The sequence below is a fragment of the Raphanus sativus genome, chromosome 2 (genome assembly GCF_000801105.2).
Source record: "Raphanus sativus cultivar WK10039 chromosome 2, ASM80110v3, whole genome shotgun sequence".
In the NCBI taxonomy this organism is placed as follows: Eukaryota; Viridiplantae; Streptophyta; class Magnoliopsida; order Brassicales; family Brassicaceae; genus Raphanus; species Raphanus sativus.
Genome location: NC_079512.1, coordinates 3,402,426 through 3,544,911, shown reverse-complemented (window position 1 = coordinate 3,544,911; position 142,486 = coordinate 3,402,426). Strand labels below are relative to the sequence as shown.

General features: G+C 34.7%; 14 protein-coding genes, 3 long non-coding RNA genes, 2 other non-coding genes and 2 pseudogenes across 28 annotated transcripts; 10 read left to right on the top strand and 11 right to left on the bottom strand.

Annotated features, from left to right (window-relative positions):
- Positions 1-10,635: 10,635 nt before the first annotated feature.
- On the top strand, positions 10,636-13,260 carry LOC108841690 (pollen receptor-like kinase 3). The gene is made up of 2 exons (XM_018614448.2): positions 10,636-11,945; positions 12,101-13,260. The coding sequence occupies exons 1-2, from the start codon at positions 11,067-11,069 to the stop codon at positions 13,073-13,075; spliced, it is 1,854 nt and encodes a 617-aa protein (XP_018469950.2). The 5' UTR covers positions 10,636-11,066; the 3' UTR covers positions 13,076-13,260.
- A 1,141-nt stretch (positions 13,261-14,401) lies between these two features.
- On the bottom strand, positions 14,402-15,365 carry LOC108831537 (protein LAZY 4-like; annotated as a pseudogene).
- Positions 15,366-31,297: 15,932 nt separating this feature from the next.
- LOC108821185 (uncharacterized) lies at positions 31,298-32,478 on the top strand. The gene is made up of 2 exons (XM_018594234.2): positions 31,298-31,632; positions 31,723-32,478. Exon 2 carries the CDS (start codon positions 31,744-31,746, stop codon positions 32,239-32,241), a length of 498 nt encoding a protein of 165 aa, XP_018449736.2. The 5' UTR covers positions 31,298-31,632; positions 31,723-31,743; the 3' UTR covers positions 32,242-32,478.
- A 4,990-nt stretch (positions 32,479-37,468) lies between these two features.
- LOC108831512 (uncharacterized) lies at positions 37,469-42,719 on the bottom strand. Its single transcript, XM_057001966.1, has 3 exons — positions 41,416-42,719; positions 40,539-41,123; positions 37,469-40,436 (listed from the first exon to the last, which is right to left on the bottom strand). The coding sequence occupies exons 1-3, from the start codon at positions 42,717-42,719 to the stop codon at positions 37,469-37,471; spliced, it is 4,857 nt and encodes a 1,618-aa protein (XP_056857946.1).
- Positions 42,720-47,310: 4,591 nt separating this feature from the next.
- On the top strand, positions 47,311-52,002 carry LOC108818937 (lipoxygenase 4, chloroplastic). Its single transcript, XM_056995087.1, is given in 7 exon segments — positions 47,311-47,848; positions 47,950-48,227; positions 48,410-48,733; positions 48,735-48,978; positions 49,477-49,673; positions 49,769-50,319; positions 51,156-52,002. Coding segments are annotated over 7 exon segments (2,763 nt in total). The 5' UTR covers positions 47,311-47,436; the 3' UTR covers positions 51,913-52,002.
- A 12,532-nt stretch (positions 52,003-64,534) lies between these two features.
- On the bottom strand, positions 64,535-66,587 carry LOC108837860 (putative receptor-like protein kinase At1g72540). The gene is made up of 5 exons (XM_018610868.2): positions 66,020-66,587; positions 65,785-65,920; positions 65,551-65,687; positions 65,297-65,420; positions 64,535-65,208 (listed from the first exon to the last, which is right to left on the bottom strand). Exons 1-5 carry the CDS (start codon positions 66,413-66,415, stop codon positions 64,673-64,675), a joined length of 1,329 nt encoding a protein of 442 aa, XP_018466370.2. The 5' UTR covers positions 66,416-66,587; the 3' UTR covers positions 64,535-64,672.
- A 17,638-nt stretch (positions 66,588-84,225) lies between these two features.
- LOC130498742 (AP2-like ethylene-responsive transcription factor AIL1) lies at positions 84,226-88,887 on the top strand. Its single transcript, XM_056992306.1, has 9 exons — positions 84,226-84,510; positions 84,821-85,418; positions 85,600-85,682; positions 85,814-85,822; positions 85,916-86,004; positions 86,212-86,285; positions 88,125-88,175; positions 88,272-88,348; positions 88,427-88,887. The coding sequence occupies exons 1-9, from the start codon at positions 84,276-84,278 to the stop codon at positions 88,603-88,605; spliced, it is 1,395 nt and encodes a 464-aa protein (XP_056848286.1). The 5' UTR covers positions 84,226-84,275; the 3' UTR covers positions 88,606-88,887.
- A 2,138-nt stretch (positions 88,888-91,025) lies between these two features.
- LOC108841060 (germin-like protein 1) lies at positions 91,026-91,847 on the bottom strand. Its single transcript, XM_018613841.2, has one exon. It carries the CDS (start codon positions 91,787-91,789, stop codon positions 91,163-91,165), a length of 627 nt encoding a protein of 208 aa, XP_018469343.2. The 5' UTR covers positions 91,790-91,847; the 3' UTR covers positions 91,026-91,162.
- A 3,674-nt stretch (positions 91,848-95,521) lies between these two features.
- Positions 95,522-96,795, top strand: LOC108839863 (protein ELF4-LIKE 2). Of its 2 annotated transcripts, none has more exons than XM_018612641.2 (2): positions 95,522-95,788; positions 96,222-96,795. In XM_018612641.2, exon 2 carries the CDS (start codon positions 96,250-96,252, stop codon positions 96,607-96,609), a length of 360 nt encoding a protein of 119 aa, XP_018468143.2. In that variant the 5' UTR covers positions 95,522-95,788; positions 96,222-96,249; the 3' UTR covers positions 96,610-96,795. The 2 variants fall into 2 exon arrangements, with proteins under 2 accessions (XP_018468143.2, XP_018468144.2); XM_018612642.2 differs by lacking the exon at positions 95,522-95,788 and adding an exon at positions 95,798-96,126.
- Positions 96,796-96,927: 132 nt separating this feature from the next.
- Positions 96,928-98,598, bottom strand: LOC108841236 (uncharacterized). 2 transcript variants are annotated; one of them, XR_001948082.2, is made up of 4 exons: positions 98,175-98,598; positions 97,895-97,933; positions 97,690-97,809; positions 96,928-97,609 (listed from the first exon to the last, which is right to left on the bottom strand). It is a non-coding gene; the product is annotated as an uncharacterized LOC108841236 (long non-coding RNA). The 2 variants fall into 2 exon arrangements; XR_008938883.1 differs by lacking the exon at positions 98,175-98,598 and having other exon boundaries at positions 97,895-98,152.
- Positions 98,599-105,165: 6,567 nt separating this feature from the next.
- LOC108842607 (probable phospholipid-transporting ATPase 5) lies at positions 105,166-110,705 on the top strand. 3 transcript variants are annotated; one of them, XM_018615581.2, is made up of 9 exons: positions 105,166-105,439; positions 106,011-107,926; positions 107,997-108,107; positions 108,191-108,467; positions 108,550-108,638; positions 108,722-108,809; positions 108,891-109,325; positions 109,410-109,601; positions 109,680-110,705. In XM_018615581.2, the coding sequence occupies exons 2-9, from the start codon at positions 106,098-106,100 to the stop codon at positions 110,364-110,366; spliced, it is 3,708 nt and encodes a 1,235-aa protein (XP_018471083.2). In that variant the 5' UTR covers positions 105,166-105,439; positions 106,011-106,097; the 3' UTR covers positions 110,367-110,705. The 3 variants fall into 3 exon arrangements, with proteins under 3 accessions (XP_018471083.2, XP_056851053.1, XP_056851051.1); XM_056995073.1 differs by lacking the exon at positions 105,166-105,439 and adding an exon at positions 105,471-105,698; XM_056995071.1 differs by lacking the exon at positions 105,166-105,439 and adding an exon at positions 105,786-105,809.
- Positions 110,706-111,743: 1,038 nt separating this feature from the next.
- On the bottom strand, positions 111,744-111,846 carry LOC130508922 (U6 spliceosomal RNA). The gene has a single exon (XR_008943106.1). It is a non-coding gene; the product is annotated as a U6 spliceosomal RNA (small nuclear RNA).
- Positions 111,847-112,218: 372 nt separating this feature from the next.
- LOC108843388 (casein kinase 1-like protein 2) lies at positions 112,219-116,514 on the top strand. Its single transcript, XM_018616579.2, has 14 exons — positions 112,219-112,519; positions 112,593-112,633; positions 113,532-113,601; positions 113,707-113,855; positions 113,947-114,042; positions 114,118-114,185; positions 114,663-114,724; positions 114,805-114,868; positions 114,942-115,026; positions 115,107-115,233; positions 115,341-115,420; positions 115,498-115,561; positions 115,683-115,822; positions 115,905-116,514. Exons 1-14 carry the CDS (start codon positions 112,444-112,446, stop codon positions 116,190-116,192), a joined length of 1,410 nt encoding a protein of 469 aa, XP_018472081.1. The 5' UTR covers positions 112,219-112,443; the 3' UTR covers positions 116,193-116,514.
- Positions 116,515-116,975: 461 nt separating this feature from the next.
- LOC108841366 (uncharacterized) lies at positions 116,976-117,646 on the bottom strand. The gene has a single exon (XM_018614129.2). The coding sequence runs from the start codon at positions 117,620-117,622 to the stop codon at positions 117,089-117,091; it is 534 nt and encodes a 177-aa protein (XP_018469631.2). The 5' UTR covers positions 117,623-117,646; the 3' UTR covers positions 116,976-117,088.
- Positions 117,647-118,007: 361 nt separating this feature from the next.
- LOC108843667 (eukaryotic initiation factor 4A-3) lies at positions 118,008-120,516 on the bottom strand. The gene is made up of 4 exons (XM_018616916.2): positions 120,371-120,516; positions 120,002-120,071; positions 119,804-119,913; positions 118,008-119,312 (listed from the first exon to the last, which is right to left on the bottom strand). The coding sequence occupies exons 1-4, from the start codon at positions 120,513-120,515 to the stop codon at positions 118,246-118,248; spliced, it is 1,392 nt and encodes a 463-aa protein (XP_018472418.2). The 5' UTR covers position 120,516; the 3' UTR covers positions 118,008-118,245.
- A 5,114-nt stretch (positions 120,517-125,630) lies between these two features.
- On the top strand, positions 125,631-127,394 carry LOC108840922 (uncharacterized). Of its 4 annotated transcripts, none has more exons than XR_008937290.1 (5): positions 125,631-126,019; positions 126,117-126,381; positions 126,483-126,573; positions 126,682-126,750; positions 127,048-127,394. It is a non-coding gene; the product is annotated as an uncharacterized LOC108840922 (long non-coding RNA). The 4 variants fall into 4 exon arrangements; XR_008937292.1 differs by having other exon boundaries at positions 125,633-126,019; positions 126,706-126,750; XR_008937286.1 differs by lacking the exon at positions 126,682-126,750 and having other exon boundaries at positions 125,636-125,826; positions 125,907-126,019.
- Positions 127,395-128,992: 1,598 nt separating this feature from the next.
- LOC108841020 (uncharacterized) lies at positions 128,993-131,136 on the bottom strand. Of its 3 annotated transcripts, none has more exons than XR_001948040.2 (5): positions 130,776-131,136; positions 130,288-130,451; positions 130,118-130,188; positions 129,636-129,729; positions 128,993-129,448 (listed from the first exon to the last, which is right to left on the bottom strand). It is a non-coding gene; the product is annotated as an uncharacterized LOC108841020 (long non-coding RNA). The 3 variants fall into 3 exon arrangements; XR_008938879.1 differs by having other exon boundaries at positions 128,997-129,448; positions 129,636-129,734; positions 130,288-130,373; positions 130,776-131,109; XR_001948039.2 differs by having other exon boundaries at positions 128,999-129,448; positions 130,288-130,373; positions 130,776-131,104.
- Positions 131,137-131,304: 168 nt separating this feature from the next.
- On the top strand, positions 131,305-132,241 carry LOC108823909 (mitochondrial import inner membrane translocase subunit TIM23-2). The gene has a single exon (XM_018597224.2). It carries the CDS (start codon positions 131,463-131,465, stop codon positions 132,036-132,038), a length of 576 nt encoding a protein of 191 aa, XP_018452726.2. The 5' UTR covers positions 131,305-131,462; the 3' UTR covers positions 132,039-132,241.
- A 770-nt stretch (positions 132,242-133,011) lies between these two features.
- Positions 133,012-135,596, bottom strand: LOC108831494 (U-box domain-containing protein 35-like; annotated as a pseudogene).
- A 913-nt stretch (positions 135,597-136,509) lies between these two features.
- TRNAS-AGA (transfer RNA serine (anticodon AGA)) lies at positions 136,510-136,591 on the top strand. The gene has a single exon. It is a non-coding gene; the product is annotated as a tRNA-Ser (tRNA).
- Positions 136,592-138,586: 1,995 nt separating this feature from the next.
- Positions 138,587-140,893, bottom strand: LOC108820002 (threonine synthase 2, chloroplastic). The gene is made up of 2 exons (XM_018593002.2): positions 140,233-140,893; positions 138,587-139,665 (listed from the first exon to the last, which is right to left on the bottom strand). The coding sequence occupies exons 1-2, from the start codon at positions 140,824-140,826 to the stop codon at positions 138,721-138,723; spliced, it is 1,539 nt and encodes a 512-aa protein (XP_018448504.2). The 5' UTR covers positions 140,827-140,893; the 3' UTR covers positions 138,587-138,720.
- Positions 140,894-142,486: the final 1,593 nt, after the last annotated feature.

The following is a 142,486-nucleotide window of genomic DNA, read 5'->3' as shown; positions in this document are numbered from 1 at the left end:
TTTTATCCCCAAAAAAGCACTCATTGTCAAAAATCACAAAAATAAGTTTCATTAAGTGTGTCATTTACCATTTTGTCTTTTTCCTTCTCTAGTTAATTAAATAAAAAAAATTAGAAAATCTCGATCTAAACATGTCGTCTTCTTCGACTCTCTGAACGCCTCTCTCATCCCCGATGATGTACTCTCGACGTCTCTCTCATCCCCGATATCATCATCTCCGGCGTGAAGTTGTGCCGTCGTCCCTTTCCTCCGTCATCATCTCCGGTAGTTAATTGAAGTTGTGCCGTCGTCTCCAACAATACGGCCGTCCCTCGATTTTGTAAGTCAAATCTCGATTTTGAAACTAAAAAGTTCAAAGCTTTTAGTGTGAATTGTATCGAAAGTTCAAATCTTTAGCGTGAAATTATAGCTTTATCATTGATTGTCTTTCACTGTGCAGATATACTGATGGAGAGTCGGAACGGCTTAATCTCGTTAATGAACGCTGGGAGCTATTTGAGGATCCCTCTTCTGCTAGTGAGGTACTGTATTACTTTGTTTGTTTCATGTGAATGTGCAGTCATAATGCTTAATTATTTCCCCCAAAGTCTATCAGCAGGATATGGAGATTAATCTGCCAGAGTCCGTTCCTTTATTTGACATGTGAGTAAACACGGATCATGTGTCAGCTTCTCATTATTGTGATCTGTGTGTAAAGTTATGGTTTTCTGTTGTTATGATTGTGCAGAATGCAGAAAGTCAAGAAAATCAAAAACGTGGAATCATCAAAGAAGGATTCTGGCAAAAAGGCAAAGGAAGGGAAGAATCTCAAATTGTTGAAAGAGTTGAGTGCTACTAACATTGGAGGTCATGCTGTCAAGCTTATTGGCTGGGGAACATCTGATGATTGCGAAGATTATTGGGTATGGTTCCAAATTTTAACACTTCTCATCTTGTGTGAGTAGTCATGACATTCTTGTTCTTTTTAAATTGTTACCAGTTGCTTGCAAATCAATGGAACCGAAGCTGGGGTGATGTAAGTACACCTTCTTCTCTCCAATCAAACTGTTGCCTGTGATCTTTCACAGAATCTGGCATTTAAAGTGTAATTATATTCAGGATGGCTACTTCAAGATCAAGAGAGGAACAAACGAATGTGGCATCAAACACGGTGTTGTAGCCAGTTTACCTTCGGGCAAGAACGTAGTCAAAGCTAAAATCAAGATGTGTCTCTCAACTCTCTGTAACATATGTAACAAGCCACTGTATTATTGTTTCCAATGAAAGAATCAAAATACTTTATAAACCCAACCAAAATATATATCTCCTACTATTATATACCTTATAGCTCTTGGTCATGTTCAGTTTTTACATATTATATGTCTATTATTTTTTGTATCCTATAATGTTTTCATGCTGCACTATGTCTGACTAATGGTGGATACTTGAGGAGTTTTCTCAGTTTAATAGATTGCTCTGCGATAAGCCGAGCAGAAATATTAGGACATTGTTTTGGAATATTAAAGGCCAATTCAAGATAGTCATCCTGAACAAGGATTGTCTTACATTCCTTACATGCTTTTGATTCTCTTTGAAAACAGACTTATGCAATGCAAGAAAACACAGTCATTTTCTTTCTTCTGGAAATCCATCCTGAATGTGTCAAAAGATATCCTATATAACATATGTGTTTTATAATGATACCACATTTAACTTTTTCTTGGTAGAATTATTGAAAATGCTTCAACCTATCATATTTTAATATTCGCTTTTTGATATGTTTTCTCTATTTTGTAGACAATGAACTCTATTTGGTGATTTCTATAGCCAATGAATTTTGTTTATAGATTTTGATTATGTTTTTTTTTTGGTTTTGGAAGATTAAAGTCCAATTCAGGATAGTCATCCTGAACAAGGATAGTCTTACATTCTTTACATGCTTTTGATTCTCTTCGAAAACAGACTTATGCAAGAAAACACAGTCATTTTATTTCTTTCTGGAAACCCATCCTGAATGTGCCAAAAGATATCCTATATAACATATATGTTTTATAATGATACCACTTCTAACTCTTTTTTGGTAGAATGTTAATTTGAAATGTTAATTAATGAATTAATGTTAGGATAATAAGTAAAATATTTAGAAATGCTTTCGAGAAATTTGAAAGTTTTCCAGAAAATTCGATGATAACAAATTTCATTTCTTTTTTTTTTTGCTTTGTGTCTTCTTGTTTAGCTTACGCATATTGAAATCTTTGGTAAGCTCGTGAATTTACTTATGACATTATTAGTCTCTTGCTTATGCTTGTGCTAGTGCTTGTGCTTGTGAAACTGTGCAGTGTTTTTAAAATTTCAGGAAGGATTTATGTAACTTAAGGAAGGATTTATGTAGTTTCAGGAAAGCTTTCCAGAAAATTAAGTGTTAACAAATTTAGAAAACTTTTTGCTTTGTGTCTTCTTGTTTGGCTTACATATGTTGATATCTTTCGTAGGCTCATGAATTTTCTAATGAAATTGCAATACAAATCACACTCTAATGAAATTTCAATACAAATCACATAAAAATATTTGAACTTTTAGTACCAAAACTGATTTAGGAAGTGCTTCCTGAAAATTTAATATCTAGGAAGGGTTTCCTGAAATTTTAATATTTAAAAAGAAAAATGTTAGGATAACAAGTAACAAATCACACAAAATATTTAATTAAAAATAAAATATTAGGATAAAAAGTAAAATATCTAGGAAGGGCTTCCTGAAAATTTAATATTTAATTAAAAGAAAAATGTTATGATAGCAAGTAAAATATTTAGGAAGAGTTTCCTAAAAATGTAATATTTCATTAAAAATAAAATGTTAGGATAGCCATGAACAAGAATTGTATAACATTCCTTATATGCTTTTGATTCTCTTCGAAAACACAATTATGCAAGAAAACACACTCATTTTATTCTTTTTGGAAACTCATCCTTAAAGTGCCAAAAGGTATCCTATATAACATATGTGTTTTATAATGATACCACATTTAACACTTTCTTGATAAAATTATTGAAAATGCTTCAAGCTATATTTTAATGTTCTCTGTTTGATATGTGTTATCTAATTTGTAGATAATGAACTCTATTTGGTGATTTCTATAGTAAATAAATTTTCTTATAGATTTTGATTATATATATATATATATATGTTTGGCAGATTAAGTTCTAATTCAGGATAGCCATCCAGAACAAGAATTGTCTAACATTCCTTACACGCTTTTTGATTCTCTTCGAAAACAGATTTATGTAATAAAACACACTCATTTTATTTTCAGGAAACCCATCCTGAAAGTGCCAAAGCTATCCAAGATAACATGTGTCTTTTTATAATCATACCACATTTAACACTTTCTTTATAGAATTACTGAAAAGGCTTCAAGCTATCATATTTTCATGTTCTCTCTTCTCTTTTATACGAGTTCTCTATTTGAAGATTTCTATAGCCAATGAATTTATAATTATGTTGTTTTGTTTTGATTGTTCTGAAGATTAAGTTTCAATTCAGGATAGCCATCCAGAACAAGAATTGTCTAACATTCTTTACACGCTTTTTGGTTCTCTTCGAAAACAGATTTATGTAATAAAACACACACATTTTATTTTCTGGAAACCCATCCTGAAAGTGCCAAAAGCTATCCTAGATTATATGTGTCTTTTATAATCATACCATATTTAACATTTTTTATAGAATTACTGAAAAGACTTCAAGCTATCATATTTCCATGTTCTCTCTTCTCTTTTATATGTGTTCTCTATTTGGAGATTTCTATAGCCGATGAATTTCTAATTATGTTGTTTTGTTTTGGTTGTTCTGAAGATTAAGTTTCAATTCAGGATAGCTATCTAGAACAAAAATTGTCTAACATTTCTTACACGTTTTTTTATTCTCTTCGAAAACAGATTTATGTAATAAAACACACTTATTTTATTTTCTGGAAACCCATCCTGAAAACACACATGTTATCTAGGATAACTTTTGACATTTTCAGGATGGGTTTCGAGAAAATGTCAAAAGTTATCCTAGATAACATGTGTGTTTTATAACCTTACCACAAGTTATCCTATATAACAAGTTATCCTTGAACAAAACGCTCTAACTGAGAGTTGACCTCAGCAAGACCAACACCATTTTCTCACGATGCTTTCTGTAAGGCAAAAACCAGTTAACTTCCCTGTCTTTTCAACAAAAGAATCATTTGAATAACTCTCACTTATCTAAACACTGTTCTGCTAACCAGTGAGCATCCAACATATTCTCACTGCCAAGTAGTCCTTAGCAACAGCTTCATCAAATCTCAGACCCACTTCCAAAGCATGTCTTCCTCGCTTTCACTCTCAGATGACTCAGTCTCTTCAGTGCTATTTTCCTTCATCTGATAAATCTTCAGTGGATAGTCTCATCCCTCCTATAGAAATGAATCATGAGTTCTTCTTTGATGGTTTTGACTTCATCTTCTTCTTTCACTAGTTTCTTATCTCCCAATGCCTTTGAAACAGAAAGACTACCAATTTGATGCCTCATCATCATCATCAAAAAAATTTAAATATTTCTTATCACTAAAAGATAAAAGGAGCTTCCTCCCTAATCCTCAGTCACTCGTTCATCTCTACGAGGCTAGTCGCCGGCCGGGTTCAATCCTCTCCCGGACTCAGTGTAGCCTCGTCGTGGATTGTGGCTTCTCCTTCACTCACGCTGTCCCCGTCCTCCACAACTTCACGCTCAACTACGCCATCAAGAGGATCTCGGAAGAAAAGCTTTCACTAATTACCTGAAGGAGTTGGTTTCTTATCGATCCATCAATGTCATGGATCAAACCTTCTTGATGGATGATGCTAAAGAGAAGCTCTGCTTCGTCTCTCTTCACCTCCACTATCTCAACCTTGCTCGGTTCCTTCCTCTCTCTCTCTCTCTCTTTTTGCTCTGTTCTTCATCAATCATCAAATCATTTATGTATATAGAGATTGTAAACAGGGAGCGGCGTAAAGGGAACCTGATAAAGTCTACATATGTTCTTCCTGATGGTGTCACACATACCAAAGGTTATGTCAAGGATCCTCAATCCGCTAAGACCTTCCTTACTTTAGGCTTATCAGATGAAGGAGCTAACACTCTCGTCGATACTAAGGTTGACGTTGAGAGGAAGAAGGCTGACATGAACAAAAACATATATAAAAAAAAAGATTCCCATTCTCTTCTCTATGTGTGTGTTTGTAGAGGTTTTCTTTTATTTTGTTCTCAAGCTTCCATGGTTGGTTGAATGCAGGAGATTGACTTGACAAATGAGCGTTTTCTTGTATTGAGACGTTATTCCAGCCTGCAGATCTATGTTTGTTGTTGTATCAACACATGGAGTTTCTTTTCTCTAGATTACACTGAAAAATGCTAAGAGAACGCCCAGAGATTGAAGCTGACGTCGAAGAGATCGACCTCTTCACCGACTCTCATCTCTTCGATCCATCCTAATCTCGACACTTCTTCATCATCATCACCTCTTGTCACCATTATCAAGGTCTTCTCATGGGAAAACGAAAGTGCAATTCGAAATATCGCGTCGACTCTCCTTCTCCGATCCTCGTGACAACACTCCGCCGCTTCAATCTCCTCAACAAATCTCTGGATCTTCGAATCAACCTCCGATCGTTCTTCGCATCACTCTGATTTTTTCTTTTTATTTTCTGTTTGTTTAATTAGTTTTAAAACAAGGGTATTAGAGTCTTTTGAAAAAGTTAATGAATGCTATTTTTGTGACTTTTAGCTTCTAGTGCTATTTTTGTGACAAAAACTTCAAAAGTGCTATTTTGGACAATTGCCCTTTATTTTATTATATTTCTAAAAATAGTAATTTCTAATTATAAAGTAAAAAATAGAGAATTGTTATTTCTTCCCCTATTTATAAAGGAAAAATAACAATATTCACTATTAAAAGAGAAGTACATTTTTTATCTACCATTAAAAAGTCTTACTAGGTTAATTTCATTAATTACATAATAAGAAAAATAATCAATAAGAATATTAACAATAATAAATTTTATTTTTATTATAACAAATCTATTGAGAAAATATATAATAAAATCCTACTAAATTTTTAGATATTGTTTACTAAATAATGCTTTAATTAATTTCGTAACTAAGTAATATAATATTAGTATAAATTTTATTGTAAACCAAAAAAATAAAAGATATTTCTATTTTTATAAATTTATAATTATATTCTATATTATATTAAAATAGAAGTATTATATAATTTAAATATGATAAAATTATATTAAATTGGTAAATTAACCTATTTATTTTTTTAAAAATATTTTTATTTAAATAAATTATTATCTACCATTAAAACGAGTTCAAATTTGTTAACCATGCTATATTTTTATACAAATAAAGTTATTAACATATATTAACATTTTTCTTTACAGCTATATATTTTCAAAAATCATATATCGAAGAATGTTTTTTATTTGATTATTTCAAATTATGAAAATTCGAAAATGTAATAACAATTAGTAAAAAAGTAACATGTATAAAAAAATTTCTATATTAATAATGTAATAAGAAACTTAACCAATAAGATTAAAGAGTAATGCAATACATAACAATAAGATATAAATCTTATATTTAAAATTTTATGATAATATCAAAATTAAACATTTATAAAATAAAAATATACCTACAAAAATATGCGGGCTAAATTCTAGTTTCATTTATAAAAGAAGAAGAAATATAAATGAGTTAGAAAACTTTTGCATCTAAATGCTATCATAGATAATAACGGAAGTAGATTGGAAACAATCTTAGAATCTATATTGTAATATGTCATCATATAATTGGTTTGTCATTTACAAATAAAATAAAATTTAATCGGAAAATATTACAAAGTTAAGATATTATTATTATTTATAAGTTCTGATTTTTAGAACTTCACCGTTACTATTGCTCTTACATTCAGGATCAACTCAAAACAATCTTCCCAACGGATTTCGAATTAAGAACAGAAAATAACCAATTTCTTGTCTAAACCACTAATTGTTGCTAAAAAGTGAACGTTTTCTCACCATATCACAACTGTCCATTAGTTACAATTTCACTAGTATATCGAAATTGTAAAGAGATATCTGACCAAGAAAAAGATATATCTGACATGTTTCTAAACCTTTTTGTTTAATGTATGTGTTTTTGAGAAATTTCTAATACTCAAGAGCTTTGCTTGGTCCTAAATCCTAATATGATATTTTTTTGTTGCTCAAATAATTAAGGTTTTCCTACGACAAAGTATAATTCTAGTCGTTTTGTTTAATGAAGGTGTGCGTTGAATTTTCGTTAAAAGAAGTTCCAACACCAACCAGAGACTAAATAATTTAACATTTATAAATGAGACGTAAAATATCGTATAACAAATGTCGTAGACGATAGTGCCAAGAGGAATAAATCATATTCAACACAACTTGCAAGATCTTATCAATGAGAATATAATACTTTGAACTTTGAAGAGTATACCATATAATGCACATCTACAGTTGAACAACATCTAGGGTCTATATATAATAATATGTACATATACATCATATCTGTTTTTAGCGATGCAGTGCAATATAGAAGCAGTGCTTCTTCTGTTACACAAGACGCTAGCAATATTCTACATGACTATCCCTATCTATTTACACGCTTGTAGCTAAGGTAATCCAAAATTAAATAAAACGACTGCAATTTGTATAGTATAAAAGTTTATGTGATGTCTTGTGAGAGCTTTATATTAACATTTACGTAATGGGACATGAGTAATATAACACTAAGTGATAATCTGCGCCTTACGCGGAATAGAATACTTGAAAATTCACATGTTTGAAATATAAAATCGATAATGTGTTTGAATTTATGTTCTGTATGTATGAGGACATGTTTCAAAATTGATAAAACATATACATGATTCCTAACAGCAGTGGACAAGTCATTTGGTTTATGTTCGGGTCTATTCAGGTTTTGAATTTTCGGGTCAAAATTTTTAGTTTCATTGGATTCAGTTCGGATCTTTGTGGGTTCGGATTCGGATAACCCGTTTAAATTATTTTTAAATTTTTAAAATTCATATATACTATAAATTTCTCAAAATCTAAAAATAAAATAATATATTACATATAAATTTGAATAATGTATACTAAAATATCTAACTTTAATATATAAATTGATTTATATTGAATATTTAGATATAGAATCAATAGATAGTTCAAGTATTTTAAGTGGTTTTAGTATTGTTTGGCTTTTTTAGCTATATACTTTTGCCACTGCCAGTCTGTCATTGAGCTACAAAAATTTAGTTATCAGGTAAACACATTTGACACAAACGTGATATAGTTACATGATACAATTGAGGATATCACTATTATTCAGTCTGATATTGTTCATCGTTGGTATCTAACCAAGATATTTGTGTGTTGAGAACTATATGTATTGGAAGAAACTTTGCTACTTGTGGTCTGACGGGAATAAATAAAATTGTACTCAATAAAGTTTTCGTTCATAACTATGGTATATCCGGTCCATTGTTAAACCAATTTGATATATATGATTTTGTCCAAAGACAATTACAATATCGTATAATGGGCTGTGGTTAAAGCGCCTAATAGAATAAAGGCCGGATTGTAATTGATGTTGTAACATGTATAAAAATCTGTCGTTACAATGTATTTAAGGTTGGTCGGTCAATAGCATAAAATATAGTTTTCTAGTAACTACCGAATTTTTTTCAAAAGGACTCTGAGAGAGGCTAAAAAGCTGACGCATCAGCATGGTACTATAAGTTACAATTTAAATAATGCTCCTCAGTCAATATATAAAAATGTCTGATAAGCAATGTTTGAAATGTTACTGTCTACTTTATTAAAACAAAAGTACAAATATAAATTAACCCTAAGAGTTGCACAATATTTACAACCTAATGTCACTGAAAATTTAATTAAGTAAACAGTTAAAAAAACTTGTTTTTTCCAGTTATTAAATATTTTCCAAAAATGATCAATTCTAGCTAAAAAACGCATCACTTACCTCCACTTTGAATATTATCTCTGTTCCACTATGGAAGATACTTTACATGTCCTTGGTACTTTCTTCTGCTTTATATGATCTAAATAAACATAAAACTATGGTAAACATTATGAATAATTCAATACGTTTTTAATAATTTTTCAAAACATGGGTCTATTTCAATATGATTTTACCGTATAATGCCATACATCAAACACAAACGAGTAGATATTTTGACTTTCCACTTTTTGTGTCAATATTGCTAAGATCAAACACAATTGCACCTACAATTTCGTATCAGTAACAAATTTTAAATTGGATCACAAATTTAACCATAAAAACCAAGCAAATCTCACCCTTTCCTATTTCTATGGTCAAATCAAAACATACCATAAAAAATCACAAAAATCTCATTCTTAATAATATCAATCACTTTTAAGTCTAGAGCAACCATAAAATCAGCGATTTCCTATTTGTAATTCGATATATTTAGTTTTTCTAATAAATCTGAATATATTAACAACACAAAATTCAAAATAATACCAACCAAATATTTGTATTTCCTATATTATAGGCTTTTAAACATAAAACGCAATGAACAGAATATTCTTTGAATTTAAGATATTTGTTCTACTCTAGGGTTTTAGGTCTCCACTATATATTCAACTCAACATGTACTCATACTCTTCATGTTATTTTCCTTGCCATCTCAAAAGATTCATGTTTACTAACAAAGTTTTCCATTTGATCAGCAATCTCAAATCATATAAGGATAAGTGACGTGTTCAAGTGAAACTAATTACTAATGGATAACCCACCTTACGCTGATGAAAGCCTAGAAATGGTTTTATGTGATATATATATTAACAAAGAAAAAGTTTAAAATGCAAAAAAAATATTTATACGAAAAAATATTTATACGGTGATGGATCAAACTATAGAAATGAATAACAACAACGCAAAATTATTTTTCTTTTACAAATTTATTTTAGTTGAATTATAGTTCCAAATATATTTATTTATTTTATATATTTATAAATTTATTTTATTTGTTTTTAAACGATGGTAGGATTTTGGAATTGGAAAAAATTATGATCTACCCCTATATTATTTTAGTTATGAAATTAAAAAAATGATATCAGAATATTTTAGTAAAAGTTTTAATTTTCTTTTTTAATATAACTGCAAAGATTAATTTTCAATCTACATTTAAGTTTAAATATTATAAATACATAATTTAATATAAATAAAAAGCTAAAAACATAAAAAATATCCGCCCGGTCGCATTAATGTGTCACGGTCAAGGTCTAGTTTGACGTTAAATTCGTTCGCATTAATGTGTGACGGCGAACTAGAAGCTTTGCGTTTCTATCATTACCCAACGGAAGTAGGTCCGTTACAAACTTACAACTACTGATAAAGCAAACCGAATCTGACGCCGACAGATAATTTGCATGTGAATACCAAAAAATTGGAACTTCTTCACATGCTTCATAGGGAATGATAGAAACGAAATGCATGTAATTTGAAACACAATCTGGTCCCCAAGTATTCACTGAACAGGTTAATTATTTAAATAATTAAATTTCCTTTTTAAAATACAATCTGGTCATAAATATTTTGCATTTTCAAATGCACGTATAACAAAACTATAATTTACACGAATGCAAGTTTTCTAAAACCAAAATATGCATATAGATTCTTAGATCAAGTTTGGGCTTGGAACATAACATCAAATGGTAGCCATACGGGCCACTAAAAATGCAGAGGCATTTACTATTTCGTAATTGCTTTTGCTTTTCTCTATCTTGACTCTTTCAACGAAAATTCGCGCCATAAGCTCTTAAGCCCCTCTCATTCAATGGTTTACAAATGACGAAAGAAAAAGAAAAGACAAAGCGAGAAACAAGACAGGAACAGAGAAAATTAGTAAATCACATCAGCAAAAAAAAAACAGAGAAGCTATTTTGGTTATTACTGAAAATTTTAAACTAAGTTTTTAGAATTCCGGCGGCCTAGCTCCTGTTAAGTAAATGGCCGTGGCCTGGCTAATTTGGCCGCTCATGCTATCTCTCACAGCACTTTCTGCTAACTCGTTAACCGAAGCAGAATCGTTGTTGAAATTCAAAGAGTCATTAACCAACACCAAGTCTCTCGATTCTTGGACACTAGATTCAGAGCCTTGTGGAGGAACACAAAGATGGTTCGGATTGCTTTGCAACAAAAACTCCGTGTCTGGCCTCCAGATCGAACAGATGGGTCTCACGGGTAACATCGACGTTGCACCCTTGTTAGACCTACCTGGTCTACGAACCATAAGCATAATGAACAACTCCTTCTCCGGTAAAATACCAGAGTTTAACCGATTAACATCTCTAAAATCAATTTACTTGTCAAACAATCGGTTCTCCGGTGATATCCCTTCTGATTATTTCGCAAGAATGCGTTCCCTGAAGAAAGTGTGGCTGTCGAACAACGAGTTCTCTGGCCACATCCCTCTCTCACTGGCCACTACATCACCACTAATGGAGCTACACCTCGAAAACAATCAATTCAGTGGGATTATACCGAATTTCACCCAACCGGGTTTAGCGGATGTCAATCTCTCAAACAACCGACTAGCTGGAGAAATTCCACCCGGTTTGTCAAGATTCAACGCTAGCAATTTCGCGGGAAACTCTGACCTTTGTGGTGCAAAGCTAGCAACTACCTGCACCCAGCCGGGGATTTCGACTGCTCAGATCTCAGCAGACGGAGACACGAAAGACGATTATAAGAGCAAATACTATATTGCATTCGGTATACTAGGGTTATTTTTCATCCTTATCATATTCTTCTTACTCTTCCTAAAGAAGAGGAAGGGGACCCTCAGTACCTCTGAACAAGACAACACCGAGGATCAACAGATTCAGGTTAGTGGCAATGCTAGAAGTGCATTTCTTTAGTAAGGCGTTAGCATGTTTTTTTTAATAGCGTGTTGGATCTATGTTTAGGCAGCTTAATCGCGAATTCATATACATTGCAATAATGTATATCACCTAACATAATTCTTTATGTGGTTTGATAGGTAACCATCGAAGGACCAAGAACTGGCGGCTCGAGGCAGGGCATGCCCAGCAGTTTCCGCGAGCTGAGGACGGATTTGGTGATGGTGAACAAAGAAAAGGGTGTATTCGATCTAGAAGAGTTACTAAAATCATCAGCGCACGCCCTCGGAGCTCCAGACGGCCACCCTACCACCAGCGGCGGAAGCGTGGGATCCGCCTACAAGGCGGTGATCGCGAGCGGAGTCAAGGTGGTGGTGAAGCGAGTGACGGTGATGAACGAAGTGAGTATAGGCGTATTCGCCCAAGAGATCAAGAACCTAGGAAGCTTGCGTCACAAGAACATACTAACCCCTCTCGCTTACCACTCACGGCGAGACGAGAAGCTTCTAGTGTTTGAATTCATCCCTAACCTAAGCCTGCTTCACCGATTACGCCGCCGCGGTGGCGGCGTAATAGGTGGAGAGGATGATTCTAACCTAGACTGGCCTTCGCGGCTCAAAATCATCCAAGGGATCGCGAGTGGGATGTGTTACCTCCACAGAGAGTTACCGTTCCTAACGTTACCTCACGGAAACCTAAAATCGAGCAACGTGTTCCTCGCCGACGACGGCGAGCCGCTGATCTCCGAGTTCGGGCTCCAGAGACTGATCAACCCCGACGCGCAGTCCCAGTCCCTCGCCGCGTACGACTCCCGCGACGCAACCGTCTCCCCGAAGTCCGACGTGTTCAGTTTCGGCGTCGTGGTGTTGGAGATCTTGACGGGGAAGAGTCCGCCGCCGGATCTAGCGGGTGGCGCGAATCTGGCGGATTGGATGGATCTGATTGATCCGACGGTTGTAACCGCCGCTCGTGGTGATAAGGTGGTGTGGGATGAGATCGAGAATGTTCTACGGATCAGTGTGAGGTGTATCGGAGAAGATCCGGATCGGCGGCCGAGTATGATTGAAGTCGTTGACGAACTGACGATGGATGACTTCGTTTCTATTGAAACTTAGTTTTTCCACAGTTGATTCTGGGATTCGATGAATTCCAGCCGTTAGATTCAGGTAGGTTCACCATTTTTTATTTGTTTTAATTCTCTTTATCTTTATATTTAAATTTGTGTATATGATTAAGAAAATTAGCTGGAGGTTACTTGTGACAAAGTTTGTTTTGTCGTTTTGGGCATATATGTGATGGATGATGCTCAATTTAGAATTTTTTTTTTGTAAGCTAATAGTATGAAAAAGGTGAATATTAACTTGTATTGTTTGGACTTTGGACCATAAGGTCAATGTATTTAAACAAAAGTTTTTGCTAATTACAATCCTAATACAAAAAGAAAAGCAAATAGGAGATTTAGAAAACAGAGATTAGGTTCTAAGTTAGTCTAAGCTAAAAGAAAAAAAAAATATTAATATACTCTATCTGTTTTATAATAAATATCAATTTAGATTTTTTTTATTTTTTCAAAAAAATATAATTCTATAATTGTAATATAACTTTGTAAGTTAAATCTAACTTTTATCTTTTTATAACCAATAAATATTTATTTAAATTATTTTTATTTAATTAATCATACATTAGTTACATATATATTAGTCAATTATATAGATTTTTTAATTTTATTGGAAAATGTCAAACGACACTTATTTAAAAATAGAGAGAATACTATTGTTCTATCAAAATAAAATTTGAGACAGAAAATGTATGGTTCAAAATATATTTAGATAAAATTAATTGTGAAATATTCTAGTTTTAACAATCTACATAAGAAAAATTATGTAGATAATAATTGCTTTTGATGATATTGACAAATATTTGTTCTAAAGAACAGTAATGCAGAATTGGCAAGGTGATGATAAAATTATGGCATCTAGGAACTTTCTTCCGCTACGGAAAAAGATGAAACTAAATGGATAAAATGATAATTCTTGGCACGAAGATCATCATGGTCGTACCAAGACATGCAATTCAGAGCAAAGTGAGGACGTGTTGTTCTCCTCCTGAACTTAGAACAAGGTAAAAGAAAAAATAGAGTCAATATATAAAAGATATTTCTGAACACCAACATGCAAAAAAAGAAACTCATGGGATACGTATAGGTACCCAAAAACTTTCATCAGAGAGAAAAAGAAAATTGATTGATCACTTCTTTCTAATTTTTCTTTGTCTTGGATATCAGTGAAGATTCTCTATCAGCAAAGACATAAAATCTGATATCAGATTCAGCACAAGAAGAAGCAAAAGTAATGAGACTAAGATCGATTAATTCATTTTCGGATTAACTATTATCTCTAGTTTCTTGTAATAGCTTGAGAGCAAGGGAAAGGTTGATCAGATCTCAAGAACAATGACTGAAACCAAAAAAAAAAGAAAATCTAATTAGTTCATGGACGATTTATTTTGTTTAAATTATAAAAAAAAAAAATTAAAAGATAGAAAACTCACAATCAGAATCTGTCTTGACCCATTTACTCCCATCGCTACTAATTCTTCCTTTTTCTTCTTCCTCATCATTTAGTGAAAGTTGTTGCTTGTCTTGCACGTATTCCTTCATTGATGTTTGCTTTGAAGAAGCTTGAGTATTAATCTTCTTGAGTAGCATCACCCTCAATAACTGTATATATCATGTAAAAGTAATTACATAGATGAAGAAAACACTTAAAAATTGGTATCCAAAATCGTGTTAGCAGCTTACCTTCTCCATTCTCGATTCTTGGAACGTGTGTCTCAAGCTAGGGTTAGGAAGAGGATTGCACCCCTCTGTACAGAAAAACATCTTCTTGAGGAGATAAGAAACAGAGGTTTTGCTCAAATCTCTCTTACACTTCTTCTTATTTTTACTCTCTGTAGAAATAGCTTTTTGCATCTGCCGAAAATAACACAAATAGTACGCTCAATGTCTTCTTGGTTCTCATCAGAATCTCCACCACCTGAAAACACGTTGCTTATTCGTCGATCGACTTCAAGAGTGGAAGGGCAGTTCAAGAATCTATCCAAAGGAAGATTCGCAAGTTCTCTGTTCACATCAGACTTGCTCTTCTTGTTCTTTCTTGTCAAGAGCTTCGTCAGCTCCTTTTGCAGTTTCCCAACTTCCTCTGGAATAAAATCTTCAAGATCACCAGAGAAAGAAAGATCTTGCGGTTGACCTTCCACGTGCACGTTAGAGGGTTTCTCTTCTTGAATCACTTCTTGAACAACCTTTATTGGCGTGTGCTCTTTGGTCACACTACCAAACGTTCCAATCGCAAGTAAACCGTGAGGCCAATCGCTAAGCTCTTCTCGTGGTTGATCGGTGATATACAAACATAAGACGAACAAAAATCATCAGATAGACAATTATTTACGAGAGGTTGCTTTGCACATGTTCCAAGTAGACAACTACTTTGGTAAGTTAAAAGGTTTGTTTCAACGAATAAGTAGACAACTAGATTTTGACCCGCACGCCCGTGCGGGTGTATTTTTTATAAAATGTGTGTTTTATTTGTTTTTCATGTCAATATTAGAATTTGGCAAAAACTCGAATCCAAAAATCAAACCGATCCCAATCCAAAAAGAAGGACCAACCTGAACCAAAAATGATTAAATATCCAAATTATTCAAAATTTTGGTATTTTAGATAACTAAAACAGAATCCAATCCGAACAGAAGTATTTTAAATACGCGAATGTATTTGAAAAAAAAATTATATACTTATATATATTATTTTTTAGATTTAATGTATATAAAAAACATCCATAATATATATGGTACTTTTAAGTTGGTTTAAATAATTTAATATATATATAAGTAGTCAAATGTAAATACTTAAAATAGTTAAAGTATACTCAAAACACCAAAAATACTTAAAATAATTATTGATTCTCTATCCAAATATTTAAATCAAACCAATTTATATATTGAGTTTAGGTATTCTGATATATGTTATTAAAATTTACATGTAATATATTATTTTGAAAAATTTAAAGTATATAATGAACTTTAAAAATAATTTAAATGGGTTATCCGAACCCGAACGAACCAGCAAAGATCTGAATAGAATCCGAATCAAATTTAGAAATATCCGAATATGACTGAAATCTTTGACCTCAGGAAACTCGAAACCCAAACAGACCCGAACCAAATACGAATGGGTATCCGAAAGTCCACCTCTAATTCACAATCTATTTTTTTCCTTTAAAAACAGAACAAACATATAATTAATAGTATTTTATACAAACTATCACATAAATAATCACATATATTATATTTTTAAAATTTAATGTGAAATATAAAAATCATAATTTAAGCCGGTATATGAAATTTGACTATGTATTGTATTTTTCTTAAATATATTGAAAACATTTTTAATAATGGTTATTATAAAATATTTTAGTAAAAATAATTTTTTTTAAATATGTATATTTTGAATCAGTTTTTGATATAAATAAACGTTAAATTATTATTTTGATTTGAAATATATATATATAATTTTTAAATTTTGTTTATGATTATTTTAGACAAATGATATTTTTTAGATAATTAGATTAGCTCATTTTCGTATATTTCAAAGTTGATCCAAATAGATTGTTTCTCATAATATAATAGATTTCTTTTTTTTAATAACATAAATCCATTATTTTCTTAAAAAATATGTTATCTATGTTTCCAAATAACATTATTTCTTTTTAAGACTGCTATTTAAGTTTTCAAATAAACATATTTCTTTTTTAAACGGTTGTCCATGTTTCCAAACAAACCTCTTTTTAAAATTACTATACATGTTTTCAAACACACTTAATTTGTACTTCAATTTTAATAATATAGATAATAAAAATTCGAATATACACACAACATATAAGGAATATATATGATTTTTGCAAGTTTAAATGAAATAATATGCTGATTGTGTTAATTAATAAATATCTGTTCTGATTATATTGACATCGTAGAAATAGGAAAAAATCTTTGGTTGTTATTTTGTTTCCAATTCTTTGGAATATTGTGTTAAGATTTCCTGCAGTTAATGTTGTTTGAGTAGAATTAGGAATCATATTTAGGAATCACGATATTGTAGTAAGAAAAGAAAATAATTAAATCCATAAGTCAGAATTTAAATAAAAGTGTAAATCAGTAAACCACAAAACCGATAAACCATATCATGATTAAATCGAAAATTGTCAAAATAAGAAATTAGGTATATCATAAAATCGGTAAACCACAAAACCAATAAACAATACCATGATTAGATCGAAAAATTGTTGATCATAACAATTTAGGTATATCATAAAATCGGCAAACAAACTTTTTTTTGGTAGGAAGAAACAACAGACAGCTTTATTATGATCAATCATTTGGTTAAAGGTGTACATGATATTTGGTTTATGATCAATCATTTGGTTATAAATTTATAAGATTATTGGCTTACGTTTCTTTATGTTTACATGCAAATTATTTTTGAATAATATAAGACATGTGATCACATAAGTATTTAGTTTCTGTACCGGACAGATTGGTTTAGTAAATAGAATAATGATTTATTTGGTTTAGTTTCAGTATTGGTATTTAATTATATAAGGGAAGTTCAGTCAAAAAAAAAAATTATATAAGGGAAGTGATGGTTCATAATAAATAATTCGAATCTGTACCGAACGGATTGGTGCAACAAACGTGAGAAATGATTTTTTGGTTTGCAAAATTAATGGGAAAACAAAATATAAAACTATAGAATTTTGAAGAGTGGCATAGGTTGGTAATTATTATGGAAAAATTAGGGTGAAATACTAAATGTACTTCAGTTTTAATAGTTTAGATAGTTTCTTGTTTAAGTATTTTTTTACTTACGTGAAGAAGCTAAAGGATAGAAGTTATAGATATGGAAAGGACTATTATGTAAATGATATAACTTTAGTTAGTGATGATACTTGCACTACAACAAATATAGGTATTGATAGCAGATTAAGATAGCACAATTTTCCTAACTGCTATGGAAAAGTATTTGTAAATCTAGCTAGGAAAGTTATAGCATTTTTCTAATGCTATGCCGAGAAAACAGTTAACATAAAAAAAAAATCACTAATCACCCAAGTTTTTAGGATTAGCGCCAACACTTAGTGAAAAAATGGATTTAGGCGGTATGTTTTAAGAACATAACCTTTTCATAGCATTAAAAAAATAATAATAGAAAGGGATCAAATTTACTTCGTTCTCTCCGTCTTCCCTTTCTTCTCCACCTCCATCGAGCTCCACCATCTCCGACTGGTTTCACCGTCTTCCCTTCCTCTCCACCATCTCCGACTCCATCAGTCACCAACCCTTCCTCTCCACATCATCTCTCCACCATCTCCGCCGCGTTTTCTCCATCTTCCCTTCCTCTTCACATCCTCTCTCCTCTATCTACGACTCCATCGCTCACCAAACCTTCCTCTCCACAACCTCTCTCCACCATCTCCGCCTCGATCTCTCATCGCTCACCAACCCTCCCTCTGCACAACATCTCTTCACCATCTCCGACTTGATTTCTCATCGCTCACCATCCGTAATCTCGTCGCTCAAGAGGACATAGTCGACAATTGGATTCAGCCATCATCATCTCCAATTTCAAATCCGAGATTCTAATCTAAGAGTGAGGTCTTTACTTGGATTGATCGAAGTTGTGAAAGTATATAGGTCTTAGATTTGATTGATTGAAGTTGTGAAAGTAGATAGGTGTTAGATTGGATTGATTCAAGTTGTGATTAGTTAGGTTCTCGGTTCATATTTGTTTCCATTAATCGATCAGTTCTTTTTTTTGTTTTGCAGGTGCGGGTTCGTGACTTCACAAGCTTGCGTCTTCTATATTCTGTCGAGGTTAGACACATCGATCACTTATTCACATTTTCTAATCGTTTGTATACTTTTGTAGACATTTGTCTTGTCGTTTGCGGTTTACACGTTGAAGCAAAATTTATATTCTCATTGTTGCTTGAACCATGTACACTTGTTTGAACTGTGGCAAGGGTCTTACTAATGTTGGACAAGTCGTGGGTTCATTTAAGTAGGTATGTACATTTGTTTAAGTGTTCAGCTTATAGATTTCACAAATTCTCGTTATAACTTTTTTTTTCATGAACTTAAGAGTTGATTCTGCATACGAGAGAGCTGCCCGAGCTTTTGTCAATGGTGTTACTGATAAGTTAGGAGTTAATGGGAAGATTGTATGTCCATGCGCCCGATGTCGTAATCTGTATCGCCATACAAGTGAGGAGGTTGTCTCTCATTTGGTTATAAATGGAATGGATGATGCTTACAAGGTACGGTCGGATTGGTTTCACCATGGAGATGGTAGCTCTGTTGATTTAGGGGATGTTAAAGATAGATGCTGGAATGCTGAGATTCTTAGTTTATATGAAGCTGCAAACTGTCTAGATGAGGATTTAGCTAACCGGGGGTCACAGTTACGTGAGTCAGTTGAGGGTGAGGACAGGAAAGAAGATGAGTTTTTAGCAAAACTTGCAGAGGCTGAAACCCCCTTGTATCCGACGTGTTCGAGTCATAGCAAGCTATCAGCTGTAGTTTCATTGTTTAGGATTAAGTCTCAGAATGGGTGGTCAGACAAGAGCTTTGATGACTTGCTGCAAACATTGCCAAATATGTTACCTGAAGACAATGTGCTGCACACATCAACTTATGATGTCAAGAAGTTCTTGAAAACTTTTGATATGGGATATCAAAAGATTCATGCTTGTGTTAACGACTGCTGCTTATTTAGAAAGAAGCTGAAGACGGCTGAGAGTTGCCCAACATGTAAAGCGTCTAGATGGAAGACCAACATGCATACTGGTGAAATCAAGAAGGGTGTTCCACAGAAACAATTGCGTGGCCTCAAGATTCTCTTCTTGTTCTTGAGGAGGAGATCGATCCAGATGACATATCAGATAAAGTAAGGTTTTCAGTCCTCATCTCAGTTTGGTGTCTAATTAAGTTTCTGTTTTCTAAAATCTAGTAATGTATTTCCAATGTGGAATTTATTGGTTTGACAGAGTCCTGAGACAGTAGAGAACAACAAGTGCAAACTTCTACATTGGTTAACACAGGATGAAGAAGCAGTTGCTGAAGGTCGTTGGGAGAGTCGTGATCCCAAAGCCTTGGTGGATGGCCTTCCTCTTGGACCAAATGCTGTGAAAGTATATGTAGATGTGGTGACGTTACCTCAGACTTTTCTTTGGAGGCCAACAGAAAAACACTCAAACCTTGGTCATTGTTTGAAGTCGTATGTAGCCTGGCCTGTCAGCAGAGTTTTATTCGACAATTTAAACACTGAGTCACCAGCTACAGCATCTCCTCTTAGGCACTCAGAACTACACACTCCACCGCTCCTGCTAAGATTTCAAAACCAGTGGCACAAACTCCTTCAAGCTCTCGGAAGGTAAGTAGTAGTCTCATTTATGTTGATATATCTAATAAAGTTGGTAATGCTTTCCTATGTCTTATACTAGTGGACATCATTCTCATACACAGATTGTGAAAGAAGGTCAGAAGTGCAAACTCCTCGACATTACCGGTCAGAAAGTTGTTGTTGCAGAAGGACGCTGGTCCTCGAACAACCCAGAACAGTTAGTGCATTCTGTTCCTTTGGGAAAAAATGCGGTTCGTGTGTGGGTTGATGTAGTCAAGGTGGATGATGCCATGGTTTGGAGGCCTACATCTGCAATCGAGTGTATGGAGGATGCTATTGGTACCACTATAGCATGGCCTGAAGACAAAGTTGTCATCGTGTGAGGATGAATAAGAACGTATGATCTTGTACTTTCACTGCTTTAAAACTTATGAACTTATGGTAGTTAGTGCAATGACACTTGTGTTCTTACTTTTGAACTTAATTATGACATGGTATTTCTATTATAGAGAATTTAAATTCCAGACTTTGTTTATTTATTTTTGAGCATTTTGTGTATTTATAGTGAACCATTTGTTGTATATGTAGATGCTATTTTATTGGGCGAAATAACATATAAAATAAGTCATGAGACACTCACTTGATATCACAAAAAAGCTATAAATCATATATACGTAACTCAATACCACTGCTGCAACACATCATCAAGTAGCACCAATGTAAAGCTACTACAACGTAATTGATGGCTACAAAATATAGCTATTTTTTCAAAATATATAGCAACATAAGAAAGTTATTACAAAATTTACAACAACACGAAATTATCGCTATTAATAGTTTTAATACAGCACAAAAATACAGATGTTATATAATTTCCTATAGCACAAATAGTGTGAAATAAATAACCGTAACACAGCAAGAGCTAAACGCTATTATAGGCTTGTCTACGATAGCGTCCTCCTAAAACGCTATCGTATATAGGGACTCTATTATAGCGGTCGTTTTCATAGCATTTATAAAACCGCTATGGATACCATATAATAGCGCTATCTGTATGCTATAAAAAGCCATATTTGTTGTAGTGTTGTGTAATATATATTGTAATCTCTACATTTTAATAAGATCAAATTCCATAATCTACATGGTATCAGAGCCCGATCTAAACAATCCAATCCGATCCACATCGGTCTGGCCCAAAGTTTGCCCATCGATCTTTGCCCGAGAATTTCGAGATTGATGCAAAGAGCCATCATCTCGAGGGGGCGTATTAGACACATAGTTGTCCCACATCGGTAGTTGGAAGGGATCCTTAGTAATATATAAGGTGGATGGGTCACTCCTCTTATTACCAATTAGTTTTAAGTGTGAAGCCCATCTAGTTTAACATGTGCTTGGTCTATGAGTATTCGTCTGTTTACCATGAAGTTTGTTCTGCATCCACCCAAAGAACTGAAAAAAGCAAAAAAAAAATGAACATATATGAGTACTTTTTTGTAAAAGCATATGAGTACTTGTGTTCATTTTCAGACACGATCTGATAAATCAATAACATGAGTAATGAAACGAACCTTCATGTCTTAATAATCCAGAAGAAGGGAAGAGGTGAAAAGAAATGAAATAACTCGAGTTCTTGCGGAATCAAGAAGCTTAAAAACAAGTAGAAATTCAAAAATAAGATGTTTTAATGTGTATAGTATATTATTTTTGACGAATATGATGGTTCAAGTTCCTAAAAATGACGGTTTAGTTCTTCGTCCAGATTCACTTCTTCAAAAGAAAAGAATAAGGAAGAAGAAAAGCTTTTTTTTTTAAGTTAGCTCTGGTCCTCTGGATTTGTTTGGTTAACTTCTGTTCAGTTCTCACACTCTTCTTTATACAGCTCACGACGTACGGCTCATATCTCCATGCAGACGATCGTGGTCTAACGAGACATTCTTCCGTACGTATTTAATTTGTTATTAATATTGTAAATTTTTTTTTGATTAATTTGGGGGTATTCTAGTCCCATGGAGAGGCTCATACTAATCTCTAAGGAGAAGTGCAGCCCACGGATAAACTCTTTCTCCGGGTATTCAAATAGGCCATAAAACATAAGCACATATCTGTGTAAAGTGACCAAGATAATTGTGACTTAGTTTCGCACAGCAGGTGAATCGAATCTGAAACGTGTTAGCGTTCCAATCCCATCTCCTTACCACTCGACCACAATCACTCGATCTTAATATTGGAAAATGCTTTTAAGTAATATTGTAAAATGCTTTAAGTAACTCGTAAAATATTGATTTTGTATTGGGAAGAACGTCACGGCTTTGATCATAACAATTCATATAACGGCACTTCGTATGATCATAAAGTCTCAGTTCTCTTTTACCATTTTCGGCTATCTATAAAAGGTACAAAAATTAGATTGAATCCCTAGAAAATATTTGTTTTGTCACTGAGTGGTCACTGTGTTGACACGAAAATATATAGGCTCTAAACATATTGTTATTTGTGTGATTTATCATTTGTGATATACTTCCTCCGTTTCAAAAAGATAAATATTCTAAAATTTTCCTTTATATTAAGAAAACATAGTAAAAATATATTGGCTTTTGTGAATAACAATTTTCTATAACTTTTAACCAATAAAAATTCTATAAACACAATTAATCTTTTGAAGATAGACTTTCATCTATGAAATGGTAACATTTTTCTTGGATATCTATAATTTGGGTATTCTTTTCTACTTTGCTAGAATCTTGTTATGAAAAAAATTTAGTGGGATAAAACCATGATAAAGAAAAAGAATACAACTACATAATAAAATTTCTTCCACTGAAAGTAATATCTTCAGAATATATAATCCAGCCAAATATATATCTTTTAGGAAAGTGAGCTTAACATAATAAACTCTTTTTATTTCTATTATAATATATGGAATCTTTATAGACTTCTAGTTCATAATTCCCTTTTGACATAGACAACAAATTCTTGGTGTATCTAGACTTCAAGCCAAATATATTTACATACACTCGTCTAATCATTTATCATGTGCATACTAGTTATTCATGTTTTTATTATAAATATTAATTTTATGATTTTATCTCTTGTCATATGAAATCACATCTTTCAATCTTGAAAAAACTAGTAACTTAATCAAATAACATATTAATTATGATACTTCAAGATCAATCATATATGATCATTTAAAAAAAATTGAGGATCTTCAAGATCTAAATGTCCTGTTGGAATACATAACACTCTAGTATTTTCAAAAAAGAATAATCATACAATTTGTTGTAACTCGTCAAGAGTTTCAAATCCATGATTCTGTTGATTCATATTTTCTTGATAAATACAAATGGATACATTAGTTAATCTTATAGTATTTCATATATCCTACAAAATATTTTGTTTTAGTTTGATCGAATAGCTAGAGTTCTCAGGAATACAATTTTGATATCATCAATCCTTCATGGATTCTATATTTCAGAGATTATTATTTTCCAATGAATCGTATAATTCAAGTTCTTCATTTTATGGTTAGACTGATAAGGAACTTTAAATAGTGGCATATATTCCATGAGAATTAGATTATGCCTCTTCACAGTCAATTCCATGTTCATCTTTTCTTTTTCTTCTTTTTAGAGAAATTAGAGTATATTATTTCATAGATAATGAACTTTTTATATAGAGATATAATGGAGGATCTAACTCAGCGACGAACCCATAAGAACATGGGCTTTTTTGCTTAATAACAAAAAAAAAATTAGATTTTAGGAGAGAGAGTAGAGAGAGATAGGAAGAGAAAGTAAGAGATATGTGGTGTTTTTTAGTTAGTTAGTGAATTTTGTTTTTTTGTGTGTATATTTCACCCAATTTCCCTAAGAACATTTATGAGGTGTCAAAAACATATAAAGGTGTCATAGTGGGAAATTGAACCACATTGGGGGTTCATTGACATCCATTTAAACCAAAATTGTCAACGTTGATTAGTAAACATAACTGACGAAATCTTATTTAATACTTTTGTGAGGTCAGATGATCCCACTCCTCTACGTGGTCCGCTCCTGGTCTAACTTATACACCGAGTTCAAGTAAACTCTACTATTTGAAATTTACAGTCCACTAATATTAGATTTTTTTTCTTGGACAATCCAATCTTGGTAGATCTATAAACTAAAAGCATCTGCAACAATGATTCTTAACAAAGAATTTTTAGCATTAAATTATTATAATAATTGATGGACTTTTTAAAATTTAAGAATTTGTGCCAAATTAATTTTTCGCAGTCCTAGTTAAGGACTATTTTTCCGACAAACTCTTTACTGTGCGCGGATTCCATCGCCACGTGAGAACCCGCGATTGTTTTTTTTTTAAGCTGAAAAAGAAATAAAAATAATAAAATAATTTTAAAAAACTTATCTGGGTTATCGAGCCGAGAGTATCGGCATTGCTGATGCTCTAATGTCCTTTTGTTCAGTGTCTATTGGTACTCGTTCTTCGTGGTCTTTGATACCCAGGCACCGAGTCTAAATCTGGATACAGGGCCGTGCCTTCCATAAGGCTGATGACGCAAGAGCTTCAGGCCACAAAAAAAAAATTAGAACTCTCGAGGCCACATTTTCAAAGTATTATAATCATTGAGTGGCTAGATGAAATAGTTTTTGACCTTTTAGTTAAAGGATTTTCTTTCATGTATTGTTATTTTTCTTAGACTTTTGAAAGTTTCTTTCTTTTTCACTTTGACATTGTATTTATCTTTTGTTTTTGGACAATTTCTTTTGTTTCTATTTTTGTAATTTAATGTTTCAAGTAACTACTAAAATGCGATTTTTTATTTGTTAAAAACACTAAATATTATAGAGAAAGAATCAATTACTAGTAATATTCACTTAAAATTTTGATACAGAACAAAACAAAAATACTAGTATGTATTCTTCAAAAATATTAGATATAAAATATATGTTGATAAATAACATAAGCCACTATTTATGAATAAGCTTTAGGCCACTAAATATCTCGGGACGGCACTGTTTGGATATGTACTCTGATTAAAATTGTATAATCCCCTTTCCATCTAACTCTATTTAAAAAAATCAATATAACTTTATAATTTGTGTAAAAAAAGAAACTTTCTAAGTTGTGTCATGATCCAATTAATTTATCTTATTATATGGTTATCAGACATTTTATCTGATATTTTTTAAATAAGGATACCATTTCTGAAAATGTTTGAATGTTTCACTGACTCAAAGATAGAGATGTGATTTTTTTAAGATTTAGATAACGTAATCTAGAAACACACATGAAGCAGGCTTTTCTGTCTTGGTCACTTATCCTTGAACCCTGTCAAACCAGATATAGAGATAGGTCTGTTGCTGGTGGCTTTATCTGATTTTATTACATGATTAAGTGTTTTCGTTATTTTTAGTTACAATAATCAATACTATTAAAATATGAGCAATTTTTATCGACTATGTCTTGGACTACAAAAAAAGTTATAACAGTCCAACTAAAATAAATACATTAATTATTATCACATAATGTTTTTTAATCTAACAAGTATCTATTAATTATGAGATATTATTCGATATGCAACCGATTCCTACATACATGCAAAAGAAAATTGGTTTGATTAAATATTTATATAAAAAACGTTTATGTTTTAAAAACATTTGAAAAAAAATACTTAACTTTGTTTTTTGTTTTTATTATCATTTTTTTTTGATATAATGATATATATCTATTAATTTGTATATATACAGCTATATATTAATCCAAATGCAAAAAAAAAAGAAACAATTTCTTCAAAACCCTCACTAAATATATAAAAATATAATTCATATATTTAGAGTATTAAAATTAGATATACATATACATGTATATATATATATATGTGATAAAAATAGTAATAGTTTGATACTATCAATATTTAGTACACGATGAAACATGTTATTATTGATATTTTTACGAACATAGTTTTACGGGTTATTTAAACACATGCAATATATTTATCAAATATTAACTAATTCAACAAATATATTAACACAATTATATCAGAAAACACTACATTAAAACATAAATTGATGCAAGAGAGTATGTGTCAATAGTTTAATTAGTTGTAAAATATAATTATATATATAAGAAAAATATAAATAAAATTTAATATATAATACAAATATAAATCAAAATTAATGCGATTAATGAAATTAACTTTTAAATTTAACATAAGTCATAAACAAAACATCAAAAGAATCTAATAACATGTGACTAACAAAAGTAAACTTACTAAATAAATGAAAAATTATATTTACAAACATAAATCCGTAAATTGTAATAGATGTATATAAATTGTTGATGCTCAAATATATTTCATTTTTAATATGCATCCTCTCAAATATTGATCCATTACACTTACAACAAGATGAAAATTTAGTTTGACTAAAAATAGTGTTAAAATTGGAACATCACTTTCATTTTATATCCATCATTCATCTAAACATTCATGAATATATATTAGAATACTCTAACTATAATAATTTAAATCAAACCGGATTGCATATTGGGTCATCTATTAGTTCAACCGATAGCCAGATCCTGGGTATTAGCTGTTATTATGAGTTTTATAGGAACTTTAAATATTTTTTTATTAAAAACTAAACCGGATTATATATGAGACCACAAAATTTGTCGATTTAACAGCGGGTCGGGACGGATTTTAAAATACTCAATATAATATTTCATTTATAACATCCAAATGTAGATACAATAAAAATACAAATTTATATCAAATAAATTTAGATTGTTTCGAAAAATTATCTCGCGGTTTGAAACCGCGGGTCAAAATCTAGTATATTCTATTAAATTATAATCATGACCAATTGATAAATGATTAGTCCAACTATGTATTTCATTTATTTAATAAAGTATTCTATCAAATTACATTAATATTATCACAAAAAATACAAAAAAAACTCAAATATAAAGAGTTTTAAAAAATTAAATATGGTGCAACGAAAAAAGTAGAATACTCGTTCTAGCTCTCAGAGGCCTCGGCCTAGCCTAATATCAGTACTTAAATTGGGTTGAAAGAGAAAAATGCTACAATCCAAAGTCATATGATCTGGGCTTTCTGTATCATGTCCATTTAGATGCTTACAATTATTTGGCTCTTGAGAATTCAATGTTTTTTTTATTCTAAAGAGACCAGTCAATTAGATTTCTGGTCACCGGTGAAAAAATGTCTTTTGAATTTGTCGGCTAAACGGGAAAGCTTTTGTACGATGGCTCTTCACTTACGGAAATTATTTTCTTTGATTTTTTCAGTTAGATGCATAAGTCAAGTCACGTCATTATCTTACTTCTTACTTATAATAATATCTTTCATTTTCTTCTTCTTCTGTGTGTTCCATAATGCATCCAGTTTCGGAGTTGACATGTATTAAATACACTGAACCCTAGAAATTGTAATTTTATTTTATAATTTCTATTAACACGTCCTTTCGATCATCGATCATCGATCATCGAGGAACATGTCATAAAAAATAATCATAAAGGCCAATTTTACCAAATTGAAGGTCACATCAACGAATTTGTCGCTCCATATGTAGGGGCTGTGAATCAATCATCCACGTGAAACACATTTTGAAGTTTTCCCATCGGGTCAATGTGAACACTTTTTTTGTATGACGTCATCTTTTTGAAACACTTATGATATCTTGTCTACATGCTTTGTATATAGGACTCGAACCGGCCGAAGTTAGAGTTGTGGTGCAAGATTTTACAGATCATACATACATATATTTTTTTTATTAACATAATGATATCTCATATATGTTCTGCGGCTACTCAAAATCAAAAGTAAAAGTTCATATTTCTTTGAGTGTCTAAAAACAATATGACTTAATTTCACCCGATATATAAAATCTTCAAATCCATTACCTTACTACCACTTTACCACAAGATCTTGGATTATGTATATATATTACATATTTCAAGACATGTTTATAGAATAACCAGCATGGACGCTAAGAGTTAACGTTGAGATATATATAAATGTAAAGCTCTAATGAAATGCGAAGGTGGATTTAGCCGGGGAGTAACTATTCTACAATTTTCATGTTTTATTTTTGGAATATTTAGGCTTTTAAAATGGAAGATTAATAGGCATACGTCTAGATGTAGCTGAACCTGAACCCGAATCGGCCAAACCGGAACAATTTATTTGGCTAATTTCTATCTGAAGTTGTTTGGGGAAATATTCGTCGATCTGATGCTTTATACTTTCGTCAACGTCGATCTATTGTTTATATTGGAACACATAAGATAAATAATTAAAGTAACAAGGAAATTATTTTAAAACTAATACAACTTGCTGTTACCTCTTAGGCCTTAAGGTGTATATTGGATCTATAAGGAATCGCCACCAAGGCATATCCTTTGGTTTAATTATTCCACGCTATCACTCAACTTAAAATATGGATTATATACGTGGCCATTATATATATTCTATTACTACTTTTGTTAAATAATACTAGTATACAAATTTTTCTTTTTGCAAGACATCTCTGAAAAATGAATTAATAACATGCCTTTTTAATTATCAGAAAATATGGATTCCAATTATTAATTCTTTTGAATTTAGTATTATACGGAGTATTAGTTTTGTAATGTTATTCAGTCTTGTGATCTCTAGAGTTTTTGGGGTATTTTCTTTGAGCTAATGACATGTCTTTTGAATTTCAAGGTTTTTGTATCATAAATGGTAGTAACAAAACAATAGTATTATATTTTTTATATATGGAATTATGCATCGTTTCTTAAAAGAAATCATGGTTTTTAATCTCGTCAATAACTAAGCCAATTATTGTATCTAATCAATAATTGGATACCGCTTAAGCCACCGCATTTTAGAGCAATGGCGGCAGCAAGATGATAAAATGTATCCACGATTAACACATAACTATATCTGTGTGACCGCACGGGTATCAATTTTCAGTTTTTATTTATTTATGCTAAATAGTATATTTGTAATATTTAATCGTTTTATATTGACTAAGTTAGGGGTGGATATTTGCATATCCACTCGAATTCAGTTAAAATATATTCGGGTTTGAGATTTTGAATTTAAAGATTCTAGTTCTATTCAGGTATTTATAAACTTTGGTTCCGGTTTTATTCGGATTTTTGCGGGTTTGATAACCCGTTTAAATTATTTTTAATTTTTTAAATTTATATATCTTTAAATTATTTGAGTCATGTAAGCCAAAGTACCTAAATTAAAAATTTAAAATAGGTTTAGCTTGAATATTTGGATGAAGAATAAATATATATTTTAAGTATTTTGGTGTTTTGATTATTATTTATCTACTTTAGATGTTTACTTTCGACTATTTTTTATATTTCAAATATTTTAAACAACTTAAAATAACTTATATCTTGGATATTAACTCGAAAAATAGCTAACATATTGTAGTATATAAATATGATTTAAATACATTCGAATATCTGAAATATTTCGTTCAGATAAGGCTTGGTTATGGTTCTCTAGATACCAAAATGGTAAATCCGTTTGGATAGTATCTAGTTTCGGTTCAAATTTGATAATATTCTTTTCATTCAGATTTATTAAACGAAGAGTTGATATTATAATTTCCATGAATTGTTTGTCTAACAAAAATGTATTTTTTTTAATTTGACATTGATTTAATTGAAAAGTTAATGAAGTATATTTAATTCAAATTTAATTTTAGAAAACACATTAATGTAAGTGGAAAAGATAAAGCATTAAAATAGGAAGTGTTATTTAATTGTGTATTTAATTCAAATTTTAATTTTGGAAAATGCATTAATCAAAGTGGAAAAGACAACATTAAAATAGGAAGTATTATTTAATGTTAGTGGCATAGAAGTGTAAATAACACTGAAAACTAAGGAGCATTCTATACGTGTACTTCTCTTTTAATAATATAGATTAACTATGCCATTTAATGATTTGACTAGGTCGTATCACTCTTTTCACATCATCAACTAATTTGGTGGAAGCTATTTTAGACTAATTTTTATTTATTACTCCTTTCCTTCCGTGTAAACTGATGTTTAAGGAATATTTTTTTGTAAAATAATTGATTTTTCACTATTCTAAATAGAATTTAATAGCATTTGAATTTCGTCACTGATTACAAAATACTAATTATTTTTTCTATTAATGGAATAAGTTTTATTTAATAATATTTTATGTGATTAAGATATATTGTATAAAAATTAGTATTTTCTTGATCTACATAAAAAACTTTAAAAACCACTTATATTGATACAAAGGGAGTAACTATCTATTCATGTTTCTACGTAGGAAATATAAATTTCGGATTCCAGAGAAAAACAAAACTATACAAATTAATAAATAAAAGTTTATAAAAAATTACAGAGGATATAGAATCGTTTCTAATAATACTTTTCATAATTGTGATAACACAAGTATCCACGTTAAAAGTTACAAACCAATCCATTCAAAAGAAAACTCAAAATCCGCCTCAAGATTTACATAATTGCAATATTAGCAAAATTAATGCCGTGATTGACTACATACTAGTATATGTTGTTTTCGTGCATAGTTGAACAATAAAATTGGTTGGAAACGGCGTCGAGACAACGTGGTGGTTTCTGATTAGCTAAGTTAGTCAAATGAAAACCAAACCGAAACGGCTGAAGTAAATAAGTTATTTACATTAAATATTTTATTGTGTGTGTGGAAATGTTTTGGAAGTCGGTTTCGTCGCCAGCTGGTTAAGCTCCAGATAGACGGCGAGGATTAAGTTGTCAGAATATCAAATAATCTGACGTGGCTTTTACCATTCTTCTTCCTTTAAAACACCAATCATTGCTTCTCCTTCGCCTGCACATTCTCTGTCTCTCTAAATATTTCCCTCTTCCTTCTGAAACTTCTGTGCGGTAAAGAAAGCATAACTTTTTAAATTTTGATATAAAGAAGAAAAGAAAAAAGATTTAATTGGTGTCTTTTAATTTACTGTTCTTGCAATGGTCTTGTTTTGTGAAATCTTTCTTGGTGAAGAAGGTAACCTAGAAGACGGAGAGTGGGTTAACGAAAGATCATAGTAGTAATCAATTCTCATCAAGAAAACCAAAAAAAAAAGTTTTTCTTTTCAAGTCTTTCATCTGTTTCAGAAGATCATAAGAGAGTTTGCGTTACCTTCTCATCGTTTTCTACTGGTAAATTTTACACTTTCTTGATTTTTCTTTCTTTGTTCTCAAGACCTTGAATCTGATTATAACTTTCTGTTGATCATAATCTTTGAACAGGGTTTAAAAAATCAAGAAACCATGACCACAAGTCTACTAAGTGATCCAACGATGCTGATTTCAACAACAGAGGTCATGATCGCCTCTCAACAGCCGTCTCCATCGCCTACAACACAAATCTCGGGCGACGAGCCTGAGCCCGTGACGTGTGACTGCTGCGGATTAACCGAGGAGTGTACACAATCGTACATAGAGATGATCAGAGAGCGCTACATGGGTAAATGGATCTGTGGTCTTTGTTCTGAAGCTGTGAAGTACGAGGTTATAAGAACTAAACGATTGCTAACTCCAGAGGAAGCTATGGCAAGGCACATGAACACGTGTTACAAGTTCAAATGCTCAAGCCCACCTCCTAATCCGACTGGACATTTGATCTCTGCGATGAGACAGATCTTGAGAAGAAGCTTGGATTCTCCAAGAGTGCTTAGGTCAATGCCTAGTAGTCCTTCTAAAGATGAAGATGATTGTGTTCCAAATGTTTTGTCTAGGTCTGATAGCTGTTTCGCCAGTTTGACCTAAAAAAGCTCATAATTGGAAAAATAAGTGTTTAAACCGGGTGATAACCGCGGTTTAAGGACCACCACCTGGTAAGGATCCGGTTTTCAGATTGCAAGTTTTCGTCATTAACCAAAACTGGTCTCTTGTATGTGTTTTTTGCCGGATTTGTCTACCTGTGGAAAGTTTTTGGCCAAAGCTTAAAATGTACAAGTCTTGCGTTGTTTCTTGATTCCTCCCAATTGCTAATAACTTTTGTCATTGTGTGCTTAGTAGTTAAACAAGAACAAAATAATGTAGATACTATTCGATTAAAGTTTGATGATAGAAAAGGATATTCTTACTACTTGTATCATAGTGAAAAGACATGTATGAACAAAAACCATCGAAGGTAGTAGTAGTAGGGCCATGCTTATCTTCATTATGATTCTCTATCACAAAACAGAAATTGAATAAGGTTCTTCTTTAAGCCATTAGACAATACACTGGTTTCTTTTTGTTTGGGTCTCAAATTTAACTTATTTTGATCAAAAGGGCTGCAATGCAACGTAGGTAATTTACATATACAAGACGTTTTAAGATATGTTTTCTTGTTTAATTATGAATAAATTAGATGGGTTGGTTGTCTAATATTCACTAACTCATAATCTGGTTGCATGGAAGCTTTGTCGGACGTCCGCTTGCGCTTCGGAATCGGAATCAGAATCGAAAGCTTGTAGAAGCTCTCGGAATCTCGCTTCCAATGCGTTTCCAAAAATACCTCTTTAAAAACACGTTGGAAGCTTACGATTCCATTTTAGAATTACGTTCCCGTTTTAAAAAATACAATATCATAAATAAATAAAAATATAAGAAACATTGTTTTTATATAATAGTGAAATAGAGAATATATATACACAAACATTGAAACTAATACTATATATTGTCTTTATGCATTGAGGGTTTATTAGAGATATATATTGTCTATATTCAAATATATTATGTTAATTATTTACGAAATATTAAAAAATAATTAGTTTAATAATATTTTATAAACTTAGTTTATGTATAGTTTCATGGTTTTAACATAAAATCATTTAATATTATTATAAATGAACAACTTTTTATTTTAATTTGAATCATATAATTGTTAGTCACATTTGTAATCTATATATTTTGATATATATATACATATATAAATATACGCTTCCGACACGTTTCCGTTTCCTACTTTTTAAAAAATTCTCGCTTCTACGCTTCCACACGATTCCGCTTCCGCGTATCCGTTTCTGTTTCCATGTAACATAGCTCATAATACTATCATTTGTTACAAACAATAGTATCCAAATTTGAAACTTATTCTATTATGATAAAATCCAGAATAAGAATCTTATTTGTGCATATTTGTAACGTGTAAGCACTCGCATATTGGCTAACTATATTGATTCGACATTTGGATTACTTAACGAGTATATTTTTCTTCAACTTGCTATATAGAATATAATGAATAATCAAACCGAAAAAGAGAACAAAATAATTTAGAAGATGTAAATGTAAAACGTACACAACACAAGTTTCTATATGTGTACTGAAAGTATCAAGTTAACAATAACTTTTGGCAAACAAAAAAATTCAACTCCAAGTTTAGTTTCCTATGTTTCTTGGCTAGAAGTTACTACAATATCTAATATCTACTTCTCGAGCATCTATTTTCGTTTCACTAATGTTTTCTTTGTATGTGTTATTAGCTTTGGTGCGGGTTTTGATTTACTGCAAATTGTTTTAGTCTAAACTCTAACCCATGCAAGTTGGATATCCTCTGGTTGCTTTTGGAAATTAGTATGTTTTTCACTTATCATCAATTGTCACTTTTTATAATATATTGCTCTGGTATGAGTTAATTTGATATGACTATGAAACATTATGCTTAAAGTGATAAGCGAAGTAAATAGATGAAGAGACTGAGTAAATTTTGAGAGAACAATGTCAAAAGATTGGGTAGATTTTGTGACTCGTGTAAGAATAGAGAACAAGATGTAAAAACATTAAACATGTAAAACTTGTGGAGATCATGTAACAAACCACTGTATATCTCGAGTTTGTGGAGATATGTTTAAGTGAAAACATGTAAAACTCACTTTAAGCTTTTATAAATACTAGTGTCAATAATGTTGGAATTTGAGTGTACTGACTGTTACATTTGCTGATGGCGTTGACTATTGTACATACATTCTATGATAAGAGATTGGCTTTGTATACTTTAACTTTTTATGATTAGTTCAACTAATCATTTCGTAAAATAATGGAGTCATGCGTCTGCCGTCCCCTTTTTCTGTCACTTGGGCTCTTTTTCCCCGTCTGTCATTTACTTTTAATTTCCATTTGCACAAAAGTAAATTTATTTATATATGGAAAAATATATAATCTTTCTTTTTATTATGTCAAAAAGAGAATATAATAGTATAGTGTACGGTCCTATAGTATTTTTTTTATGTCAAGGTCTTGTAGTATTTATTTGCATTATCACGCTTTATGGTGCCCGCCCAGAAAAACAACAACTGATATTGAAGCTGGCTGGCCCATAGGTATGTATTAGAGACAAACAAAGCCCAAATGCCTAAACGTTATTTTTAGAATAAATGGAAAGCTGATTCTATTCCATTAAATTCCAAATCAAAAACGTTTTAGAATAAATGGAATACTGATTTCATTCCATTAAATTCCAGAAATAATAATTTTTATCATTCCATATATTCATTTTATTTGTCACCAGTTACACATTGATTTTTACATCTTTTGATTTTAATCCGGTACAAAGTTGGTATAAAGTTCATAATTAATTTCGGAAGTAACCTTGAGATTTGTGCTGTAAGTTCTAAAGATGTCTACACAAAACGGCCACTACAAAAGTAAATTGTTTTTTTTTTCTCAACAACAAATTTCCATTAACTAATTGTAAATATATGATTAGAACTTCATGAGATTTTAAACCCAATATACAACCAACGAAATCTAATAAATTATTTCAATCAGTCAAATCCGTTAAAGTTTCGTCGTATATCAATTTTCCGATAAATTTTCGACAAAAACTATTGTTGGAACTATCTCGTCTGAAATAAATATCCACCAGAAAATACATAATGTACATCAAAAAATGGAAAAGTTGTAATCGATGTATTTTGTGGATTTAGAGCATCATTGTTGGTAGAATATCTCACATGAGTTTCTTAAAAATATAATAAATTAATAAAATATAACAAAATTATTGTTTCAAAATTTTAAAATAAAAAGATTGAATTAAGTTTCTCAATGTAGAACCATTTCTTGCTTTTCTCCTCTTTTTTTTTCTTTCTTACCTTTTTCTTTGTTTTATAAATGGCCTTACAGATCTCGCGCTTGTCAGCTGAACCTAAATACATTTTTTTTTTGAACAACAACCTAAATACATTATAATCTGAGTTTTTAGTGTATATTACTATCGAGCATTGTTTGGTGACTCTGGACTGCTACATGCATGTAGATCAGAATCACACTTATATAAGAAACTTTGACTTTTTTTACGGATTCGAAAACTTGCATAAGTTTAGCACTGTTTAAAAAAAAAAATCGGAGAGCTAAGTAATCAACTATCACAGGTTAGTCATAGTTGACACATTCAAGTGCAGCCTTTCACAAGAAAAACGCATCCAGTTAGATAGGGTGCTAACGCACTCAACTCGAGTTATTGATGTTAATTTGTCGCTGACTTTTTTTTTTTTTTTTGATGATCCTGATATTCAGAACCTCGAAAGAATCCGACTAACGCCAATGACCGTCCACTGGAGCATAGCCGAGGAGCCCGCCGAGGTATTTAAGAGAGCTGGTGATCACCCCATTTAAATCCCACCAATGGCCACATGTTAGGAGGTTTCTCCGTATTAGGTCCGAAGGTCCCTCAAAATAATTTATCGCTGACTTTAAGAAGACCTTTCAGCCTACATTTTTCGTGCTGATAAAAAGAGTTATAAGTAATGATGTTTCAAGTTGCACAAAAAAAAGTAATGATGTTTTAAATATATTTTCATATCTTTATACGTTTCCTGCATAATTTCATCAATCTTTTTCATTTTGTTGATAATCAATTTCTTTGATCTACAGTGATTTATGAATGTCTTTAGCAAAAAAAAAAAGAGAAGTTCTTTGATCTACTATGAGATATATAGAATTATAAACTCTGATTTAATTATACTATAGTAAAAGTTTGATATAGTTGTTACATTGACAAAGAACCTGAACCACTATATATATATATCCAATGTACGAAGCTCTAAATTGATAATGAACCACTAAATGTACGTCATCTCTCTTGTTTAATAAAATTGCATCTGAGATTCAAATCCTTATAACCGGAAGATAAATGCGAGTCGCAACAATATCTCCGCCGGTGGGAGATAACTTGTGGCTATAAGCTCTCGTCACTGAGGGAACTGCTAATTCTGTAATTAATTACTATATTTTTGCTAGTTACGTATGTTATGTAGCCCTACACCTACTTCGCGGATGGTGTGCAACTTTTGCTAGTTTCTTAAAAAAAATTCTTATAAAAACAAACCTCTTTCTGGGAAATCGTTTTTGAGAAATACTCACAGTAATGTAAACTAAATTTTAAAGGCTAGTACTATTCGAGTGTTGATAAACAAAAGGTTGATATCATGTGGATTTAAAGCTAGAAATCGAGTGCTTAGCATGCATGGATAATATTTTTAGCCATTTCATTCGTTTTAATATTAAATAACAAATAAATAAGAAGATAACTTTTTTTTTTCCTCCAAAGAAAGTATATATTTATAAAACAGAGTTCGTACAACCCAAACCAGGTAAACATAAATACAACCAAAGATTAAGGAACCAACTTCCTGCCCAAAAAATGATTCTAAACGTACACGCCAGATACCACAAAGATGTTAAACCTTCTCACATGCTATTAGGCTGGAGATCCAAAAAGGGGCACCACTAGCTACATAAGATTGGTACCAACGATCCATCACAGCACTATCAGCAATGAGAAAAACACATCTATTGGCATTTCTTGATTCCACTTTGCTTTTCCAACAGCTAAACTTGCACAAAAACTTTTCCATTTGTTGGGCTATAGCTGTAAAAGATGGCCAAGCTTTTGGTCTCTCAATTACTTTCATGAGCACTGCATCTTCTCCTGCAATTATAACTCTGTCAACATGATGAGTAACCATGCATTCAAGAGTCCACTTGAGTGCTTTTTCCTTTGCTTCCTCTAAAGTAGCCACACCAACAAACGATCTTCTACTGTGTAACAGGGGTTCACCATTACTATTATCCAAGCCACTCCAGCGACCTGAACGTTCTTCAACCACTTCACACCATAATTACATTTTACCCAATTAAAAGGAGGTTTAGTCCATGTTCTCTTAGCAGATTTAACCACCTCCTCTTGTCTTTGTTCTCCCTCTCTATCCAACTGTTGAGTTAGAAACCATGAAGCCGCTTCATCATAAATATTGAGTATGATCTCTTCTGGCCTCTGCTCCTTGGATTCAAAGATAAATCTGTTTCGATTCTTCCAAATGAGCCATAAAACCCATGGATAACATCTCCTGATCTCCAAAGGCACCATGATGTTTTTGCTCATTTTGATGAGGTAACTAAAGTTCACAAAAAGAGACTCCTTGTGAAATCCATTTTGAGGCGATGGAAAGTTGGACAAAGCCCATACTTGTCGAGCCACTTCACACGTGAACAGAACATGATTTGGAGTTTCTTCCTGCGTTCCACAGTGTTGGCATATCATATCAACTTTCATACCTCTCGTTACCAAATTACTCGCCACCGGTATGGCATTGGATAAAGTTCTCCACATGAATGCTTGAATTTTGGGCGCAGTAAGGGAATGCCAGATTTCATCTTTCAAGCAGTTTATGGATGGTTGCATTCCGGCTTCCTGAAATGCATGACTCAAGACAGATCTAGTAGCTAACCAATTTCCTGATTTCACCGAATAGTCTCCACTTTTGTTATGCTTCCAGATCCAAAAATCCTCACAACCAACTGCAACTTTGAGCTTGACTATTTCTTCTACATCTCCAGGAAAGAAGTGATCCTCTAAGACGTCCCTGTTCCATTCACATGTGTCTTGATTTAAAAGGTCACCAACCTTTAGTTCAAGATCAACCAGAGGATTCTTCATCCAAGGATTCCATCGCCCTCCAAAATCACACCATGGATCTATCCATACTCTAAGAGACATCCCATTACCAATTTCTTTTCTCAATCCCTTTCTGAGCAGGGTTCTTCCATGCATGAGACTTCGCCGACCATAAGAAGGTCGTGTACCCATTTCCGCTTCAAGGAAATCACGGTTCTCAAAGTATCTGCTTTGCAGCACACGAGTAATTAGAGAATTTGGATTCTGCAGGATTTTCCAAGCCTGTTTTGCCAACATTGCTTGGTTAAAGCTTTCCAAATCTTTAAATCCTAATCCACCAAGCTTTTTTGGTAAACAAAGAGTTTCCCACTTTATCCAGTGGATTTTGTGTTTATGCTCCACCGAGTCCCACCAAAAATGTGACATAGCGCTTGTCAAATTTGCTATAGTTGTTTTTGGAAGCTTAAAACAACTCATCGCATACACTGGAAATGCCAACGCCACAGCCTTGAGTAGTATCTCTTTTCCTCCTAAAGATAATGCTCTTGCAAACCAACCAGACAATCTCTTCTTGAGCTTTTCTTTGATAAAGTTAAAGAGTTCTACCTTGGATCCACTGAAGCATTCAGGCAAACCGAGATAAGTTCCTGCTCCTCCTTCATTGAAGATACCCATAGTTTGTCGAATGCTCTCTTTTACTTCTTCTTTAATCTCAGACCCAAAAGTGATAGACGATTTCTGCAGGTTGATAACTTGCCCTGTAGCTGCTCCATATCTATTCAACACCTCCTGAAGCGCTGTTGCCTGGCCACTCTCCGCCTTACACATAAATAAACTGTCATCAGCAAAAAGCAGATGACTAACTGACAGTCCCTGATCAGAAAATTTGATCCCACTTAGATGTCCTGCTCCTTCAGCTTTCCTCAAAAGATGAGTTAAACCTTCCGCACATAAGACAAACAAGGCTGGAGATAATGGATCGCCCTGACGCAACCCTCTTTGAGGAATAATCAGACCATGAGGATGATCATTGATTAAAACCGAGTAAGAGACGGATGAAACACAAACCAGAATCAATTCAACCCATTTTTGATGAAATCCCAAAGCCAAAAGCAGAGCTCTAAGATACTTCCACTCCACTCTATCATATGCTTTTGACATATCGGATTTTATGGCCATGTACTGCGATGCCACCGGTTTGAAAGTTCTCAAGCCATGAACAACTTCATGTGCCACTAGTATATTGTCGGAGATGTTCCTTTCAGATACAAAAGCAGATTGATGCGGAGAAACTATCAATGGGAGCATCGGTTTCATCCGTTTGACCATGATCTTTGCCAGAATCTTGTAAAACACGGAACATAAGCTTATAGGTCTCAACTCGGTCATCTTTGAAGGCTTGACTATTTTGGGTAGCATGCACAGATGAGTAAAGTTCCATTCCTTATCGAAGCTTCCGTGAGTGAAGAACTCTTGCACCTCTTTGATCACTTGTTCTCCTATCTCCTTCCAAAATCGTTGGAAAAATAAAGCGCTCATTCCATCAGGTCCTGGAGCACTTGATGATTTAATAGAGTAGACGGCTTCTCTGATTTCATCTTCAGACACCTCAGATAGTAGATCCCTATTCATCTGTTCAGTGACCCTCGGTAAAAACCCATCAAAAAAATCTGAAAAGTCACCCAGATGAGTCGATGAGAACAGTTCTGAAAAGTATGATGAAGCAATTTCGCCTTTTGAAGTCTCATCCCTGAATAGGATACCATTCTTATCTTCCAGAATGTCCACACCATTTCGACTTCTTGCCATCTGAACCGATGCATGGAAGGCTTTAGTATTTCTGTCTCCACATCTTAGCCATTTATCTTTACTTCGTTGCTTCCAAAAGGCTTCCTCTTCTTTATTAGCTTTCACCAACTCTAATTTGATGTTTGATATTCTGGCACGAGACGGATAGACACAAGATTCTTCAGCCTCCAAATCTTCTTGAAGTCTTAAGATTTTTCCTTTAGCATTCAAATCAAGACTTTTCTTCCATATGCAAATTTCATTTCTACATCTTTTAATCCGAGCTGATAAACTAGAGTTCAGAGAACCTCCACGATCACTCAAAGAGTCAACTATTTTCTCTTTTAGATGCGGGAGAGCTAGGAGCTTGCTATCAAATCAAAATCTTCCTTGCCTTCCAACATGTTTCTTCTCAAGTGTGACCAATATAGGTCTATGATCTGATCCCCGTTTTGCTAGAAACTCTTGATTGACACCCGGAAACAGATGAAACCATTCATTGTTGCCAAAGTATCTGTCCAACTTGCATCTAACCCAGTGATTTCCTCTACGGCCTCCCCATGTAAAAGGATCTCCTTTACTCACAGGTTCCTTCATTTTACACGTCTTTAGCATGTCATTAAAATGCTCAAAAACTGTGTCACACCGAACAGGTCCTCCAATCTTCTCATGGTTTCCACTGATAGCATTGAAATCCCCTAGCATGCACCACGGACCCCTTCTGTGAAGACCAATTCTGGATATCTTCTCCCAAAACCACTGTCTTTTACTCTCATTCGGCTCCCCATATATACAAGAGACAAAAAATTGTTTTTCCCCCAGCTGAATACCGATATCTACCGGGTTCTTATCAGCAGAGATCACTTCAACATCAACCACACTTTTCCAAAAAACAGCCAGACCACCGCTTCTTCCTACCGGATTTATGGTATATACACGGCTGTATCCTAACCACACTTGAATATCTACAAGCACATTTCTATTATGCATAGTTTCCATCAAAAAAAGAACCTCAGAGAAATATTTTTTACGTATTTCCATGAGTCTGAGAATTGTCAAGTCCTGGGAGTGACCCAGTCCTCGACAATTCCAAGCTAATAAGCTCATTGATCCTTGGACAGTCCCTCATTCGGGACCGCCTCATGAGTTATTTGCTTTGTAACTTTGGAAACTCCACCCATCTGATCAGACGCTTTCCTTTTCTCCATACTACCAATCAACACACCATCTTTCAGGGAGATTTGAATATTCTCTTCATTGGCAACACTGACCTTCTGCTTCCTCTTGTTTTCCCCGGTCGTTTCCTTATGTTAATTTTCTTTGACGAGGTCCCGGACATATTGAGATCAAAAGACTTCAACCTAGAGCCCGTAGAACCACTCGCAGAAGATGAAGATACAGACGACTGAGAGTTATTAGAGAGAGCCTCTCCTCGGGTCTGATGATCAGATCTCCATCCAATAACGGGGTTTGCTCTGATAGCTGCAGCCATTAGTTTTTCACCTTGTTGCCTTTGCCCTGTTATACGATGCTCAGTTTCTTCAGCTGAATAATCAAAAACTATCCCTTTATCTCTCTGCAAATCTCTTGTCACCATTGGCACTGGTTCCAGACTCAAAGCAGATTTTTTAAGCACCGGATCTTTCTCAGCTTCTTTAACCGAGTTCTTCACTCTTTCTTCTCTGATAAGCCTTTCTTCTCCTTGTGCCATCTGAAGATATTTTCTCATACCATCCAAAACTTCCGGTGCAATCCTCGGTCTTCCAGTATTAGGATTGATTCCAACCTGGTTCTCTTCTAGAACATTAAAGAGAGGATCACTTTCCAGTAGTACCGGATTGACTTTTTTCTTCACCACACTGCCCCCTGCTCTTCTCGTGTCTGCTTCTAGTTGTCTTCTCTGGATATTGATAGGACAGACATAATCATCATGAGTTAACCTTTGGCAGGTAATACATCGTTTCTGAATTCTTTCGTAGTTGAAGAATACTTTTGTTTTTCCACCTTTCGGGAGAACGATGACTTTTTCTTTCCTCAGTGGTCTCGACACATCAAACCGCACCTTCACTCTTTCATATATATTACTTCGAGTCTTCAAGGGATCAAAGACTACGACAATGACTTTACCCACAATATCTCCAATCGCCTCAATTGCCAGCTCGATTTGATAGTTGATAGGAATATTCCTAATCTGTACCCAAAGGGGAATATACTGAAGAGAATCAGGAGGCGGAACTTCCTCCCATCTCTCAACGACAATTGCCCAATCATTATACGTGTGTACTCCTTTTTCTAGCACCTCCACCAGATCATGTTCATTATCGAAGATAAATTGAAATCGTTCTTGGGAAAGAGCAAGACCTCTGACTCGACCTTGTTTCTGCCATTTCCTCGGCATCTCGTAGATGAACTTAGACATTTGCTGGCAAGCAGGGTTGAGCAGTCTTCCAATTAGGCTCCTTTTGTTTCTTTCACTCGAACTATATTCCGGTAGATCCGGCATGACAAACGGGACATCATCATCATCTTCTTCTAAAGACATGGCCATCAAGGCCTTATCCATCGCCGCCGACATCAAAAAGTTTTGCAATCGAAACTTGTAGATGACCAGATTTTCTGAATCAGACAACAGAACCTTATCCACACCCAAATCTTCGTATAACACCTCTTAATTGCTTCTGCCCTAAAAGTATCACCTCCACTTTTTGGACCAGAAGAAACTGAAGCCCTTCTATGGGAAACAAACTTAGATCTTTAGAACCGTTGCTTCAACACAGATATGTAAAGCCGGTAACTTCCGATCTGCACTCTTTGTTAATCACTTTTTTTTTCTTCGCCCTTTATATCCCTTTATATCGCACCGCTTTCTCACCTCGGTTCTCGAAATAAGAAGATAACTAGATGTTGCTTTTAGCAAAAAAAAAAAAAACTAGATGTTGCATCCACGAGAACGTGACACGTCGGTATGTGTGTCTCACGCACACAACTTCGTCTTTCACGTGCTTGCATGTGCTGTGTGTTACATTAATTTGAAAGTTTACCCAAAAAGGGCAAACCGATTATTTGCCGTCGAAATTCTTAGACCATGATCAGGGTCTTTTGGGATGGAGTTTGTAATGTAATATAAGATATTTTTCGTAGTTTTTAATTAAAAAAAAACTAAAACATATCTTCTAAAATAAGAGATATAAGCAACATCTTTTAGTTGAAAAATGTCAAATCATATTCTAAAAACTTCAAATGGGTCTCCCCCATTAATCATGCTCTTAGGTGAAAGAAGAGTTCAACTATACAAATGTGCCACGGCGTTATTCAATTGTAACCCTTGAATTGTCAAATTAGAGACAACGTACGTATTGGGCAAAATAAATATTAGCATACAGCTGTTTGTGTTTCAACTCATATATTTATTTATATTTGACTTCGTAGATTACAACTTCCGCACAGAAGTCATAGCGATTGTGCAGCATATATAATTTTTCATGATGACGAGACGGAGACAAAGCCTTGCTACTTGACAAATATGAAACATACCACCATGCTTCCGCCATGCACATCTGAAAAAATAATTGGTCAAACGGATTATATTTAACAAAACTAATTATTAAAATACATACAAGTGCAAAATGTTGGAAAACAATTTACAAACGTAGCTAGTTAGATCTAAGTTCGATTTCATTGCTACGTTTGATGAGACATATATGATTTATGTTTTAAGACCTCTTCCATGTGTTAATGTCCCTAGTCTAAAAAATAAATTTGAACTAAGTACCATTATTCATCTTTACCACCACTAAGTACATATTTTCAAAAATATCTTGTTTATTAAAATATTAAAGACTCTTATATCTTTGTTTTTATATGCTTTTCAAAATTTTAATCCAAAATTCTAAATCCTAAACCCCCAATTCTAAACCCTAAATCTTCAACTCTAAACCCTAAACTATATACCCTAAATTCAATATCCTAAACCCTAAACCCTGAAACCTCAACTATAAACCCTAAATCCTCAACTCTAAACCCTAAACTTTATACCATAAACCCTAAAACATCAAATCTAAACCCTAAAACATAAAATCTAAACCTTAAATCCTAAACGTTCAAATCTAAACCCGTCATTAAAAATAGTGGTAAAAGTGGTTAGTGTAAACATGAAAAGTGGTACTATGAAAATATTATTTTTGGCAATTTCTCTTCACAGATTTCTATATACTAAACAATTTTAAAATTTGGAGGCTCAATATAGAAGGCACCACTAAACGTACGTAAAAATATGTTTCTCTTTTTAGCAGGCGTTGTTAACGACTAAGAGCACCCTTGACACCACCAGAGTGTCTCAGAATATTAATACTAGTAATATTTTGTCATAGTTTTTAATAGATAACTAATATTTTGTTTTATTTCTTAAAAAATGATTCATAAATGTTGACACCCGTTAGAAAACAGTATTTTTTTTTTGTAAATGATTTATAGTCCCCAAAAAAAGCAGTATTTTAAGAGATCTTAATCTATAACCGATCCGATCATCTTTCTCTCACTTTTGTTTTTTTTCTTCTGAATATTTAACTGTTTTGATACTCTTATCTTTGTTGGAAATGCACTAATAAGTATACACTAGAAGCTTTTACGGAAGTTTCATAAACTAACAACTACATGCATACAAAGCGACTATACATTGGCCAAACTCAAGAGGCGGCGCGTGACCAAGTTGTCGTACCAGAATGGTGGCTATAACAACTTAACACTACTCTAAGACTCTTCTTCTTTGAAAACTCTACGTAGAGATTCTATCTTATTAAATGTGTGCGGAAAAATATTATATCTTCATACGAAGTGTGAGCATTGATTAGTTTATATAGACAGTTGAATTAAACTAGGCATAGATATGCGTTTGCGTTTGTGATTTGCCATCAAATTCCTTACAAGAATCAGATACCCCATGCCCTGACTAATTAACTACTCCCTCCGTTTCGAATTATATGTCGTTTTGGAGCAAAATTTTCGTTTCAAAATAAATGTCATTTTATGATTTCAATGCAACATTTATTGACTTTTTAATCTAATCTATTTTTCTATTGGTTGAAATCTAATTAGGTGTATTGGTAATGATGTTTTTATTTAGTAAATATACAAAATTAAATGTTTTATTAATCTGTGTGCCGAAGTCTAGAACGACAAATAAATTGAAACGGATGGAGTATCTAAAAGGAAACTAATCTAAAAATTAAAGAGAAGAAAAGCGAGCTCTAGATGATATATATCGCGCGATATTTTTGGACTTTTGAAACGTCATCTTGCCTGCATATGCATGCACATTAGCTTTGTGATTTATGACGATAATCACGGTTATGACTTTTAATTAGTGCTTACGTTACGTTATATATTTATATATGCATATATGCAGCTCCGAATTTTTTTTACATTTTTAACACAATCAACAGTAAATTATAATGTCGTACCTGTTACATTTAAATATAGAGTGATATATCCTCCCAGACATGGTCAACTTTCTTGGCGAGCCAAGGATGTAATCACCATTTCGAGTTACCTTTAAATTATTAATTTTCTTTTGAACTTTACCTTTAAATCATTTTGGCTGTAACTACTATGTATTTATCTGTATAAAATATCACATCCACCGATCCACGGTTTATGAAACTATAGCACAGAACGATCTTTCAATTCGATATTATAATTGAATAAAAATTGGGTTCACCCGCTGCGGTGAACTCTCAAATTCACCTCAATTGTTAGCACCAATCAAAGTGCCATGTAAGATTAATAAAAAATGAAATAAAATTAAAAAAAAAGAAAGAAATAAGAAAGATGTAGACTAATTTTTTTAACGCCATCCATGGCTTTTTCTTCATCACCTACACAAAATATTGAAAGCTTCTTTATCATCCACAAAGAATATTGAAAGTTTTGTTTGTCAAATTGGTAAACCCAAAACATTAAATCCTAAATCATTAGATAAATCTTAAAAAATAAATCCTAAATTCTTGGATAAATCCTACATTTTTGGTTAAACTCTAAACCTTTGAAATATCTCTTTATCCAGCGATTTAGGGTTTATCCAAAGGTTTAGAGTTTACCCAAAGGTTTAGAGTTTAGTATTTTGAGTTTAGGGTTTAGTGTTTTGGATTTAGATTTAAAATATAAGAACAGAGGATTGTAGACACCAATTTGACAAATAAAACTTTCAATATTTTGTGTGGATGATAAAGAAGCTTTTAATATTGTGTTGGTGATGAAGAAGAAGCCATAGATGAAGTTACAAAAAATAGTCGACGTATTTTTCACTTCTTTCTCTTTTTTTCTTTTTAATTTTGTTTCTTTTTTTTACTAATCCTATCTGACACTTTAATTGATGCTAACAATTGAGGTAAATTTGAGAATTCACCATACGTGTGAACCCAAGTCTTATCCGTTATAATTTACTTCCATTGTGGGTTTTCTTTAATTCATTAAATGCCATGGTCAACTTTCTTTGACGATCCCGGGATATTATCACCAATTTAGGAAATTTCAAGGGCAAATTTGTCATTCCATTTATAAGAATCGTCTTTTATAACTTTCTCGTTTGCTTCCTTAACCTTCCCGCGTTTGTGTCTGACTCGGAACTCAGTTTGACTCGGTTACAAGATTATTTTTTAAATAAAACGATTTTCTTGTTTCTCACCAAAAAATAGTCTTGTTAATTTTGTTAAAGCGAATTAATGTGTTGGCAGTGGCAGGACCGGTCTTTAAATGAAGATTGAAACAGTTACAAGAAGTTAAACGATTAAACGATTAATGTTGATTTTTAACCAGTCCACGAACTAAATAATTTGTATATATAGAGACGAACTAAATGTTTTGTCTAGCTATAACTTTATACCGAATCTACACTTTGGTGATGCAAATAATTATAAAGAATATATTGTCAAAAAAATTAAAGTATCAATAATAAATAAATAATAAATTTTTAAGCAAAATAAAATAAAATAAATAAATGAAAAGTTTAAGTTGAATATTATATTAAAGTGATCGAGAGAAAGAAAAATAGGTACACTATGAATATTCCAATTAAAAAAACGTGTGGACTGAGAATAAGCTTTCTCTCTCTCTAAGCTGAAGCATATAAATAGCTGTCCGCTCCACGTTATTTGTAATCAGAACGCACTAACAAGAAAGCTCTCAACTTCTTCTTGAAAGCCTTAACCTTTTTTTCTGCAATCTCTTATCACTTACAAGAAACAAAAACCCTCAGACTCATTCATTAGTTAATACTAATTAAATTCATTTGTAGAATGGCTCTAGCTAAAGAGATAATGGGTTCTCGTCTCATCTTTGAGAGATCATCATCACTAGCTTCCTCTCCGTTTCAGTCTCGTCTCTCCATCAAGAAGAAGACACAGAGAACTCAATTCTCTATCAACCCTTTTGACTTGAGACCGATGAAAGCCGCTATCTCCGGCGGTGTCTTGGCGGCAATCAGCGAGGATTTGGTTAAAACACTGCGTTTTAACACACTTGGTAGAAACCAAGAAACTGAGGAGGAGGTGGAGAAGGAGGTTCAGTTTAAGGTGAGAGCAGTTGTGACGGTGAGGAACAAGAACAAAGAAGACTTTAAAGAGACTTTGGTTAAGCATTTAGATGCTTTTACCGACAAAATTGGTAGAAACGTTGTTTTGGAGCTTATCAGCACTCAAGTTGATCCAAGTAAGCTATAAGTTATTATTTATTTTACCTTTTGATGGTTTATTTATTTTTTATTATAATTTTTTAATTACTTTTTCTCCAAATAAATTTCTATAAAATAGAAACGAATGAGCCCAAGAAGAGTAAACCGGCGGTATTGAAAGACTGGTCAAAGAAATCGAACTCAAAAGCGGAGAAAGTCCATTACACGGCGGAGTTCACGGTAGATTCCGCATTTGGATCGCCGGGAGCCATCACGGTGACTAACAAACACCAAAAAGAGTTCTTCCTTGAAAACATCACCATAGAAGGTTTTGCATGTGGCCCTGTTCACTTCCCCTGTAACTCATGGGTCCAATCCCAAAATGACCATCCATCAAAACGTATTTTCTTCACTAATTCAGGTAATTAATTAACTCTTAATCAATACAATCAACAAACCCCGTCAAATGTGATTTTTTTATTATGATACTATATCATATTGTAGTTATCATGGTGGGTCCAAAACTTGTGTTAATTTATTACCATGACTTTCAACTATATGCTTTGGATTGAAAAATTAAATATGGTTACAAAATTGTGCAGCCTTATTTACCTAGCGAGACACCGTCAGGTCTAAGAACATTAAGGGAACAAGAGTTGGAGAATCTAAGAGGAAATGGTAAAGGAGAAAGGAAATTATCAGACAGAATCTACGACTTTGATGTCTACAACGACATAGGAAACCCCGACGTATCACGGGAACTAGCCCGTCCGGTGTTAGGTGGTCGTGAGTTTCCATACCCTAGACGCTGTCGAACCGGCCGGCCTTCCACAGATACTGATCTAGTGTCCGAGAGACGAGTCGAGAAGCCTTTACCGATGTATGTGCCACGAGATGAGCAGTTCGAGGAGTCTAAGAAAGATTACTTTTGCTGCGTGTAGGCTTAAGGCGGTTTTACATAACCTTGTACCTTCACTGAAAGCTAGTATTTTGGCTGAAGACTTTGCTAGCTTCGCTGAGTTTGATAGTCTTTATAAAGAAGGCTTGCTTCTCAAGTTAGGGATTCAAGATGATATGTTCAAGAAGTTCCCTTTGCCTAAGATCGTCACTACCCTCCAAAAATCTAGTGAAGGGTTGCTCAGATACGATACTCCCAAAATAGTTTCAAGTAAGCACATTCATTTACCTTTTAATTATTTTCATTAAACCTTTTAATTATTTTCATTAATTCGTTTTACTTTATGATATTTCGAGGTTCATTAGTTCACTAGCACATGTGCCACCACATACATAGACATATTCACATGCTGCTTAATTATGAACCAGTCTGAAATATATATATATATATATATATATATATATATATAATATATATATATTTTTTGTCACGAAACCAGTCTGAAATATATGTACTTGACTATTTGGAACCAACACTAGAACTTCCTTGAATAGAGAAACATGCTTCACGTGCTTGATTTTATTTATTTTTTAGTTCACCTAAAAGGTCATTTGGCTGGTAGTTGTTACATTAGTTTGAGGCTTTGAGCATATAATTCAATTAAAAACGCGTTTCTGTTTTATATTTAATTCTATAAACTGCTTTCTTAGACCTTATAACATAGTTTAATTTATCTAATGGCTCTTTTTACCTTTTATGTTAATTTAGAGGATAAAAACGCATGGCTTCGAGATGACGAGTTCGCACGCCAAGCCATAGCTGGGATCAACCCAGTCAATATAGAACGAATCACGACTTATCCACCGGTCAGCAATCTTGACCGTGAGATTTACGGTTCACATCTAGACTCTGCTCTCACCGAAGACCACATCAAGGGTCACCTTGACGGCTTGTCCGTACAACAAGTACGAATCTACATATGATCTCATTAGTACACAAATAGTATAAAAAGAAACCCATTTTGACTAAATTGTTCATTCAACTTTCTATTGAATTTCAGGCGTTGGAGACGAACCGTTTGTTTATGTTGGACTACCACGACACATACTTACCATTTCTAGACCAAATCAACGCGTTGGATGGACGCAAGGCTTACGCGACTCGAACCATATTGTTCTTGACTAGTCTCGGTACACTCAAACCTATAGCCATCGAGCTAAGCCTTTCAAAGTCCAAGCGCGTTGTCACACCAGCAATATGTGCAACCACTTACTGGACGTGGCAGCTAGCCAAAGCCCATGTTGGGTCTAACGACGCTGGCGTCCATCAGCTTGTGAACCACTGGTTACGTACCCATGCTTGTTTGGAGCCGTTTATATTAGCTGCTCACAGACAATTAAGCGCTCTGCATCCCATATACAAATTATTGGACCCTCACATGAGGTACACTCTAGAGATCAACGCCGTGGCACGACAGACATTGGTTAGCGCGGACGGTGTGATTGAGTCGTGCTTCACAGCTGGTCAGTACGGTCTGGAGGTTAGTGCAGCTGCGTATAAGAATCGATGGCGGTTCGATATGGAAGGCCTCCCTGCTGATCTCATCCGAAGGTAATGTCTCAGTAACTTGTTATAACTTAGTACTAGATTTTGACCCGCCCTTAAAAAGGGCGGGTATATTTTTTGTTGGAAAATATTTTATGTAATAAAACTTATGATTTTTGATAAATTATATATTTTAAATTTTTATGAAATTTATCTTAAATTTACTTCTATGACTTATTTTGTTATTTTAAATATGACTAATTTTAGAAGATTCTAAATAATTCTAACCCGTAATATAATTTTATTTATTTAAACCGAAGTTAAACTTATTTTACACTGATTTTTTTTAATTTAAATAAAATATTTTATATCTTCAACACTCTTGTATTGAAAAATTTATTTGTGCGTTTCAAAACATTTTCTATAATATTATTAAATTTAATTTATGTGATTTAGTTTTTATTTTAAATGAATTTTTTTTTTTTTGGAATTGAGATAATTCAGTCCCGTATTATGATTTTTTTGATTTAATCATTTGTTATTTCAACTCGATTTTATTTTGAGGTTTATTTAATAAATGCTTTCAAATAATTAATAATGTGAAATATTTTTTGGAAAAATATGGTGCAAACACTTAGGAAACAAAATTTTCAAAAAGCTAAGAAATTGAATTATATTAAATACTCTTTAATGTAATTGGAAAATAATTACTTTTGATTGGTTGCAAATAATGCTAAAAATACATGCAATTTTTGTAATTACTTAGAAATTTCAGGGGCAGATTCACAAACATGCATCTGCTTTAATAGTATAGATTAAATTAACTCTAGGGGGGTACACATTCTAAAACTATATATTATATGATCTAACTATTCTTTATTTAATTTCTATTTTATTTTCAGGGGAATGGCTGTTCCTGATCCAACACAACCACATGGGCTTAAACTACTTGTCGAAGATTACCCATACGCCAACGACGGTCTCTTACTATGGTCAGCGATCCAAACCTGGGTCCGAACCTACGTGGAGCGTTATTACCCTAACCCGAACCTAATCAAAACCGACACAGAGCTCCAAGCCTGGTACTCCGAGTCAATCAACGTAGGTCACGCCGATCACCGCGACGCCGACTGGTGGCCGGAGCTTTCCACCGTCGATGACCTCGTCTCCATCATCACTACCATAGTCTGGCTCGCCTCCGCACAACACGCCGCTCTCAACTTTGGACAGTACCCTTACGGAGGCTACGTCCCGAACCGACCGCCTTTGATGCGACAGTTGATTCCCGACAAGTCAGAACCCGAGTTCGCGAGTTTTGTCGAGGATCCGCAGAAGTATTTTTTCTCCTCGCTGCCGAGTTTGTTGCAGACGACGAAGTTTATGGCGGTGGTTGATACTTTGTCGACGCATTCGCCGGACGAGGAGTATATCGGAGAGAGACAGCAGCCGTCGATTTGGACCGGAGATGCGGAGATTGTTGATGCGTTTTATGGATTCTCGGCGGAGATCGCACGGATAGAACAAGAGATTGAGAAGAGGAATAAAGATCCTAGCCGTAGGAACCGGTGTGGGGCCGGAGTTTTGCCGTACGAGTTGATGGCTCCGAGTTCTGAACCGGGGGTTACGTGCAGAGGCGTACCTAATAGCGTATCGATTTAGAATAATTTATTTATTTATTATAACTATAGTATAGGGAACCTATGAGTAAAGAAATAGGTTTTTGAGACAAATAAAACTAGTTATAGCTTATTTATTTATTTTTTTCTTGGAGGAGATTGATACATGTCTCCACCAAGAATTTGGGAAACTTTATTAGTTGATTATGTTAAAAATTTGTGTGCAGACGTTAATATCGTGATTAATAAAAATTACGATATTACAATAAATGAAATTTGTTACAATTTAAAAGTTTTTGTATATAGGCATGGGTGTTTGCGTGTCCAATCAGTTTTGGTTTGGAGTCAATTCTAATTTCTACTTCGTTTAGAGCACAAATTTAGTCTTATTCGGATATTATAAAGTTTAATTTAGTATTGGTTCAGGTTTATTCGGGTTCGGTTCAGATATAGTAATACATTGAAATTCGGTTGAACTTGTTCTAAATTTGGTTTCGGTTCTTATACAGATTTTAATTATCCAAATAATTATTTGTGACTCGAAAATATATATTTAAGTTCATAAACTTGAAAATTTTAAATAATTTTCACTAATAAAAGTTTTGTGGCATGATTAAGAGGTAGTTTTTAAGAAAAGAGAAACATAAACAAGTTAAAACTAATAATTAACAACTCAATAAACATATGAAATATCATTTAAAATTAAAAAAACAAACTAGTTTTGAAACTTTTAAAGCAAATTTAATCATAATCAAAATTTAAATGCAATTTTTAAAATATAAAATTCTCAATTTGACTAATTATCAAAAATATACATGAAACTAAGGGGGGTTATTGGGAGAAGAATTTGTATAGAGTTTGTGAATTTTAAGAGTTGATTGATTTTAAAAGTTACGTGGATTGTGAAAATGTATATACATTGACTTATAGAATTTGATCATGATTTTCTTAGATTTGTCTAGCTTTTCATTAACTTGGATTACCAAAAGAAGTTTCATTAAAGAGACACACTTGTTATATATAAAGAATAATAAAATATTTCGAATTATAGTTTTCAAATTCTAACATTTTTATAAAATTTTTGTTTTTTTAGTTTTCTTTTTGAAATTTGAAAATGATTTTCCAAACTATTATAAAATTTTTATTTAAAGTTTTTATATATATAAATTTAATTATATATTGAAAATGATAAACATTATAAATATAAATTATGTTTTCAAAAGTGTAATGGTATACAAAATGTAATGAATTATAGATTTAGACATAATTTGGTAAAAATTGCACATGGATTTTGAAAATCACATGGATACATATGATATTTTGAAAGTTGAGTCTCATGAATAAAAATGAATAGAATTCATGTCCCAATAACAATAGATTTAGTTAGAATTAGAGAATCTATTATAACAAAACTTTTTGAATAACAATGTATTTGAATGGATTTTGAAAATTCTTAAACCAATAACAATGGATTCTATTAAGATTTATGAAATCCAAGAACCAATAACAAAAAAATCTCAAAATTTCCAAAATTCTTGAAAATTCATCTCCCAATAACCCCCTAAATATTGGATTTTTTAGTTATAATACTTATTAGGACACTTATTGATGATTGAATTTGTATTTAGTAAGAGTATTTTTGTTTTCTTTTTTGTTTTGAAAAAAAAATTGGATTTTTCGGATCTCGGATTCGGGTTCAGTTTGGGTAAAACTCAAAATCCATAATACCGTAGAACAAAATCCATACTCATATTATGTCAGGTTCACTTACATTTAAGTTTACTTTTTATCAGATCAGATTGATTCAGATTTTTGGGTATAATTTTCTTGTTCCACCTGTACCGGTAGTCGTATATCTCCAAGGATTTGAGAAAACTTGATAAGCGGATATGTTTAAAAAATAAGTCTAGAAATTAATAACATAAATCAATAAAAATAGCAATATTATAATTATTTTAAATGAAATTTGATAAAATTACTATTTTAAAGAATCACATCATTGTGTAACTAAACTTATTAGAAGCTAAACGGAACGTGTCTTCAAGTGATATTTCATAGATTTTCTTAAATTACATATATGGAAGCTTCTGTTTCAGTCTATGATATAACTTGAACTTAACTGATGATGTAAGACAGTGCAAGTAGTAGATCTCTAGTATTTTACTTGATTGATGAACGTGTTTATTAGAATACAGTGGTTAAATGTGGTTTAGATTCATTTGTATTAAACCGGTGTGTGTACCGGTTCTATAAATACTCTGCAACGTCTCTGTAACTGAACTAACTGAAAATAAACTTTACTCTTTTGATCGTAACAAACTCTCATCTCTCTTGAGCTCAAGCTCTAATATGGTATCAGAGCGGTGAAACTTGCGTTTCCTGCGTTATTTTCTCGGAAAATCATCATCACGATCGGAATCATCTTCATCTTCTTCGATGAGTCTCTCGGTTGCGATCTATCACTTTATCTCAGTGGTGATTGCGATTCTGATCTCTTTTTCCCTCTTTCATTGACCTTGATTTGTGTTTTCTGTGACACAATCACTTTCTTCTTTTCGCGATTACTTTCGCATCTCATCTTCCTTTTGGTTTGTTGCTCAATCATGCCGATCTCATATGTGAATGCTCTTAACAATAACTCGGCGTCATCACCTCAAAATCCGACGACTCGCACTGATGCAACAGCTTCTCTTCAAGATCCGAACTCGAATCCTCTCTATGTTCATCATGCGGATCATGCTGGGATTGCTCTTGTCTCTGAGAAGCTTAATGGCATTGGTAACTTCAATACTTGGCGTCGTTCTATGCTCATGGCTCTAGGAGCTCGTAATAAGGCGGTGTTTGTTGATGGATCTTATCCTGAGCTTACTTCTACTCATCCGGATTTTGGATCTTGGTCTCGTTGCAATAATATTGTTTGCACTTGGATCGTAAATGCAGTGGAGAAATCGATTGCTAAGAGTATCATGTATCTTGATACTGCGAGACAGATGTGGCTTGATATTCATGATCAGTTCAAGCAGAGTGATGGTCCGCGCAATGCTGAGATCAAGCAACAAATCTTTGCCGAAGTTCAAGGTTCTCAGAACGTCAGTGATTACTATACGAGATTGAAGCAATTGTGGGAGGAGTTAAAGAATCATGAAAGTCCATATACTTGTTGTTGTAGTAGACCTGATTGTCCTAGTATGAAGAGGATCACTCAACGAGAAGAGCAAGATCGAGTGTTGAAGTTTCTCACAGGTCTCAATGATAACTTCACAGCAACAAGGGGTCAGATTCTCATGATGGAACCGAAACCTAATATCTCCAAAGTCTTCAACTTGATATCACAGGAAGAACGGCAAAGATCAATGAAGAGCACTAGTACTGTTGCATTTCAAGTAGCTCAGAGTCCACCTTTGGATAACACACATGTTGCTGCTTATGCCAATGGATACAATAGAAACAAGAATCGTCCTATTTGTTCCCATTGTGGCATTGCTGGTCACACGGTTCACAAGTGTTATAAGCTTCATGGATATCCTCAAGGATACAAGAATCCGAGTTCGAAGCCTATGCCTGCAACATCATCCTCTGGTTCTTCTAAACCTACAGAGCAGTGGCCTCCTCGGAAAGAAAATGTTGCTAACATGGTGGTTCAGGACAATGGAGCTATCTCTATGCACAACCAACAGGGAGTTTGCCTTGGAACTGTTACATCAGATCAAGTTTCTCAACTTCTGAACGTTTTGAGTGTGCATAACTCTGCACCTCAAGATCATTTTTCTCAGATTACTGGTAGCACGATTTGTCTCTCAGATGGAACAGCTTCAGTCACTAAACCTCAACCTCACCTTATTCCTCATACACCTTCTGATATTCCTTCAGGTATCATTCCCACTTCCCATTTTATAAACGGCCTTACTTTTATAAATCCTGCCTGGATCATTGACACAGGAGCGAGTTGCCATGTCTGTGCGGATTTGACCTTGTTTCAGTCCACCAAACCTATTATTGATACATTTGTAACACTTCCTGATGGTACTAGGATCCCGGTCACCACGTCTGGCACTATTGTTGTTACCACTCGTTTGACTCTTACTGATGTTCTCTATATTCCTGATTTTAAATTCAATTTGCTGAGCATTAGTGCATTGACTAGGAATAGTACTATCTGTGTTCTGTTTTCATCAACATCTTGTTACATCTTGCCTGATAATCCTTTGCATGTTCAGGAGCTTACTCCGGACTCCATGATTGGGAGGGGTAACCTTCAGAGCAATCTATATGTCCTGGAGTCTCCATCTTCTTTCGTTGCATCATCTACAACTAGTTCTACTCGTGAGGAAAATCCAGTTTTTCAAGTTTCTTCTGAAGTTTGGCATAAAAGGCTTGGTCATCCGTCTCATAGCAAAGTTCAAGTTCTTTCAAAGCTTCTGCGCATCACTAATAATCATGTAGATCAGTCCAGTGTCTGTCATGTTTGTCCATTAGCTAAGCAAAAGCGAATTTCTTTTCCTTCAAATCCTCATATGTCAAAATTGCCGTTTGAGTTGGTTCATATAGATATTTGGGGTCCTTTTCAAGTTCCTACTCATGATGGTTACAAATATTTTTTAACCTTGGTTGATGATTGTACAAGAGTGACTTGGATATATCTTCTTAAGAATAAAAGTTCTGTTTCTACTCTGTTTCCTGAGTTTTTACAGTTTGTGCAAACTCAATATAACATGCGTGTTAAGGCTATTAGATCAGACAATGCACCTGAATTGGCTTTCACTTCTTTACTCAAACAGCATGGCATTGAACACTACTTTTCTTGTCCTTATACACCACAGCAAAACTCTGTGGTAGAAAGGAAGCATCAACACATATTAAATGTGGCTAGAGCTTTGTTGTTTCAGTCTAAAGTTCCTATGATATATTGGGGTGAATGCATTCAGACTGCCATATATTTGATCAATAGAACACCATCCCCGCTTCTTGATAATAAGTCTCCTTTTGAGCTTCTGGTTAAACGTCAACCTTCATATGATCATCTTCGGGTTTTTGGTTGTTTGTGTTTTGCTTCAACTTTACAGAAGGATCGAACTAAGTTTTCTCCTCGGGCTACTGCTTGTGTTTTTCTTGGATATCCGCATGGTCACAAAGGTTACAAAATCATGGATTTGGAGACTAAAATCATCTCTGTGTCTCGAAATGTGGTTTTTCATGAGTCTGAATTTCCTTTTACTAAAACTTCTTCTGCTATGACTCGTGAAGCATGCATTTTTGATCAAGATGTTCTTCCTTTGTCAGTTCCAGATTCATCTTTTCCTGCATTCTTTGACTTAGGCTATGATGTTCCTGCTTCGGTTTTTGCTGATGATGTGCGTACTGAGTCTGATGTTTCTGTGTCTCATTCTGATTCTTCACACACTATACCGGAATCCCTAGTACCATCAGATATCTCTAGAACAAATGCAGGACCATCCACTACTGAGACAAGGTCGAAACGGCAGACAAAGGTACCTTCGTATCTGGATAAGTACCATTGTTACCTTTTAAACCATTTACCTGAACCTCCTCTACATCCTACCCATACAACCTCTTATCCTATATCTGCTTTTCTATCCTATGATAAATTCGACCCTGCTCATAAAAAGTTTGCCTTATCCATCTCTTCCCATAAACTTCCCAAAACCTTTGCTGAAGCTTTTCAATCTGAAGAGTTCAAATCGTCCATGAAATCTGAGATGGGTTCACTTGAAGATACTGGAACTTGGTCAGTGTGTCAGCTTCCTTCTGGTAAACATCCGGTTGGTTGTAAATGGATTCATACTTACAAGTACAACCCTGATGGCACAGTTGAGAGGAGTAAATCTCGTGTAGTTGCAAAAGGATACACACAGTTGGAAGGACTTGATTACTTAGACACTTTCTCACCGGTGGCTAAGATAGGAACTCTTCGTATGTTACTGCGTGTTGCTGCAGCGAAGAACTTGTCTATTTCTCAGCTAGATGTCAGTAACGCGTTCCTGAATGGTGATCTTGATGAAGAAATCTATATGCGACTTCCTGAGGGATATGAGCTTCTAACTGGCAAGAAAGTTCCTCCTAACTCTGTTTGTAAGCTTCATAAATCACTTTATGGGCTTAAACAGGCTTCTCGCCAGTGGAATCTGAAATTATCTACGGTGATTCTTGATGATGGCTTCACTCAAACTCACTCAGACCACTCTCTCTTCATCAAATACGTGGACAACATCTTCTTGGCAGTTCTTGTATATGTTGACGACATATTAATTGTTGGAAACAATGATGCTGCTGTTACTGCGTTCAAGAATGTGTTGAAGGCTGCGTTTAAGCTACGTGATCTTGGCCCTGCGAAGTACTTTCTTGGCTTTGAGATTGCGCGTAATCACACTGGTATTTCGTTGAATCAGCGGAAGTATGCTCTGGAGCTTCTTGAGGAGTCTGGTTACTTGGGTTGTAAGCCTCTCTCGGTTCCTATGGAACCTAATCTCAAGATGTCTGCTTCTTCTGGTACAGCGCTTCCAGATGCATCGGTGTATCGTAGGCTTGTTGGACGAATGCTCTATCTGACTCACACTCGTCCGGATATTACTTATGCTGTACATAAGCTGAGTCAATTCATGTCTGCACCTACTGATGTTCACCTCCAAGCGGCGTACAGAGTTCTACGTTACTTGAAGAATGATCCGAGTCAAGGCCTCTTTTATTCTGCATCTTCTTCGCTGCGTTTGACGGCTTATTCTGATGCAGATTGGGCAGCTTGTCCTGACTCACGCCAATCTATTACGGGTTACTGCATCTTCCTTGGTGACTCCCTGATATCTTGGCGTTCGAAGAAGCAGCCGACTGTTTCTCGAAGTAGCTCTGAGGCTGAGTATCGGGCAATGGCGGATGCTACGTGTGAACTCATTTGGCTTGATACAATTCTTAAGGAGATGCATTGTCCTGCTACAGCACCTGCAACGCTCTTCTGTGACAATCAGTCAGCTCTCTACATTGCTTCCAATCCGGTTTATCATGAGCGGACGAAGCATGTAGAAATTGATTGTCATGTTGTGAGACAGAAGTTGCAGAGTGGATTCTTGAAGACTCTTCATGTCAGGTCTGATCTTCAGCTCGCCGATGTGTTTACAAAGGCAGTTCAGCCGGCTCTGTTTCGTAGTTTGATCATCAAGATCGGACTCCACAGTTTGTGTATTCCATCTTGAGGGGAGGGTATTAGAATACAGTGGTTAAATGTGGTTTAGATTCATTTGTATTAAACCGGTGTGTGTACCGGTTCTATAAATACTCTGCAACGTCTCTGTAACTGAACTAACTGAAAATAAACTTTACTCTTTTGATCGTAACAAACTCTCATCTCTCTTGAGCTCAAGCTCTAATAGTGTTATCCGTTTCTTTTTTGCCCTTGAGTTGTCACTCTGAAGATTCATTACAGTTCTCTGTATTGGTTCAGTTTTTATTAGTGACATATATAACCTGTTATGTTCTTGAAGTCTCCTTAGAAATAGACAATTCAACTCAATGGCTGCTTCTTGTCCTTTTTGTCAATCAGGACAATGTACACAATTAGAGGACGTTAGTAACCACAGAAGAATTTATTTGTACACGTCTTTGTGTGGGGTTTGGTGAGATTAAGAAGTTTTTCTTCATAACCAAGGTATGTAAAACTGTTCTGTCTGAAATTTGGAACATGCTTCCGTATGTACTCAGATTCTAAAACGTTGACAAGGAGAATGAGCCTACACCACTTAAACTCAGTTGGTGAACTACGGTCAATTCTGGATTTGATGTTTCGAGTCATTGTGATGAAAATATCCAAGTAGTACTGTCCCTTTTGAACACGCACACAATTGAAACTTACACATCTGATGTTAACAATGTGAAAATAATACTTTTATTAAGATTGGACAAACTTACATCAATGGAGTGGAGGCTCATTATATAGAGACACTCCGAAGGATCTACACAAACCCTATTTACAGCTGTAAAGATAAAGCATCACACAACAACCTTATCCTACATCACTACACGTTAGAAGAGGATCAAAGGCGTTGTGCGTATGAACCAGCTGTGAAGCCGTACCGAGTTGCTCTGTTCTGCAATACGACAAAGGTGAAGAGGATGACCGTTGAATCAGAAGCGCTGTGGGCTTTGCTTCATCTGAGTCCATTGATGTCGTATGGGCCTTAGACTGGGCCTTATCTCCAATACCCCCCCTCAAACTTGGCGTAGGAGTTTCTTCTACTCCAAGTTTGCTTCGAAGATGTTCAAAAACTTTCCGCGGCAGAGCTTTCGTGAAGATATCTGCTACCTGCAATGCCGCCGGAATGTGCTTCGTCTCGATCAATCCTAGTGCAACTCTCTCCCTTATGTAATGCCAGTCGCGCTCAAAATGCTTAGACTTCTTGTGTAGAGCGGGGTTAGTACTCAGATACACCGCCGACAGGTTATCACATAAGAGAAGAGTGGCCTTGTCCTGAGGTATCTGCAGATCACGGAGGAGTTGAGAAATCCATGTGATCTCCTGAGCCGTTTCTGCCATGGCTCTGTATTCAGCCTCCGTTGAAGATCGAGACACTGTCTCTTGTCTTTTCGCTGACCAAGACACCAAGTTAGAGCCGAAGATAGTGCAGAATCCTGTTGTGGAGCGCCTTGTCTCAGGGCAACCAGACCAATCGCTGTCACAGTACGCCATGAGGGAGAAATCGGAGCTCTTCTTGATACGCAACCCAAACCCAACAGTACCTTTTATATACCGCAAAATTCTCTTCAGAAGCGTAAAGTCTGTAACTGTGGGGGCATGCATCCGTTGACACACAAGATTCACCGCAAACTGAATGTCAGGTCTTGTGATAGTAAGATACTGCAGCTTCCCTGCCAAACTTCTGAAGTAAGTTGGCTCCTCAAACAGTCGTGAGTCAACCTCTTCAATTCGCTGTGGCAGAGGGGTAGGCATAGGGTTGCATTCAGACATCGCCGCCATGTGTAAAATCTCCTTGATATATGCAGTCTGATGCAGGAAAATTCCGTCTGACACTGTCTGCATTTCAATTCCAAGAAAATACGTTGGAACTCCCATATCTTTCATGCTGAAACGGGAAGATAGAGCATCCACTAGAGCTTGAAGAAGAGCCTCAGTACTTCCCGTGAGTAAGATGTCATCCACATATAAGAGAAGAACCATAAAGTTGTTGTCTCTACTATATGTGAACAACGATGGATCAGACATACTGCACACAAAGCCAAAGTCAATCAAAAAGTTGCTGAATGTGTCAAACCAGGCTCTCGGGGCCTGTTTTAAACCATATAACGCCTTGGTAAGCTTGCATACGTAATCTGGCTTTTCTGCATCAACAAAGCCAGCCGGTTGCTCCATGTAAACAGGTTCTTGTAAATCACCATGGAGAAACGCACTTGACACATCTAGTTGTCTGATTTTCCAGCCTGTTGATACGACAATATTAAGCAACAAGCGAATGGTCGCTGTCCTCACCACCGGACTGAATGTCTCCAGATAATCCAGACCTTCCTCCTGATGACAACCCTTAGCAACAAGACGAGACCGTAGCTTCTTCACAGTGCCATCAGGATTATACTTGATGGTGTGCACCCATCTGTTACTTAGGATGTTCATGTCGTCTGTAGGTGGCACTAGAGTCCAAGTGTTCAACATATGAATCACCTGCATCTCATGTGAAACCGCAGCATTCCAGCCTGGATGTCTTAAAGCTTCTTCTATATTTTTTGGAGTGGTAACAGAATAGTGAGGAGCAAGCAAGGCATAGCGAGTGTTTGGTTTATGAATGCCAGCCTTCCTTCTTGTCTGCATCGGATGAATGTTGGACTCTTGAGGTGCCAAAACAGGAGGGATCTCTACTGGTGGTGGAGGTGACTGAGCTACCGGAGGTTGTTCTTCTACTGGAACCACAGGAGGAGTGGGAATCAGAAGCTGAGGCTGAGGCTTGGGGAACATCTGCATCCGCTGAGGTTCCAAGGCCGGAGACATATCCTCTTGAGTAGCCATCTGCCATGCTTTCAACAATCTTGAATCATACTTGGGGACTAGGTGCTTGTACTGAGCTTTGAAGGGAAATAATTCTTCATCAAAGATGGCATGTCTAGAGATGTAGACTTTGCCTGTTGGGGGATACAAGCACCTGTAACCTTTATACGTTGTACTATAGCCAAGGCACACACACTGCAGAGACTTCGGCTCAAATTTGTGTTCTTGCAGAGGCCGTAGACAGGGATAGCAAGCTGAGCCAAAAACGCGGAGAGCAGAGTAGTTTGGCTTCTCTTTATACAACATCTCATGTGGGCTTTTATTGTCGAGAACAGATGATGGAAGAAGATTGCTAATGTAGCTTGCGGTGACAAACGCTTCTACCCATAGATTTAATGGAAGGTGGCTGTGAAACATCATTGCCATTCCCAACTCTGTAAACTGACGATGTCTCCTCTCAGCAAGACCATTCTGCTCTGGTGTATATGGACAAGACACACGATGAATAATGCCATTGTTTTGCAAAAACTGCTTCATCTGACTGTTAATGAACTCTCCTCCCCCATCAGACTGAAACTCCTTGATGCTGCCACCAAATTGGTTCTCAACCATCTTTTTAAACACAGTAAAGACTTGAAAGAATTCAGATTTATTACGAAGTGGATAAAGCCACGAGTAACGAGTACAATCATCCACTAGAACAACATAGAACCGGAATCCTTGACTAGACATAATTGGAGAGGGACCCCATAGGTCACAATGAATCCTCTCCAAGGGTTTAACTACATGAGACTGAGACTTAAAAAACTGAAGTTTACTACTCTTCCCCATCTGGCAAGGCTGACAAACGAGGGTGGTTCTGCTCTTATTGACTTGAATTTCCTTGCAGGTTTTGAGATGCTGAAGAACTTTGAAGTTGGCGTGACCTAATCGCAGATGCCAGAGATCTTCTGAGGTTGCTTTCTGACGATCTGAGAAGAGTGCTTCAACTCCTCCATCCTTCAACACATACAATCCTTTATTTCTGGTTCCCTTTGCCACCACTTTCTCCTTGAGGAGATCAATCAGATACACACTTTTAGCATCAAAGAATACACCACAAGGATAATCCTCACATAATTTTGAGACTGAGAGTAAAGATTTTTGTATGGAAGGGCAAACCAACACTTCATTCAATGAGATCGTACCTGCCGAAGAGGAAACAGTGGCTGACCCAACATGAGTGATAGGCAGGTAAGCTCCATCGCCTACCATTACAGCATCAGAACCCTCATACGGATGAACACCTTGAAGATTGGTTGCAGAGGAGGTGATATGGGCTGTAGCTCCAGAGTCAGGGTGCCAATCACGATCATCAGAGACACGCAAAGCATTGAAGGCTGCAGCAGGAGGTTGATAGTTGTTGTCAAACCTGTTGTAACACTTCAGAGCTGTGTGTCCCACTCTTCCGCATATCTGACACAGTGGCCTCTCAGACTGGTTTGTATTCGTAGTAGGCTGATGCTGAGAGAACCCACGGCCTCGACTGGAGTAACCACCTCGACCACGATAGAAGCCACGCCCCCTTCCTCTGTGATAAGGATTCTGCACTTGACCGGTTTGTTGAGCTGCAAAAGCCATATTAGGATTCACCGTAGAGTGGTCTTCATATGACTTGAGCTTAGCATCGAACCCTTGAACTTCAGAAATGACATCATTGAATGTAGGAGCAGGGAACTTTGTGAGCGAACTCTGGATGACCGTTGTGATTGGATCAAACTCTCTTCCCAGGCCATTAAGAAACCCAAAGATCTTCATCGAGTCGTCCACCGGTTTCCCAATAGCACTGAGCGAGTCACAGATCGATTTGAAATCTCTGCAGTACACCGACAAGGACTTATCTTTCTTCGTCAAAAGTTGAAGACTCCTGCGCAAAGTGAACTCGCGTGAAACAGAGCTTTTGTTGAAGTTGTCAGCCAACGAGATCCACACTTCCCTTGACGTAGGAAGCGTATGGACAGAGCCCAACACTTCCTCCGATAGAGTACCAAACAACCAGGAGCGAATCAGCTGGTCCGTACAGAACCACGCTTCAAACTGAGGATTGGGTTCTTCAACTTCCTCTGTTCCTCGAACCACCATACGCATCGCCGGAGGGGACACCACCGCACCATTAACGAACCCCAACAGTTTCTGACTAGACAAAAGAGACTCAAACTGAGTTTTCCAGAGTAGATAGTTGCTGTCATTGAGCTTAAGCGTAACGCAGCTCAAGACATGAACTTTACTCGGAAATGGGTAGGTAGCCGGATCTGCCATACCTGTTAAGGTTTAGACAGCTCTGATACCATGTGAAAATAATACTTTTATTAAGATTGGACAAACTTACATCAATGGAGTGGAGGCTCATTATATAGAGACACTCCGAAGGATCTACACAAACCCTATTTACAGCTGTAAAGATAAAGCATCACACAACAACCTTATCCTACATCACTACACGTTAGAAGAGGATCAAAGGCGTTGTGCGTATGAACCAGCTGTGAAGCCGTACCGAGTTGCTCTGTTCTGCAATACGACAAAGGTGAAGAGGATGACCGTTGAATCAGAAGCGCTGTGGGCTTTGCTTCATCTGAGTCCATTGATGTCGTATGGGCCTTAGACTGGGCCTTATCTCCAATAAACAAAACTGAAAACTGACTGCTAAATATCTTATGTAGCTCACATTTTAAGCTACATAATTTCATGGAATCCTAATCCTATTGTATTTTCACTTACTATACCTATATAAAAAAACTAAATAATTATCTTTTGTGATTATTTACTCCCCTTGGGTGTATAAACTGGTTCCTAGGCTCTTGTACAGAGTAGTGTCTGAATATACGACCCGAGACCTCATTGCCTTGTGTTTACGTCTCTTCTTTCGACATCCTTGATGTCTTGGAACCACCTTTGCTTCCTCCTTTACGACCTTGACATCATCCATGTTATGAACTTCATTTGTACCTGCGACTTTAACAATGTACACAAATGGCCCGTTTTGGATGTCTTTCAGGTCAAGAATTGGCTCCAGTGTCTTGACCACAGTGGTCATAGTGGGTCGTGACTTAGGGTTGTGGCTCAGGCACTGATAAGCCAACTCAGCTGCTTTTCTGATGCCTTCAAAAGAGTATCTCCCTTCAAGACTTGGGTCTATGATCTGTTCTAGCTTGTTGGGATCCTTTAACATAGGTCTTGCCCATTCCACTAGCCTCCTCCCTCTCTGTGACCTGTACTTCTCCACTGCCTTTCTAGCTGTTAGCATCTCCAGAAGCACCACACCGAAACTGAACACGTCGCTCATAGTCGTCAAATGACCTGAAACGCACCAAGAAATATGTTAGCCAAGAGTGTGATGGTTATGTGTTTATAACAAGTAGCCTTTCATGTTATGTTTTTTTATAACCTGCTGAGATGTATTCTGGAGCAGCATAGCCTTCTGTTCCCATCACGCTTTTGGTAAAGTTTGAGTCTTCTGCCTCTGATCCATCTGTGGCTAAGCCGAAATCTGAAAGCTTGGAGCTGTAATCCTGTAAGTTTCAGATAAAAGGTTCTGAACATAGGGCAAGTGAAACATTGGCTTATGGACTCCAAAATAATTTACATAAATATAACCCCTAAAATGAGATGCAAAAGTGCAAACAGAAGCTGTCGAATTACCGAGCTCAAGAGGATGTTAGAAGGCTTAAAATCTCTGTAGATGACAGGTTTCTCTTCCTTGTGAAGGAAGTCAAGGCCTTTTGCAGCACCAAGCAGAATCTTAACTCTTGTTAACCAAGGCAATGCTCCACCATACTCTGCATTGTACCAATATTCATATTGTAAGTAATTTAAATCTCTCTATTATAACAATCATTTAAAAAAAAAAAATTTGGTATGATTTAACCAACTCACTCTGAAATAGATGGTCTTCCAGATTGCCTCGTTCCATGTATTCATAAACTAGAAGCCTGTGATCATCCTCACAGCAGTATCCAATCAAGTTCACAAGATGTGGATACTTCAACTGACCAAGGATTATAACTTCAGCCTGCATAATGTTCCAAGAAACGTTCTTATTGAGTTATTAATCTCATATAATACTTGAAATCTAATTAGTGAATACACAGATGGAGAAAAGAATCCTTACCAGCCACTCCCTATGGCCTTGTCCACCTTCTTGTTTCAAGGCCTTGACAGCAACAGGTTGAGATTTTAAACCAGGCTTGAGGCCATCATGAACAAACCCTTTGTAGACTTCCCCAAATCCTCCTTCACCGAGGTAGTTATGCTTAGAGAAGCCTTGTGTGATCGTTTTGAGCTCTTCATAGGTGAAGATGTGAATGTCTATGAGAAAAGAATTTGAGAAGTCGTTGAGTGAGATGTTTGAACTACTGAAATCAGACAAGGATACTCTGCTTCGAACAGAGGTTTGTCTGGATAGCTGAAGAGGTTTTTCCTTTGATGGGCTTATTGTTTTAGTCTTCTGGTTTGTGTTGTTGATGCAGCTTATTGGAAGACATATGTTTTTCCATGAAAATCTCATTGCTTTCTTGTGAAAGAACTTATCTTTTTTGTGTTTCTTTGATGTTGTCTCTCTATATTGTTAAACTGTTTTGTTTTGATGAATATATATAGGAGATTATAAAACTTCTTTGAAAAGGCCTATTGAGATATTGGAGAGAGAGAGGAAGAGCGTGGTGAGATATTGGTGAAGACTCGCAAAAGTAAAGTCTGTAGTCTTAAAAAGACATCAATAAGGAGACATCAGCACCAAGCATAACTAATACTGAATTAAATAAAATATGCAGATGAGTAAGATTTTTCTTAGACTCACTTTTTTTATATGATCAGTTTCAAACTTAAATATTTGAAACGAAAAGAATAAACTCTATTTTATGAAGTTGCATAATTTCCTAAATACCAAAAAGAAACAAATGTTTTTGGTTGGTTATATGATAATTTGATATTAATTTTTAATAACAGATAGCTTCGTGTGTATTATTATAATGTGCATATGACACTTTCATAGGCAGTTCTGGATCCATTAGAAATTTCTTTGACTGACTCAAGCCAGCTCATTCTTTTTATGCTAATTGGCTACTATCATACACTTGTTAGTTGTTAATGGAATGGTTGCATATGTATGATAAATTCAATTTCATCTAGAAGATTAATGCTGCTTAAACACATATTCATTTTCATCTAGAAGAATGTTTTTTTTTTTAAGAAGAATGTTGCTTCTGCTAACAGCATAAATTCATTTTCATCTAGAAGAATGTTGCTTCTGCTAAGTAAACTATGTTAGTTCTCTCAATAATTAGTCATTTGGATTGTTTTATGTCTCTTTCTCTCTTTGAAGTTGGATATTTAGAATGTGTAATTCAATACCTTTGGCTTTGCCCACACCATTGACTTGAAACAATGGTATGGTATATTTTCTTCGTTAGGCTGAGTTGTTAAATAACAAATGAGATTTTTTATGCCTTATTAAAAGTCGGTCAATTATGTTTTGTTATTTCCTATTATTCGATTATTAATAGAAACAAACAGAACAAGTTTGTTTAATAATTTCACCTATATCTCATAGATAAAGAAACTTATAGAAAGATGTCCAAAAAAAAAAATATTATCAAATCATACTGATCTGTCATCACTGTTTCATTCTTTTGGAGATTAAGATCATTCAATTTTTTTAGCAAAAAAAAAGATCATTCAAGTAATATTTATGATGAGAAATGATATAAATGTAGAATTCCATTAAATCTGCTCTTCGTGTCATAAGTACATAACTCAATACATATATAACATATGTTTGCACGGGCAAGAAATTCTGTTTATTTTTATTTTTAGTTTTGTTTTCTGTTCATTTGTTGAATCAAATTTTTTCTTTTATGTTACTACGTGGTTGCCGTATGAAATAATGCAACATATTCTTTTCCATTTTTCGAAAAAAAAAACATATTATTTTCCATTAAATACTTGTTTATACGAAGCCAACAGAGATTAGCTTTTCGTTAAGGTCAATTTGCTCATTATCATTAATATATTTTCAACATTTTTTAGAAAAATTGGAGAGCGACAGGGCAACAATTTTATTGCCATTTTTAAAAAAATAATATCTATGGTTTTGATAGTAATATTTCATTTTTCTTCTAGCTTATAAAATAATTCTCATTTTATTTCAAAATGTTAAATGTTTTAGAACTTTTACACATATTAAGAAAATATCTAGAATTTTGATTATAAATATTTTAAATTTTTTAGATTAACTATTTTCCATAATTCTAAACTAAGAAAAACTTAATAAATATATTTTGTGAAATTTACAACTTATCATTATTATTTAATAAAATCGTGTTGAAAATGTAAAAATGTATCTTTTGAAATAAATATTTTTTAAAACATGGATCTTTGTAAGAGTATAGATTAAGAGACTTTATCTGAATTTAAAAGATACTTATGATTAGATTATCTTTTTTTTTGTCAGCAACATTACAGATTCATATAGACTATTTAAATCAAACTGGATTATCATGGAAAAGACTATATATATCGAAAAAGGAAAAGCTATAGTGTAGTAATCGTTAATGCTATTGTTTATTGAGTAATTGATATATATTTTTGATCCAAAACTCAAACAAGGATGTGAACTGTAACAGTCTAGTGACACATTTAGCACGGTGACGTAGATATTTTTTAATTTCCACATATCTTTGTATCATATTATTCATTACATATTTTTGCTTGGAATCATATTATCATCATTACATACTCATATATTTATAAATTGCTTTTAGAGAAGTGGCAAGCGTAAAATTATTTTTATATATCATATTATATATATACATGGTAGTCAAACATATATTTTTGTTTAATGTAGATGGTATGGTATATATAATTTCAAAATAATAATTCTAAATGAATAAAAACTTAGTTGCTTTAACTAATTTGACCTGGAAATTTAAGTGGCACTAGAATTTTTTTAAACTATTGATTATATAAGGATTTCAATAAGAATAAATAATATGAATGAGATCAATGCATCTAAATTAAATCAGACCGGCAAGTCCTAATGTAAAGTTTTTTTAAAAGAGAAATTGGATGAAAAAAATCGTATTTTCTATCCAATTGAATGACCAAACGGATAAAAGTATGTTTATACAAGATTAAAGAAATGAACAAGAGAGAATGTAATCATGAATCCTGATTTACTTCTCCAAAAAATGTATTCATGATTTCAGATGTTTCAATATAAGACCCGATTTTTGAAAGCTACAAACATATAATAAAATAAATTTTCAGAAAATGAGTTTACTATCAAAAAAAAAAATTGTGGCAGCCGCGGAGTGTGGTGTCGTTGCTTTTGACCTTGGTCCATTTTTACATTGATAGTTTATTGGAGCAGAGATAGTCACGTCACGTGTATTTATCTTCTTGTTTCAAAGAAAATAAGAGAATATTACTCTCACCGACACATTCTGTGTTTCCAATTACTCAAAAAAGCATATTGGACTTTGAGAACACTTTCATCTACTGAATTGACCAATCTATCATTAAACTAAGTATGTGCGTGTTCTGTTACGTCTTGTAACAAGATAATTTCTATTTAGAAAAAAAAGAAAACCAAAAGTCCATTAATAATTTTTGATACGCAACCTTCTTTTCCCCCAAAAATATCTAAATTCCTAAATCGACAAATCTCCCCTCTCACAAACTCTCCTCTCTCACAAACGAGTCTTAACGAGCTCTAATCACTTTATCTTTTTTCTCGATCCAGAATAGAATCTGGGAAAATCGCTCACCTCTTACAAGCTTTCAATAATTGAGACCACCAGTTTCTAAAATCTCACAAGAAAAAAAAAATCCAATCTATCGGAATCATTCGGCAGTGTAGTTTACAGACAATCTCTGACATGGATGACATGGTGGTGGATGCCGTGATGGTGGATGCTATGTTGGTAGATGTGGATACAAATGTGGAAGACGTGAGGAGGAAAAAGTGGTGGTGGATGCCGTGATAGTGGATGCTATGGTAGTGAATATAGATACATAGATGGAAGATGTGAGAAAGAGGAGGTGGTGGTAGATGCCTTGATTGTGGATGTTGTGGCGGTGGATGTAAACATAGAGATGGAAACCGTGAGGAAGAGAAAGTGGTCGTAGATGTCGTGGTGGTGGATGTCGTGGTGGTGGATGTTGTGGTGGTGGATGGAGATACAGAGGTAGAAGACGTAAGGAGGAAGAAGTGGTGGTGGATACCGTGTTGGTGGATGTTGTGGTGGTGGATGGTGGATAGAAGACGTGAGGAGGAGATGGTGGTGGTGGTGGGTTTTACAGACAATCTCAACATTTAAGGTTTACTTTTTTTATTTCAAAAGCACCTACACTCTTCTCATCTCACCAACTACGACTTCCGTCACTCTTTCATCGATATTCCATTGATCTCTATCGTTAGATACACCATTATACTCTATGAGTAAAAGATTCAAATTTTTCAAAACCCCATACCTCTGTATCAAATACTTTATTTCGTAAGAATTTTTTGGAGCACAGATATTGAAAAGACTTGAGTTTTGTTAAATCTTCGTCGAACATGTTTTTGTGACGGACCCAAATTATCGAGAGATCTTATCTGACAATAACAATTATTTGCTCTGTTTTGTCTCTGATCTACCGGAGGTAATTACTTCGGAGTGGTGGAAGTGGCTCTGTTTCTCTTCTCTTCTCCACCAATTTCTTTGTCCACATATACGGCATCCACAAATGGGCTAATCATATAATTGTTGTTCATAGCGTTTATGTCCAACCACAGCTCAACTTGTCTCTGTACCCAATAAAACAACCAAAGTTACTTACTTACTTTAACATTAATTGCACCTAGTTACAAGCCGGGAAAAAACGTAACCATTATTTACTAAAGCAACGAGAGAGAAAACAATGAGAGAACAATACACTTACGCTACTCAGGGGTAGGAATGGTCAAGAAAAGGACAACTGTTGAAATAAAGTGTCTCAAATTTATAATGTGTCTCTCCATGAGAAACAAAACCATAAAGTGTCTGTTTCCGTAAGTTTCTCAGTTTCTCAGAAAATAAACCGGTGAAAGTCCCTTTCTGTTTTAAATTCACGCGGCCAGAAAAATATTATTTTAGAACTTCAACGCATTACGTTCGTGCATACACACGTAGAACTGTACAAGTGCCGGAATAATCTTGAACAACAAGTAGTCATTCATTTTTGCTTATTTTAAAAATTAAGTATTTGTAACTACTTTTCTATACTTTTTGATAAACTCTAGATGCTTTGAGTATAATGTACCGTGTAAGCTTCATAGACCTTTTCCACTGTACATTAAACTCAAAGCATCTAGAGTTTATCAAAACGGATACCTAGAAAAGTAGTTACAAATACTTCATTTTTAAAATAAGCAAAAATGACTAATTGTTCAAAAACAAATAAATGATTATTTCTGTTTAGATTTGTAGAGTTAAATATTCAGGATTCAGGATATAAATTTAAAATTAATTATTTCCCAAATTAGAGAGAAACAAAAATCATTCATGAGTTACCTTGTAAAATTCAATTAGTCCGTTAGCCCTAATTTTCTTTTGTCTCACAACAAGAGACAAGTATTAGAGGGTCCAACTAGTTTCTCCGGTATCACCCGCAAACACAGTTTTTGCGGTTGATAGTGGTTGAAAGCGTTTTAAAACAATCATACAAACCGTAAACCGTTTTGAACTTCTTAAAATCAAAAGCTAGCTCTAGCTAGCGTTTGCGGTTGCAGGTGGTTGCGTTGGATAAAAAAATATAAATTAATTTTAAAAATATTTTAAATTTTTAAATTACAAATTTATAATGGAAATACTATAAATAAAAATATATACCCACTTTATATATTAATTTAAATTCACAAATAATATTATAATTTGTTTTATAAAAACTTTAAACTAACTATTCGTTAGAATTTGAAAAAAAATTTAATATACATACATATATATAGATATACACATATATAAAGCGAAACAAAATATTCTTTTAAAAAATTTAATATAAATATTCAAAAAATATTATTAAAATTATAATTTTCAACTAATTAAAAATTAAATAAATAAACATATTATTATATTATTAATTTTATTATAGTAATATCTATTATATTTTTATAATGATATAATATGTTTATATTGGTAATTTATTATTAAATCCGCTATAACATCTTATAATCAACCAGTCACAAATATCCCACAAACGCAATAATTTTCAAACGTTGTGTCAGTCATACAAATGCTAAATAACGTTTGAAACCGCAACCACGTCCACAAACTCTTTCATTCGCAACCGCAACCGCTACGTTTAAACCAGTCGGGGTCAGTGTGTATAACACGCAACCATCCTTCACTCTGTCACTCAAAGAAAAATTGTACCGGAAATTTCCAAAAGAAAATGCTATTAAATATAAACATCAAACTCATATCACACTGGAAATTATTATGATTAAGAGACTTTAAAGAACAAAACTATTAGAATATATTGTAGATTGTTTAAAGAGTCAACAAGATTTTCATCATATCTACGAAACTAGTGTCTGTTGGTAGGCTTAGGCACAGATCGAACATTAAGATATTTTTCAGTATTTATGATTTATTTTGTATTTTACGGATATCTAATTTTCAGTTTGGTTTGTTTCATAAAAATACGGATATTCAGTTTTCTGTCCAGAATTTTCTTCTGATATTTGTAAATATTCACGGATATTTACAGATATTTTATCAACTTTGTTTAATACAAATAAATCTAGAGATATAATATCAACTTTTTTAGAAATATCTTTACATAATAAAATAAAAACTAATGAAACTATATGTTTTATAAAATTTTAAAACTAATAATTTTTCTTATAAAACAAATGTTTTTTTTTTAAATTGTAGTTTTGTACAAAGATTTTATATTCCTTTTATTAATATAATATTTTTATAGCTAACTTTAAAGAAAATTTAATAAATTATATGTTAAAATAATAATTATATAGTATTATATATTTAAAACTCTATATTTAGTCTTAGATATACATATATTTGTATAAAAGTTGGAGCGAATCAGATATTCGTCTTTAATTTTTTTTATAGTATTTGTGATTTGTTTCGTTTTTGACGGATATTGATTTTTAGTATTTTTTTACTTTGAAGATTTATGGATATCCAGAATTTTCTGATCGAATTGAAACGAATAACAAATCGAATCAAATTTAACGAATAAAATACCCAATCCTAAAAAGAAAATCAAGATATACAAAAGGAGCAGGTAGAGGAATATCAACAGAGTTGTTTCTCCCAGTGTGAAACATAATTAATATAAAATTACACTATGGCTAAAAGGGCATGGTTGCAGTATGGAGATACTAATAATTCGTATTAAATAACTAAAAAATTTCAGCCAAAACCTTATGTTTCTGTTCTTTTCTAAGCATTTTCATGGACAAGTAACAACAAAACAAGGAAGGTCATGACATTAATTATGCCAATTCTCAAAAAAAAAAAAGTTCATGACATTAGTCGAACTTTGGAAATAGAACAAAAAAAAAGAGAGGGTTTATAGACCCAACACCACAACAAAGGGAATAAAACATCAAATATGTTCTCGAGTTGCTGCTGCACTGGAAGAACTTTCAATCCCTTGGTACGAGCAATTTACTTTGGTAAGGTACAACTTTAGATTTGAAAAAGAAGAAAGTTCAACATTGGCAATATGAATCTATATTAATAAGATTTGATCTGGTGGATGGTGTACAACTAACTTTGTTGCCTCTCAAGTAGACATTGGCAATACTATTTACATCTGAAGAAACCTGCAGAGAGACTATACATTAACATATCAAAGACACTGTTCCAAAACAGAGCTTTTTTTTTTGATAACCCAGAATAACCGACGGACCGAAACCCAATCGACTAGGTTTAGGTTTTTTGGGATCTGACCACTAACGCCAGTCAGATCCGGTTGATCGGAAGAAAAATTAGATTTCTCTGTCGCCTTGCCACGTAAATGGATAAACCTGAGTTGACGCGGATTCGAACCCAGATCCTTTAAGAACACTTGTGACGATGGATTCAAAACAGAAATTTTTCGCCAAACTTTTTTTCCGAGTTCACAGTACCTGAGACACCTTTTGGCCTGAATACCTGTACATCTTTCTAATACGAGGCTTAAACCTAAATTTTCATAGAAGCGTAGATCCGAACAAAAATTGAACATCCAGTCCCTTAGATAATTAGATTACTACTAGAAGATCGAACAGTTTTAGTCACTAAACCAATTCTTTGTTGGTAATACCAATATCGAGATTAGTTTTTCAAGACATCATCATATTTTTTCCAAAAAAAGACACACATAATCTGCCTAAACGGAATCCATGTAGCCAAACTGCGGTGTAGCCACACATTTATTTCAGAGCAGAATCTGCAAATTTCCATAGAGAAGTCCAGACTAATCCCCAAGTGGAGGTGCAGTCCACGGATAGACCTTCTCTTCGGGTATACAAATGGGTTCTAAAACATAGGTCCATATCCGTATAAGGTATTGTGACTTAGTTTCGCGCAGCAGGTGGATCGAACCTGAAACGTGTTAGCGTCCCAGTCCCGTCTCCTTACCACTCGACCACAATCACTCGGTCATGATCTGCAAATTTCTTGCTTCAATGAAACAAGCTTTGAGGTACTCATTTGGTTCGGTTCGGATCTAATAAGATTTTGAATTTTCAGGATCAAAGATTTCAGTCTCATTCGATTATTTTTAAATTTCGGTTCAGATTCGGTTTGGAACTTTACTGATTTGGTTCAAGTTCGGATAATCCACTTAAATTATTTTTAAAATTCATTATATACTTAAAAATTCTCAAATTTTATAAACAAAATAATATATTGCATATAAATTTGAATAACATATGTCAAAATATCTAAACTTAACATATAAATTAGTTGGTTTGAATATTTGGATAAAAATCAATAGATATTTTAATTGTTTATTGCGTTTTGAGTATATTTTATCTATTTTAAATATTTACTTTTAAGTATCTATTTTTATGATATTTGGATAAAAAGTCAATCTCACTTCCCTACTTTTATGCTAACATGTCAAACTGTTTATTCAAAATGTTTTTATCAAACGTTTTTTTTTGAAAAAACAGAAAGTTCCTTTTTTAAAAAAAAATATCATCAAATTTAGCTAAATAAAGTAGTATATGAAACCTACACTTTATCATTCTACAGAGCATACAAAACATACGTAAAACAACATTACTTTTCTAAGCAAATAGATATATCTTCACTACTTATTGAGACAATTAAAGTATTATTAAAGTAAATTAATTTATTAATGTTTTATCAATAGTTTATATTTTAAAAAGTTTTAAAGTATAATAGATAAGTGTTGTTATTTACATAGTATAACAAAAAATCAAATAAAAATAAGAATTTTTCCTATGTAATACGGGCTCAAATACTAGTATAAATCTATATGGATACATTCGGGTATCTGATATACTTCAGTTCTTGTCGGATTCGGTTTCAGTTATCTAAATATCAAAATTTTGACACATTCAAATATTTAATCAATTTTGGTTCAGATTCAATGGTACTTTTAAAATTGCTATTGTTCAGTTTGCTTTTTCGAATTCGGATTTTTTGCCTAACCCTACACTACTCATGAATATACAACAAACTAGAAACTCTCTAAATTAATAATGTTGGGACTTTAAAATTTTATTAATTTATAAATATATTAATTTTAAAAAGTTTCATTTTAAGGTTTTTTCTATTTTTCTATTTTTTATAAAATAAGAAAATATTTGATTTTACCATATATACATTATTTAAATTTTAGAATTTTGACTTTCATATTGTTTTATTATCTTATTTGGTGTATATTTTTATGATTCTTAGAATTGTTATGTGATTTTCGATATACTTTTACTAAATATTATCAAAATATATTGAAATATTAAGAAAATAGATGTATTTTCATTGTAAATATAAAACCAACATAATGGGTTTTTTATGAAGCACACCAACATGATGTTTAGTTTGTACTTATATAAAATATATATTGATAGATTTTTAATTTATGATTTTAATTAGATTATATATTTACATAGAAGTTTTAAAAATATTATTATCTTATTATTTTATCGATTTTTATCTTATTTTATACCGGCCCAAGTTGGGATCGGCGAAATTTATTAATTTATAGAGATTATTAATTTATAGAGGTTCTGCTCAGATCACATAGACATTTTTGCTTTTTTTGTATTTGCCATATGTCTCTTCTATATTGGTTATTTTATAGAGTTCTTTTTATTAAATATTAGTTATTTTTTAGAAATCCATTGGGACTTCTAAATCTTATTATATAAAGTTTGGTTTTACAAAGTTAGTAATTAACATGATTGTAACACATGACAATTATATATATAGGATTGTGACATGTGTTAAATAAATAATACTTATTTAATAATAATTTTCCTTTTTGAGTTTTAAACAAAATATTACAAACAATTATTTTTTTTCATTGAAATAATTATTTAATAGTATTTTCCTTCCAAAAAAAAGAAAACTGTAAAAGCTACATGAAAATAATTTTCCTTTTTAAAGTAATAAGCAAATAAAACTGTAAAGGCTATATGAAAATAATTTTCCTTTTCAAGAAATTCTAATTTTCCTTTTTTAAAAATCAGGAATAAACAGAATTATGAAAGAAAATAGTAGTTTAATTTTTTTTTTAAAAACGAATTATAAAACCTGAGAATACAACAGATTATTTTATAATAAATTTAAATATTTTTTCTTATTAAAATTCTAAACAAAAGAGAGTTGTAAAATGATTTTATTATTTTTTTACAATTAGCTAATTTTTTATTGAAGCCACATTGGTTTATGTTTGACGAGGGGTTAATGTTTTTACACTATGTGGTCTAGGTTTCGAGTTTCAGAGAAGGTGAATTATTAGTTAAAAGTTTAATTGGATATTTTTAGCATTGTGCAAAGAATACCGTTATGTGTAGATTATGAAACAAATCATGATAAAGTAGCCAGGCGTAGATACGTTTATATGTAATATTCTCATAACTTGTATTAACATAATTAATCAGCGTTAACAAAAAGAGATTTTTTAAATTATTGATATATTGATTTATAAGTTAAAAACTAATAGTTACAAAAATAAATAAATATTCTTTTATTTTATTAAAAATATTATATATGTATAATTAAGTAATTAATTTGTTCCATACAGAAAATTATAATTTTGGGTTATGTGCATATTTTTCTGGAAGATTTTGTTGCTACAATTTCAGATTCAAATTGAGAAAACTGAATAATCGTATTTTTTCTAAAACTAAGATTCCCAAAATATATATTTGATATTTTATCATATATTTGAAATAAAATTACAAAAACTTCTTAATGAATGTGTCTTCTTCGTGCCTACTACAACATGTACTACTTATTATTTTTATAAAGAGTTATTCACACAATTGAAATTCAGAAACAAGGTATTTATCATACACATATCACAAGAATCAAAGCAATATCAAACTGCATAAAGTATTAATATACATATCACAAGAATCAAAGTAATATCAAACTGCATAAAGTATTAATAGTTTCATTACCTCTACATTGCATGATAAAAGTATTGATCCATAATGTTATATGTTGATTAAACAACTAAGATTATTTTCAATTCACCTATATATTCATATATATTTTTCTTCTAAAATAGAGAAATTATATTATAGAAATATATTTGTTCCAGTGTGTGATTATGCAATAGAGTTCCTTTATTTAAGAGGAAACAATAGAGATATGGTATTTTTGTTTCTATATATATAGAGATGGAAATATCATTCCATTATATTTTTACCTTAAAATATAAGAACTCTGTAGCAGAATCATACAATGGAAATATTCACATTTATAATAATATATTTAGAGAAAAAGACCAGGATAGCATCAAACTAAGTTTTTGTCACAAAATAGCATCACAAGGAGGAAAATGACCAAAAGAAGTTTTATTGAAGGGTAATTATGCATTTATAACTTTTGGGTTATTAATCTAAGACTTAGGTTTAGAGTTAAGGGGTGAGGTTTTAGGAATGTGTTCATTTTTTTTAAATAAAAAATAAATATTAAAATTATCAAAACAAAAAGTGCTATTTTGGTCATTTTATTTTTTGAATGCTATTTTTGTGACAAAAACTTAAAAATGCTATTTGAGAGAATTACCCTAGTATTTATCTATTTTATGAAAAAGATAGATAAATATATAGAACTGAAAATTAGAGATATTATAAAGATGAATAAACCATACAGACCAAAATATATAAATTATAACTAATACACACACAAAAAATTTAAAATCCTACAATGACAACACAAACATTACTAAATTCTCATGGAAGAATTAGAATATGTTTGAATAAGAAAAATAACATAGAAACTTAATACAAACATGAATTAAATTAAGAGTTTAAGAAAGTGTATAACGTCGTCATCAATTCAATTGGCTTGATTCAACTTTCAAATTCTTTGTATTTTTCTCTATTTTGTATTTTTTTACGTTGAGTTCGATTTGAATTTTTGGGTATGTTTTTTTCTCTAATCTTATGTATATAGTTGTTAATAACTTGCTTATGCATCATGACTATTGAAACAGAAGTATTAATCAAAACTTATATGAGAAAAATAATTCTTATACCTAGAATAATTTTTACACAATATATGCAAAATCATACAATTTTATTAATTTTTTTTTTACTTTTATGTCTTTCATAAAATTAAAACATTAATCAAAATTCGTAAAACGCACGGATCCATATCTGGTTTATAAATAAAAACTGTAAACATGATTAAGCATTATTTCACGTACAAATTCACAATTAGACCACACAAATGTTTGAACATTGCATTTAACCTACACCATTCTAATGGCCGTTTCTTGCTGGCGTAATGATTAGTTTTATTTTTTCATTTCCTCGTCGTAAAAGTAACGGTAAACTTAGTTTTTTAACCATTCTACACCGTATCGCAGTTAACAGTAACAAAAATTTCTGACATATATATTTTTATAACAGTTAAAACTTTACCATGGAGCCATGTGTCCCAAGAATAAAATATAAAGAGATTCAAGATTCAATCTCATTAATATAAAACCAAAGCCCACTTCTGAAGTTCAAACACCTTTGAAGCCCAGTCTACAACCTATCTCAGCTGAAGCCCAAGTCACACCGAAGCCCATCTCATCATCTTCGCTCAACGGTCAGAAAGGAGTGAATTGTGTGCAGTCAAAAGGTGGTCTTCGTACTGGATGTGCAGCCAAGGAAATCCAGCTATCAAACCGTTACGCAGCTCTTGGATTGTGTGCTGTCATCAGCTGAGCTGTTGTGTAATTTGTCTTTACTCTTTCTCTCTTAGCTCTTTATATAAGAGCTCTCTTTGTATGCGTAAAGACTAAGCAAGAAACATTAAATACAAAAGTTATCTTCTTCACTATTACTCTGTCTTGCCTTTATGGTATCAGAGCTATGGACGGTGATCCTTTTTCAGCTCCATTGACGATCACACACTGTGTGACGCTCAAGCTCAATGACTCAAACTACCTCTCTTGGAAGTTTCAGTTTGAGCAGTTCCTTCATTCTCAATCTCTTTTCAGTCATGTTACTGGTGAAACCCCGCGTCCTCCTCCCACTGTTACGACTCAAACCGGCGAGGAAGTTACAGAGACCCCAAACCCAGACTATGCCAAATGGGTTCGGACAGATCAGCATGTCATGGCCTGGCTGGTTGGTTCTCTCTCTGAAGAAGCCATCAAGAGTGTCTACGGTTTGCGTTCTTCTCAAGAAATCTGGTTCTACCTCGCACAAAAGTACAACCGTGTCTCCCCCACCCGAAAGCTCGATCTGCAGAGTCGAATCCAGAACACAAAGAAAGGCTCCCGAACACTGTCTGAGTACCTGTCTGAGATAAAATCTCTCTGCGATCAGTTAGCTTCTATTGGGGCTCTGTTGTCTGAACAAGAGAAGATCTTTGGTGTCCTTAGAGGTCTTGGAAAGGAGTATGAGTCTATTTCAACTGTCATCGAGCACTCGATGGATTCATTCCCTGGTCCAAACTTCGAGGATGTCGTTTACAAGCTCATCGGGTTCAACGAGAAACTGTCTGCGTACGAGGCTCCAACCGATACTTCGATGCATCAGGCCTTTTACGCAAACAGAGGAGGAGCTGGTTACTATTCCAGAGGACGTGGTCGTGGAGGCTACCGCGGTAGAGGAGGCTATTCTACTCAAGGAAGAGGCTTTACTCAGCAAATCAATCAAGGCTCTGGTCGCGGAGCTCCGACAGGTTCCAACAACCGTCCAACGTGCCAAATCTGCAATAAGTTTGGTCACGCTGCGTACCGTTGTTACAAACGTTTTGATCACTCCTACCAGTCTGAGGATCCTCCCAACGCCCTTGCTGCTCAACGTACCTCTGACTCTCAAGCTTCCGCTGGTCATGACTGGTATGCTGATTCTGGAGCGACTGCGCACATCACAAACAATCCTTCTCAGTTGCAGTCAGCTCAGGCCTACACAGGAAATGATTTGGTGTTGGTTGGTAATGGCGAGTTCCTTCCGATAAGTCAGATTGGTTCAGCAGTTCTGCCTAGTCTTCAAGGTAATATTCCTTTGAAAGATGTTCTTCTCTGTCCTGGCATCACTAAATCACTTCTTTCAGTATCTAAGCTTACAGCTGACTATCCTTGCTCCATTGAGTTCGATGCTAATAGTGTTGTGGTGAAGGACAAACAGACAAAGCAGATGCTAACCAGAGGAACTAGGGAAAAAAATCTGTACGTACTGGAGAACCCGAAGTTCATGGCTTTCTATTCTCACAGACAGCAAGCTGCAAGTGGTGATGTGTGGCATCTCCGGCTAGGTCATCCTCATCATGAAGTTCTCTAGCGTCTCTCCAGCAATAAAGCCGTTGTCGTTAATAAACCCAGTTCTCAGTTCTGTGAGGCGTGTCAACTGGGGAAGTCAAGTCGTTTACCGTTCAGTAGTTCTGTTTTTGTAGCTAAATCTCCCTTAGAACGTATTCATTGTGACCTCTGGGGGCCTTCTCCAGTGGTCTCAACACAAGGGTTTAGATATTACGCTGTTTTTGTTGATCACTACTCAAGATTCACGTGGTTATACCCGTTGAGAATGAAATCAGATTTTATTTCAGCTTTTCTACACTTTCAGAACTTAGTTGAACGACAACTTGACTGCAAAATAAAAATTTTTCAAAGTGATGGGGGTGGAGAGTTCAATAGCAAACAGTTTGCAACTCATCTAACTGCTTGTGGAATCAAACATCAGATGTCTTGCCCCCACACCCCACAGCAAAACGGCCTTGCAGAGAGACGTCATCGTCACATTACCGAGCTTGGATTATCCTTGATGTTTCAAAGCAGAGTTCCACACCAGCTATGGGTTGAAGCCTTCATGACTGCTGTGTACCTCAGTAATCTGCTCCCCTCGTCTGCTCTCCAAGATCACAAGAGTCCCTATGAGATGTTAGTTGGAAAAGTCCCTACCTATACCTTTCTTCGCGCTTTTGGAAGTAGTTGCTATCCGTTTCTCCGACCATATAGCAGAAACAAGTTCGATCCAAAGAGTCTCCATTGCGTGTTCATTGGTTATAGTGACAAACACAAGGGGTACCGCTGTCTTCACCCACCGACTGGACGAGTTTATATCAGCAGACATGTTCTCTTTGAAGAAAGTAACTTTCCATACATGAAAGAGTATCAGTCGTTTCTTAAACCTCTAGATACTCCTCTGCTCACTACGTGGCTCTCTGCATTTCCTCCAGTGCAGGCTCCTGCGGTTGATGATCCTCCTGCTGAAGAATTTATACCTCCAAAGCGTCATCAACCTGCAAACACTCCAGTCTCAACACCTTCAGCAGAACCAGTCTTCTCTGATGATGATTTCCCTCCACTACCCTCTCCTGTTGCTTCTCCAGTTCCTGTTGCTCAACCTCAACCCACTCATTCGATGGTGACAAGAGCAAAACAGGGTATTAGGAAACCCAACCCGCGTTATGCTCTTGTCTCTGTCACGTCTCAGTTTCCAGAGCCGAGAACTCTTGCTGCAGCGTTGAAGGATCCATTCTGGACTAATTCCATGAAGCATGAGAAAAACAACATGGAGATAACGCATACGTGGGATCTCGTTCCTCCTGATCCTTCTATAACTCCCATCAGTAGTGGTTGGATACATAAGTCAAAGCTCAATGCAGACGGTACTCTCAACAAACGCAAGTCCCGTCTAGTTGCTCGTGGAAATGAACAAGAGGAAGGCACAGACTTTGTTGAGACTTATAGCCCGGTTGTCAGAACAGCTACAATAAGGTATGTTCTCCATGTTGCTGCAGTAAAAGGCTGGAAGATAAAGCAATTGGATGTTGAAAATGCTTTCTTACACGGTGACTTAAATGAGCCTGTGTACATGAAACAACCACCGGGTCTTGAAGACAAATCAAAGCCTGACTATATCTGCAAGTTAAGAAAAGCAATTTATGGTCTTCGTCAATCTCCTAGAGCGTGGTTCGACAAGTTCAGCACGTTTCTTATTGAGTTTGGCTTCAAGTGCACGCATGGAGACCCTTCCTTGTTCGTGTATCTTCATGGTAATGATGTTCTATATCTCCTTTTGTATGTCGATGACATGTTGCTCACAGGTAACAATGACAAGCTGATTGAGCAACTGCTAGTTCATCTCAACACAACCTTCAGAATGAAGGACATGGGTCCGGTGCACTACTTTCTTGGCATTCAAGTAAAGCAGACTAGCAATGGATTGTTTCTCAGTCAGGAGAAATACACAACAGATCTTCTGGAAATTGCTGGCATGTCAGATTGTGCTCCTATGCCAACGCCACTTCCTTCTCAGCTTGATAGAGTTCCGGGACAAGACACTCTGTTTTCGGAACCAACTTACTTCCGTAGCCTTGCTGGGAAGCTGCAATATCTGACACTGACACGGCCTGACATTCAATTCTCTGTCAACTACGTCTGCCAGAAAATGCACGCTCCCACAGTGGCGGATTTCTCCAACCTCAAGCGTATTCTTCGTTACTTGAAGGGTACTTACAGATATGGTTTGAACATCAATGCGAACACTGGATTTCTTCTATATGGCTTCAGTGATAGCGACTGGGCTGGATGTCGTGAGACTCGACGTTCAACAGGTGGATTGTGTACCTTTCTCGGCTCCAACATCATTTCCTGGTCAGCTAAACGGCATCCAACGGTCTCACGATCTTCAACAGAGGCCGAATACAGAACTCTCTCTCTCACAGCAACCGAGCTCAAGTGGTTAGCTTCCTTACTCGGTGAAATGGGCATCTCCTTACCTGATACCCCGGAGTTGTTTTGTGACAATCTCTCTGCAGTTTATCTGACTGCAAATCCGGTGATGCACAACAGAAGCAAACACTTTGACACAGACTTTCATTATGTTCGAGAGAGAGTTGCACTTGGAGCTTTGGTGGTGAGTCATGTCCCAGCAGTTCTTCAACTTGCAGACATCTTCACCAAGCCGCTTCCGCAACAGCTGTTCCTCAGCCTTCGTGACAAACTTGGCGTCCGGGACTCTCCCGCCACAAGTTTGAGGGGGTGTATAAAACCAAAGCCCACTTCTGAAGTTCAAACACCTTTGAAGCCCAGTCTACAACCTATCTCAGCTGAAGCCCAAGTCACACCGAAGCCCATCTCATCATCTTCGCTCAACGGTCAGAAAGGAGTGAATTGTGTGCAGTCAAAAGGTGGTCTTCGTACTGGATGTGCAGCCAAGGAAATCCAGCTATCAAACCGTTACGCAGCTCTTGGATTGTGTGCTGTCATCAGCTGAGCTGTTGTGTAATTTGTCTTTACTCTTTCTCTCTTAACTCTCTATATAAGAGCTCTCTTTGTATGCGTAAAGATTAAGCAAGAAACATTAAATACAAAAATTATCTTCTTCACTATTACTCTGTCTTGCCTTTAATTAAAGAGTAACATTAAAAGATCTGAGGGAAGAGGCACGAAACCCTAGAAAAAGTCAGACGCAAGTGCCCGAAAAAGAATGTGCAAAGAAACCTCCCTGTTGCCTTTCTTTCATGCTACGACACAACTTCACCGCCACCTGTTTTGTCTTATATTTCTTTTCACATTAATTTTTCTTTTCTTTGTTTCTATCTTTTCCATTCAATAATATTTTCACATTATAACAAACAAAGGTCTTATTTAATCCACGTAACTCTAATATTTGTCCATTAATGATTCCTTGCATATGAGACCACAAATTGAATAAACACACGAAACCCTACATATATTGTGGAACTATGGGAGAGAGAGAAACAGTGAGTAGAGAGAGAAAGGGAGAAGAGATGAACAAATGGTTGGGATTTTCTTTGACACCTCACTTGAGAATCTCCGATAGAGTTCAAGAAGAAGACGAAGAACAACATAGACACGAAGAAAACTATGTTGTCTCTAATCAACAAAAGGCTCTCATGCCTCTAAATTCGGATGGTTCTCTCTTCTTCACTGATCATCTCACACATCCTCCTCCTCCTGGTACGTGTATATATTGTTAAGTCTCATGCATATTTTAACTTACATGCAATTAATTGATAGTGAAAGAATTGGCTCCTGATGTCTATAATGTATCATGTGTCTCTCTAACTTGTTGAGATGTAGGATACCCAACACATAAACACATATATGCGTCTCTCTAACTTATTCAGATGAAGGATTCTCAATATATAGATACATATATATATTTGTATATATGCTCACATATATGATGTATGTTTTTCTGAACTAACATATATGATGTATGTTGTTGGCAACTATTTATATATATTTTTAATTTGTTTTCTTATAGTCTGGCAATATGATATTAACCTTAATCATGATGATCATCATCATCATGACGAAGAGGTGCCAAAGCTGGAAGATTTCTTCTCCAACTCTCATCAAACCGAGCGTACTCCTATAAGCAGCCATGACCAAACCAATGTGAACTGCACCACAATGGTTAACATATTAAGCCCGCCCGGTTACCTGTTCCACGAACCAACCGTAGCTACACCACAACACTCGAACCTAAATCCCAGCCTAAGCCATGATTATGAAGGTTCGGTCTCGGTTTTCAAATCTTGGTTAATGCAAGGCACTCCAACATTTCCAGTCTCGAATACTTATGTTAGTGAAGAGGGTAGTACGAGCAATACTAGTAATTTTAGTCACGAAGATACTGATTATAACACCAGCGGCTCGACGCTCTTGTTGGCTATGAGCCATGGCGCTGCTTCTGATCTGATCAACGAGTTGAATGTAAACGTACCTGTGAAAGAAGCGGTTAAGGTAGACGAGAAGCGAAAGAGTTTGGTCGGTAAATCTCAGGTGAAGGAACCGGTGGAACCGAGGAAGTCGTTTGATAGTCTCGGGCAAAGAACTTCACAGTATCGTGGAGTTACAAAGTACGTAATCGAATTGTTGATGACTCATACTTACACGACATGTTTTAATTTTATTTTAAAGAACTTATACGATATAAAAATGTGAGTGCTACACTTAAGTACATATATTTCTGTGTTGTTTTAGTTGTAAATACATTTATTGTGTTGACATGATGATATCTATATGAATGTATATAAACAGGCATAGATGGACAGGGAGATATGAAGCTCACTTATGGGACAATAGCTGTAAGAAAGAAGGACAGACGAGAAGGGGAAGACAAGGTTAGAAAAGAAAATTTAAAATGATTTGATTCTGATTTAACTATATAGTGTTATTACTCGAGAATTTTACTAATAATATGTTTTTGGTTTTCCTATATATACTTTTGAATTCGCTTCTTGATCAATCACAGTGTATCTTGGTAAGTGAAAACTTTATTTAAACGACATATTCTGCAACACCCTATTAAGTTTTCTCTTATTTGATATAATGCTTTTGAGTAATACTATAACAGGAGGGTATGATGATGAGGAGAAAGCTGCGAGGGCTTATGATTTAGCGGCCATAAAGTATTGGGGTCCTACTACTCACTTAAATTTCCCTGTAAGTTTCTGTTGTGGAGTGGACCATATATACCTCCACTATTAGCTACTTTATTATTACATACTACAATACAACATTGCAATTTTAACATTTATTTCGATATTTAGATTCTGAATGCGTTTTTACGAACTTATTGACTCTTTTGATTGAAAGATATAGAGTTTGCTGGTGAATAGTGATGTCAGTTTTTTACATTTTTCAATTCAGTTGAGTAATTACGAAAAGGAGATGGAGGAACTCAACAACATGACAAGGCAAGAATTTGTTGCCATGTTGAGGAGGTAAATCAACTTCAGAATCACTCTCCTCTCGGTGCTATATTGTATTTAGAGAAATACTTAGGATAGTACTAAAACAATTTTTCGTTCAAAGTTCTTATGCAAAATAGTATATGAGATTTTTTTTTCAAAATAACACCTAATTAAAAGTTTTAATTTTCTTTTTGTTTTTGGATTTGATTTTGTTGATTAGGGTTTATGATTTTGTACTGATGAGATAGAATTAGTGTAGAGTTTAATATTTAGAGTAATTTAGTCATTTTTCCTTTAATTAATGTTATTAAAAAATCATAATATTTGTTGTGCTATTTAAGAGATTTAACTTTGTATTTAATTATATACTAGGTATTTTGCCCGCACTTGCAGGTTTAATAAATTTACAAAAATTTGTAAAAGATATTTTATCAATTCAAAAATTATCAGAATAAATTATTTTTATGCTTTTAAAATATTTAATAGTTAATTTTAATAAAATCTATTTTATTACGTAAAATAAACTTGAAGACATTCATATATACATAAAATTATATACAGTGATTTATATTTGTTTTAAAAATATTATGATGTAAAACACTTTTAGATAACATAATATAGAATCTTTTAGATAACGATGATTATTAAATAATGAAGTTCGTTTTAGTTTATAGATAATTATATATGAACAGATCTAACCTAATTATTTATTAAGTGTAATAAAGATTTTAAATGCTTTAACCTTTTAACGTGGGAACAAAAAAAATCATTTTATAAATAATAATATAAATATTTTTGAATTCTTTACTAACTGTTTTCATAAATTATCATAATGAGTGATTTTGATTGTGTTAAAAAATTATCTTAAAAAATTTTATGATTCATTCTATCTTATGTGGTATAATTTGATATTAAAATAGAAATGTTTTAATATTAGTAAACCAAATATAAAATAAATATATATAATATTTAATGTTACTAAAATGAATATAATATAAATTTAATTATGATATTATCTTTAGAATTTTTAATTATTTTCGAGATAGTGATAATAATAAATTATCAGCTAACCACTAAAATTATTTATTAAAATTAATAATTGAACATAAAATATGACTTATCTATTATGAAAATCATGACAAATCAGAAAAAATATTGAAACTAATAACTGAAATTATTGAAAATATTGATAAATGAGCCAAAAACCTAAAACTATGGTGAAGTTGACACATAAGTAAAATCACTTCATAAATAATATTATCTATATAAATATAAATGTAATGATGATATTATCATTAGAATTTTTAATTACTCTCAAGATAGCAATAATGATAAATTACCAGCTAAATCACATAAATTATTTATTAAAATTAATAATTGAACATAAAATATGACTTATCATAAAATTATGTAGAGCATGACAAATCAGTAAACATATTAAAATTACTAATTTAAAGTATTGAAAATATTGACAAATAAGTAAAAAATAATTAAAACTATGGAGAAGTTGACAGATAAGCTAAATAATAGTATAGATATATTGAACTACATTGGTACTTTATATTTTGCTATGTAAATAATGCTATAGGTTTTTTTTTCTATAGCTATAAATATTTTTGTTATCGGATTTTTGTTGTTAATTATCCAGTTGTAAAATTTCCGAAGCCAAAACATAACCGTTTTAAGTATTTTGCGCTCTAAAGCCAAAAACAGAAGAAAATTCGTAGCTTTAATTTTTTTTTGGTAAATTATACAAAATTAGTAAGTTTATAGAAAAAAAGTTAAGCTGTTTAAATATTCTAAATCACTTCCAGGTACTTTACAGTCATCACCTTACCCAACATTTTGTGTCGACTTTCTCACATATAGGAATAGCAGTGGATTTTCAAGGGGAGCTTCGATTTACAGAGGAGTCACAAGGTTTGGTCTGGACATACGTTTGAGAAATTATGTATATATAGGCATGTATGTGGATTATATTATGATCTTGATCATGCATGTATATATCGCATGCAGGCATCATCAACATGGAAGATGGCAAGCTAGGATCGGAAGAGTTGCTGGAAACAAAGACTTGTACCTTGGCACATTTAGTAGGAACCACTTTTACATTAGCTAGAAATTATATATACACTTTTTATATATGAACAAATATGTTTGATAAAATGAAGGCACACAAGAAGAAGCAGCGGAGGCATACGATATCGCGGCAATAAAATTCAGAGGTGTAAACGCTGTTACCAATTTCGATATATGCAGATACGACGTGAAGAGAATATGTTCAAACTCTACGATCATCAATAGTGACCAGGCCAAACGTTCACCCTCCAGCTCTGCCTCTGGCCAATAATGATTAAAGTGAAACTCCTTGCCGGGGAGGGGACGGTAATTAAGGCTTTTCCGACGTTTACTATGAGGAACTTATCATTGATGTAATATATTATCTCGTTATTGTTTAATAAACACTAGGGAAGATTGAACACGTACCAAGCTAGTTATAGCTTAAGGACACCAGGATATTCAATTTCAACTTGTTGTCGTATCGAACTGTTGGTTACATTTTCTAGTCGTGTCACCAATCTCTTTGTTTCTGAGACCTCTCATGTCATTGAATGGTTCTTACATCTTATATAGGTTCGAAACAATTACAAAGTAGACAACTAAATCATTTCTTCAAAAGATTACTTTATATTAGAATTCTAGCTAACCTGCTGGACCGAACTATACAATCTAAAAAAAAACACTCATGCTATCATGGCTGAGGAATGATTAGAATTTCTTTTCTTCCATTGAGCTCCACCCTGTTTTTATTCTTTTTTGCCAGGGTGAACCTCAATTTGTTTAAATATTTTGTAAAATCTTTACAAACCTTCTCATATTTATATGAAAATTCAAATATTTGGCAAGAAAAAACAATACAATCTAGTATATAACAAGTAGGCGTACTCCATTGATGCGCATTTACTCGTTCTCTTTCTATTCTGTGTATATATGTTGAATACGTTTGCATACATGTATCTTTAATTAAACGTACACATACACATACATTGTGAACTTTTGATCCTAATAACAATTTTGTGTGTATTTATGTTGGAGAATATGCGTTTTGATTGAAGTAGGCTATCTCGCATGCTTATTAGCATCTTTTACAGATTCTTTACCACAGACAGAAATCAAGATTCCTCAATGTCGACGCAATTTGGCCACATGTACACATTTGATGGCGAGTCTATTTATGTACACATGTCCGTGTGTTACCATACTATATATCGAACTGCTTTGAATATCTTTTTGATGACATAGGTGTAACTTTCTTAAATAGGCTCCATACCTCACAGATAAATGCTTTCACTCAGAATCCACTTTACGTGTGGCTCTTCAATCACAGCACATTCCCCTGAAATACTTGTATAAAATATTTTCAAATATCAACTTTATAAAATACTACCACAATCAGTATATTAGACAATTCCATAAGTAACATGTCAAAATACCTTCCTCTTGGAACATACTCGTGTCTTTGTACACGATTTAGTAGGTTAACATCTGTCAAAAAGAATAGTTATAGACAAAAAAAATCACCATAAGTCCATAACAAGGATACATCTCCACATAAAAAAAAATCACCTTACATTCTCTTTCTCTCAGCGGTCAAAAAATGACATGATGCATGTTCTACACTGACATAAGATTGTGACTTTCTTCTTCAAAGAGACCATGTGAGAAAGGAAAAACTGGCTGAAATAAAATTTCATTTTTTTTTTCTTTTTAACGCTGATGTATACTATTACAGATTACTAAAAATATTATGGGACAACTCTACAACAGACAAATCTAAATATTTTATGAAAATTTACGTCAAAAAGTCTTTAGTTGCATGAGCTATTCTTGTACAACACCAAACAGTGTTACGCCTGACAGTTTTACTTGACAGTAGAAGTTCAGTTTGGCACCATGGTAAAGATTAGGTATTTAGGTATCAGTAAACCACTTGACTAAGATACTCCAGCTCAATTCTTGTTTAACAGTTTTACTGAGTTCAAGACTATTTATTTTGTGTTTCGTCTTCCTCATCTCTGCTTCTATCTTAGTTGACTCACAATCACAAGATCCATTGATTTCTCCTCCTTCGTGGCCTCAAACACTAAATCCACCGCTGCAATTCTTCCTGACTCCTCCGTTAAGGGCCGAGAAGATTAGCAACGAGAGCATCACCGGAGAAGAAAATGGAGACAGAGAAGGAAGTAGAAGCTGAACACAGGGAAGACGGTGGGGTTTTTCTTGGCAGGTGTAGCCGCAGCTTTGCAAGTTGAGGTTTTTGCTTTCTTGCTTCTCAAAAGAAGACAGCTTCTCCTCAAGATCATTAGTAATTGATTTAGTGTCTATTATCACTATTCAGTGCTTTCTGGAACGTGTCTTTTAAAGGAAAGGTTGTTTTGTTAATAACGTTACTCAAAGTTTCTAAAAATCTGTTAGGAAAAAATAGAACTCTCTTTGTGATCTTGATTCCTAGTGATAGATTTAAGTTAACAAGAGACTGAACGAGTACTGTACGCATCATGTCTCCTTTTTTGTATGGTCCTTGAGGGTCAATATTCATCCATATATCAAGTAGAATAATTGCAGTGGACCGATCTAAACTTAAAGATTTGGGACCACTACTACACATGTGAGAGCCTGGTCCAAGAAGTTAGCATATCTTTGTTTTCAAAGAGCTCAATGTTTAATAGTTTTACCAAATGATATAAACGGTCTGACGTACTCAGGATCTTAGTTGAAAAACTCGCATAGAGTGTAATAATGTTGACATATTTTGAAGAATTACAAGGAACACAAAACAAATGAGACAAGAATCCATCAAAGAGAAGAGAAAAACAGGCCTTGTTGTTTTATAGTCAAGTCTTGATTTAGCCAGTTCCTCCAAGAACACCCTTAAGCTTCTTGACTACAGCAGGCTCAAGGAAAGTAGTACCCGAGACGAGTTCAGTGGGAAGATCGTTAGCAAATAGCGCGAAATCAAGAATCTGTAGACCAGGACTAGCGCTGCTGAAAGTGACAAAAGCCGCAGCAGCTGATTTCCCCGCATTGATCTGGAAATGAAGCAAGCCCTGCGGGAAGACCATGACCTGTCCCGGCTTTAGTGTCTGTACGTAGACAGAGTTGGCAGAGGAGACAAACCCAGCGGTAATGGCGCCGTCAAGGACAAACAGAACCTCAGAGGCACCCGGGTGTGTGTGCATTGGGATCACACCTTTTGGAGCTAGGTCAAGTCTAGCTGTAGAGAGTCCTAGACCGTTCAGACCAGGGAACTGAGCGACAAAACCTGGCGTGACCGCAGCGCTGATGATGTTGGTAGTGTTACCAGGAGTGCCTAAGCCGGAGAAGACGAAGTCCTTGGCTTTGACATGAATGGGACGTATGCATGGGTAACCCGCAGGGGTTTCAGCGCGTTTCAGGTTGGCCACACAGAAGTCTTGAACAGAGGCCGTGGATAGAGCAAAAAGGAGGGATAAGAGGAAGATAATACGCAACATTTTGATTGGTTGGTGTAACTAAACTCTGTGTTTTTTTGCTCTGTTCTTTCTCTGATCTGTTAAGTGTTTATATAGAGAGGTTGGTGGATAAAGTGTGTGGTGAACATTCAATGATGGAGATAAGCTTTTGTTAAACCATTATGAACGTCCAAGAACAAGGACCACACTTAGATACAAATAAAATGCTTCTTTTCTTTGCCTGCCTGTTTTGCATCACTGGATCGCTGAATGATGATGTAGACATTATATCTATTGTTGGCGAAGATTTCGGGTGGTTAAAGGAGAAGCCAGTGGACTCGGGCCAAGGTCTGGAGGTTTTAAGAAGAACGGACAAAATAGTGAGCGTTTAATGACATCAAGCTTAGGTTTAGGGCATAATATCCGCATCCGAAAAACTGACCAGAAACGACCCAAAAATCAGAGTCCCAAATCCGATTGGATATAGCCTAAATACTCGAACTGGTTCTAACTTGCTATATCAAAAAATTGATACCAAATCCATGAGAACTGAATGAGTATATATATTATAATTGTAATAATATCAATACCAAAATTAAATTATAAATCAAATATATTTGTTACTTTGGATACCTATGTATAAAATTGGATAGTTTGGATACAAAATCGTGGAATCAAATTGTATCTATGGTTATTAACGGATAAAACACAGATCCGAATCATATTTAATAAATATTTTTAGTTATTTTTCGATAAGTTTAGGTAGTTTGGATATTAAAAAAAAAAAAATCAATAAAAAGTTTCCAACTACATCGGATACAATGGATAACTGGTTACTACAAATCATAACATGATCCACCCGGAGAATCGGTCTCGAATCTGACCCGGTTTCTTTATTATACTCGAATGGAGCTTTTTCGAAATCCAAAAACGATTAAATACAATCTGTACTTTGAAAGCCTAAGTTACAAAAAAAAAAAAATACAATCTGTACTCTCAATGCCCGCCCATGCTTAATTAGGTTATTTTCTTGTAGAATTAACTTGTGGGTCAAGTAAGTAGAAATGAGCAAATCACGCCAATAAAGACACTCGTTTAATTTAGTAGATGCAGTTAAAGAGCCAAAAAGATTGTCACAAGTTGGGTTAAGTTTTAAGCAAAAAAAAAAAAGTTGGGTTAAGTTGACGTGGAAAATACGAGGGAGAAACTGAGCGTGCGTATATATGTATTGTTCCGTAGTGTACTGGACCAGAGCTACATGTGATGAACCATTAGAATACACTATTTGACAGCTAGAAGAAGGTAAATAAAGATTCTTATAAATATCCAGCAAAATGTGATGTAACCAGCAAATGTGTGGAGTAAAGAATAAACGTACAAGAATGATATCTTTCTTTTTTTTCTTTTCTTTTTGGTTAAACAAGAATGATATCTTTCTATGTTAAAGCTGGTACATTGCCAATCATGGGCTGAAATATTGACACTAACCCAAAGATATATTTGACAAATATGCTTCGCCCCATACGTGTTGGCGGGAAGGATTGTAAAGAAAATAAGAGGGTGTATTCATTTGAAAATGAGCTTGATTTATATTAAATAACAAATCAATTATTATTCAAATATAAATTGTAAAGCTCATTGTGGAGATTATTGGCTGGGTGTATTTTAATAAATTTAAACATCTAAACTAAAATCGAGTGTTATTGATTCTATGATTTTAAAATTTTATGTGTTATTGGTTTAATGATATATGAATTCTAATTCAAATAAGGTGTTCTTTAATCTTGCAAATTTACTAATGCATTTGAATTCATGATAATTTTGAATGAATTTGTATAGATTTCTTTGTTAAAAATATAAAGACTTAAATCTGAAGGTAAACCTCTCGATTTGTAAATACTATTTAAATTTCATATGTTAGATTTGAAAATCAATATATTTTATTAGATTTTGTAAACAATATATGGATTTGTAAATGAGTTAAAATATATTAACCACTGACACTTTCGAAATCTACTCTTATTGAACTTGATATTTTAAAAAATACCATGAAATTCACTGTTATTAAAAAAAATTTTTGAGGTGTAAGTTTTGTAAGTTTTCAAGTGAAAATTTATAACCTAAAATATTTTAAGAAATAAATATTAAAATGAAGAAAATATCTAAAGGAAGATGGCTTGATCATCTCTAAGAGCATCAATCCCTGAGCACCACTAATTAAATGTGGAGACTTAATTTATCCAGTGGCTTAAATAATGTGTTGATATTAATTTGATTTCTCATAAACGTGCATGTTGTAAAATTTACGGAAAATTGATATTTCATACTCAATATATTACAATAATTTCAATTCATATCCAACTTATAAAACCGTGTAAAAACATACATGAACTTTTGAAAATTTTAAATAACATACCTGATATTTATTTTTTTAGCGAAATCATACATCCGTCGCCACATCAACTATCATGTCATTAAATTTTATTGACGTGGATACCACAATCAGCTAATTTTGCTGACGACTTTGCTCTACATGTACAATTTTTTAAAACTAAATAATAGTCTTCTAAAAATATTTTTTTTTAGAAAATGATAATTTAATGGAATTTATTAATTAGTAAAATTAACAAAAATAATTTAATAATTTAATTTAATCTTACATAAGAGATACATAAATTTTTTGATCATATCAAAAACCGTCCTTATAAGAACTATATATGTGTTGTAATAATTCAAATTCAATATTAGTTTGCAGACGTGTTACTCTCGATTAATCATGACTGTGTTTACATTTAAATAATTTATGATATGTTAATCTAAATTATTTAAATGTAAATAACATACACATGATTAGTTAATCGTAAATTGTAATACTAACACGAGTACAATACTAGCATTGAATTTGAATAATTACAACACATATATAACTCTTATAAGACAATATTATTATATGATAGAAACATTTACAAATATATCTTATATAAGATTAAAATTAAATTATTAAATTAGTTTTTGTTAATTTTACTAAATAATTTTTTTTAAAAAAAATTCTAATTTATTTTTATAAGACGACTATTTAGCTTTTTAAAAAAAATTGCACACATGATAGCATCCACATCAGCAAAATTAGATACTTGGCAAGTGATGTACCGACTCATATACGATTTCACCAAAAAAGTTATCAAATATATTATTTGAAATTTTCAAAAATTCAGATATGCTTTTGCGCGGCCACATAAATCAGATATGCGATATGTTGGGTATGAAATGACTGTTTTCCTTAAAACTTACGTATATTTTTCTGTGACAGTTGCAAACTATTTTCATACAACTTTCTCATTGAATAATAAAACATAAAAATTGATAAGAATATATTCTCTCCGTTTCATTATAAATATCACATTTACATTTTTCACGGAGATTAAAAAAATTGTATAATAAACTAATATATTCCTATTTGATATATGATTAGTTAAATGAAAATTATTTAAATAAAAATCTATTGGTTATTTAAAATAGTAAAAAATAAATTTAATGTAAAAAATTACATTAAAAATGTAGAACAATATTTATTTTGAAGTAAAATTAAAAAAAATGTAACACTTATTATGAAAGATAGAGTATATTCTTCAAATGGTAAAATATCACAACGAGGCCGAAAGAAATCAACAAATGCAAAAAAACTTTAAACCAAAGATATACTAACAGATCTTACAGGTCGGGTCATAACTATACGCTCCAGATGTCTGCACTGGCACATACTGAATCTGCAGCGCAAGTACATGCCAAAACTATCTTATTTTTATAAAACAGTTGATGAAAAGAAAAAAAGATAAGAACATTTATTTATAAATTCCTCTTAAATCTCCCTGTCTCAGACTGTTTGTCTAGAGAGGCCAAGTAGATTCGCTTTTCCAGCATCCAATAATTGTCATATAGTTTTCTCGAGAAATAAGATTCTTTGGTTTTGTTTCCCAAGAAAATATAATCTTTATTTCATCTCTGCTAATTTCCAGAGCTTGTTCTTTTCTGCTTATAGAGGTAAGGAAATCAAAATATTATTTTTCTTCTCTCCTTAGATATGAATCTTTTGGTTTAAGTGTCTTGAACTTATAGACTTTACATATTGCTATGAATCTTATGGAAATGGTTTTTACTTTTGATGAGATTATCTCTCTGTCTCTAGGCTACTTATAGAACTGCAATAACTTCTTCTCTTCTATCTATATACATAAATAGATCTCTTTTCACAAAATATTGCTTGTCCTAAATTGAGGGTTCTGAGATGATTGATATATAGCTGAAAAGGAGAGTTTTTTTTTCCTTTATGCTACTGGAAAAGTTGGGGATCTTATGTGAAATCAAGAGGTTAAGACAAGGTCAACGGAAGAAGAAGAATTAAGCACTTTTGTTAAATGTGACTTGTCTTGCATGTAGATTCTAATGAGCCCTCTTTTGTTATTGTTTATCTCAGGAACAAGATCAATCAAGATTTGAGCTTAATGGAATCAAGAATGGAAGGAGATATGTATTCCGGATATGGAGAGAGATACCAGATGGATGGCAAAGTACTGCACAGTTTCCAGAAGAGATTTGTTCAGGTTCAATACATTTTGGATCAGAACCGGCTTTTGATCAACGAGATCAATCAGAACCATGCGTCCAAACAAGTAGATCACTTGGGTCGAAATGTTGGTTTGATAAGAGAGCTCAATAACAATATCAGAACTGTGGCAAGTCTATATGGTGAACTCTCTCATTCTTTCGCCAGATCGGTTGATGCTTCATCAGAAGGAGAATCCACTGGGACCTTGAAATCTAACGGGAAGGCCAACAACCAAAAGAGGTTTAGATCAGGGTAATGTTCTGTAGATTCAATGCTAATTTGAGTGTGGATTTAAGGAATGACTTGTTGTTGTTCAACAAAAAAAAGACATTAATAGTTGTGTATTGCTTCAGTACTGTCTTCAACAACTTGTGTAACTTCTGTTGAAATGAGTTCATGTCTTTAATTCTGAGAATATAAGAAAGTTTATCTTTATTAATCAGACTGATGATGTGCAGAGCCTGTGCTTTCTTTGGTTCTAGATTTGACATGCATACCTTTTGTTGTTGTTGTTGCTGCAACTAAAATATTAGGTATGGACCTTGTTTTTAACTTAAGAAAGACATGAAACTAAGAAAAAGGAAAAAGAACTGAAGTGTACTATAATGTGATCTAACAAAAGAAGGCCATAAAAGAGAATATAAGATGATGATCACTGTTGCCTTTGTGCTTGCATGATCCTTAAAGTCAAAAAGACAACAAAGACGTGTAGTTTTAGCTTTAGTTAGGTCACATTATTCCTCCAAGTTGTTTTAGAACATAAAGCTTCTTTTTTTCCATTCCTTTTCATTTTATTTATTTGGGTTTTTGGACAAGAGAATCCAGACAACCTTTTGGTTCACTTCATGTATTGCACCATTTTTTGTAAATATTAAAATTTATTGGCTCACACCATCTCATTTTCAATCAACTTTCTTGTGGATATCTTATAAAATTACAATAATGTATGGATGTAAATAGCAGGGCCCCCATGTTTTGGTAAAGATCTCATGCTTGCTAACACTCATGCATGATACTTTCTTCCTACAGAAAATAAAAAGAAATCTTAGTCAAAAAAAATAAAAATAAAAACAAATAATTTGAGATATCAAATATGTAGGAATATCTTTTCTCCAGCAACAGATGTTTAAAGAAAATGATGATCTCTAATGTTCTGTTCATCTCAGCTTCAAAGCTTTGCTTCTTTCCACTATGTCTTTGCATCACTTTCATTAACTGTCCTTCCCAATTAGAACAGCCTCTGCTCCATGTGAAACCTGACAGAATTAAAAGCCTCATAAGTAACAATGCTTCTTTGTATTGGAAGCAGCATCAATACAACTTGTTACTTCTTTACCTACTCAGAAGAAATACAAAAAAAATGTTTAGCAATCCTGTTGGGGAGACCACACTCAGAGCTTTCAACACATATACGAGCAGCGTCTTCCTTGCTTATGTTTCCTTTGGCTGCAGCAACCTGCTTCATTCATAAACATGTAGTTGAAACCAAGAGGTGAAGTTCCAACATATATTTGGTATGATCAATTATTAGATGACTTTACCGCTGCTTTCTAAAACAGACAACTGAAGCTTCATTAAACCTACAAAGTTGCAAGAGAAAGCTAATAATTGTCTACTAACTGGAACCAAGTAAACTTCATGCAGATGCATGCTTCCAAAGCCTTTCTTTTGTATATCACAAGTGCTTCAAGTTCATTTCACAATCAGTTGCAGTATAATCATCTACACCACATCTCTACATTTAGCTTCTGAGACTTGATTCTAACAATAGAATAATTAAAAGGCCCCCTTGACTGAGGAGATATGAAGTTAGAGAAGTACCGGCCATGTCTGCAACTGCAAAGATAAGGTTTCTTCCTCTTCACGTTACTACTGTAATATTCTCGACAATTCAATGTAACCCTCTGGAAGAGAAAGAGTGTCTTTAAACCCGGATAAGATTATTATCATTCTTTATTATCTCTCTGCAGGGTGTCCAAAGTCCATACCTACCTTTCATTTTGCAAGTTGCAACCTTATCTCAAACGTTATTATGATGTTATAAGTGGTTCTCATAAAGTTTTGAGTCTTTCTTCATATATTTCCCAGTTGATAATTTTTTTTTGTTTATTTAGTACTTGTTTTCTTCTCTTGTTTTGGTGATAAATGTGTTTCTTTTCATTCTATATTAGCTTACCTAGTGATGATATTATATGATGTAGCTTGTTCTTACTTGAAAAAGGTTTCTTGTTATGGTCTTTTTATGTTGCCTAGTAGTCTCTTAGCACTGATCCATCTCTACTCTAATCCTTACACCATATTGATGGTGTAAGAGGATCTAGAGACAGTGCTTACATTAAAAGTGGAGTTTAATAGTCTCTCTGAACTCTCTATGACAAAGTTCTTGGGAGTTCGGAAGCTCCTTACATTGTTTCACAGTCACACATGTTTGTCCATAGCCATTGATTCTCTGTTTTGTCTTACAAAAAAAAAAGAACAAGCACTTCCATCTCAAATCTATCCGTACACTAGATTTGATAGTGTAAGAGGATTCATGGACAGTGCTTACATTGAAAGTGGAGTTTAATAGTCTCTCTGAACTCTCTATGTCCACGTTCTTGGGAGTTCGGAAGCTCCTTACAATTTTCCACTTGACACATGTCGTCCTTTATCATTTGATTTGTCTCTTTTAAAAACAAGCACTTCTATCTCAACTACTTAAAGCTTTCCTACTAGTTTCCTAAAATAGCTAGCACATTATGTTCAATTCCACATTTAGATTTCAGTCTAAGATCCACATATTAGGTTAATAACTGGGTATAGGTTGATTATAGCACATTGATGGTGACTTGGTTGTCATAGCATTTGATTTACTCTTCCTCATCCAAACACATTCAATGCTAAGTATTGGAGTAAGTCTCTTTTGACCTAGTAAAGATCTTGGCATGTTTATGGACCGAAAAAATAATTATTTTGATGCTATTGCTTTTATCTCTTGATGGGCCGGGGTTTGAGTTTAGTCTTTGACAAGCCATTGTTGCAAGAGAAACAGGTCCACAATGAGGTCTGAAGGATCAAAGACATAAGCTAGCAAAAGTGATTTATGAACAACTTAACAAATGGACTAACAGAAATACCCACGTACCTAACCTACATACTCCATGAAAAGTTCATTTCATTTACCAAACTATGAGACGTCGCGTAGTTCTAGTCTAGATGTATCAGACGACATGGTGTTTTTGCACACGTGACAAAAAAGGAGATTACTGACGTTGCAATATCGGATAAAAGCTTTATAAACTCATAAAGCTATAATACTGATTCCTAGGTCATTCCTGTTTTGGATATCAGGATGTGTGTTTGAGTTCGATTAATCAATTTTCTATAGGTACTCTGGTTAGAACTGTTGTTGAGGACTAAAGAGAGATGTTTGAAGTCAGTGCTCAGACAAGGATAACACTCTTTTCTTCAACAGCTCAGATTAGCTACACGAAGGTATCCCGTGCTGCTGGGTCGGATATGTATACTGCATCAGATGCTTCTCACAGACTATAGGCTACCTTCCTGCCCAAGTATTACCTTTCTCGGCTGTCCCAAATACAAGAATGTTCTCAAGGTTTGGTTCTCACCACTATTTTACATGTTGAGCCACTTTTGCTTAAACGCCTATGTTAGTTTAGCTTTACTAATGCTCTGTACATGTGTTTCTTTGCTAGTGAATGCAATCATTGTATATCATTTCTCTATTAGTTACAAGGAGCGGTTAGCTAGGGCCATATGTGCGGTGCATATGTCTTTACCTCGTGGAATCACTTATTGTGTACTTGCAAACTTTCTAATTAGACTACTCAGCTATCGATTCAGGTTTATTGCACTCTCACATGCCTTCTACTCTTCCAGATGCCAGCATCCAGTGTTCTAATGGTAACAAAATGTTTGATGAGGATCAATCTAATACGGCTGAACCATGCTCAAACGCAGCAGCTAGTCCAAAAGAAACTGCATTGCCTGCTGCTGATGCTCCTAAACCTGATTTTTCTTTAAGGCACTGAAAGAAACATTCAGGGCAACGTTTGGGCGTGAGACGGCTGTTAAGGACATGACTTGGCTGAAAAGGAGGATTGCAGTGGGACTTATTAATTCATGTGACGTACCAACTACTAACCATGACAATTAAAGATAACAAGCTAAGAGAAGTCCAATGATGTGATATAAGGGTGATGATGTAAGAGCAACTAGCCTGAAAGATGCACCTTCTCTAGAACTGATTATGTCAATGAACATTCAAATGCTTCTCTCAGTGTCAACCATTATTGCGCAATTGAAGAGAGGGCTGGGTTTGAAATTGAGGTTCCATATATATATTTCTCATGTCTGGAGAAGCCGTCCAAGAGAGAACACTATGGCTCATATGGTATTTTATCGTGGTTACTCATTCTTCTCAATATGGCATATATGGACAAAAAGATTTGTATATGTTCTTCTCGGCCGTTAGTTAGCTTTGCTTTGAAGTTGGAAAGTGATCAAAGATAATGAGAAATGTAGGCATATCATTGCAGTTGCTTGGTAGCAAAAGCTAGTGCAGGAGAGAGTAACCTGTTAAACAGTGAGGTTGATAGTAGATATGGTCAAGAGTTTGATATTTTAGAAGAATTTGGTGTTGCAAATATGATACAGTTTCTCGTTGCATTCTTGGTTTTGCAAATGCAGTTTGCTACAATCAAAACAGCAACAAGGAGGATATTCTCACTGAGGTTGACCAAGACATGGAGCCAGATGACATGGAGTCATCGGTAAATAGCTCGGATGACAATAGTAACACTGGCGCGCCAAATATGGAGCTGGGAAGTGGTCCGAGTAGGTAGTTACAACTTATATATTTCTCTTTGACATGATCCTATCAGAACAGGCCTTGTTTATGATCATCTTTTTTTTTTTGCTAAGAGTTCTTCAAATAGCATGGCACCTCTCTCGAATTCTTTTATTTTGTTACTGCATTTTTATTTGCCAACAAAATGTGCTTCGTTGTGGTTGTTGTGTTTCCAACTTTCCAGGGAATGTTGGACTTTCCGATGTAGTAGTTTCCAAGTATGAAGTCTTTCACACGTATCTGAACTATGTGTTCATGACTTGTGGATACCAACGACAGTGTCCGAAATTGATGACATCCTATCTTCATTTGTCATTCATTACTTCCTTGCAAATGTCCCAACCAGATGTTAATATGTGATCTCTAATCAAACTCGGTCAAGTTCTGGTTCAGGGAGACCTGCTGGTGTTTCACCGGTTTGGGGTCAACCATTTTACATACTTTCTATTAAAAAAAATGATTTCTTTTACAGTCTTGCATACTTGCTTCTACTCTAGAACATGTCACATAAATACGGCGGGACCAAATAATTAATATGATTACTAGATTTCTTATGTCCTATTGGGACATGAATATTCTACGTACCAGCATACGACACCTTTGTGTTCTTCCGGTGGATATTCAAAATTTAAAAACATCTTTTCGTTCATTAAATACTGGAACTGTGAATTTTAAAACAATAAACACGATATAAAGTTTTTTAAAATTGATTACTATATCTTTCTCCCCCTAATATTTTGTCGCATTAAAACCCTACACGCCCATATGAAAATTTAAAATATTTCAGAACGTAAAACCACAATAATTCAATTAGCTTTGTAATAAATTAATATAATTTGGAACTCATTGCATTTAATAATTTTTGAATGAAATTGGCGCATTGATATGTGCTTTTTCTCTCAGCCGTGTTGGGCAGCACGTTAAAATGGACCACCACGTTTGATTAGTGTTAAAATCCAATTGACCGGTTTTAATTAGGTTGTGGGACTCCTCTTTGTGGGTCCTACTCCCTCCTTCCACGTTTCTATTTTTAGCCGTTAGATTCAAAATGATGAGAAGATGATTCATGTTGAAAAAGTCAATCAAACCAACGGACACGATCTGTTGGGTGAACTAATCAATATTAAGGTCGTTCGACCACGACATCGCAGCAGCTAGTCCAAGTCATGTGCCATTTTTCCACAAACTTAGAGTTAGTTTTGGTTTCAATCTAGTTATCCACATGATTTGTTTTTCTTAACGATTCTTGTGTTTTAGTTGACGTGATTTTCGGAATTACTTTCTAAGATGGGACCCAACAGTAATAAAAGGAAACACACGGTCCATAAGAGTGAGTGAAAATAGTAAAAAGTGGTCAATACCGTGTGCAGGGATAAAGAAAGTACACAAAACTCGGAAAAGGCCAAAAGAATCATGGACGTGGACCGGTTCCATTCCTGACTACCCTTCGAACCAAAGTAAACTTGAAAGCTTTTCTGAAGAAAAAACCTTAAATATTCCCCGTTGACATTATACAAATGAAAACTATAGCACAACAAAGATCAAAAAGAAGATAATATGAAGTGATAAATGTCTGATTTTTTCGGTCCAGATGATTTTAAAAATATAAATTCGAATTTAAATTGGTGTTCACTACATAGAATAAGATACTAATTAAGTAATTAGCATTCGTTATACTTGTTAGCATGCTGATGAGGGTTTAATTATTCAGTTAAATTTACTGTCTTTTTTACAATTACTTACCCAGTTTGTCGACATATATGCTTTATGGATAGTCAACACCAACCACTATAACGTCTCTATCTAAAATACACCTACATGTATTTATATAATCGAAGTAAAATACACGTAGGGGGCCAAATATACATAAATCTATGAATATGAAACTTGTCATTGCACAATTTCGATCTCTATGTGTATCTGTGTGAAGTAACAAAGATATAAATATCTGGTTGGTTAGAAGAATGTATACCTACATTGTTATTTAATTCATGTAATATGAAATAAATTTACATATTTTGTTTTTTTCCATCACGTCTTTTTCCCCCTTGCAAGTAGAAAGATAATATACACTATAAGAATGCGTCACGTATGATGTATCCAGTTTTTATCCGATTCACTCCAGATAGTATTATCTTTTCTTTGCTATTCGAAAATATCTAGATCCTTTTTCGGTCAAAGTCAAAATATCTCGACCCTTGCTAATATATTTTGTATAGGCATCTTAATGATCTGTGTTCGTTTGGTTATCGTGTTATCATTCATATTCAAACATTGTAGAGTGCATGTTTTGGAAGAGTTGCGTTTTCTTTCGGTAACTTTGTACGTTTCATGTTAATATGAATGCAACCAAATTAAGCCACCTCACATTAAATTAGTTTAAAGAATAGATAATATTTGAAAACATTTTATTTCATATTAAGTAATCCAATTTCTGGTTTTTTGAATACGAGATTCAAGACCCAAGCTTGTATCTCACTAGACCAAAGACCACAATATTTAATACAGTATTAGTTTCGTTGCAGCAATTAATTTGTAATTGCTTAAGATATATAATATGATATATGATAACATTTTATTATTTATACCTTTTATATATAATAAGTAATAAACCAGATTTAAGACTTCAGTAACATTAAGATATTTTTCTATGAATAAAAAGAAAATTACATAGTTTTATGCGAAGATCTGATTTTAAAGAAAAGAAATACAGAGCGGATTGGTTCAACGACTCTACCTGAAAGTTTGGTTTCATTGCAGAAGTGAAAAAGGTTGTGTGTGTTTTGACAACGTCACCACCATCTCTCCTGATTTTCTGAACCCAGAGATACCTTTCCTTTTTCATCAAATCATAGACCTACAACATATACCTTTTTCTTGTCGGGACAAAACAAGTATGTGTATATCGTATTTTTGGGTAGGAAAGCGGTATTTACTATTTAGAAAACATCCTTTATTTCCAGTTACAAAAAAAAAACATCCTTTATTTCATATCAAACTGTTTATTAAAATACTTAAGTATTTAGTTTTTTTACAAAAAGTAATCTTTATACCTATTTTTACGATATATAATGAATGTGAAATTAGAGTTTTACTTAAATTTTTTCTGAGTCATTGTTTAATATTCTGATATTTATTAGTAAAATTGAATGAATATAATCAATTACATAAAGTCAAATTATATGTTTATCACATTGGTTGTACCATTATATATGTTTATCTTTATCAAAATATATTCTTCATTAACTAAATTGTTTTTTATAACCTTGCTTTATAAATATATAAATATAGATAACTAACTAAATAATAATAAAAGTAAAAAATATTTTTATAATTTTTGAATTATATGTTTTCAAATTTGAACATTTTTATAATTTTTTTTTGATTTTTTTTTATTTTTAAAATTTGAAAATAATTTTTCAAATAATTTTTCAAATAATTTTTCAAATTTTAATTTTTATTATTTATTTACTTTTTAAAATACTAAAATTAAGAATATATATGACTAATATAATTATAAAAAATAATATTAACAAAGTGTAGATTAGATAATTTCTCATGATACATGCTTGTTTTTGAGCAAAATTACTGACTTCACGGCCTTCTAGATACGTTAAATAAAAATGATACTATTATAAAATCATAAAATTTATCTAAACGCGCTTTTGTTAAATATTTTCCTTAACTAAATTACAGCTGTGGCTCATAAATACCTTTATATCTTTCCCCAGATTTTGTATCGACTATTTTTTTAACATCCATAACTCTCAGAAGTTAAAAAAAACTTGCTACTGTTTTTTTGGGTAATTGCATACGTATTACTGATAGTAACGTATCTACCAATTAGGCTATTTTATTAAAATTTTAAAATGTTGTAAATTAAAGTTAATTAAATTATAGTTGAAGAGAGAGATACATAGGAAGAAGCGGACCCGAAAGTACCTGCACTGGTTCAGATTTGCAGTACTGATAGCAAAAAAAAAAAACTCAAAACCGAGTGAAATTTTCGGACATAAAAATCTCTCTCTAAAACCCTTTCTCTGATTTTTTTTTTCTGTTTTAGCTCCAATTTTTCTAAGTCTTCCTGAGAAAACAAGAGAAGAAAAAAGACAGCAAATTGATACAGAGAGAGAGAGAAAGCTGCATTTTTTTAAATATGTATGCTTTGTGCTCATCCTTCTTGATCTGACATTGCCGACAAATCCTAGGCGAATAATCAAGCTTCTTACATTTGGGGGTTTGTCTTCCGATTCTCTACTTCTCCACCTGTCTGATTTCTTTTTCCTGTTGTTCTGGGTTTTCCCATTGTGCTTGACTTGTCAACCAGTTCATGGATCTTTATCTCTTATGTCTTTTTATTACAGCTGTCAATTGTTTTTGCGTGTTCTACCTCAACTCCTCCTTAATAGTTTACCTATCTGAATTTAAGAATCAAATTGAGATTTCAAAAACTCTTTATATTCTCTTGTTTTTCTTTTTCCTGTTCTGTTTCTTTGGTAAATTGTTTTACCTCTATGAATTTTTGTAAATTCATCATCTTTCATAGAAAGTAGACTTTTTTTTTTTTGTTGAACTTAGATTATTTTCATTTGTTTTCCCTATTAGAGGTAAGGCTCTATAAATATTATTTTTACATTAAAAAAAAAATATATGTCCGAAATTCGAGCTAATTCCGTTTATAGCTTTCTTGGTGCTTGTGTTAGTTTTAGTCCACTCTGCCTTTTCCAAAGTCTTTATCTCTCAAAAATATCAAAATTTTGATTAAAAAAAATCTTATAATGTGTTTGTTTGGTTTCATATTTGTACAGGTTTATTTCAAAACCAACATGAAGCACTAATCTAATTCTTAAGAAACTAGAGTACTAGATCCTGTTCTGTTCTCTCGAGTAATAACAATGGCTCGAGGTAGAATCAGATCAAAGCTGAGACTAAGCCACCTCTACACATTCGGATGCCTTAGACCAACTACACTCGAAGAAGACCAAGACCCTCCACACCCACTCCACGGTCCAGGCTTCAGCCGCACAGTGTTCTGCAACCAGCCTCACATGCACAAAAAGAAGCCTTTAAAATACCGTTCCAACTACGTCTCCACCACACGCTACAACCTCATAACCTTCTTCCCCAAGTCTCTCTACGAACAGTTCCACCGCGCCGCCAACCTCTACTTCCTGGTGGCCGCCATCCTCTCCGTCTTCCCTCTCTCCCCTTTCAACAAATGGAGCATGATCGCCCCCTTGGTCTTCGTCGTGGGCCTCAGCATGATGAAAGAGGCCCTCGAAGACTGGCGTCGGTTCATGCAGGACGTCAAGATTAACGCAAGAAAAACAAACGTGCGTAAAAGCGATGCCCCGTTCCGTTCTAGGAAGTGGAAGAACGTCAGGGTCGGGGACGTGGTGAGAGTTGAGAAGGACGAGTTCTTCCCAGCTGACCTGCTCCTCCTGTCCTCGAGCTATCCGGACGGGATCTGCTACGTCGAAACGATGAATCTCGACGGAGAGACAAACTTGAAAGTGAAGAGATCTTTGGAAGCGACGATGGCACTAGACGACGATGAGTCCTTCGAGGACTTTATGGCGACGATACGGTGCGAAGACCCGAACCCGAGTCTCTACACGTTCGTCGGGAACATAGAGCATCGCCGCCAGACGTTTCCTCTGGACCCGAGTCAGTTACTGTTACGAGACTCCAAGCTTAGGAACACAGCTTACGTCTACGGAGTCGTGGTATTCACAGGGCACGACACTAAAGTCATGCAGAACTCAACGAAGTCACCGTCGAAAAGAAGCAGGATCGAGAGGACGATGGACTACATCATCTACACGCTCCTCGTCCTACTCATCTTGATCTCTTGCGTCTCCTCGTCTGGTTTCGCCTGGGAGACGGAGTTCCATATGCCGAAGATGTGGTACTTGAGACCAGACGCTCCTGAGGATCTAACCAATCCTATAAGCCCCGTATACGCCGGGGTGGTCCATCTCATCACCGCTCTATTGCTTTACGGATACTTGATACCGATCTCTCTTTACGTATCTATAGAAGTTGTCAAAGTCTGGCAGGCGAGTTTCATCAACAAGGACTTGCGGATGTACGACGATGAGAGCGGCGTCCCTGCGCAAGCAAGGACGTCGAATCTCAACGAGGAGCTTGGTCAGGTTCATACCATCCTCTCTGACAAGACGGGGACGTTGACGTGTAACCAGATGGATTTCTTGAAATGCTCTATCGCTGGTACTTCTTACGGTGTTCGTTCTAGCGAGGTGGAGCTCGCTGCTGCGAAGCAGATGGCTGTTGATCTTGAAGAGCATGGAGAGATATCAAGTGCTGCTACTACTCCTCAGTGTCAGACCAAAGTGTATGGCACTTGGGATAGTAGCCGGACGCATGAGATTGAGATCGAAAGTGGTGGAGATGGTAACAATACTAGAGCTCCTCCTCCTATAAAGGGATTTGGGTTTGAGGATAACAGACTCATGAATGGGAACTGGTTGAGAGAATCACAACCAAACGATGTGTTGCAGTTCTTCCGGGTGTTAGCTATTTGTCACACAGCTATCCCTGAGCTGGATGAGGAGAGTGGTAAGTACACTTATGAAGCGGAGTCGCCTGATGAAGCTTCTTTTCTCGCTGCTGCTAGAGAGTTTGGTTTTGAGTTCTGTAAGAGAACTCAGTCAAGTGTGTTTATCCGTGAGAGGTTCTCTTCTTCAGGGCAAATAGTAGAGAGGTTAGTGAAGTGTGTTATAACCTTTTTTGATCATCATTTTGGGCTCTACTAAGTAACATATACAATGCAGGGAGTATAAGGTTCTGAACTTGTTGGACTTCACAAGCAAAAGAAAGAGAATGTCAGTAGTTGTAAGGGATGAGGAAGGGCAGATTCTGCTACTATGCAAAGGAGCTGACAGGTTAGCATCCAAACCGAAACAAGTTTAAGCATAAGACAAGACATGTGTTTAATGTTCTTTTTATGTTTCCTGTGTGTTTGCAGCATCATCTTTGAACGGTTGGCAAAGAATGGGAAGACATACTTGGGACCAACTACAAAACATTTAACTGAATATGGAGAAGCTGGTCTCCGTACACTTGCGCTTGCTTACAGAAAGCTTGATGAGGAAGAATATTCAGCTTGGAACACTGAGTTTCAAAAGGCAAAAACTTCAATAGGATCTGATAGAGACGAGTTGCTTGAGACAGGAGCTGATATGATTGAAAAAGATCTTATTCTTATAGGTGCTACTGCTGTGGAGGACAAACTCCAGAAAGGGGTATGTATTATTATTACACAGACACACTAAGTTCATGTCTTATCTTGCATATCTAACCTGAGTCTCTTTCATTTGGATGTAGGTCCCTCAATGTATAGATAAACTTGCTCAAGCTGGCCTCAAGTTATGGGTTTTAACTGGGGATAAAATGGAAACAGCCATCAACATTGGGTTAGTATCATCTCTCATTTTATCTGTTATCTTCTTTTTATACAGTGATTTTTTATTAACAGTTTACCGTTTATGAACTGCAGATTTGCATGTAGTTTACTTAGGCAAGGGATGAGACAGATATGCATAACATCAATAAATCCAGATGGAGGATCCCAAGATTCTAAAAGGGTATACTAAAACATTCAATGACAAGTCCCTTCAGCTACAGTTTTTGAAGCTAACTTTTATCTCTAAATGTTGATGTGTCAGGCTGTGAAAGAGAACATATTGAACCAACTCACTAAAGCTGTGCAAATGGTGAAGCTAGAGAAGGATCCACATGCTGCGTTTGCTTTGATCATTGATGGGAAAACACTAACTTATGCATTGGAGGATGATATGAAGTATCAGTTCTTGGCTTTGGCTGTTGACTGTGCATCAGTCATATGCTGCCGCGTGTCTCCCAAGCAAAAGGCTTTGGTGACAAGGCTGGTTAAAGAGGGAACTGGCAAAACCACATTGGCAATAGGTGATGGTGCAAACGATGTTGGGATGATTCAAGAAGCTGACATTGGTGTAGGAATCAGTGGCGTTGAAGGCATGCAGGCTGTTATGGCTAGTGACTTTTCCATTGCGCAGTTCCGGTTTTTGGAAAGATTACTTGTCGTCCATGGACATTGGTGTTACAAAAGGATAGCTCAAATGGTAATAACTAGTTCTTGTGGCCATTTTGATTACCTTTTGCAATGTAGTTTTGCTTCTAACATTGTGTTGTTGATGCACATCCAGATATGCTATTTCTTCTACAAGAACATAGCGTTTGGTCTCACTCTCTTCTACTTTGAGGCTTTCACCGGATTTTCAGGACAGTCAGTGTACAATGACTACTACTTGTTGCTCTTCAATGTTGTCCTTACCTCATTGCCAGTGATTGCTCTTGGAGTCTTTGAACAAGATGTTTCCTCTGAGATCTGCTTACAAGTAAGCTTTAATAATCATCCTTCAAGAAGTTGAATCTCTGCTCATTAACTTTTCTTGCTTGTGATTGTGCTTGTGTAGTTCCCAGCTTTATACCAACAGGGCACAAAGAACCTCTTCTTTGATTGGTCAAGAATACTTGGATGGATGTGCAACGGCGTCTACTCATCGCTTGTCATATTCTTCCTAAACATAGGAATCATCTACTCTCAGGCCTTCAGAGCAGGTGGCCAAACAGCTGACATGGACGCTGTCGGCACAACCATGTTCACTTGCATAATATGGGCAGTCAATGTTCAAATAGCACTAACCATGTCTCATTTCACTTGGATCCAACACGTTTTGATCTGGGGAAGCATTGGGTTATGGTATCTCTTTGTAGCACTCTATGGGATGATGCCATCAAGCCTCTCTGGAAACGTTTACAGGATTCTTGAAGAGGTTCTTGCACCTGCACCCATCTACTGGATGGCTACCTTGCTGGTCACGGTAACTGCGGTTCTTCCTTACGTTACTCACATAGCTTACCAGAGATTCTTGCATCCGATGGATCATCATATCATCCAAGAGATCAAGTACTACAAGAGAGATGTGGAGGATGCGAGGTTGTGGACCAGAGAGCGTACAAAGGCACGAGAGGAGACAAAGATTGGTTTCACAGCTAGAGTTGATGCGAAGATCAGACATCTAAGGACGAAACTGAGCAAGAAGCAGTCGAATCTATCTCATTGTTCAGCTCAAGATGCAATGACACCTAGATCATTGTAGCATGTATAGGTTTCTTCAAATTCTCTGATGCGTCAAGACTTTGGAAATGGTTCTTGATGCTGTTTCTCTCTTTGTGGAGAGGTTTTAGGAGTGAGATCGATGTAAAGAGTAGTTGCTGATGTTTTTTTTTTAATTGCTTGGTTCTCATTTTTTTAACATGCTTTTGTTTCCTTTGTACAAAACTTAGGTTTTGTGGATATGCTTACTTAGGACACAGAATGCTAAAGCCTAATTTTATTTCGCGTTTATACAGTTATTATTTTTATCAGCCTAAAGTAGCTGATTGATGTTACTTTGGACACTTTGTGTTACTTATACTTCGGATACTTCCTTTGTGTATTTTCTTCTGTTCCTCTCTTCAGGATCAATTTATTTTGCATATATACTGTTAATATTTTCTAAAACACAAGTATGAAATTTTTTTTCTTTTGAATTACCTGGCGGTCCTGAGGTATTCCAATCCTATATAGAAAACCTCAAACTAGTTCATAAAGAAAAAATGCAGTCCATACATAAATTTTCTTTCTAGATATTTAAATAGATCGAAAGCAAAAAATCGTATTCAGAGAAGACCATATTTATAAGTACAATTGTTGTTTTGTTAATAAGATTTATATTATTAGATAGGTATGAGAATAAAATTTAGATCCTGTATGAATTCGATTATATATAATTTGTATATACAAATAAAAACTGAATTTAAACTCAAATTATTTGTATATACAAATTATATTAGAATATTTGCGTCAAATATGATACTTGAAAAATATTCTCAAATATTTTAAAATATTTGTTAGAATAGTTTTATAGTAATATATATAAATTACAATTTTAACTCAAATATATTAGATAAACTGATTTTTTTTTAAAGAATTTTAAATTTTTTCACTTCAAAAAACCCTTTGTACAACCTAATGTAGCTTTGTACAGAAATAAAAAAAACTCTACAAAATTTTGATGACTAAATCATCTTCTTCCAAACCATGTTTCCATGGCCTTCTCATAGTTATTCCCTCATAGTTATTCCCTGCTCTCTTTCTCAAAGATGAGATCCTATTTCGAATGAGTTTTCTCAAAAGGATGATAGGACAAGCGGATGATTGAGGAGGTTCTCCCACACGACGTCTATTTCTCTCACGCCATATAGCATAGGCAGTTGCTTGGAAACAGTATCGAAAAAGAAAGATGGAAAGTTTGTCGGGGAGACTCACCACCAATCTTTGCAATAACTGATTCCAAAGAGAAGAGACTCCTCTATCTGCCAGATCTTCAATGTTCCCCGCCACAGTTCACCCGCAAAGGAACACTCAAAAAATAAATGGTCTCTTGTCTCGAAAGCAGAGTTGCATAAATAGCAAGTAGAAACAGACTGGGAATAAAAATTTGGACCATTTTTCGATTTGTGCGTATCATCTTTGCACAGTAGTCATGCTAATCTTCTATGTATCGTTCCAATTTTATCGGATGTCTCCAAAGGGACTAGAGAAACTATTAATCAATACTTTTCAAGTAATTTAAGAATTCTAAATATTTAGATACAATCGAATATTAAAAACTAAATCCAAACCAAAACTAAAAGTTTGTATTCTATCAGTGAATATCAAACCTATTCAAATTAGGAGCAAAACTATAAAAATAATCTGAGGATACCAAAATTTTTAGAACTGAAACATCCAATTAGAACCCTATGGGTTAGGTAATGAAAATCATTAAGTTGTTGCGTGTTTGTTGCACTTTACAGTGGATGTGGTGGTTAGTAGTACCTCAAATTTGAGAGCTATTACGGGCCGACATGGACCAATAGTACGGCCCATTTAAAGTATCCAACAACTCCACGATAAATAAGATTCGCATTTTTTTTCTTTCTGGGATAATTATATTCGCCGTGTGGTGTGGTAGAGAGATGTCGCCGACGACGACGCTCTTTAGCCGGAAGTCAATCGGAATCTACCGCTACTCCAATCTTCAATCCGCTTGATTCTCTTCCGCTCTGACTATATCTTTATACTCCTCAAGTACTCTAATCTCTTCTGGTGGTGGCTAGTAGTTAAAGAGGTAGTTCTAGGGTTTGGATTTGATGGAGCCGAGAGTGGGGAACAAGTTTCGGCTGGGAAGGAAGATCGGAAGTGGATCATTCGGAGAGATCTATCTCGGTATGCCCCCCTTACTTTACTTGCTTGTTTTTGAATCGAGCTCTGTTTAATTGAGTATTGGTGTGTTGTGTAGGTACTGATATACAGACTAATGAAGAAGTTGCCATTAAACTTGTAAGTAAATTCGTTTTACACATAGACTTCTTCTTCTTTTTCTCTACTCTGTTGAAGTAGATCGATGATTCAAGTATATAGAACCTAGTTGTTTTGGGGAATGTTAGGTCCTTTGATTACTTAATTGGTACTATTTAATAAAGAATTGAGCTATCTCGGAAATTAGGAATGAAAGTTACGGTTTTTTTTATGGCACATATGTGTGTGTGTCAATTCTTATTGTTATTACTTGGTCTTTCTTAGCTTTGTAGATTCTAGTTTTAACGTGTTTAAAATATAGACAGTTCCAAGTTCTCTATGGTGTTTAAAAGTTCCAAGCTTTGAATGTTTACGAACTACAATCTTCAGTTTATAGCATGATTAAGAAACTATTTAATCAGTGTTAAATAAAGCAAAAGCTGAACATTACTGTTAGAATCATGGGAGGTATATACTGTGTTTAGACGGACAAGATACTTTAATAGGCTAAGACACAGCTATAAGGCAGTTACTGCTTTTTTTGTTGGAACTGAGAGTTAGTAGTATTTATTGATTCTTGGGAAGATAGTGTAGTTAATGCTGAATAAGCTCTTAAGAGCCCACGACAACACTACATGCAACGGGTGGGCCCAACCCTGTTGAAAACTTTGAAATGTTCTGTTATGTGGTCTAAAGATGGAGAATTATGAGGCTGACAGCTACCATGTTATTGTACTGAAATTTGGTTGTATGTTATAAATTTACTTTTTTTTTCTGTTACTTGTTTGCGCTGTTTCCTACTGCCAAGTATTGAAGTATGCTATCAATTAATTCCTCATGTTTTGTTTTCATGTTTCTTTGTTGTTCTGAAATTTTACACATTTGACTGTTGTGTTTGCTATATATGTTTTGATGGCATGCTTTTTTTTCCTTCTTTCAGGAAAATGTGAAAACTAAGCATCCTCAGTTGCTGTATGAATCAAAATTATATAAAGTATTACAAGGAGGAAGTAAGGACCTAGTTTTTGTTTTACTTACTTACATTTGCAGTTTGTGGTTTCTTCTTCTTCTTTTTTGTAATTCAAGAGAGGTTGCTTTCGTTTCGTTGATTTCAGCCGGCGTTCCAAACATTAAATGGTATGGTGTTGAAGGGGAATATAACGTCCTCGTGATAGACTTGTTGGGGCCTAGCCTCGAAGATCTATTCAATTTCTGCAGTAGGAAACTCTCACTAAAGACTGTACTAATGCTTGCAGATCAAATGGTAGGATCCATTCATTTACCTGAAAGTAGTTTTCCCACGTTGAATAAGGATATTGCCTAAATACTCTGGGCATATTTTTTACCCTTGTCAGATCAATCGCATTGAATTTGTTCATCAGAGGTCATTTCTACACCGGGACATCAAGCCTGACAACTTTCTGATGGGTCTCGGCAGGCGCGCGAATCAGGTAGTTGTTGAAAAGGGTTGTTTGTGGGCTTTGTTTATTCTCCTCATGTTTTAACGAAATGTTGGCCGAGTACAGGTATACGTTATCGACTTTGGTCTGGCAAAGAAGTATAGAGACTCAAATCATCAACACATTCCGTACAGGTTAGCCACAGCACCGTGACCTTCCCTGTTACTTATGTGCGCGACTATAAGAAATTAAGAATAATGGGTTTGAGCCAGTGCTAGCGTTTACTTTAAGTTTCTACTAGCCTGTTTGTCTGATTTGAGGTTCTTCTACTGTATGTTTACTGTAGATTTTTGCTCTATCTACTATCTAGAAAATGGGCATAATTTTCCTTGTTTCTGAGTATAACAATCGCTTCATTTTTGTTTTGGTGTGTATAAATGTTTAGAGACAAACAAGAGTTTTTGTAGGTGTTCTTTCAGTTGGAACAAGGTCTTGATCCCGTTTTAGTAGCTTTATAGCATCTTTCTCTGTTTATCCCATTTTGTGTGAAGCTGGATTAGTATATGAGAAAATCGTTTTGATGAATTGCTAGGATTAGTAACACTTTCGATTATTGCAGTATATGATGTATCAGCTTAGCAACTAAAATCCTGATATCTTCTGTATCTCAGGGAAAACAAAAACTTGACTGGAACTGCTAGATACGCTAGCATGAACACTCACCTTGGCATTGGTATACCAGTTCATTTAGCTTCTAACTTAATAATTATTTAATAACGTAATTCTGAATTGCAATGACCGTTTGTATCACAGAACAAAGCCGTAGAGATGATTTGGAGTCACTTGGATTTGTCCTCATGTACTTCTTAAAAGGAAGGTGTGTACCATTGGGATGTTGCTATTGGTTTCTAATAGGGTGGCCTTTTACTAACTTCCACAACTGAATGCAGTCTTCCTTGGCAAGGACTGAAAGCTGGTAATAAGAAGCAAAAGTATGAGAGAATTAGTGAAAAGAAAGTATCAACATCTATTGAGGTATAGTTATCACCCAAGGCCTGTGTTGGTGATTACCTGTGGTCTAATACTGATGATGAAGTGTTCTTTTCTGATTTTAGTCTCTGTGCCGAGGATATCCATCTGAATTTGCTTCTTACTTCCATTATTGCCGTTCCTTGAGATTCGACGATAAGCCAGACTATGCCTACCTGAAACGGCTTTTCCGAGACCTGTTTATTCGCGAAGGTATGTTGCCCTCGTCACTTTTTGTTAATTATAGTCTGCCAAATAAAGATAAGTTGAACCAGTCAAGTAACATGTTGTGTCCTCCTCCTCTGCTCATCATATATTAGGCTTCCAGTTTGATTATGTATTTGATTGGACTATCTTGAAGTATCAGCAATCACAGATTTCTACTCCTCCCCGTTCCAACGTAAGAATCATGCTTTCTTTTTTCGGATTTCATCTTTCTACTTAATTTCAGCTGATGTACATAGCCTTTTTTTACAGGTCCCCGGAGTTGGGCAAAGCTCTGGCCTTCCCCCTACTATAACTAGTGCTGAGAGGCCATCAGGTTGGTCCATCTATTTGGATGGTTGAGTAGTTTCTTCTATGTGTGGTTTAGGCATTTAAGTACGATCCTCGGTTCTACAGGAATATGACACTATTAGATATGTTCTTTGGTTCCACTGCAGGTGGCGAGGAAGCTAGAACTTCTGGCTGGCCAGCAGGAAACAACCCTAGGCGAATTTCTGGACAAATTTTTAATTCAGGCAACTTAGCTAAACAAAAAGCACCAGTTTCAAGTGATCCTGCAATATCTAAAGATGTAATGGTGAGTACAGAAGGTTCTGTAAGTCGGTTGTATTCACAAGAATTTTGGCAGCTGAACCTGAGTTTGTTTTGTTTTGTGGCAGTTGTCATCTAGCTCTAGCTTTCTCCGCGCAACTGGGTCATCAAGACGTGCTGCTGTCTCCAGTAGTCGCGAGGCTGCAGTTCCTGGAACTGATTCAGAGCCATCAAACCCTCAAATCATTGAAGCTGGATCAAGCTCCAACCCAAAGACCCATGGTGGTCGAAACTCACCTATCGTCTCATCTGAGAAGAAGATAGCATCATCATCATCTCCGTCAAGGGGAAATACTTCAGTCATGAAGAAGAACTATGAGTCCAATCTGAAAGGGATCGAGAGTCTGCACTTTTAGTCGCTGGGTATTACTGACCAGTGAATGATCTTAAACCCGGCCGGGACCAGTGTAAATTTAAAGACAAAGAAAGCCTTTGTTAGACCACCCTCCCCCATGTTTTACAGGGAGGGAAGACTTTGCTTGTGCTTGTAAGCAACTCTCAAAATAACAAAAAGATAAAGAAAAGACTCTGAAGAAGTGATTCCAGAGGAATACAAACTCAAAGAGGGTGAGATCAAGGAGTCAATTTTAGTCCTCATTTGATTGTTTTCTATACTCTCGTGTATGTCTTTTGGTACTGAGAATTTAAATCTTTTATTACTCAAAGGGATTTGAAGTGTTAGCACATCTATGCTGGTATTGCGAGGGTAAATGGTCATTTTTGCTGGTAAATGGGTAAAACAAGATGCAACTATAATTGTTGTACGTAAGCAATAATTGTACTGTTTTGTCATAAAGCGGACATGCGAGTTGCGTCTGTCATATGTCAAGTTGCACCCCGAGAGGACATGAGAGTTGCATGTTATGTCATCCTTGATGTGCATGAAAGTGTATAATGTTTCCCTTTCATGAATGAAGTATATCCTAACCAATCTCAGTTCTACTAACTTGAATCTCTTGTTGTTACCATAGCATTGAGGTTACTAACGGATTAACAAGGAGAAGGAAACAAGAGAAAATTTGTTGTTGGATTGTGTTATAAGACTTGAGAACCGATATAAAGAAACGACAACATATTTAATAAGTGCCTTGTCTTGTCTGTCGCTCTCGCTCTTACTTAAAACATAAAATTTTGCGTTATTAAGATAAACTCCTGATAAAAAAAAAAAGATAAACTCCCGAAATCACACTCTTATCAAAATCAGATATCTACTCTTTACTTATGCTGAATATCTCTATATCAGAAGAACAGATCACCACAAACCATTGACAGCATTTGAACAAGTCTCTTTGAACCACTTGAAGTAATTTCTAATAGATCCCTTCACTTTCCCTTCAACACAGTAAACGTTATAAGCAGCCACTCTCTTCTTCCTCTGAAGATCTGCCTCCTTTAACCCTTTCTTCACCTTACTAATGCTTCTCTTCGATTTACTGTTTGGATTGTCTCTCACCGGTGTTGGGTTCTTGTGTGGACTATAAGTTGACGTGCTATAAGATCTCAGCATCACCGGAAGCTGCTGGTATGTTGGGCTTGGTGCTTCTTCTGCTTCTGGTGTTCCACCGTTAGCTAAGCAATGGTACTTGTAGGCCATACTGCTGCTTCTCATCTCTTCTCTGCATGACCTGGATCTGAACATCTTCACTTGCAACAACCTCGAGAAACTGGCTCTGCTTTTAGGAAGAAATAAAAAGGAGAAATGCTTTCTTCTTCTTTTTTTTGTCTTGTAATAACACTTTTGGCTTATGGGAATATATAGAAGGGAGACCAGGTATATTATATTCATATACTAATCATCTGATTAGTTAATCCAATGGGTTTTGGTACATTGGTCCAGATGAAATATGTATAGAGAGATCAATTTAAAAAATATTATTAGTGTTTAATTACTACTCACTGGAGTACCTAGTACAGTGTTTGTGTGTTTATTGTTCCTAAGAAAATTTTGTAAGATCTTACATCTCATGTCCACTGAACATACACATGGTCGGTGCTTCTACTTTTTCTTTTGATCAAAAAAAGAAGAAGCACACAAGCTCTTGTTCAATGCCAAGAGCTCATATACACATGGTCGGTGCTTCTTCTTCATTCATGAGTTCGAGAGAATATATTGTTTTTTACTTTTTTTTTTACTTTAGCCGAAACATACACGCCCAAACTCCACCAATTAATTAAATTAAATAAAACATGCTTTAGAGAAATAGAAACTTGAGAGTCACGTTAACAAGAAAGTTATAACATAATGCCAACAAAACAATAAAGCATGAGATGAGTTCTCTTCTCATTTTGCCAAAAACTCTAAAGTAAACTGGAAACAAAACATAGTAAAAGGGTGGTAAAATTCAGCAGTTTCTCGGTAAAAGAAAAAAGAAAGAAAGAAGTTACCATGCTGCCACACAACAGGAGGACTCAGAGAAGATCAGCAACATTGTTTGGCAACTCTTCAACGACCACATTGTAAAACTTCTGAATATCAGACATCATCCTCTCATCATCACTCGTCATGAAGTTGATCGCCACTCCCTTCCTCCCAAACCTCCCACTTCTTCCAATACGGTGAAGGTAGTTCTCAGGCTGCGTCGGCAGGTCAAAGTTAATGACCAGAGACACCTGCTGAACATCGATACCACGCGCAAGAAGGTCAGTGGTTATCAGCACACGCGAAGAACCAGACCTGAACTCGCGCATGATGATGTCTCTCGTGTTCTGATCCATATCCCCGTGCGTGGCCGAGACAGTATGGTCACGGCTCCTCATCTTATCGGTCAGCCAATCAACCTTACGCCTAGTGTTCACAAAGATGACGCTCTGCGTGATGGCCAGCGTCTCGTAGAGATCGCAAAGCGTCTCGAGCTTCCACTCTTCCTTGTCAACGTTCACGTAGAACTGCTTGATACCTTCGAGTGTCAGCTCGTCGCGCTTCACAAGGATCCTGACAGGTTTGTTCATGAACTTCCTCGTGATCTCGAGAGCTTCAGGCGGCATCGTTGCGGAGAAGACACCGACCTGGACCTTAGAAGGAAGAAGCTGGAAGATGTCGTAGATCTGATCCTTGAAACCACGAGAGAGCATCTCATCCGCTTCGTCAAGAACAAACATCTTGATGGCATCAGCGCGGAGAGACTGTCTACGCAACATGTCGAAGACACGACCGGGCGTTCCGACAACGACGTGGACACCAGACTGGAGAATGCGCTGATCCTCACGCACGCTCGTTCCACCGACGCAGGCGTGGACCTTGACGCCGAGGTAGTCACCGAGAGCCCTCATGACCTTTTCGATCTGCTGGGCGAGCTCTCTGGTGGGGGCAAGAACAAGAGCTTGGCACTGAACAAGAGTGTAGTCAAGCTGCTGTAGAACGCCGGAGCAGAAGGTAGCGGTCTTTCCGGTTCCGGATTGAGCTTGCTGGATCACGTCAAGACCCTTGCAGAATGGTATGATCCCTCTCTGTTGAATAGCAGAAGGCTTCTCAAAACCTGGAATCACGTTACCATTTAGTTTACAGAACTTTATGACAAGCTATACTACTGAAGCACAATGAGAGTGTTTAACAGCAATGATATAAAAATCGGTGTATCTGGCGCCTAGGCAGCAGATCGGTCATATCCGAAACAATTTTTTTTTAAAAATCCGATTTATCTTAACTTAAATCAGTTTAAACCGTTTTAAATTGGTAAAATTTAGAGTAAATCGATTTAAATCTGTAAAATTAAGCAATAATATTAGTGCAAATACACAAATGTTTAGTTTTTTTTGTATATGTAATTTTTATAATTCATTAATATAATATTATAAATATATAAAAAGTAAATCAATAACTTTCTAACGCCTAGACCTGTATAGAGGTGAATAATTTTCCTACTTGCTGAGTCTAGAGTGGCAATAAGCAATAGGCTTTGAAACATGTAAGACAGAAGCTAAAGTATGCAGTGAAGGTATAAGAGGTGTTGTTGTGTCTCTCACTAACCGTAGGCATAGATGCCTCTCAGGAGATCAGACCTGAGTTCCATAGCATCAAAGCTATCACAGACTTCATCAATAGTGGTGTAGAAAGTTTCTTCTCCTTCCTCACCGAGTCTGCATAAAAAGATCATAGAGCTCAGTTTCCTTGTTAGCTACTTAGGTTAATAACACAGCGATTCAAATGGGGTAAGTGAGAACATACATGGCATTCATCTTAGAATCAAACTGACGAGGATCATACTGGGTTCCTTCTGACGCCATTCCTGCCATGACTGGAGAGAGGAATAGCAGAAACCAAAACAACATTGTAAGAAACACAAAATATAAAACAGATTTCAAGAATCACCCCCAAAAAAAAACATTCAGTTTTGTCTGAGATCCGACAGATTCAAATGAAACCAAAACAGAACAAGTTGTCCCAATCTGGATTTGACAAAAAACTAGATCTCTAACGAATCAGCATTGCGGTAGGATGAAACAAACACGAATCAAAACCTAGGGATCCTATAAGGCATCATAACGAGAATCCAAAACAAACAAAGTACAGAGAGAGAGAGAGATTAAATCAAACCTGATGTTAGAAAAGGGAAGAAGAGAGATCTGGAGAGAGAGAGAGATAAGAAATGTTCAAAAGAGAGCAGAAACTCCTCGGATCTGCGCCGTGGAGTTGAAGAAGAAGAGAGTAACTGTTTCTGCTTTATATACCCTTCCACCATCTTCTTTTTTTAGGTTTGAAAAAAAGAAAACAACTTTACATTTTATTTCTCTATTTGCCCTTTACGTTTCTCATAATTTACGACTTTTTCACTCTTTGTTCCTTTTTTTCAATATTAGTCCCCAAAGTGTGGAAGTTTTATTTTAATAATTTATTAATAGCATAAATAAATTCTATGAATTGTTTTGGATTTTCAATCGATAAAGCAAATTAATTTTGTAATTTACATTTAATTTAGTTTGCCTTGGAATTGTAAATATATATTTTTAACTTGTTATATGCTATTTTGAAAACTAAATTAAGTGTTACAACCATAATTTTAATTTTAATATTGAATTGGTTATTTAATTTAAAGTTAGATATAACACAAAATTATAAACTGATCAGATGATCAAAAATTTTAATATATAATGTATATGATCACTTGTATTGTTTAACATATTTGTTCTTTTTAATATTTCTTATATCATTGAGATAATAATTTTTATCTTTTAAAGCACTTATTTAATACAAAAACAAAAATCTTACGGATATTTCACTTTTAAAACACACACACACATATATATATATATACTAGGGTCGGTCCGCCCTACGGACGGGATATTTATTTACTTGTGATTTAAATTATATTTTAAATAATATTATATTTTTTGGAACCGAAAAAATACCTAACTAACAATAAAGATGATGAAGACAGATATATTATAATACTTTCTAATTTATTTTTAAGTTTATAATGAAAACTTTAGCCGGTTTCTTTGAAAATATGATTTCTTAATAGTATTCTAATTATTTTAGTTAAGAAATCAACTATTATGAATTATATAAATAAGGAGGAAAGCTGTTTATATATACTATAAAAATGAATTTGAAAAGGGACCATATCGAAAAGTCACTTTAAGAATTAACAAAATCTCCGAACTCGAAAAGAGAAAATGAATTAATTTTTTTTTGAGAAAGAAAGAAAATGATTTAATTGCTATGCTCTAATGAAAAAGACATTTGCAATTAATACAATAATAATTTATGATAAAGGTTGAAATAAAGCTCTAATGAGTTTTTATAAATTACTGTTTGATGTTTGCAACATATAGTTCAAGTGATTGTTAAGTTTACATATGTTGTACTAAATTGATTTAAAATATTTTATAATTTTATTGTTTTTTCATGTAACTTTTTGATATTTTAAAATCCAACCAAAAAGGTTAGGAGCAATATTATTAATAGTTTTCTTCAATATTTATGTACTGTAAACAAAATTCAACAGTTAGTTTAGTGACAGAACCAACAATTGAAAATCATTTGTTTTGTTTGAAGACATTTTTTAAAAATTTGATTGATCTAAAATTCTTTATTTATGTTGAATTTTTATATCTTTAAATTACACAACTAATAATTAATAATTTACATCTTTTAATCAATTCAACCAATATTTTGAAAAGTATAAAAATAATATAATAAGTGAGATTTTGATAAAACCAAAAAATATTTTTGGCTATAATACAAAAACCTTTTCACTTTGAACTATTTATGATTTTCTTATTTATGTTGTTACTTTCTGTAATCAAATCACATAGGGGTTTAGGCTTACCCTTGATAGACCAAGGTTTCAAATCGAATCACGCAACGCGAAACGTCTAAGTGACATTTCAACGGGGAAGGTATCGTAAGTTTCTTGCCTTATAGAAAATATGGGGTTGACCTTATGTAGGCTGAATTTTTACTGTCTTTGTATTGCTCATTCCTTCAAATATTTGACATTATTTTTTCTTCATTAGACGGGGAAAAGTAATTTTTGAGTTTGTTTAACTTTTGCTTCATAAAATATGCTTGTATATTTCATATCTTTTTCTTATATATTTCAAAAACAATGAAAAGAGAGCCATTTAGAAACTAGCTGTTTAATATAACAGAAATCAATTTTCAATATAAACAAAATTGTAGTCACCATCTCTATTACATCTACCATTAATTTCTCTACCTAACCTCGTCTTGTGTGTGTGGAAGGATTCTCCAGCATCTCGTCTTACTCCCTGCAATGGGCTTCGGCTACAGATACAGCCATGATGTTACTTCTACAGTTCTACTTCCACTCCTGTAGAAAGATAAGTACTGTAACATTAGTAACCAACACTTATGTATGTGTTTTAGGCATGTCCCTCGAAGGGGACTGGCGGAAATATAGTTGCTTCTTTCGTCTTGCTCCAAATATTTTCTAGCATCCTAGTAAGCCACCCATCATAGTAAGTCATCATGGCGGGATCATCACCGTTGTAACTGCTTCCGGAGGCTAAGCTTCTGCTGATTACTGAGTAGATTTCAGATGCTCACTGTCCTCATCATCATAACCTGGAGCCAGATCTCATGCTGGTCCCGATTCTTTACCCTATAGATTGAAGCGTGTACGTGCGGGATATCTATCAGGTAAATAAAAAGCTGAAAGCATTTTCGTTTCCACTAAGATGTTGAATGACTTCTTCAGTGGAGTCCCAATTCAAATACGTTTCGTAACCGAGCCAGTTATTCTCACTCACCTGTAGTTAGGCCAAGAACTATAACTGAATATCTAGGATGATAGGCTGCAGAGAGATTTGTAGCGGAGCCCCATATTTGCAGAGAGATTTTGGTTAATATATATATAAGTTCAAAAGATGATTTAAAAATAACAGGCAAGAAAACCAAACCTCTTGTACAGAACATTTAGCCTTAAGTAAAACTTTTTTGCAAGTAACCTCGTGGTGCAAAGCTTTCACCTGAAACATATCCATTCTTAAATAAAAAAGTGAAGAACTGACAAAACATATGAGCAAAGAGCAGTAAATTCTGGTTGCACCTTGTTTCTAGCAAAACTTATCTCCTGTAGAAAAATGAATGGTTTTCTTTGGTGCATCGGATCTTTGAATTAACCAAGACATGTGTGCAAACTGTGTATTCCTCCATGTACAACTCGTATCTGCTTAGCTCAATTGTTTTACTTTTTTTATTGATTAAAGAAAATACTTTTACATCTCCTGATCTCAAATAAAACCAAAATTAAATCTAGTCAATTTATTTAAGACAATGAGATCGCAAGTTAGAGACTTACAAACCCAGAATGATCCTTCATCAGCTGGTTTACTTGTCCACTCGGTGCTATACCGGTTTCATCTTGTGACCAAATGAAGATCTTTTTATCATTCACTCCTTTTTTAATACCTATTTCATATGAAATTCAAGAAGTCCAAATGAAGATCTTTTCATCATTCACTCTCAAGAATTAAAGACTCAAGTTTCAAAACTGAAACAAACCCAAGAAGTAAAGACTTAACTAAAAGAAGTTATATAAAGAAAATAAAACTTAATCAACGAATTTTATTAGTTATATGAAAAAAAAAGAATTAGAATCTCCTTTTTCTACTAACCAAGATTAAAGAGAAAAAACCACAAAGCCAAACAATGCATATATATGAAACATTCTATGGGTGTATGTCTTACCGGCAAGTCATGTGGTTGCAGCCTTGAGCAATTAAAAATCATTACACGGCAATACTGACACCGTCTCCACCTCTTATACCTCGCCAAGCGATGCAATATGATATCATCTTGATATATTTCACGAACCTGAAGAATATGAAACTCTTCACAGCTCATAGATTCACGCCAAGGAATGTCACGGTCCACACACGCAAACCTCTCACAGAGTGGACACTTCACACAACAGCTATTCTCTGCCTGACTACACGTGTTTGAGACTTAAAGCCTGGTCAAGATCACATAAAGGAGTAAGCTTTAGAACAAACCCATTTTATATAAACGAATAGAAAACAAACTAACAAAGGAGTCTAGAACAGTTGTAAAAAGACAGTCGAGAACACACCTGCTGCTTAGATAGCTTCTTCAAAGTTTTCACCTTGATATCAAGCAGTACACAATACTTCATCGTTTACAGAAACCTATGAGCATGGAAACACAAAGTGAGTAAAGCATTCATCCTTTTATCTAATCACTCAGTCAAATAATAAATCAAGCACCATTCAAAATGAAATAAAAGCAAGGGTTCCAGGTTCTCTTGTTACATTAAGAACCAAACAATATTTTCATTTAAACATCATTTTCACTAATCTAAATGTGGGTTAGAAACAAAACTCACAGAGACAGAACCTAACCCAAGAAGCGTATAAATTACAATCAGGCAGCGAGCTGTGGAACTGAGCCATGAAGGAAACAGTTTTAAGATTGACGCCTTCGTTTAACTGTTCGTGACGCCTAGGAGATTCATCTGCAATCTAAATCACATTGAGTCAAAGTCAAGAAACAAAAGGGTGAAGCAGAATCAGATGTCAAGTAAACCATAATTGAGAGGGATAGTTCGGAGACGCAGCGAGGAAGCATGAGACTGACGCAACGAAAAATCAGGAGACGCAGCGGCGATGGTGGCTTGCATTATGGTCGACTAAAACAGAATTGATATATCACAGAAACAACAATCAGGAGATAATTAAAGCAAAAAATAACAAAATAGCAAACAAACAGGAAGAGACTTGTAACTGTAAGGATCTCTAGACACTACAGAAACTTGAAGAAAATAAAGAGTCTTACCATTAGATTCAAATCAAGGAGGAAAAAATCCGAATAAGGGGTGAATCATATCTCGGCTTTGGCTGAAATTTCCCACTTATACATCAAAGATGAAGCGGTAGAAATCGTTTGTCTTTACTATTAATTTGAAACTCAACCGGCTTATTAAAGATGAGAATTTAATTGTAAGGTATATGAAGAGATTGAAACTCTTGGCTTTCTGGTTTCGTAGACGGCTAATAGGGGATCGGAAGAAGAATAGCAAAACCGTCGGCGAGGTTTCGTTGTTTATGTTGACACGTGGCGCAATTACAGGAGTTGAGTTTATGACCTGGCATCCCATGTGGACACTCCAGGAGAGATTGAAACTCTCTTTTATATATAAAGATATATATATATATATATATCTATATATATAAAGTAGACGCCCTCCACGTCATCATTCTAGCATGGGGCAAAACACTCCACGTGGCATCTCAAATTGTTTTGCTATTTATTGAAGTAGATTCGTCTGGGCCACTTGAAAGCCCACAAACAAAATATTACCAAAGATTGAGTTTTTTTCTTTGATGTGTGAACCGTAACTTCCGTCGTATCATCTCCCCTCAATTCATATGACGGAGTAACTCAAAGTGATCATGATGGATAATCAATTCATCCCACTATCTCCCCTGCAATTAAGATTTCTCACTTTTCCTTTAAACCAAAACGACTATATATAGATGTCGAGAAGGTGCTCCAGACGAATCGCAAAGGTTCTTTAAACCGTAGTATAAACCCTAGAAACAGAGCTTCCACTGATGACTATTAACCAGCTTCATTTTACAATTTGAAGGCAAAACATTATAAGGAGACCGTTGTTAAAAGTCTTCTTCGTTTTTGGGAGATAAGGACGTGAAGAAAGCGGGTAAGCTTCTGGGCTTTAACCTGGTTTCTCCTGATGAGAAGGTAACGATCTTTTAACGTTCGTCCTTTAATTAGTTTATCATTTTCGTTTCATCGTTCTCCCTAAGGCAACTGCCTAAAACCTTAATATTTTCGGTAGACGACGTTGATCCAAGGGTCTATAGGAGTTCATAGACTCAACACTTTCAAACATCTGCTGAAGGAAGGGTAAATCTATGGGCTAAGCATATTCGATGTTACGAGAAGAAACAGCCACTTCAAGCTCACCGACTCACGTGTTGCCATACACTTCAACAACCAGACCAAGATTGTGGAGCTGGCAGAGCCGATCCCAACATAAAATTCCAGGCTTCCAAAATATGAATAACTTATGGTTTTGGCAAATACAAACGTGAATTTTCCGGGTATGTTTAGCCAGTCATGCTTTTCTGATTCTCTAATAATGCATGTTTGGCTGAAACTTCTCACAACCTTATTAACCGTTAATTACCAATGTTTTCTGCAGATGTTTTTGGTGATGTTTGTGACATCAAGACCACCTACAAGGATGAGAATCATGCTATTCAACGTGTTGTGGTTACAGTTCCTATTGACAGGTATATAAGTCGATAGATAATGTTTTACCGATAATAGTTGCTTAACTTCGTAAACATCCTTTACAAGCATTCGACATAATTGTTATACATTTAACTGTGACGTTGGAGTGATCAAAACCATTTATAACGTAGCACCCAGAGCACTCAACGCTTCATGGCTACCTTAAAGCTTGATAGGTATATGACAAGTTTACCAATCTCTAAGCTTTGATTCAGTGTGGAAAGTTTACATATATCTACTTTTAAATCTTTTATTAAATGGGATGTTATTTCTTCCACCAAATTCAGGGACACTCTTCGTGTTTTTGTCAGGCTAGATCCATTCTTTGTCACCAATGCATATCATAAGTCGACGTTTGTTTCCAAAAAAAAGAAACTGAAACACAATAGCTTCAAATACATAGATGACTGACATCTTTAAAAATGAACAATCAACACCTACGTCTATTGCTAAATAATAATGTTTCTTTGCAGGCCGGCTATTTCTTAGATGGTGACAAGGCAAGTGCCACTGACCAGAACACTGGAAGTAATGACCTCTCCATGAACCCCACGGGTCCATCTGCAGCAGAAGCAGCAAGTGATGAACTCAATTCTGGCAGGATCATTGCAGAGGAACGACAGCTTCCAGGAGCTGGTTGCCCACTCAAGAAGGCCCGCTCAAGATTACTTACTCAAGTCATCTACCTTATAACCCTTCTATTTCTTACAAGCTTAGTTCACATTATGATTTTTTTACATTACATAATTTTCTTTCAGTTTCTATGATTTCAGCTAAATAACAACTGTGTTCTTCGATTATTAAACTCATGTCTACATTTAAATTTTAGAAACCTATTCTGTTGGGAAAAATTAAGATCATCAACGAATGGCATTGAGTTAGAACAGAAGGTTCATGCAGTTGATTTTGAAGATAAAGGTGTTTCATGAAAATCCAAACTCACAAACTTTGACGACCCTAAAGTTTCAAAGATTTTAAAACCTTATGTATAACAGTTGGGTGACTGGTGTGCCAAACGTTCACATCTTTAGCTTGCAATACGATCAGATATTGAACAAGTGTTGAAGGATTAATATGACAATGCTATCTATTTTTATGGTATAATAATATTATGGAGAAAAGAGCAGGAATTTGAACACAATATGTATTTTTCATGGTTTCGGTTTTCTATTTCAGATAAATGAAATTCAACTACATTTTTTTCTTCACTTAACTACTTTTTTTTAAATTACGATGAAGAGAACTGAAGCTGTAAACTACTTTTTTAATTCTGAATCGGTAATTTTGGACTATGGCAAACAAACTAAAACAACATAAGACATTAAAAAATCTTCCTACAGTATCCGCAAAAATTATACTTTCTAAATCCCCAACAACATTATACTAATACAAACACTTAAATATTTTATCCAAACAAAAAAAATACTAACACATACAAAATGACCCAAACAAACAAAAAGTTCGACGCCAAAACAGCCAACACTAAAAATGTTAAAAGACTAAGTTATTTCTTTTGGTTTGAAATTTCAAAAAATATTTATATACGGTTCGAATCATCTTAATTTCCAAATTATTAATGGTTACGCTGTATTTAAGTTAATTTGGTTAAATTATGTTTGGTTCATTCTAACTTATTCGAATTCGAAGTAACTTATTTGATATGATGTGGCATGAAACTCAAGCAAACTTCAGTTTAAATGAAATATTTTATTAATTTTAAAAACTACTAATCTGTAAAAATAAATTTTCATTTAGCATGAGCAAAAATTTCCAACAAATAGTTTTTGTTATAAGACAAAGTTCAAAAAATGCTTAAATAATTTACAAACTATTATTAATAAAACCCTAAAATCGAATAAAATTTCATTATAAATTGAAAATCTAATACCGATGAAACAAACATATATTATAAAAAGTTATTTGTTGTTAAATAAAATATATTAATCATTATTTATGACATTATTGAAACTATTTATATAGTACTTTACAATATAATTTTTTTATATTTTTTTACATTATATTTTCAATTTATTTGATTTGGAGATGAATCATATTGTGAGAAATTAATTAGTGTAAATTATTAAAATTTTAAACTCTTAGAAAAAATGTACCAGTTGCATTTATTTAAGAACAAATATATTAATGTGAAATAAAAATCAAAAGAAGAAATATAAATCATTACATTTTCCTTATTTTCTTTATTTATTAATTCTATGTTTTCTAAAACTCTGTTAGTGGTTCTTTCAATTCAAACCAATAAATTTTAATAAAATTTACAATATAATCTTAAATTAAAATTATATTTATTACTTTAAAATATTTAATAAAATTAAAATGTATTAAAATATTAAATAGTTTTGTTGTAAACTCACCCGCCCGTAGGGCGGGCCAACCCCTAGTATATAATATGATTGATAATCTACACTCATGTGGATTTTTTTTTATCAACTAAAACCTTCACTAAAATATACTCTTGTGGATATATATTTTTTTCATGTTATTTGAAAGTACATCATGGATAAAACCCCATGGATATTTTGTTTTAGCTTGTTTCCTAATGTGTATGAAGAATGAGATAATGAGCTAAGTCTTGGTTTTTACATTGTTCATGTATCCCTTTAGCCAACTCCTACAGAAGATCAGTTTCTTCCGCAAGTTCGGTCAACTTCTCCAACTCTTCCACTTCTACTTTAGCAACGTATATTTGATTCTGTCTCTACAACTTTTACACGCAGCTGTTATTGCAGCTTCATCGATCATCTCTTGTGAAACCGAGGTTGCCGGGGTTTTATATTTGTCTCTTTTTAGTTTTGGGGCAGGTGTTGTTCTTGTTGTTGTTTCTGATCTATCTGGTATCTTATAGAAGTTCAGTAACTGTCGAGTGTTGGATGAAACAAGACATATTAAAAGAAAGAATGAAAAAAAAAACAAGAAGACTTTAAAGAAATATGTTGAAGTGGGTCCTTTTTTATATGACATTAGACAGATATTGAGGAGGTGGTTCTACTTTAAAAAAAATGTGACACAGAGAAGGAATAAAGGTAAGCTTCAAAGATCTTACAGATTTTGAGTTGCTAACATTTGAAAGTTTTCCCTGAGCTGCAAGCCTACGCAGTCTTGAACTAAGGACTCTTCTGAAATTTGGCGGCACTTGGCTGCTCTTTGAACAGAAATTCACAAGGTCTATTAAGGTTGCAGCCACTAGGGTTAGAAAGAATAAGAGAGAGGCATCCCAACTTAATATAAAATCAAGATAACTATAACATTTCTTCAGATAAGCATACATAGCTTCAGTACAACTATAATCATACCATTAAACGTCAAATTACAGATGATTAGCAGTACAACTATAATAATTCCAGTGTATATAGTCAGAATTCAGAAGCTTAGACAAGATAGTGTAGATGTTCAGAAGTGCCTAACACATTGTTGCTCACAGTATGGATTAGTGATTCTTCCTACCTCATGACAAAGCAAGCACTATTATATGCATGAGAACATAGAGTAAAAAGAGACAGATGGGACTCTAAAGAGTACACTTACATTAATTAACAGAACAAGGATGTAATATGTCCTGACCAAGATGCTGCCTAAGACTTACATGTAGAGTTCACCTACAATAAGCCATTTGGTACAGTTTTTACATATGCCACAATGAGGTTCTGTCTTCTGATCAATGCCAAATAGAAGAGCACCAAAGAAACTTGTCTAACCTCGACGAAGCTGAAAAATGGAACCAACATCAGATCCATTTGCATCCGCCAAAGCAGAGAGAGCTTCAAATATTATCCCATCATACCTGAGAACTAGTAACTCATCCGTTAAAGAACTGTTCTTTCTACCTCAAAGCTCCAGTTCAACTGACATAGGATCAGACCTAGGCACATGCCAGTAAAACAGTTGATTTGGTATCCAAATTTTTTTTTTAATTAAAATTCTTAGTAAATGTCTATGATCCTCAAAATCTCAGAACCTTCGGCCTTGAACCAAGATTACACTTGAATCAATCTAAATCAATCTATATATGGTCCATTTCATTATCATATTCCATGCAAATGAATAGAGCCGACATTAACAACAAGGAAAGATCGTCCAAAACATGTCTTAAACCTTAATTTCCGACAAGACTTTGAGTACAAACTGAACACTCGAGTTAGCCTCAAAGTTCTTTAGCTTTGTTTTCTATGGTCAAAGAGGTCACCTTGAGGTCGATGTTGGAGCGATTGATGAGCTGATCAGAGAACTCGGGATCACGTAGGGTGTTCTTCCACCTCCCGGCGCCGTGCTTTGCAATTCCGGCGAGCAACGCACCCTCTTCATCCCATGTCCATTTTAGTTTCTGGTCTCCCATTTCACCCTTCTCTGTCTTTATGCTCGTGCTCTCTCCTTGTCGATACGTATTGTCTGTATGTATATGCAAATCGGTGCGTAATCAGATTCAGACGACGTCTCGTCGCCGTAACGCTCGCCAGTTTCTAGACAGTGGGAGTTAGTAACTGGTTAAATTTGTATAATAATAAAACTTCTGGGGTCAAAGTATAAAATAACAGAAAGCTTGTGCCAAGCGAGAAAGCCACGGCCACAGAAACTTAATTGGGTTTAATTGACTAAACGAAAAACTATGGGGCAAATTTCGAATTAAAACGAATATTAAACGAATCTAGACAACAAGTGGAACGAGTCTAGTCTTTTCAGACAGAACTAACGAAGTAGTTCCCCTAAAAAAAGTCATAAAAACCCTAAAGACAACAATTTTTAATCTCCATTTCACTTTTTGCGCAACGTCGGAGAGAGAGCTGCTACATCACACATTTCTCGGCCACCTCTCTCTCTCTCTCTCTCTCCTGCGACCATCGAAAACCCTAATCTCTCTCTCTCTCTCACCCTCATGGCGGCGAACAACGACAGATCCGATCAACAACAACCAGACGAAACCAACAGCACGCGCCTCTACAACCCTTACCAAAACTTCGAGGTCCCGATCAAATCCCAGTACCTCTACAAGCTCCCCACCTCCCCTGAGTACCTCTTCGCCGAGGAGTCCCTCAAGCAGCGCCGCACCTGGGGCGAGAACCTCACCTTCTACACCGGAACCGCCTACCTCGCCGGCTCCGTCTCCGGCGCTACCCTCGGGATCTTCTCCGGCGTCAAGAACTTCGAATCCGGCGACACCACCAAGCTCAAGATCAACAGGATCCTCAACTCGTCGGGGCACGCGGGACGCACGTGGGGCAACAGGGTCGGGATCATCGGGCTGATGTACGCCGGGATCGAGAGCGGCGTCGTGGCCGCCACGGATAGGGATGATGTGTGGACGAGCGTGGTGGCGGGGCTTGGGACCGGGGCGGTTTTTAGGGCGGCGCGTGGGGTGAGATCCGCGGCTGTGGCGGGGGCTCTTGGCGGGTTGGCAGCTGGTGCTGTGGTTGCTGGGAAGCAGGTTGTGAAGCGGTATGTGCCCATATGAAGAAGCCTTGTCTCTCTGTTGTTTGAAATTTTTTGATAGATTTGATTAGGTTTTGGTATGTCTTTTCGGAATCATTAAAGATGAAAACTTTCTTCATTGGGTTCTTATAAAGGTGTATTGAGTCTGTATGTCATTTTGATGAATAAATCTGCAAAACTTTTTTGTTTTATATACTGATGAAATGGTATATTCATTTGCCATGAGTTTATTGCTTCTTGGTTGTAGTTTCTGATAAATTAGTGTTTTCTGCTACAGTTTATGCTATTGTTTGATTGATCTATGTGTTGTATCAGACTTGAAATGAAACACTTCTTTCTTTTATCAATTCGTTTTGTGTTGTTTTCTATGGTTCACTGTCTTGATAATGCAATTGCAATGCTAATAACACTATGAATGAGGCTTTTCTATGGTATGAATGAGACTTGTTTCTCAAATATTGTGTAGTTTTGTTCCTCTGGCTTTTTTTTAGCACTGGACTGTCTTTCTGCTCTTATGCATTCTCCTGGAGTTCCGCAGCTATGATGTGGATCAGTCACAAAGTCTTGTTTGTGTGTGTGTGTACTTAGAGCTCTTATAGTACACACACACACACAAAGTCTCAGGATCTTGGCAGCTTGTGTGTTGCTACTGAGATTTATTATTTTGCGACTTCTTAACACTTGATGTGAAACAATCAATTGCCTCAAGTAATCCTCCTATCATACTTAAAATGTATACTCTAAAATGCAAGTCTAATGTTAGCAGTTGCATATAAATTGTTATTTTACAGAAATGTTTCTGCAAAATGATCCTCCAATAATGAACAATTATTCTTTTTTAATTTTTTGTTGCTAATACTTTTGATGAACAATTATTCTTTAAAAAGGGGTTTTACTTTACATGACCAGAACTAATAAAGATGTTTCATATACAATAATACTAAGCTTCCAACACTTGGGAGATTACTCCACTGAACTTTGGATTGAGCACAACTCAGAAGAGACCAACTCATATACAATAATACTAAGCTTCCAACACTTCATGGGAGATGTTTCATGTTCTGTCCTGAATACCTTCATTCTCCTCTCCTGCAAACTCTCTAAGCCTCTTCAGAGCCGGTAACAGCACAGAAACAAGATCGGGTCTATCCTTTTTCCTCATCTCACAGCACTTCAAAGCCAATTTAGCCAACTCCAGAGTCTCTTCTTCAGGCCAATCTGATACTTTCGGATCCAAAACTTCACTGAGATTGTTATTCTCAACAGCCATCTGTACTCTATGACCTAACCCCATTGCTGGCATAGCTGTTATGATTTGCAGAAGCACCACACCAAATGAGTATAAATCAGATTTAACTCCAAGCATCCCTGTCTGCTGATACTCAGGGTCTATGTAACAAAATGTACCGGCTGCAGTGGTTATATGATAGTTACTGAAGCTATTAGCACCACCACATGGAGGTACTAGGTGAGCTAGACCAACATCACTTATCTTGCTAGTGAAGTATCTGTCAAGCAGAATGTTCGCTGGCTTCAGATCACGATGGACTAACGGCTCAGGTTTTGCACTGTGGAGGAAAAGCAATCCTGTGGCAATCTCAGCGGCGATTCTGAACCTTGCTCTCCAAGAAAGCGGAGGTGTGTTGTCTTTGCAGAAGAGACGATCCTCGAGTGTACCGTTCTCCATGTACTCGTAAACAAGACAACCATAGTCAGGACACGCGCCGAGGAGGATCACCATGTTAGGGTGTCTCATGCTGCTCAGAACCTCAACCTCTTGTTGGAACTGTTTCAGGCCCTGTGTGATACCTGACCTCAAGATTTTGATGGCGACAGGAGTGTGGTCTAGGACAGCCTTGTACACAGGTCCGTACCCTCCTTCTCCAATCTTTAGAGCGTCTGAGAAACCATTTGTTGCTTCTTCAACATCTTGGGTGCTGTAACGTCTGTAAGAGACGTTATTGGTCATCTTTTGCTTCCCCAACTTGGCTTGCAGCTCAAGTAACCTTCTCTTTTGGCTCTGCATTTTCACTAAATGCTTCGCCATTTCATCTGCTTGGATGTCTGAATATTCTGTCTGCTTCTCCTCAGACAATGATCTAGGCAGCTCCCTTGTTTCATTGGCTCTAGGTAGTTGAAGTTCTTGGTCCTCTGCTTCAAGATGTTGATTCTGAACATAAACCATGTTAATAGCATGTTAACATTTATGCAAATAGAGAATGTCTATTTGAATGTGGTGATACTGATTACTGACCGTGGATGTAGAAGAGATGGAGCTTCCTTTGGTAGTGGAACCTTCAGAGATGGTGTAAGGAGTCACAGCTGAGACCATACCATAACTGCTATAGTAAGTGTCAGACTGAGAAAACTCACTCAGAGATTGTGGTGGTGAGATGCAAGGTGAATAGGATCGAGAGGAATATGCACTGGAGTTGTTGTATTGAGCAGATACAGATGATCCCCTATCAAAATGTAAATAAAAAAATGCATTACTCTCGCCATACATATTAATTATCATTTTAGAGTCTAAAATTTGTTTGTTTTATGTTTTAATGCATTTATTTGATAGTTTTTCCAATTTTATCTTTATTTTTTATATAGTTAGATATTAACATAATCAAATAAAATAGTATATTAATTAAAGATATAAAAAATAAATTTAATGATTTTTTTAATTTGTGTGAAAAAATCTACAATGAAACAAAAGAATATTTACTAGAATCTTGTTGAAACAAGAACCATGGTTAGATAAATGGTTGGAAGAAAGTTGAGATGTTACCTCTCTGAATCACTGGAGCTCATTGAATCGTAATTGTACAACAAAGAGGAGAGATCTTGCTGTCTATAGCGATGTCTCTGAGACTGACTTGCGGATTTGCTTTTTAGAAGCTTAGCTTTTGACACAACAAAGACTGCACAAGTCTCTGGAGCTGTTTTAAGTAACGTGGTGGCCACGTCTGGACTCTTAAACTTCCTGAACACACAGAGATGGACTAATGTTAGTATTCATACAAACCAAAGTTGTAGTATATGAGAATCAAGAGAGAGAGAGAAAAAAGAAAGAGACTTGAAAAAGGATTTGTGAGCAGATGAGCCAACAACAATGTTTGAAATGGAATTGTTGGTGATGTAGTTGACAATAGCATTAGAGATGTCACTATCTCGAAGCACAACCTCCTTGGCCATAATCTGACAAAAGCCATTGCATAATAAGTAATAAATTAATCATAAAGTGATTTAGAAATGATCGATCACTTACTCCTTTTCGAGCGCAGAATCCTCTGAAAGGAAGAAAGAATGGATGCTCCTTGTCTTGAATGTCACGTTGTAAACGTGGTCCTATGTTTCCTTCTGCAAAACAAGACCTAATTAGAGTCTTGTGACATTTTTTGTTTTGATATGATGAGAGGTAATTAAAGAGCAAAAAGATGCCTTTAGGCTGAACGTGGAGAAGGACACAATGTGTATAATCGGCAACAATGTTCTCAAGTGCCCATTTCAAGGCGTTTTGGCTGTGCTTGTCTTTATCAACGGCGATGGCCGTGGTTAATCCATTGTCGACTACTCTTCTTGCAGACATGTTATTAGACTTGCTTCTCAAGAAACTTGAATAACCTGTTGTTTCATAAGCCAAACCATAACACTTATTAATATATCACAATTTGTGTTTGTTTTCTTTCGTTTGGCTCTGCAACCACTGAGAAGTAACAATGAAGGGTAACAGAAACAGACTTTTGTATTGTGAATGATGAAGCTTTGAGTGGTTTTGTATTTTTAGCTATGTTTGGAAGGTTTTTCTTAAACAGCTCAACTATCTTATGAACAAACAAACGAAAAGGGAAAATTTTTATATCACAACGCTCAATTTATCGTTATAATGTGGAGTTGCTGGTGCAATCCAGCTTGTTAATAAAATCATCGGTTCGAATCAAATGAGAATTCGCTGATTCATTAACTAAAATGCAACATACTATTTTTTTTTTATCACAGCAACATACTATTATATGCTTTAGTTTTTTTTTTTTTGATTTGCATTATATGCTTTAGTTTTATTATAAAATATATGGTGATAGATGATATAAATCATTTTCGACCAAAAAAGGATGATATATCATTGTACATTAAAAATCTTATTTTAAAAGTGTGATTATGTTATTGTTTACCATTCAAAATATTTAACGGATTTTAAATTTTCAACGTTTGTAAAATTTATTTTACAAACTTATAATTAAATGAAACAACACAGTATTGTTTTCTGATTATTAAACTGATCTATTTAGCACAAATGTTTTTGCATATTTTACAAGACCCAAGTTGCCAAACCGAGGTTGAGTACCAAAAGGAAGCAAAGACAACGTCTCCATCATTGTGATTGACTTGAAAGCTCAAAGAAAGTAATGAATGAAGTGTGATATTAAAGAGTAGTGTATGTTTTGAGAAGTTGAGTTAAATGTTTGTTACAAAGTATTTATGAAGCGACAGTAAGACAACATGTTGACGTGCCGGAGTGGTTATCGGGCATGACTAGAAATCATGTGGGCTCTGCCCGCTCAGGTTCGAATCCTGCCGTTCACGCTTTTTTTTGTTTCTTTTCCTGTTTTCCATCAATACTATTAATTCTTCAGCATGTCCAATTGACATTAATTGGGTCCAACATATTTTATAACTGTATTTAAATGATTTATCTAAATATCATATAACCACCTTAGATAACCACCTTCTAAAAGTTATTAAAATCCACGTTGTAACTGTTCCTACCAAAAACAGTTACTTTTTTCTTTCAAATAAAGTTTTGAATTTATAAGACAGGTCTGTGATTTGGAAAATAAACGAAGTACCATTAAAATGATACAATTTTTAGAAAATAAACGACGTGATGTACATAGGATATTATATTTCTTATGAAACTTTAAAAGTTAACTAATATTAATATTAATTAATGGTGGAAGCGGGTTACTATTCAAATTTAATTTTATGATTGACGGAGTTTAACCGGTTTAAGTGAATTTTTAATAGAAATAAATATTCATATAAACTCATTTAGTTTAACGGGTTTTAAATAGGTTATTCGAATAAAAATATTTATTAAATGTGATTCTACTTAAAGTTAGTGAAGACCATTTTAACCCAACTATATATATATATAACAGAATATGTTAAACAATATTTCTTTAAACATTTTTCAAAAAAATTATTCGGTTTTAGTTGCGGGTTGAGTTTGATATTAATTTTCGAATATAATAATTTAAGAACTGTTCGAGTATATAGATCATGTCTAATAGAGTATGAGATTTTTATTTTTGGGGCGATTGGGATATAAATATTCTTGACTAAATTATATTAGGTACTACTAAGTAAATATAATATGTTACAAACTTTAGGAATAAAGTTTTAAAATGGTTTCTGGAATGCATATGGTACAAGTGTATAATTATGCAACTTGACATATTGAATATAGTCACCAAAAATATATTAAATTAAATTAATATTAAACACTAATATAATTATAAAACACACAAAAATTAAATTAAATCATTTTAAAAAAAAACTTAAAACAAAACATATACCCGCCCTTTAAAGGGTGGGTCAAATCTAGTCTTTATTATTTTTCATAACAAAATCATTCTACTATGGTCGGTCAAGGGAACGGTTATAATCCCATTAGCGGCCCAGGTCCATCATTAGGGTTAACCAAAAGAATCTGCATTTGTGAATTAGTCTCGGTTATATCCTACCGTTAACCTAATATATAACTTAAGCAGCAGTCTAGGGTTTTCGCCTATAGAATCGCTCTTGTGGTTGTCTCCATGGGCAAGTGTGGCAAGAAATCTGGTGAAGCAGCTCCTGCTGGTGTGGTTAAGGCCACGAAGCCTTTGAAGAAAGCTAAGAGGGAGCCTGAAGATGATGATGACTTGGAGACCAAAACAAATCTGAAGAAGCAGAAGAAAGACGTTGTGATTGAGACGATGGAAGGATTGGCTGATCGTCTACAGCGGATAGAATCAAAACTCGATATGTTGGTGACAAAGGTGGATCTATTGATCTCAGCCAAGGGTAATAAGAGCCTTCATGTCAAGAAGGCTTTAAAGGACAAGGCAGAGATGAGTTCCTCTGAGGATGATGAATCATCTTCTTCTGATGAGGATTCTAAGGAGAAAACTGTTGCAAGTGTCAAGGTGGCTGCTTATAAAGTTTCTTCTTCTTCCTCTGAATCAGATGATGAGGAAAGTGATCAAGGTGAAAAAGTTGAGCAGAGAAAGGCTAATTCAGGTCCAATGATTGGTGTTGTTAGCGATAGAGGCCGTTGGCCTATTCAAACTCGTTTTTCAGGTGGTCGTTGTGGCGGTCTGGGGCGTTGTGGTCGCTGTTAAGGTTTTGTTGGTGGCATAAGAGACAGGTCTATTGTAAACAGACCTATTTTCTTACTCCATCATGTTAGAAGACTTATCTGCAAGTAATAAACCTCTTCTCTATCTATTTAAGACAGAATCAAGTTAATTAGAACTATTAAGAGTAGAGAAGCACCTGCTCTACCTATGTAGTGTTGTTATCACTACCTTAAACTTGTGGTACAATGCAACATTTTTTATTAGTTCAAGTTCTTTTTTTCCATTAAGTTCCTCTAGTTAAGCAAGCAAATATCATAGGGACATAAAGATGCCCTAGAAACACACTTCAAAGTTCAAACCAAAGCATATTTTAATTCACCACTTAGATTCATTGTTCTTAAGATACTCCTTAAGAACATCCATAACCGAACCAAACTCTGCTTTAACCTTAACCGGTGGGTTCGCCAACCTACAAGCCATCTCTTGTATGTTCCTTGAATGATACTCAATCTTACTCTGCGTAAACTTCAAGCCATGAGCTGTACTCACCACAACCGTCCGATCATTAGCCTCTATAACTCCACTCTCCCTCAGCTTCATCAGAGCCGTCAACGCAACACCCGTGTGCGGACATATAAACATACCAGTCGAATCAGCAAGAGCCGTCGCATCCATCAGCTCCTCTTCCGTAGCTTCCTCAACAATCCCATCAGACATCTTCAAAGCATACACAGCTCTATCTATAGAAACAGGATCACCGATCTGTATCGCGGAAGCAAACGTTGCCTCTGCTTTCATCGGGTTAAAGTCTTTACCAAACCCTGACTTGTAATGCAAGTAAAGCGGGTTCGCGTTAGCAGCTTGAGCACACACGAGCCTAGGGATCCTGTCAACAAGCCCTAGCTCTTTACACATGTGGAACCCTTTGTAAAACGCGTAGACGTTACCGAGGTTCCCTCCTGGGACGATGACCCAGTCGGGGACTTCCCAGTTGAACTGCTGCAAGATCTCGATCGCCGCGGTCTTTTGACCTTCGAGACGGAGGCTGTTGAGAGAGTTGGCTAGGTAGATAGGGAGCTCGGCGGTGACTTCTCGGATGAGATGCATGCACCCGTCGAAGTCTGTGTCGAGGCTCAGCACGAACGCTCCGTTTGCGATGGGTTGCACGAGCTGAGCCGTGGAGATTTTGTCTGACGGTAAGAAGACGATGGAGGGGATGCCTGCGGCGGCGCAGTAAGCGGAGAGCGCGGCGGATGTGTCTCCGGTGGAGGCGCATCCGACTCCGACTACTGGTTTGTTCATTTTCCGGAGGCGGTTCACCTGAGAAACAAGAACCATCCAAAATATTTTCAATCATGAGTTACCATATTTTATTTGAAAAACTCTAATTATCCAAGTTGTATTTTAGTAAAAAAACAAGAACCTTCATGCTAAGATTATGTTCGGTTTTTAGCAAAAAAGAAGATTATGTTTGGTTAAAAAAAAGCTATGTTCGGTTTATTTGATTTTTTTGGTTCGGTTGGGATAAAAAAAGTTGAAAATCGGCTGATATCTGAGAAAATTACAGATCTAATTCAGTTATAGTTTGGTTTTGGTTTCAAATAATTTTGACTAATTTAAAATTTTTGAAAAAATATTGTTCCGATAAAATATCAGATAAAAATAATAATAATTGAAATATTTCAGATAAAAATAATGGATAATTCAAATTTTCAGATAAAAAATCAAAGAATTTAAATTTTTGGGTAATTTGATCTATAATTTTTTTAAAAAAATACTTTGTTATTTCAAAATATCATAATAATATATTTTTTTTTTATCATAATAATATTTTAATAATATTTTAATGTATATAATTATATAAACTGTTTTTTTTTTTTAGTTCACCTGAGAAACAAGAACCGTCATGCCAAGATCTTTGAACGAGCCCGTGTGGCTGATACCACAGTGCTTCACCCATAGATCGTTCATCTGGAGGTACTCTTTCCCAAACCTCTCGGCCCAGAAGAGGTTCGAGTTCCCTTCGAAGGCCGAGACGATGTCGTCGTCGTCGATCTCGGGGAGAACCCACTCTTTCTTGGACCACACGCCTGACCCGTACGGCCAGGTGGTTTTACCGACGCGCGAGTCGAAGAGGTTTCGCCAGAACGCTCCGTCGTAGCGTTTCAGGGCGGCGAAGTCGTGCTGGACGTCGAGGAGGCCGCCGGACTGGGAGCGGTAGACGATCTCGTCGAGGGAGTAGGACTCGGTGGAGAGCGGTGGAGCGTCGAAGGGGACGTAGCGAGCGGAGAGGTTTTGGAGCTGGGGACGGCGGCGAGCCTCGTCGCGGATGTTCTCATCGGAGCGGCGTTGCTTATGCGGCGGAGCTGCGGGAGGGGGAGTGGTTGGGGAGGTGCATCGAACTGTGAATGAGGAGGGGGAGTGAGGTTCAGAGTGGGAAGGAAAGTAGGTGGCAGAGTGGATGAGAGAGAAGGAAACCATGATGAGAGAGAGTAGAGTACAAAGACACTGAAACTGATTGGAGAGAAGAATGTTGACACTTTGGTCAGAAACTAATTTATTTATAAACATAAAAGTATTAAATGTATACACTATTCAACTATTACTTAAATGCTTAACATTCCAAATTTCCAAGAAATCAAGTATTTTAAAAGTTTGAACGTACATGACTAATGATTTTCTAAAAGTTTATCATGGTACCTTTTGTAGTGTAGTAGGCACTAAACACAAATGGATCTTTAACATTCATGAATCATATATGAGAAATAGATTGTGCATTTCTTTGAGAAATACAGATCAGAAAACACTAAACGTTTAAATATGTTACTATCTTAATAAATCTTTACAAAATAATATTTGAGTAAGTTACTGATTTATATTCTTATAAGATGATTAGTTAGTTCATCAAAGGTTAAGCATTCCTCAGTGGAGGATTATACTCTTATTATGAGAAAAATTGAAGACATCTCATGAGTGCAAGAATTATTGTGAGCTCGTGCCTTAATCAAGTAAGTATATATGAAGATAAGATTGTGAGTGTAATGGTTTGTATGTCATAATCCAGATTCAAGAACCAATAGTGTGTTCTGTTGATCTGTATATTAAAAAACATAGATAGCATTAATAATAAAATTTTGAAGTGTAGCTATCGTATAATCAATTATCAAAAATTGATAATGAGGGCAACTTTTCCTTTTCAATAGAAAACACTTTATGGATTGTCTTTTTCTCCACAGAATCTTGTAATATGGATTGGGTCAAAGATACAGTAAATGAACAAGTCATGTGAAATAAGCTTACAAGTTACAATAACATCGATGTGATTTTTCCTGATTTTTTTTTTTTTGATAGTGGCCTGATCGATGAATCCGGTTTCATTAGGGTCTTTCTTTCTCGTGTGATTTGTTTGGTAAACTCGGATAATATTGGATTCGTTCTTGTTTAGTCTATGAATCTACTTATTTGACTCTTCAATTCTATGTTGTATGTCCTTGCTCGCAGAATTAAAATAATACAATGCCATTTCCTTAGCTACTACATCTCTAATGGGCGTTTAAGGTACATTTTTCAATCACAGTTGCTTTCATTTCATCACACTGCTTAATTGTACAGAGTACATACAGGTTAAGATTGAACTTACAATACAGACACAGGTTCTGGGTTAAGTACAAATGGTAATGTTTTGGACCAACAAAAGTGGATCTCACAAATAGAAACATTGTGGTGGGCCAACATTAGGATTGAGTTATCCGTATAACGACCAACATTGTTAGGATTGGATTTGTTGGCCCAGTCCATCACAATTCTAATATGAATCCTATAAGTCTCTCTCTTGTTTCCACTACCTTTAAATATCTATAAGATTTGTTTGTCTTACATCAATAAACAGATGCGACAATTGGTAAAATATGCTTACATGTTTGATTGTGACTATATTTAATTGAAAAATGCTGTCTTTTGTTTTTATCCAAGTAAAATATGATCATTGTTAAGTATTGCAGGAACACAAGGGTGTATTTTATTCATGAAAGTATTGAAGAAATGGCAATACCTTCAAGTATCTTAAGTGTGACGCATTGAGAATCAAAGTATGAATCTTTCAACCTCTTTTCTTAATTCAAGAAACTGTATACAGAATTAA

Bases quoted from the DNA above. Each gene is read 5' to 3' on its own strand.
- LOC108821185 (XM_018594234.2), top strand. From the start codon at position 31,744: ATGACCACAAGTCTACTAAGTGATCCAACGATGCTGATTTCAACAACA.
- LOC108843667 (XM_018616916.2), bottom strand. From the start codon at position 120,515: ATGGTGGAAGGGTATATAAAGCAGAAACAGTTACTCTCTTCTTCTTCA. The intron at 119,914-120,001 runs GTATGTTCTCAC...CTTTTTATGCAG, and splicing joins GATTCTAAGATGAATGCCAT to ACTCGGTGAGGAAGGAGAAG. The intron at 119,313-119,803 runs GTTAGTGAGAGA...ACGTGATTCCAG, and splicing joins GAGAGGCATCTATGCCTACG to GTTTTGAGAAGCCTTCTGCT.
- LOC108823909 (XM_018597224.2), top strand. From the start codon at position 131,463: ATGGCGGCGAACAACGACAGATCCGATCAACAACAACCAGACGAAACC.
- LOC108820002 (XM_018593002.2), bottom strand. From the start codon at position 140,826: ATGGTTTCCTTCTCTCTCATCCACTCTGCCACCTACTTTCCTTCCCAC. The intron at 139,666-140,232 runs GTGAACTAAAAA...CTTGTTTCTCAG, and splicing joins TGACGGTTCTTGTTTCTCAG to GTGAACCGCCTCCGGAAAAT.
- LOC108841366 (XM_018614129.2), bottom strand. From the start codon at position 117,622: ATGAATATAATATACCTGGTCTCCCTTCTATATATTCCCATAAGCCAA.
- LOC108843388 (XM_018616579.2), top strand. From the start codon at position 112,444: ATGGAGCCGAGAGTGGGGAACAAGTTTCGGCTGGGAAGGAAGATCGGA. The intron at 114,043-114,117 runs GTAGTTGTTGAA...GGCCGAGTACAG, and splicing joins TCGGCAGGCGCGCGAATCAG to GTATACGTTATCGACTTTGG. The intron at 115,562-115,682 runs GTTGGTCCATCT...GTTCCACTGCAG, and splicing joins TAGTGCTGAGAGGCCATCAG to GTGGCGAGGAAGCTAGAACT.
- LOC108839863 (XM_018612641.2), top strand. From the start codon at position 96,250: ATGGAATCAAGAATGGAAGGAGATATGTATTCCGGATATGGAGAGAGA.
- LOC108841060 (XM_018613841.2), bottom strand. From the start codon at position 91,789: ATGTTGCGTATTATCTTCCTCTTATCCCTCCTTTTTGCTCTATCCACG.
- LOC108831512 (XM_057001966.1), bottom strand. From the start codon at position 42,719: ATGTCGGCGGCGATGGATAAGGCCTTGATGGCCATGTCTTTAGAAGAA. The intron at 41,124-41,415 runs GTCAGTGTTGCC...TATGCATAATAG, and splicing joins AAAACAAGAGGAAGCAGAAG to AAATGTGCTTGTAGATATTC. The intron at 40,437-40,538 runs GCAAGGAAGATT...TCTGAACTCTAG, and splicing joins GAGAAGAAACATGTTGGAAG to TTTATCAGCTCGGATTAAAA.
- LOC130498742 (XM_056992306.1), top strand. From the start codon at position 84,276: ATGGGAGAGAGAGAAACAGTGAGTAGAGAGAGAAAGGGAGAAGAGATG. The intron at 86,286-88,124 runs GTAAATCAACTT...TCTCACATATAG, and splicing joins TTTGTTGCCATGTTGAGGAG to GAATAGCAGTGGATTTTCAA. The intron at 88,349-88,426 runs GTAGGAACCACT...GATAAAATGAAG, and splicing joins CTTGTACCTTGGCACATTTA to GCACACAAGAAGAAGCAGCG.
- LOC108837860 (XM_018610868.2), bottom strand. From the start codon at position 66,415: ATGAGATTTTCATGGAAAAACATATGTCTTCCAATAAGCTGCATCAAC. The intron at 65,921-66,019 runs GTAAGGATTCTT...AACATTATGCAG, and splicing joins AAGGCCATAGGGAGTGGCTG to GCTGAAGTTATAATCCTTGG. The intron at 65,421-65,550 runs GTAATTCGACAG...TGAAACTTACAG, and splicing joins CTAACATCCTCTTGAGCTCG to GATTACAGCTCCAAGCTTTC.
- LOC108842607 (XM_018615581.2), top strand. From the start codon at position 106,098: ATGGCTCGAGGTAGAATCAGATCAAAGCTGAGACTAAGCCACCTCTAC. The intron at 108,468-108,549 runs GTATGTATTATT...ATTTGGATGTAG, and splicing joins AGGACAAACTCCAGAAAGGG to GTCCCTCAATGTATAGATAA. The intron at 108,810-108,890 runs GTATACTAAAAC...TTGATGTGTCAG, and splicing joins GATCCCAAGATTCTAAAAGG to GCTGTGAAAGAGAACATATT.
- LOC108841690 (XM_018614448.2), top strand. From the start codon at position 11,067: ATGGCCGTGGCCTGGCTAATTTGGCCGCTCATGCTATCTCTCACAGCA. The intron at 11,946-12,100 runs GTTAGTGGCAAT...GTGGTTTGATAG, and splicing joins CCGAGGATCAACAGATTCAG to GTAACCATCGAAGGACCAAG.